This window comes from Vanellus vanellus (assembly GCF_965231255.1).
Source record: "Vanellus vanellus genome assembly, chromosome: Z".
NCBI classification, from domain to species: domain Eukaryota; kingdom Metazoa; phylum Chordata; class Aves; order Charadriiformes; family Charadriidae; genus Vanellus; species Vanellus vanellus.
In genome coordinates this window covers 19,577,886-19,704,120 of record NC_138908.1, presented here as the reverse complement: position 1 = coordinate 19,704,120, position 126,235 = coordinate 19,577,886, and the positions used below count along the sequence as shown (strand labels likewise).

The following is a 126,235-nucleotide window of genomic DNA, read 5'->3' as shown; positions in this document are numbered from 1 at the left end:
TTTTAAAGAAGAAAATCATATGCATACATCCTTTTGAATGTACGTCATCAACTCAAACCTGGAAGTAGATAACACTGTGCTTTCTCCCCTTAAGGTGAGTGTAAACCCCAGCTATTTGGTGCCTGAATCAGATTACTCCAACAATATAGTACGCTGTGATATACGCTATACAGGCCACCACGCATATGCCTCTGGCTGTACAATTTCGCCGTAAGTACATTCCTTTGTCTTTGCAGGTGTTTTATATTCATAGTACTAATGTTGACAAACAGATATATAAAGCTTAGAGTTTTATTTTATGTCGAAAAATTAACTCCCACCATTAATTCTAGTGATAGCAATTTCTTCAGTATGTTGTTTCTTGGGTTTCAGGATCTAGTGTGTCAATTCAAAATTCAGATTGTACTTTGCAAAGGTCTTTTTTGGCAGGAATGATGGGAAGAGTTGCTTCGCTGTTGATAACTGCACAGGGTTCAAATCCGGACCTCCCATAATTAAACTATTTCCATAAGGATAGCACCGATTTTTAAAAATGATTTAGTCTTGGAAAACAAGTGAGAATTTTGCCCTTGCCATTGTGCCATCAGGATATATAGCACTTTCAAAATTGCTGCTACTGTCTGGGCTGCTAGATAACTGGCTTGGGCTCGCACCTTCTTTGTATTTGCACTAAAACCTTTCTGTGCACATTCAATACCCATTTATAGCATCCACACAGAACTGTTGAGCAGTTACAGAGCTCTGAAAACATTCTGCAAAATCCCACACACGTATGTTACTTTGCTGCCGCTGCTGACACAGCAGCCATCCTCTCTGAAACAGTTCTTCCAGACGCACTCCATTTACAGTTTGGTTCTTTAAAGGTTTATACAGTGCCACGATCTTGCCTTTTTTTTTTTTTTTTTTTTTTTCTTTTTTTCTCCAAAAAGGTAAATTCATTTAATTAATGCTCTCGCAGTAGTTCTACTGTAGCTTAGTATCTGTGAAACACACACTCAAAAAGCAATCAGTCTTCTGTGACACAGAGGTAAGCAGTTCTCAGGATAATATATTAGTAGCTTACACAAAATATTTATCAAGCGGTATCATTTGGATTGCATAAGGAATGAGTATTAACACTGGACAGAGGTTCACGTGAGATAAATTCCAGAGAAGTAAATGAAAAGTGAAATAAATGACCAGTATAGTCTGCTATAACAGCATCAGTGAAAAAAAAACATACCGAATTAATGCGACTATTGCATAATTAGCCTTTCAAATATACATTACTTAATTTGTATTAGAAAACCAGTAATTAAATGAGGCTAAAATGAGAAAGGCTTTTTCACGCCAGTGTGGAGTTCCGTATTTCTAATCACACTTTGGTCATAGACACAAGTTAAATGGCTTCAGCAGAGTCCTCCATTTGTTCTCGCCGTGCGGTGGTCAGACTTGCAGGGAACAGAGGAAAAAGAACAGGCGTCCTGCAGGTCACGAGCAATTATTTTTGGCGGACCTGTGCCAGTAGCTTTTAAAGCATTTCTCTGTAGCAGGACTGACTAATCGGTACTTCTAGGAACACTGTTTCTCCTCACATTCACGTGGAAGGGAAATTTGTGCTTCACGCCTTTAACTTTCAGCCTCCCCATCTTACCTCTCTAAATGTTACCAAGTAAATATATTCATGCCGGGTGAAGAAACAAAATTTCTGTTTCTGTTTGTCGACCTGCGCCTTCAAGCTGACAAAAGGGTACTTAGCAGATACGCTTTTTGTGTCTGCTTGGTCATCTGCATAATGTTGTTTCTTTTCTTTCCACAGATACTGAGAAAGATGCCAGAAAATGGATGAGACGGTGCCAAATGTTTTGAACTGAAGTACCATTATATAAACTTCAATAGGATGTAAACACTATAGAAACAAAACTACAGAACATACACACATTCACCCACACACCTTATGTGATTCTGAAGCACTTTGGCTGCTTCTCAGCCAAATTTGTAACTGGATTTTAAGCATTTAAATTGGCATTACTTTTTTTTTTTTAGTATTGAAATGTGTGGAACTGGTGATTCATGCACAGATACTTTAAATTTTGAAAATCTAACTCATTCATAAAAAAATAAGCATTTCGTAACTCCTGAAAATTTGGAGTGTAGTTGATAATAGACTTCAGTGGAAATATTACTGGTGAATGAGTTGAACATTTTTTAAAAAGTAGAAAAAAAATGATGTAAAATGAATTAAATAAAACGCAATAGAAAGTACTAATGTCAGCTATCTCAGCAAATACCGGGATGGAAAACAGCTTAAGAATAATGCTACAGTACCATTAAAGTAAAACTTGCTAGGACACGTTGATATGAATGAGAAAGGTATGTTCAGTTTTCAAGGAATATTAACATATAGCAGAGAAACACATATATATATATATATCAGTTATACCCCTGCAAGAAAAGTTATGTTTACATTTTTAATACGTTAGAAATTTTTCCATTTTCTTAAGTAAAAAACAGATGGGGTTTTGAAAGAAACCTTTCATCTGTGGAAATGAATTAAAGACCTTATCCACCTTTCTATGTTCAAGAGATTTTTCAAGGTGGGGCTTTTAAAAGACTTCTGCAAACTTAACATGGATAAAATTAAATACCTGTCAAGAAAAGGGCTCTTGGAGATGACGAAGAGTCCCTGATGTAGTCATCTGTGAAAAACATCCAACTTTAACAGGTTAACCATCAAAATAATACAGGCAATTAACTCAGGTGGCTCCACAAACAGAAGTAGGTCAGAATCTCTAACAAAGTGTCTTTATCGTGGAAAAGCCTACTACCTGCTTCCCCCTTAAGTACTGTATTTGACTTTAAAAATGTATATCTCAGTACTAAACAATGAAGTTGAAAATATTCTATATATAGAGGGAGAACAAAAGTCAATGTATTTAACATCCTACTTTAGGCTGTTCAGGAACCAAATCCAACATTGTTAAGGGGAAAAACTTCCAGCCCAAATTAAAGTTTTTGCTGAACTGCTTAACTGGTGCTGGGTACACTACTCCTCCTCCCATCCCCAAATTATTTTGCTTTTGCAGTGCACCCTGCTGTAAGCTACAGTAGCTGTGATTTTGTTTTTAAACTGTGAAATAACATATCACAAGGGGATCTGGCGTTTTTTTCAGAAGATTTCTGATCACATAAAATGAAGGATCTACTTTTGAAACAAAGGGACCTAGAAATATTGATTGGCATTGGTTAAGTTTACATCAGCAGTTCAAAACACCTAATGAAATATGGAAAGCTCAATATCTTAAGCAAAATTGAAAAATGCATGTGCTATTCAGTATAGTTAAAAATTGAAAAATCTGAGGAGCATGGAGAGGTTTTTTTATCGCTATTAAGAATACTTCAGGCAGTATTCGGAACTGTATTACGCAGTAGAACCTTATAGATTTAATTTGCAAGTTTTACAAATTATCGTAATATCCTTTAAGAACCAACTTGTTCTTTACTACTACTACGTATATTTAAGCTTATTTCACGATTATAAAGTATTTCCACCTTAAATTTGCACAACTAGTGTGTATACTTAAAAAGAATCTAAGAACCAGTGATTACTACCCAACATTGGGAGTGGGTGCAGAATGAATACCATTTGTATCTGCGGTTCCCTTTTTGTTTGCCGACAGATCCGCTTTAGCAATCACTCACCAGTATGGGCAACGAACAGAAGCAAAATTTGGAAACTAGATTTATTAGAAAGACATTTTATTGCCTGTGCCTGCATAAATGAGGGTCTGTTTAAAGTCTAGGCTTCTGAAATCTCAGCCCAAAAAGAGTTTTTAAGATTAAGAGGTGTTAAGGGATGCAAGTGCATTCACCTTTCTGTAGACTTAGGTCAAAATTGGGGTGAAGGTCCTGACAGCAGCTTGGACGATGGACACAAAAGCTACTGTAATGGAAGCTAGGCTGTGGGCACGGGCTGCTTCCTGGTAAGAGGTTGTGTGCTCGTACCTCATTGTGCCTGATGCTGAATGTGGGATAAGAGAGCACTAACTGGACACAGAGCAGCCACAGAAACTGAGTTTATCCCTCGGCTTACGAGCCAGTAACCTGCTTACATGTCTATACCCAAACTAGTTGCAGAACTCCACTGAAGTCAGCAAGGAGCTAGAGGACCTTGAGCATCTGTGTAGGTGGAGCAAGTTGTAATACCAGACTTAGTCCTTTCAGTGGGAATGTCCTGGTTTGGCAAGGTGTTGAACACCATAACTTTGAATATTGGGGATATTGTGGCTACAAAAATGTAGCTTTTTTTTTCCGTAGCAAAATATTGTATTTGTTTTGAAATGTGTGTTAAGCAACATGACAGTGATGTACAATAGCACAAATATTGCCTAAGGTAACATGAACAGTCTATTTAGAAAAACAACGGATTTTAGGATTAAAAAAAATGAAGGAATGTGACTTTAACTTCCCCTGTTTAACTATAGTAAAACACAACCTAGTAGAAGTAGAAGAGTTTACTATATAGCATGTGTAGAAGTAGTTCTAAATAGGGGAGTGCCAACCAGTATTTTCAGTATCTTGGCTCTGCAGTTTTGACCCAGACACCTTAACTTACTTTTTTTCATACTGGATTATATTTATGGGACTACGTGCATTTTTGTTGAAAAACATTTATAAAAACTGTTTTGACAAAAGCTTACTTTATACAGGAAATTATATATTGGAATCCTTTTTACCAGACATTGGGCTTATTCCCATGAACTTTGAAAGGCATATCGCCATCGGTCTCAGTGGGAGCAAAATCAGATTTAGAGAATTCTAGTACGAATGTGCTGTCTTGCAGTCTCAAATTTCCTTTGAAAAGCCAAATCATAAAAAATGTGTGTGAAGCAATTACCTCCCACATTTCAGATCTTTAGATAAAAATTGCACATAAGGAACATACTGTATGTCAGGCTCATTACAGGAGGGGTTTGTTATATATTTTTTTTAATCCTGAAATACATTTGACATTTGCATATTTCTAGACAAAAGTGTAACAAAAATGACAGATTGGTCACCAATGGAACCAACATACTGTGTAGATGATGTTTTTGTGTTAGTAAAAGTCTACTCATTTTCTCTCTGCTCCAAAGTTTACTGTGCAGTGTTGAATGAGTGCAAACACCAAATGTACCTTCCTAGAGTCATTCGTGCAGTGTTTGCAGCGTACTCATTCAAAACCAGCAGGGTGAATTTCATAAATGAGACATTGAAAGGTGGTTTATCCTGTGTCTCACATTTATGCCAATAAGGCATTTTCATTTTCTCCAAATCCTAAAAGGTGCTGAAAGATTTTAACTTGAATTAAAACCAAAGAGTATGTTATTGGGAGGTTTTTATTATGCAACTAAATGCTACAGATACAGTGAAATGCCACTTGTTTTTGCAACTTTTTGGAAGTTTTTTCATTATTTCCTTCACTTTTCTTCCAAGAGTCTTAATTTCAATAACTTTGCATCTTTATCTGAAGAGCTCTAATTTATAATATTCAGGCACTAGCTTTGTATTCTTCATTGCACTTTCATATTCTTGTGTTACATGCCCGTATTATGGTTGCAAGTTTATGTGAAAATGACTTGAATAAAATGTTTCAAGCGTTCTACTTGTCGAAGTATTATACTTAAAGCATAGGCCAGATCCATCTCTCAATGAGAAAGCTTCAATTAAAGCTGTTATATCTGCATGAAAAAGAGGACGATTTTGTCACGCTGACATGGTCTCAGAAAAAATGTCGCAAGTTAGAAACAAGAAAGACAAAAGTTGCAAGGCACGGTAATCTACCTATCACACTACACAAAGGCTTAACGTGAAGGTGTAACAGGATGAGGTATGGTTCATCTGGATACAAGATTTCCTTACCGTCTCTGTAGGAACAGAAACTTAGAAACCACTTTCAGAATTTCTGCTCCAAAAACTTTACTTTCAGGGAAAGAACGTTTGAGCAGTCCATGGTAGAAAGCCTACTAGAAAATTGACTAACACATGTAATACTCAGTTACTCCAAAACCATCATCCTTTGTTATTACATTCTGTGAGTACAAATCAGTGTTCTGCTGCCTCTTCAATCTATGTGCTAAACTGACCAAACAGGCTGAATTGTGAAGCATCTCTTGACCCTTCACTGGGGGATTAATACGGAAAAGCATGGTTGAAAACTCTGGAACGTTCACTCTAGGAAAAGGTTGTCAAACACTTAAGTATCAACTAATGGCACTCTGAGTAAATGGAGACCAAAATGATGTACTATCTTTTAAAATTCATAAAATAAATGTAGAATTATTTCAGATATAAACAATGTTGTGATCATGTTTCTGTAATTTAATTAACAAAATTACTTCTTTTCTGCTACATTCCTGCAAGTGCTATCCCCAGAGCACAGAACTCAATGTGGATCAGAATCCATGCAAATACAAAAATGCAGTCGAAAATCTATACAGTTATTGCAGAAAGTATATTCAAAGTTTTTGAAAATAAAGCATCTCCTAGTTTCCAGGCAGCTTCTACCTGCTATCCTACTATCTCTTTTTCACATTAGATCACCTGCTTAGTATTGCAAAATGATCTATCAGCAGTCTAGGATTAGAAAGCAGCCTGACAGAATCACAGAATCATAGAATGGTAGGGGTTGGAAGGGACATCTGGAGATCATCTAGTCCAACCCTCTGCCAGAGCAGGGTCACCTACAGCGGGTTGCACAGGACGGTGTCCAGGTGGGTTTTGAATGTCTCCAGAGCCAGAGACTCCACCACATCTCTGGGCAGCCTGTGCCAGTGCTCTGCCACCCTCAAAGGAAAGAAGTTCCTCCTCATGTTTAGATGGAACTTCCTATGTTCAAGTTTGTGCCCATTACCTCTTGTCCTATCACTGGGCACCACTGAAAAAAGACTGTTCCCATCCTCCTGGCACCCTCCCTTTAAGGATTTATAAGCATTGACAAGATCCCCCCTCAGTCTTCTCCAGACTAAAAAGACCCAAGTCCCTCAGCCTTTCCTCATAAGAAAGATATTCCAGTCCCCTCATCATCTTTGTAGCCCTTTGCTGCACCCTCTCCAGCAGTTCCCTGTCCTTCTTGAACTGGGGAGCCCAGAACTGGACACAGTACTCCAGATACAGCCTCACCAGGGCAGAGTAGAGGGGGAGGATAACCTCCCTCGATCTGCTTGCCATGCTCTTTTTGATGCACCCCAGGATGCCATTGGCCTTCTTGGCCACAAGGGCACATTTCTGGCTCATGGTCATCCTGTTGTCCACCAGGACTCCCAGGTCCCTTTCCACAGAGCTGCTCTCCAGGAGGTCAGCCCCCAACCTCTACTGATGCATGGCGTTATTCCTCCCCAGATGCAGTACCCTACACTGGGCCTTGTTGAATTTCATTAGGTTCCTCTCTGCCCAACTCTCCAGACTGTCCAGGTCGTGCTGAGTGGTGGCACAGCCTTCTGGCGTGTCAGCTACCCCTCCCAGTTTTGTGTCATCAGCAAACTTGCTGATGGTACACTGTGTCCCTTCATCCAGGAATATATTGAACAGGACTGGACCCGGTACTGATCCCTGAGCAACACCACTCGTTACTGACCTCCAACTAGACTCTGCACCACTAACCATAACCCTCGGAGCTCTATCTGTCAGCCACTGTTCAATCCACCCCTGTCCATTCTTCTAACCCACACTTCCTAAGCTTGCCTGTGAGGATGATGTGGGAGACAGTGTCGAAAGCCTTCCTGAAGTCAAGGTAGACACCCACTGCCCTTTTCTCACCCACCCATCCAGTCACACCATCGTAGAAGGCTATCAGATTAGTCAGACATGACTTCCCCTTGGTGAATCCATGCCAACTATTTCTGATAACCTTCTTTTTTTCCAGATGCTTTGAGATGATGCTCAGAACAAGCTGTTCCATCATCTTTCCAGGGATGGAGCTGAGACTGACTGGCCTGTAGTTTCCCAGGTCATCCCTCTTCCCCTCTTTGAAGACACAGCCTAACTTTCGGTTAAGAAAGTATTGCTGTAACTGAATTTTTATTCAAGCTGTACTCCTCCTGATCTAATTAGTCCCTAAAAACTGATGAGAGAAATATTTATGCCTGTTTGAAAATCTTCAAACTGGTGCTATCAATAGCACACCTCTCTGTCTTTAAAAAAAAAAAAAAAATCACATTTAAACTAATACTAACTCTCTGAAAAGATACCGAAAAATCTGAGATTGTTTCGTCAGTAAGTCTCAAGTAAAAAATTGTGTACCTGAAGCAGTCTAGTAGTATGTGACAATATGTACCCTGACTGAGAACATTTCTTCTATGGTATGTTACTGAACTGGAAAGCATGGTTCTCAAGGTTTTGTAAATCTAATCATCACAGAATGAAATAACTTTCTGTATCGCTATAAAAATAAGTTGGTAGTACTTTGTGAAAGGTCTCTGTCTAAACAGCGTTACAGATACAAGTTGTATTAAAATCATGTATACACTGAAAATGTTATGTTGTTATAATGAGAAAATGTTCTGAACTTTATCAACAACCTCCAGGCAAGTTCATTGTGTTTATCAGTTCCCAAAAAACTGCCTAGTTGCACACAAAAAATATTATCAAGTCTCAACGATCACTACTCATTTGTATGGCGCGTTAAGGCTGTGATCCAGGTGAGTCACTAAGCACCAGCTAGAAGTAGTGGTAACCCATTAAAATATGAAGCAATGCCAGTAACCTAATCTCTCTTCTCTCATTCATGTTCAGTGTATGTTATCTTTTTTCTTTTCTTTAAAGTAAGAGCTCAGAAGTGTTTTTGAAGACAAAAAAAAGAGATGTTTTGATAAGTCAGGCTTCCTTCAGGAAGAATTCTATGGCCACAAATTACAGCTGTAAGAATGGAGTAAGAAACTTGCTCAAATGCCAAGGTAAACCAATGCTCCTAGATCTCTAAGCAACATGCAAAAAAGCATTTTAGAACATAAGCTCCTGAAAGTCCTTTTCTTTTTTTTTTCCCCAAACTATTTGCAATCTTTAACTTTTGGGATTTTAATGTGAATCAACTCTTAAAATAGGGTGCTCATCTGCTAAAAGAAGGATAAGCTGTCCATGAAAAACTGTATTATAGCTGATGACACCTACCTAAAGAAATTTTTCTTGCCTTTTATTTGAACCAGAGAAGTCACATATCGAACATTTGTTTGGCATAGCATTCAGCTAGTATTTATTTATCTATTTATATAAAGCACTAAGGATTAGCATTTGCATCTGGAAAACTTAAAGAGTTTGTATATAGCAGGTAAATGCATGGCTTTTTCTACTAATATGATCTTTTCCTACAAAACCACTCTAAACATGTCTGCATGTTTCATTTTGATGCTTCTGGCCTTAAATGTTTTTCCATATGGTACAGTTAAAATAACAACAAAAACCATTGGGAAATAGAACGTTATTTGAATTTTCAATTCCTCTGAGCAGCAATGCCATGCAGGAAGATAATACCCCATATACTGACATTTGTTTAGGATGCAGAAAAGAAAGCCTAACTGGTGGGGCAAAGTTATGCCTAGAAAAGAATACAAAATGGACCAACCGCAATGCTCAGCCTTCAAGAACTTAGCACAGGATGGGATAATAGGCAGAAATTGCTGTGCTATAAGTATTAAGATACAGAGTCTGCAGGAGACAGAGAGGTGGCCATACCAGAAACAGATTAAAAAAAATTCTACTAATTGTTCCTGCCATTTGACTCTAATATCATCCCAAGCAGAATACACTGAGGTATTACTACACAGTGACTACATGTTTTAGACACATCCAGTAAGTCCCCTGTGGAGCTGCTGATGGTTAGGGAGTCATTGTGTGACTCGGTCCTAAGTATACAAACTCACAAGGAGTAGATGAGGCAGGAAGAGACCTCTGGATATCATTTAGTTCAAACCCACTGTCCAAGCAGTGTCCCCTCTAGATGGTTACCCAGGACTGTGTCCAGTCAGGTTCTGAGTATCTCCAAGGATGGAAACTCCACAATCTTTCTGGGCACCCGCCCCCCCATATTTATACACCTTGTCAAAACCCCCAGGAGTCTTGTCTTCTCCTGAACAGTCCCAGCTCTCAGTTTCTACTCGTATGCCATATACTTCAATCCCTTAATCACCCTCGTCACCCTTTGATGGATTCATTGTCTGTCCTTGTCCCTCATGTACTGGGGAGCCCAGAACTGGAAACAGCACTTGAGGTGTGGCCTCACCAGAGCTGAGTACTGGGCAAGGATCACCACCTTCATCCTGCAGGATTCTTTCTAATGCAGCCCAGGAGGCTGCTGGCCTTCTTTGCTGAGACATACAAAAAGACTGTTTTTCGTTAAAAGTGTGATACATAGGAAGGGATCCCCTTAAGAGATTATAGGTTTCAAAAGTTTACACGGATTTAAGAGCAGACAAATCGGCAGAAAAGAAATCCATTGAGGATTATCAAACACAATAAGCTACGGTATCGCAAGATGTCCCTGAGCTATAAAACTGGAAGCTCAACAAGTTGGAAGTTGGATGATGTATCACTGTGTGCTTCCTCTATCCCTACACTTAAAGCATCCCTTTTTGACTAGTGTTGAAGATATTAGACGAGACGTGAACATTGGTCTGATGCAGGGCTATTCTTAGGCACTACAAAATGCTACATGAATTGTACAGGGTATACCTTACACCCACTGCAGTCATTTACCAAGTTTCTGAATTAATTTGATTATGAAAGATACAAGATTATGAAAGATAACTATATTTAAATAAACAACACTGTTAAAGATTAATTACAAATTCAGAACTTGTTTCAACTAAGCAGTAAGAAAAGCCCCTGAAGAAAAATACAATGAAGATTTTACCTCATATCCCAATCAAATGAACTCCCAAATTCAGAATGGCACTTAAAAGTCAAATGTTTCTTCATGTACAAAGACCTTTCAGTTTTTCAGCATTCTTCCAGAACGTGCAAGGCAGACATGTTGGAGCACCCAGACATATCCACCAGGACAACCGTGTTAAAGATATTCTTTCAGTCCTTCAAATATGCCATATAATCAAAGAACAGAGATCACATTTTAACAGGGAAATATTTTATTGCTCTCCAGAAATTTTCGTATCATGCATACCACCGATTGAACTTTCCAGCTACCTGATACATTCATGAATTTGTGAAGTCTGTTGCAGTTTAAGAACCTCTTACTTCTTCTCAGTTGAGATGTATTTAATAATATAGGCCTAGGATTAGGACTTCAATATTTTTTATTTTCCCCTCTCTTTTGACAAACAAGTCCTCATATAATTTCAAGTACATTTTTACAGAAAAAACGCTCCAAAGAATCTGTACTATTCCTACAGGGCACAACTGATGCTCCTAAAAACCATTCATTCACATCAGGGTGTATTTCATAGATGGTGGCACTACAAAGTGGAACTTATGACCCAACACCATATGACCATACATTAATCAGCAGACAGCACATTGAATAAATGAGGCAATCTTCATTATTAACAGATGATAAGTTCTAGCGGTTGCTATTTTATAGGTTGCAAAGGATCAGGATAGTTATCAAAAATGTTCAAACAGCAGTTGTTCCCTCCTGAGAAAATACCACGGGATGCAAGTCTGCAAGAATCTTTTTTTTTTTTTTTTTTAATCTGAATTTACATATAGTCTAGTCATCAAATTTAATCTTTTTTCCTTGGAATGCTGTAATTTGAGACATTTGTTCCCGGCGTCTCTTGCTTGCTTCCCATGATGGATGAAGAGGCTGCTCCAAACGTGCTTTCTTATTGTCACATTTAATACCTGCAGGTTTTGCAAATGGTTGCTTCTTGAGCTGTGGTTCCTTTTTAAGAAGAGCTGGACAAGAAGTACAAAAGAAAACATTAATTACATCATGAACCTTCATAAAAATATGCTGAAGCTACCTTGGGATTGCAGGTATTTTCAAGAATTTCTTAATGAGCCACGGGGAACATGTTCATCTGAATGTTCACAGCAAGATTTCCTCATCTTGCGGCCCAGTACATTGACACTTGGTAGAAGGCAGATAGTTAAGATTTATTATTACTGACCCCATTCAAAAATCTGTGTAGACAAATATTCAGCACAGTCTCAACTTTTTTCTTCACAATAAACCAGTGAGATATTACACAGCGTAACTCTGTGACTGAAACGATATCCTTGATCCAATGAATTCCAAAATGGAACCATATACTATAAATAGAATAAAATATTGAAGGAGCTAATGAAGGGATTACTCACAAGATAAACTACTTGTTAAATATGATAATCTGACACCTTTACCTGTGCACAGGTAATGCTAACTGCTGAACACGAACATAGATGGAAAAGCACTTTCCTGTGTATATCCTACTTTAAGTATTTCTAATATTCAAAAATCGGAAATAGCAAACAGTATCCACAGATTAAAATGAAAGCTTAACACTTTGACCATTTTAAAAACAAGTGTTAAAATATGTGCCACAAAACTGAAATGAAACAAAAAACAGCCTGTCATGATTAGACTGCAGAGGCAACAAAATCTCAAGATGCTTTTACTCTTATAACTTTACTTTAAGTAATACGTACCTGTTTGTCCATTTTTGAAAGGTTGGTCTTTAGTATTTCTGAAAATAAAAAGAGAATTTAGGATTTTTAAAGAAACTTGTAAGATGAAAAACACCTGGGAATAAAGAATCGTCATCACCAAAACACTCGTGCAACAACTTTTCAAGCATAATGTGCAAAAACCTCATAAATTGTTTCCTCTTTGTTAATAAAAAAGTAAAAATAGAAGTGTTCGGTAGTGATTTAATTTGGATACGGGTCTATTTGGGAATACTATAGTATAGGTCAGTACTAATGTGAATATGAAAATTACCTAAGTGTCAAGAAAGCACAAGAAAACTACAGAGTAGTTTATGTGAAAATGTTCAAGCTGTAATTGGCTCAAATTCTTCTTATTTGGTAAGGCCTACTAAAAATCACAACAATTTCCATTATTGGGAAGGGAGGAGGGAATGGAGAACATACCGTTTTCTGTGTTGAGATTTCTGATTAGAGGTAGACAAGGAACTGCAGAACATTGATTCTAGCCTGCTTGCTTTTGCATGTGGCTTTCCTTCTTCCGTGATCAAATCTTGTGCTGTCCCAGGCGCTGTGTTCTTTTGTTTCTTTACTATGTTTTTCTGAAGTCTATCCTTTTCTTTTGCTGAAGAAAGACCAGTAACTCCTGCTATACTTTTCTTTCTTTTTACTTTGCCAATGAAGAAATCATCATTGCTGTCACTGTCAGAATCTGATGACTGGTTATAAAACCTCTCTTCAGTACTATCATCAAAATACTCCTCTTCATTAGGATGTTCCTGGTCACTATCATCATTAATTTTTTTTTTAATGGCATTTAATTTGCTCATGCTCATATTTTCTTTCTTTTTTTGGTAGCCAAGTTTCCTTCCTGCTGTATTCTGAGTGACTGCTTGCATTCCTACTGCCTGAAATGAAGATTCTTCTGGAGCATATGCTCTCTCCATTTCCACAGTTTTCTGCTCAGCTTCATTCTCACAAAGTTCTTCAGCCACCCTGTCAGTTTTTATTTTCATACTCATTTTTGTTTTGTGTTCACATCCTTGCTGTTTTTGAGCTGCTTTAAGAGCTCGGTCATCCAAATTGCTATCAAAATGTTGCGCTGATTTAGGCTGTTCTGACTTAGCCTTTTTCGAAGGAGTGGTTTTGGCTGGGTTCTTTCTTGCATCCTTAAAAGCTTTTACAGCAGCTATATAAGGGGCAGAAGAAAGATCTTTTGTTGCAGCTATACATGAGTTTACATAAGTTATTTTACATAATAAAATGTTTTTGCAAGTTAAATATGTTGTATTGAGTAGCATATTTTGAATGTCCTTATCAATCAATTACTGGACACATGGGGCAAGAAATACTTTAGAATGCAGCATCAACAAAAGTGAAGAAAAGAACTTGACGTTATTACCACCTGAATATACTGTTAAACTCAGGTTTAACTGTGAACTTCTCTTCAACAAATAATCTGCATCTGATAATTCTGTTCATTTAGGGCATTACTTTGTGTGTAAAAACTGCAACCGAATAGTAAATTGCTCAGATACAATTAAACAGGTATTTGACATTCTCTGTTATTAACAAAGTAATTTTATGACATTATTACTAGGACTTGACCCTTTTACCTTAGTTGGACAATTTGAGTTTAAAGAGAACGGGAGATAACCTAAAGAGCCAGGAAAGATTCCCTAAGGATTCTGGGGACAGTTTCCAGAGAAGTTTAAGGGAGTCATTTGCAAAACCTTTCAGCTGCCTTTGGAAACCCAGTTGTAATGCTCTTACCTTTGTACCTGCAAGTTACTGTGCTCATTGCCAGTTCAGTCCTACTTAATTTAGAGATACTCCATTATATCCATTTGATTTTTAGATTTCCCATTATAAGCCCTGTTTGTCCCACACCTTGTATCTTAAACGTCGTATAGCGTACTGTCCCCTAAAAGCCCATTTCAACCAATATAATGGACTGCAAGCTTGTGAAACTTGGTTCACTGCAACTAGTTAAGGCAATTACAAGGGTTTTTTGATTTTTTTACTTTTCTTTTTGTACTGGTTGTTCATGTCAGGAATATACAGGAACAATATAACACACCAGAAAGCTACTGAAGTCATTAACAAGTTAATGTAATATTTCATACCTTTAAGTTCAACAAATCTAGGCTTCAAGATGGGGTGTGTTGCAAGTCTCGCAATGGCTCGCTCAGTTGCAGTACAATTTGGCTATACAAAATAAATTCAAAGGCATGAAGTCAATAGAACAGTGAATACTTATACAGGCCTGTATCAGTTATGCTACAATGCATACTAATGTGAATCTGGACTATTAATTGCACAAGAGGAAAAGCTTATGACACTATAATATTTGAATATTTCTTATTTTTTCCTGTATTACTGTAATTCTAAATGAGGAAAAATCTGCATGCCCAAACATTGACAGAAATGTAATAGACATGTAAATCTGCTATTTCTCAGGTACTGAATAGGGATAACATGTTTTTTGTTTTAAAACCATACCAGACACACCTTTCAGAGCTAACACGCTTTTACATTGACTTTTTCTTATATAAGCAAAGCAAATGCATGAATCCCCTCAATAAAGAACATCATATTGGTAGAAGGCATTCTGCACGAAGGAATACAGCAGCTTGCAGGAATTATGGATGCCTCGAAAGTACGCAAAATGACATAGCAGGTATTGAAGGAATTAAATGTGGTTGAGAGGCAAGGTCTAGCCTGATCTTAAAGACAAACAGCCTTGAATTCAATGTGGTAGAATACTGGAACTCTGTAGACTGATTCAAAGAACAAATATGATCTTCATGCTTAAATTTGAAGAAAAAGGAGAAAAGTAGGAATTGCTTCCATTTCTGACTTCCTCTTTCATACATTAGAAGTCACAGATACAACACATTGTAAAAGCTATCGCATTTTCAGGTGCTCCTCACCACTCTGCTTGAAGAACAAAATGAGAGGAATCTAAGCCTTTTCCAAAGACAGCTTTGTCTTCTTTTTTCTTTTTGACAGGAGGGAAAGGGTGTGTAACAGGCTTGTAAAACACAAATTTAGCAGGAATATTTCTTAAAGCTTGTGGTGGAATTCTTTGGGAGAGAGGAGAAAAGACACACCTTCCTCCCAGTGGTCCTGGAATGTTTAAATTGTTGCTACCTGTGATTTGAGCTACATGCTACAGGAAGTACTACAGCATAAGCCACCCAAACCAACAGATGATGAGCCTCATAACGAACCTGGCAAGTGCCCCGTGATCCAACCTGAGCTGCTTTTGGTGCCCAACAACTCAGTACAACAATGTCCTTAGCGACCATCACAACAGATGGAGCCCAAGTCACAGATATGTAAATAGTAGTGAATAAGGGGTGGAGATTGTACTGGCTCTGCCTTAGGATGGAGTTAACTTTCTCTGGAGCAGCCAAGACAGTGCTGTGCTTTGGATTTGTGACTAAAACATTTTCAAGTCGGTAACACACCAGTGCTTGCACAGCATCAAGGCCTCCTCTGTTTCTCAGTCCCCCCTCCCAACAAGCAGGCAGGAGGTGGACAAGAGGCTGGGAAGAAAACACACCTGGGACAGCTGATCCAAATTGACCAAAAGGATATTCCATTCGATATCAAGTGATGCTCAGCAATAAAAGCTCAAGTAAAGGAAAAGGACGGGGTGGATGTTTGTGGTTATGGCATTTGTTTTCCCAAATAACTTTTATGTGAAATGAAGCCCTGCTTTCCGGGATGTGGCTAAACATCTGCCCATTGATGGGAAGCAGTGAATAAATTCCATATTCTCCTTTACCTGCACATACAGCCTTCCTTCACTTATTGAACTGCCTTTATCTCAAGCCATGAGTTTTTCTCACTTTTGCTCTTCTGACACTATCCCCATGCTGTGGGGGTGGGCTGAGCGAGCAGCTGCTGGGTGCTTAGTTGCTGGCTGGGGTCAAACCACAACACAAACACTACCTAATACATCAGCAATGCATGTTTAAATTATCTGATTTGCTTGACATAAGAGTGCTCAGTGGGGAATCTTATTTGTTTGTATGTACATTTTCTTTCAGCAGAATTATGCCACTTAGTATAAACAGTTATGTATTCATTCCATAAAGATAGATGGACACGTCATGCCAACCACTAGTGCAGGAGAGTTACTTTCAGTGTTTTGGTCTGAAGGAAACAGAGCAGAAGACTACAGCAAAGCCAATACTTCTCAATACAGAAATATTTAATTGGTTTGCAAAATGTAAGTCTTGTTCCTCAACCAATGCAAAGCAAATCCCATTTCCTGTAGTTCTGGAGCTTACAAAATATATTCTGGGTATGTCTGCTCCCATTTCATGTTTGAAGTGCAGAGCATCTGGGAATTCTAGTAGTTTCCTTTCTCCTCAAGTCTCAGCTATTACAATGTTATTTCTTCAGGTCAAGAAAAACTGGAAAAATGTTTTCTCTGTAGACTGTCTACAGAATTATGAACACTATCCAGAGGAGATGGGTCAAAAGATGGGTCCATTTCCAACGGCCACAGACTGACTGACTTGCAGACTCGCCTAGCTCTGAGAACTTGAAATCTGAATTTTGATCCCCATGTGACAGCGTTGCACGCTGCCACCAGATTCCTGGGACAGCAAGCTCACATTTCTGAAGATCAAATGCTATTTTCTTTGGAGATTTTTCTATAGCTGGAAAATCTATTTCTGAACTTAATTAATACACTTTTTCCCTCAGCTACTTCCTGTGGGTTTTGAAAGAATATACCATGAAGTTCAGAAAGCAGCAGCAGCTTCTGTGCAACATCTGGTGTCCTTTAATTCAAATATTTATAGAACGGGTTTAGGCATATACATGCCAATGCATATGGAATAACCACATTTTTTCCTTATAGCAAAATACTTCACAAACACTACTCACACTGACAGATAGTAGCCAACAAACATAGAATATGACATTCACATTCTTTAAAATTTCTCATTTTTCTGTTTTTTTGGCACATCCAATGCTCAATTTATTTTTCCTCAAGTATTTTCCAGTATATAAAACCTTGGCAGGAAATAAAACTTACCAGAAAAACGTCAACTGTATTTACAGCAAGAACACCCTTTCCCCCTCCTCCTGTCCACAGTATGTTTAATTATGCAGGTCCCGGAATTGTACACACTTATTCTCACATGTTCCTGCTACTTCTTGTATTATTTTGCACTATTTATTTTTTCATGCAAGAATGTCCTAGCGCTTTCCATAAGAACACTCTCCCTCATTCAGGGTGTAACTGAGGTGCTGCAAAATGCACAATGCAACTGAGTGCTGTATAATTATACTTTTCAGTGAGAAGTTGTAAGCTACGTACACAACAAACAATGTCAAGAGTCTTCTCAAACTTTTCATCTTGGTAAGTGATGCATTATTTCTGTATATACTATTAAAGACACCTCTCTATCATCATTGACATGTTCCATTAAATTTTATGTGGATAATTAACTGGATTAACTGCACTGATCTCTATGTTTTTGGATCTCTTAAAACCAAACTGCATAAACAAGCATTCTTTGTCCTGAATGGTAGATGTACACACAGATGCACAAACCTCAAAACCTAACTTGTCAGTTATTGCATAATAAAGCAGCAGTTGTATAACTTACACATGTGCAAGCACACATGTGTGCCCCACATAAGGGAGATAAACTTTGTACAATGTGGCAATGATTGGGAAGAGAATGGACATTACAAGCTTGCTAAGATAAAAACAAATTCACAATGCAAGTTTTGAGATATGCTGGAATAGGGGTCAGAAGAGTATGGAGTGGGTCTGAGAGCTGGCAGCACTGGGTAAAAAAACATCAGGCAGAAGTTGTATGGGTAGTACCTGCTTCATACAATGCAGATGATAAAGTAGAGAAGGAGAAAGTGAGATTCTCAGGGCCTTGGGGAAGATGGGATTGCAGGAGTTGAAAGGGGTACCTTGTTAGTCTGCTTGAGACAGTAGAGCTTCAGGAAGAATTAAAGGGCAGAAATTTAGGATTAACTTAGGAACATGAAATGGAGACTTCTGACCATCACTTCATGCTGATCACTCTTCCTGTTGAAGTCTACTTCTGTTTGTACCCTCTCTGCTATAATTATAATCATGAATAGGAAAAAAAGAGATCATACTTCTATTCTTCAATTGACTTTTGTACAGAAGGGGATTGCCTTGTTAAAGGTCTCACCAGAAACAAAGCTGCTACTACAAGAGTATACTACTACAAAGACTACTACTAAAGTTTCAGCTGGGTCAAAGAACAGTTCTACCAAACTCAGAATGCTTGGGGGCCCTGCATCTGTCACTTTAGATCATCTCTCAGTTATTTAAAATAATGGCATTCAAATGGAGACAATCAGAAACCCCACTGACAAGTACGCAGTACATGGCAAAAGCCATGACACAAAAAAGTAACTTTGAAGAATGTCATACTCAAGTTTCTAAACTAACTGGAAGTGCAGTTTAATGTTAAGTGTAACAGCAGCCTGATTTTAAGCAAAAAAAAAAAAAAAATGGCAGAGATAATGCTAACCAGAGTAAGCACAAAAAAAAAAATAAAAAATCCCCAGTTCTGGGCCAAAACAAGATGTCATTGCAACACCCTTTGTAGCAGCTTAGAAGAGCTGTCTCTCTACTAAAAAAAAAAAGCAACCCAGAAAACCTATTAATCCACACATTCTTCCCAGAGCTCTAACTAGTTACAGCTGTCCTTCATAATAGCAGATGTAGTTAATATGGAGTCACAGGGTAGCTGAAGGTGCCAGATCATGGCTGCTACCCAAGTCCATCCCATGACTTCATACTGCTTTGGAATAAGATCCTTGAGAAAAGTTACTTTCTGTCTGTGAAATGCTGCTAGTTCTCCCTGTTCCTTTATGTTTGTAAGACATATAGTATGTGATTTGTGGCCATCAGTATGAGAAGCAATTGGCTATTGGTATCACTCGTGGCAGTATTGTTGTCTCTCAGCTCCTGACAGCAAGAGATTGTTTGTTGACTATGGTGCATTGACCCTGGCTGGACACGAAGGGTACACCAAAGCCACTCTATCACTCCCCCTTCTCAGCTGGATAGAATTAAGTTTCCTCTGCTGCTCCTTCCTCCTCAGTGGGAGGACTCTATACACTCTTCCCCTGGCTCCAGTGTGGGGTCCCTCCCATAGGAGATAGTCCTCCATGAACTGTTGCAATGTGAGTCCATCCCATGGGCTGTAGGTCTTCATGAATTGCTCCAGCATGGGTCCTCCACAGGGTCACAAGTCCTGCCAACAAACCTGTTCTAGCATGAGATTCTCTCTCCATGGGGGCACAGGTCCTACCAGGAGCCTGCTCCAGCACGGGCTTCTCACAGGGTGACAGCCTCCTTTGGGCATCCAACTGTTCTGTCATGGGGTCCGCCATGGGCTGCAGGTAGATATCTGCTCCACCATTAACCTCCATGGGCTGCAGGGAGACAGCCTGCCTCACCATGGTGTTCTCCATGGGCTGCAGGGGAATCTCTGCTCTGGAGCTTGGAGCACCTCCTTCCCCTCCTTCTTCACTGACCTTGGTGTCTGAACTGTTGTTTCTCTCACATATTCTTACTCCTCTCTCCAACTGCAATTACACGTTTTCTTTTCCCTTCTTACATATGTTCTCACAGAGGTGCTACCACCGTCGCTGATGGGTTCGGCCTCAGCCAGCAGCAGATCTATCTTGGAGCTGGCTGGCGTTGGCTCTATCAGACACAGGGGAAGCTTCTAGCAGCTTCTCACAGAAACCACTTCTGTAGCCCCCCAGCCCTGGCTACCGATACACTCACCTTGATAACAGGAGGATAGACCAACTAGGGAATGCAGTAAACAGGTCTCTGTTTGATTTGGCAAGAGTTAAGAGAGTGGTTCTCCCAAATACAGAAATAACAGAGAGTAATCCCACAGTATTCAAAGGAGAGAAACATCAGCACTAAATACTTCAGACTGAAATGGATAGCCAAAACCTGTCAGATTTATAATCAACTTTTACTCAGTTTTTACCCAAGCTTTCCTAATTTTCTGTGTAACATCAAAGTGATGGTACAAGTGTTATGATGAAGTAGTTATACAATCTTAACAGGAAGACAGGCAAAAAGTTCTTATGGCAATTACTTCCGTATGGATCTCAGGAAATCATGCAAGTCTCAACAGATTTTTTTATTGGACTATATACAATTTTAAAAACAGACTCACAAAAAATTTCCAATTGAAGCTAAAATGTATGTCCTAACCAATCTAAAGGCTTTGTCACAAAACTCAGCAGGATAATGTCTTGTAATAGAACAATAAAAGAAAAACTGCACAATTTCTTACAAAACATCAAGATACACAAGTAAACCTGAAGTCCCTCTTAGCTTCTTGTTTATTATTCTTTTCAATGCTTGCCACGCTTTATATTGGTTTACATTGTTTTCTGTTATCATGGTAATTCAACCATGAAAATATTTGGATATTTACTTAATTTATCCTGCAAGCATTATGGAAGTTGAAGACCCATGGCAACATGGGGTACCTTGGACAACCTTTTCACTCATCTGCAGAACTGCACACAACAGAAGCTAAAGGTCTGGAGAATCAGTTGACCTTACATTGATGGCAGTAGCACTGACTGTCAACTCATCACTGATTTCAGCAGACTCTTGAATACAGCATCAGGGAGAAGCATGAGATTCTTCTAAATACTATCAAGGTGCTTACACTGCCCTAACTTCATTTGTATGTCTGGACCAAAGCTATTCTTTTCCCCACAATTCATGACTTAGATTTACCTTCTCTCCTATATCCAGTTTGGCTCGTCTTTTATCAAAATGAAGTATGAAGTACAAACTTGTTTCTATCATTGTTGCCTCTTCTTTTAAAATACGAATTTCAAAATAGGCCATAAACTCAAACAAAAATAGATTTCTTGCTGTTTGCTGCTGCGTGCATGATAAAAAATACCTACTATCCAAGCATTTGAAAGAGTTTAAAGGCCCTTTAAGAAGCCTAGCACTTTAAAAGTGTTACAAAACCATATTTAATTTGAGTATAGAAGAGTCAATAGATTTCCTCTGGATTAACCTGTCACAACTAACTTAGCCAACCACACAAGTGTGAGGAAAATACTTATTTTTCAGATTGTGAAATGGTCAGAGAAATAGAGTGTTTCAGCCCAAACTACCACAGTGATCTACAGCAGGGCTTGGCATAAACCCCAGACCTGCCCAAGTACAAATTACGTACTTAATCTTCTATTAATTTTTTCCTTCTCTTTATGCATAAAATAAGTCCTATGATTGTCGATGAAAAGTCAGTACAAAAAAATCCTCAATAAAGCAGGCATGGATTCCCAATTATGTCCTCATGGAGAACAGAGTCAGCTCTAGGTGTAAGCTGAAACAGCAAGATTGTGGAAAAACTCAAATGCTGCTAACTCTTCTTCACTTCCTCCAGGCCTAGCAGGAATATGTGTCTATAATCCTATCAGTTTGGCATCCCACACAAACAATGCACGTATTTTTAAAGAAAAAAAAACATTAACTTCTTAAGGTTATGAAAGAGGACATAAAGCAAGCGCTGTGCCAACTTCCCCTCCACAGTTGTGGTGGTCTAACTCATTGTGACTACCAACACTGAAATCTCTGCTGGCCTTTGAGAAAACCTAGAAGCATGTTGAACATTACAGGATGCTGTGGACAAATGCATCTATGATGTGGACAAATTCCCAGTGGAAAGCAGTTGTGAAGAGAGTACTCCCCATATCAGATTCTAAAAAAAATTATTAAGAAATATCTGTAATGTAAAAATATTACATAATTTGATTTGTACATCCAGTATAATTAACCAGTATAAAAAAGGTACAGTTCTGACTTACAGCAATGTAAAATCAAATACATAAAACATAACAGTATAAAGGCTACATGTTTTGGCTTTTATATATGGCTTTGTATAAAATATATGCATTTCACATATTTTGACATTTGAACAGTTGAGGCACTAAATCACTATAAAATATATGTTTCTTGCCAAACTGAATATAAAAAAAATTTGGCACACAGCACAGTAAAACTGATGCCACAAAAAAAAAAAGAACCTGCACAAACCCCACAGAAAACCTAATCAAACCCTGCCCTAACCCAAATCAGGCAAAAGAGAATCATACTGAAAAACTAAACTGGAAAGCAAAACATGATGAAATAGAAACCCTGAAGCAAAAAACGTACTTCAGAGAGAACAGAAAGAAAATGCATCTCTGATTAACAGGCAGTAGCTCTGAACAATACAAAGAGAAAGGTCTTTGCCACAAAATTCACATAGACTTCTTCAGAGAACATAATGAAATTTGGAGGAAAGGTCATATACAAATTAGTTTGACAACCACTATATATCAGATCTGAAACCACAACGGACTTTTGCAGAAAAGTGAAGTTGACAGGTCATTTGGTCATAACTGGCCATCTAGAATGAGGGTCTGGAGACTCAAAATAGGCTGTTGTTTATTAACTCCGAAAAGGGAGTTAAGATGGCCAATCTCAAAACAAAATTTGGAACAACCACTATTTGGGAAGACAAAATTAAAACAATTGATTACTTATACTTATTCGTTATAGATAAGAGAGCAGAAACACAAAGCAGACCAACAACACTCAGGCAGTGCTGCAAGCTGAGCAGGAAACAGAACTGTCTGAGTCCACTACGACCTGAATGCATCTGAGCTCCCAAGATCCAGCTGTGCATCACAGGCATGTCCAAGGAGTGAGTGGAAGCAGATGGTGGCAAATAAAATTGGAGAGATACAGGGATGAGCTCCACATTATTAAAACTATTTAATGGAACTAAGAAGCTCATAGTATTTTCCCTTGGACAAACCTGAGAAGTTTCAGAATTGAGATATCTACCAGCCTCCTTATGAAGTCAATTTGGTGACAAAAATCTGTACCAAACTTTCACGGATATAATCTTGAGATATCCTTAAAATATTTCACTGCAAAACAGATGTTCAAACCTCAAATTATCACTTGTCAGATGCAGTGTGATAGAGCACCATATGTATAAGTACATATGAAAGACAGTTTATAACCAAGAAACTAGACATAGGTCAGATCTCCAAATTTAAAACAGATGCAAAGTTTCAAAACTACCTAACATTTGAAAAACAAGCTCCAATTTAATCATGTATATTTCAGATAATTTATAATGTAAAGGTAAAAGATTTATTCCTGCCAACAAACCCCATCTTCCTCAGACCTTTACATTTACAAACATTACCACCACGGAACACACCTATACATAACTAAAGTATTGTCAGGTCAATGTCTTCAGATAAAACTCTCAGGAGAGATGTATTTATGTTCAGAGCACTGCTGAAGGAACTAAATGTGAGAGCCAGGGATTTGGAGGCACAGATGACTTAAAGACTTCATGAACGCTGCACACACTAACCAGGGGTAGGCCATGTTCTAATACGTTATTCAAAACAAGACAGATTTTCTTGGCATACCACATTGCAATTTTTGCGCACAATTGAAAACAGATTTCTTTTAATCTATATGTTTTTCAGCCGCTTTCTGAAAAAGACAATGGAAATACAAATTCTGTTCACTGAAAAACTATTAAAACATCTGAGATAAACATACCAGTTCTTTGGCACCAAAATGTAGATTTTCCATCATTAAGTCTATTGAGGGAGTATATGCATTCAAAACTTACTCTAATGATAAACACATGTCAGATATATATGGAAGCCCTGATATTACTTGAGCATATCAGCAGATGATGGATGTAAAATAAGTGGAAATCCTTGACGTTCACATTTTATAGCAGGTATTTCACCACATGGCACACACAACGGTCACCTTTATGCTTAGAGGCTCTTGGGCATCTTCTAAGCCATTACATTATTATTAATGAACTCCTGCATGCAGAATTTTCCCAATGTCTAGTCACTCAACCATTTCAATCATCATGCACTTATTTATATTCCAAACCCATGAAAAACTAGACCATCACCCTTTAAATTTAATGCTGTTACACCTGCACTGAGTGATTAGTTATGTCATGTTTCCCACACTTTCTCTTACCTAGCAAACTTGCCATAGAGGGGCAATATCCTGTAAACTTATGCTCTCATTTTACCAAGCTGCAACTTTTTAATGTAGCTGGTCTTAGCGGGTACATTCATTGACATCCCAATAGATGAGATTTTTCTTTAAACGGAATTCCAATAATTCAAGAACATCTAATTTTTCTCCTTCTACAGTTAAGTTTTAAAAAGTTCAAGCAATAGTGCCTCCAGCACTTTTAATCTAATTTTGCAGTGTTAACAGACTGATGGGCTTCATATTGAGCTGAAAGCGCCCTCCTAATTCCACAACTACATATTTTTAGTTTTTATTTTTATGAATCTAAATGTCTTAATTCTGAGTTGCAGCACTCTAAAAATTGATCTGGATAGGAAAGAGGGAAAGAAATCGGAATGGCTCTGTACTTTATTTTTATATGATACAGAATGAAAACCTGATAGAGTTTCATTTATAACAATAAAAAGAGCAAAAGACAGCAGCAGCTGTTTTTCATTTTTTGAAATATCAGGAATGTCTGATTTTTATTTTTTTTAAATTTCGTAATGCAACTGAGTCACACTATAAAGTGTATATACAGAAAGAGCTTTTTCAGTTAGTAATGTGTGAGTAGATGTGAATTATTAACATAAGTGATTAAAATTGTTTATAGAAAGTATTAAGATGTCCTTAATATTAAGTTCTCCAAGCAACCAAAATAATGAGATCCTAACTCATGTATGTTCTACCTTACTTTCTCTCTCCTTGCACTTATCTTCTGTGCCAACTCCATGGTGTTTCTCAAAGAAAGATCAAGAGGTAATGATCTATGGCCACCTTTTCCTCAGTGGTACACAAACCCCCCAAAACCCCCCAAACTGTTGGAAATTAATGCTTTTAAAACCACCTCCAGTAATCCTGGTTGAAATTGCTCAATGGGTACCAATACTTAGAGGATTAGTAGATAGATAGATGGCAAGAGAGGGAAAACATTTTGCTTTCTCATATGGTTGCGCATATCCTTCTCCCTGCCCCTTCATGTGGATCAACTTCATAAACTGTTTACTTTCCCAATAGATACATAAAGCATGCAATTCAAAGATTCTCTCTTTAGTACCCACATGAATTAAGGGTAACTGAAAACTCTCACTATTAATGCCTGTCCTACATTTGTAGCTTCTCTAATCTTGTTTAACATTTCCTGTTCACCATCATCACTCTGACTGGAGGGTGCAGCACATTCCTAGTACTAAACTTTTATGATAATCGGAACTTCCATTCAAAAGACTTCTTAGTGCTTCACTCCTCCTGTAATACACTTGTGCTGTTAGACTTGAAATACAGTGCTTCACAACACAGCACCACTCTCACGCCCATACATCCTACCCCATTATCCCTATAAAGACTGTACCTTTCATTAATTATCCTGAAGACCCGGTGGAAGGATATCTGTTATATCTGTGATGATGATATACATCAGGTAGTCTAGTTTTCCCCGTTAATGTTTTCTGTTCAACGATTGGTATGGAAGCATTCATAATTGACATCCTTTCTTTGTAGCTTAGTATTGGAGGTGCCAATCAACTGGCACTGTAGGCAGTCTCATTTACCTTCATTATTTATTGCATCAAGCTGTTCCCTCCTTGGCCTTTAAGAGACATCCTGAAAAGCAGCCACGTGCCTCCTGTTGGTCATGTCATTGTGAATCAGGTGTTCCTCCATGCATATTGTCTTCTGCCTGCTTTTAGTTTCTGTATTCCTTTATGACCTTTGCAATTTTCAGTGTGAGCAGCCTGGCACAATTTTGATTACAATGCAGCTCATGTTTCCTGTCCAGCTTCCTCTTGCCACAAAGGTTAACAAAACATCTAAATCTCTACTTTCTATACCATACTCTCATCCATGCATTAAGATTCTGGACCTCTCCCTGCCTCTTGGGCACTGCATGCAAGTCTGAACAATACTTTGGAGAAGGATACCAAAGAGATTCTGGACATCAGCAACTTGGCCTTGATTTATTTAGGAAAAAAAAAAAAAAAAAAAAGCTGAACCAACCAACCACCATATCTTGAGAACCTCTTGTTATGCTAATTTTTTTTTTTTTTGCATTTCCTTCAAGGAAAGCACAAAAACAAGACTACTTCTAACATTTTCCTTTATTGTTTCCATGACAGCTCATATCCAGTAAGATATTTATAGACATCACTTAAATACTCATGAAAGACAAGCAACTCTCAACTTTCCTCCCTATTTTAGATGAGTGCTGCGATACAAATCTTTCTGTCTGAAAGGTCTGAGAAAAATACAGCCATGTGCATGTGAAGCACCATGCGTCACCACATCACTACCACAGGTATACCTGACTTTAAAAACACAGCTCTTCCCCCTCACCCTTTTGTCCATTTATGCTCTTGCAAGTGTGTTTATTGTGTTTGAATTACCTACATGATCCAAGCCAAATATTGCTTACAAAAATATGAATTGACTCCCTCTGAGCTTCACTAACAGCAATATACTTGCCCACATTCTGGTCTGACCCACCCAGTAAATGAAATAAGCATATTCAAATCAAAAGCAATCACATCACTTTTGAGATTGAGCCTTGTCTAAGGACAGGAATACACTTTAATGATCCTGAACAATCAGTTCAGCCAGGCAACGAAATTAAGGAACACCCCTTCACAGGAATGCAAATGAGTAGTAGAAAGATCCCCAGACTAGTAATTTAAAATCTGACAGGAGACAGAATTTTTGTGTCAGAGATAAACATAGTATCTCTGTGAAAATCTGCCAAAGTTACTAGCAGTTTATTTCAATACTGAACTTTAAAAAGATTCTTTCCAGAATGGACAAAATCCAAGCTGTAATTAAACTGAGATTGCTGCAATTGTTACTCTGCTGTTGAAGATGATGGTAACTTTGGTCTAGTCTATCTCCTTGCTCTCAAATGGGGACCCTACTGAGGCACATGTGTGGCAGACTAGTTTGAATGCAAAGGGGCTAATGGAGAAGAGACCTACAAATTGGCCCAAAGAAAGAAAGGGAAAGAGTGTGGGGCCGCAACGAATGGCAAACCAAAGGTAGGAGGGCAATGGACAGAACATAACATACACAGGAGCTTCAACTCACACAGTGGAAGCCTGGGAAGGGATTGATACTGGCTGGGATAGCAGACAGGTGGGCAATCGGGTGGAGAAGCAGGTGGGAGAAGAGTAGAGAAAGATGTGTCAAAAATTGACACGTTTAATTTTATACTGACACAAAACTTCAGTTGCAGCCATCGCAATGGATTCTAGGCTCTGAAGTATAGAGGAGTATATATATAAGATATGATAAACATCTCGCAGTTCAAGAAATCAAATTTGGAAGATGAGGAACCTTCAGGAAAAGAAAACAAAAAACAATCAGTCACACAGAGAAAGTATTTACGCCTGAATGTGATATTCATCACTGAATGCAAAATTCTTCACTTCATCAGTAGTCTTAGGAAGACCACAGACATTCCTGTTTAACGTTAACATCTGGTGTTTAACATGGAAAATTCTCAGGAAACAGTGGCTTCATACTTTCAGTGTAACTTCCATTCAAACAGAGTCAAAATACTCAGGACAAAAAGAATTCAACTCTGCAACACTGATTCCCAGCATCAAGCCAATTATTTTAGCCCATGTTACAGGAAATTGTGTTATGATATCAATGCAACACATTTCCAAAACCATAAGATGTTGACAGACCATAGAATCATAGAATGGTTTGTGTTGGAAGGGACCTTGAAGATCATCGAGTTCCAACCCCTCTGCCATGGGCAGGGACACCTCCCACTAGACCAGGTTGCTCAAAGACCCATCCAGCCTGGCCTTGAACGCCTCCAGGGATGGGGAATCCACAACTTCCCTGGGCAATCTGTGCCAGTGTCTCACCACACTCAGAGTAAAGACTTTCTTCCTCATAGCTAATCTAAATCTACCTGCTTTCAGTTTAAAACCGTTACCCCTCATCTTATTGCTACACTCCCTTATAAAGAGCCCCTTCTGTCAACTATTACATATCTGGTATCTGATAAGCAAATGAATACCTTTATTTCCACACTAAAATAAGAAAGGAACATAACATTTTAACATGTTGGAAAATAAATGGAGTATTATTATTTTACTATTCTCAGCATAAACACCTTATTGGAGAATGGAAACATTGTTGTACCTGCAAGGCAATACATTCATTCTGAAGCAAAAGTCAGAAAAGTTGATAACAATGTTTCCAATAATTGATACTTAGAAGGCAGGGCTTGGGGGTGGGGTAAGACTGAGATAGTGATTGTTAATAGCTTGCAGGTAGGTGATCATTATGCTATTAAATTATCACATATTCTTCTTATAATTATGCTCTGATTGTCTATACATGATGCCTAATTTAAGAAGAGTGTAACAACCAGAATTCAGATAAAAAAAGAGAACGAAGATTTTCATGGGTGTCTCAAACACACCATCCATTTGCCTCCATATTGCCAAAATCAAACCACAAAACAGCAAGTGCAAAGAATTAATACACATATTTTACAAAGCTGATGGACTATCATATCAGTATTACACAAAAGACTGATTCATACAGTAGCCTTCTCCCTATGGCTTATGGATTGCAAACAAAATATTTTCATAAGCAAAGAATGTTAAAAATCCACAGAAGTAATTATCTAGTTATTCTGCTGTTAAAGGCACTAACAGAAACAGAAGTTTTATATCAATAAGAACATCTATCCTAATTGGAATGTTTTTGCAGTGAGTAGAATTCTTCAGGGGGGGTTAGGGGGTGGGGGGGAGAGAAGGGAGGTGGTTGTGGAAAAATCCCTCAAAGCCCAAACGAAAGACAGCAACTATTCTGTGCTTGATCCAAAGCCTTTGAAGTTAACGGAAAGTCTTCAATTAAACTGCAAGACACTTTGCATCAGGCCCCTTTTATGATGAACTAATGCATTTCCTCAGATTAAATCCACAGAGAATACAGAGGTTTTGTTTTTATATATTTTCCACTAGAAAGTAAATTTTTAAAATAAATTAAGGCAAAGATCACAAGTGTACATTTAGGATTGTCAGCTAAAATAGAAACTTTTATACTTTTCAAAGTCAGAAAATACAGATATGACTGTTCTTCCTCAGATGCAGATGTGTTTAATTAAAGTTCTACTGAACTCAGAAACTACACCTTCCTTTCTTTCCCTGTCACACAGTTAAAACGTACTAGCACTATCAAGTTTAAATTTTCCTTAATAAACAAGTGTACTGATTAGAATAAACGTTATACATTTATCAGCTGTGTAACTGTGTCTTGCATGTCTTAATGTCCTGCAACCAAAGATTACCAACTTCATCCTTTTTGTTCCTATCTGTCCTGGGCAGAAAGACCTTTTTAATCTTTCTCATGTCCCTCACGCCAAAGGACTTCCTTAGTCCTGCACCAGAGAACCAGTGAATTCACTGAGGAGTCTGGGAGGTGAAAGCAGGTCTTCTCACATGTGAAGCTGTACAACTCTCATTTGATAAATCACTGACTCTTTTCTTATTACTGTCAGTATCTCAGCTGGTTCCCCAATCCCAAATTCCTTTGAACCATACGGGTAAAGAGCCATAGATACTAAATTCACTCACCCCTGAAATAACCCCCAGAACATTAACTGTAGTATAAGAGCCTTTGGGCATCCATTAAAAATATCTGGACTTGAAGCTAGACAGCACTAATGTCATCCTGCCAAAATTATGTTAAGTACAGCTGTCCTCATCAGGCAGCTTAGACTTTTAATGACCAAAATCATACTGTGCACCAGGCTGCTCACTCAAATTCTGGCATGTCTCTCTATCGTCATGCATGAGCTGCCTGAGATCGTGTTTCTAAAGCCTTCAAATTCCTTTTAAATTCCAAACAAGACAAAGTTGGTTCCTGATCATGAAGCAATGCAAAATAAGCTCACCAGGCCTTACATTAGCGAAAAAAGAAACCTTCTAAGAGCTAGTAATGGCTTACATTTCTGGTGTAGAAGAAGTTTCTCAACACACTTAGAAATTGTGGCAAGCTTTTCAGTAATCTTGAGACTCAGAGGGTGGTGGTATGGCCCCAACAAACTTTGAAGATCACAATATCCTCAAAATTTGCTGTGCAGAATCCTCTTTGCAGACATGCATCTGCAGGATTCAAACACAAGAGGACTGGAGTAACAGGTGAAAATACAGGACTTAGTAGGACAAGTTGGTGCTCTTCAAGGACTGCAGATTAGAGCTCAATGCAAAAAAAGGAAAACTCTGCTAGTAAGGTTATATGAAGATTGTACCTAGAAGCAAAAAATAGAGCATGTATTTATCATCTGCGAATATTTGTTGGTATTTCTGCAAGTCAGACGCATGTGCTCAATTCGGGCTCTGATAATGTTTACTGGTACTCTACTTTTCACTCAAAGAAAAACAGGATAGTTCTTTGCCATTTCAGTTTTACCGCCCCCATCCCAAAATCTGAAAGTTGTTGAATTTTGATGCAGATATGACTTTATTATTTAGAAAACAAAACAAAACAAAAGAAGTATTTTGACTTAAGGCAAAATGGCACTCCAGATTGTTGCTTGTAGTAGAGAGTTCCATTGTGCTGTAACAGGATTCTGTCAGTGTTTAAAACAGGGTTTTTTTCTCATGTCCTATATACCAAAGACTTATTGGAAGAAAAACTAAATGGGATGCTACAATAAGTTAGTCAATATCTGCTAGCACTAGTGCAAAGGAAACAACACCAGCTGTGGTTAAGATGAAGGTGTTCACACATGGACCAACGTCCCCTTTTCAGGAGAAACAGCGCAGATGATCCATATAACTTCTCTAATACCGGAAAAATACTAATACATATTAACCGATCCTGCCTATCTTAACCTTTCCAAGTTACCTTAAACATGTTAGCAAGAAGTTGAAGATAACAGTTGCAACCTTTGCCAGTTCCAAAGTCAGTTTCCTGCTTATAAGAAACAGCATTTTCAGGAGTAGCTTCTGATTTATAACCTTGGTGTGCTGAAGCACAACACTAATGACTGAAGACTCCTGTAACAGTTCAGGTACATATGCTGTAAGGAACACTTCAAAATGCAATGTCAGCTAGAAATACCAGTTTAAAAAAAAAACAAAACAAAAAACATTAGACAACACATCTGCCACATGTTCATGATTTTTAATTTTATTAATGGCTGGCAAATATATTTGTTGCAGACAGTACACAACTATGTACAGGAATCGGACAAAAACTTAGTCAAAACCTAGAAAATACAGGTTCCATTTTTCAACAGCTGTAACTAAGCACCAACAATATAAAATCTAGTTAAACTTGCATGGCAACATACATTACAATTTTTACAACAGAATTTATTACCTATTGATAGCAATGGTGCCAGCTGCAGCGCTATTAAAATGAAATAAAAATATTTTAGCAGAGATGCAGAAAGTGCTTCTTGTCTTACAGTAACGTGGTAAGCCCTGTAACATTTTTTTAAATAATAAAAGGAACAAGTCTTGTATCATGTGGCTGGTGACTCCTGCCAACTCACTCTGCAACTATTATAAATATGATTTGCTTATTATTCACCATCAGTATAGCAATATTGACAGGTATATCATAAGAACTCAAGTTAGAGTTCCACTTGCTAAAGACATAGCGCAATTTTATTGTACTTGTCTGAAATCTATGCAAACTCTTTTTAAATAGAAAAGTATGCTTATCGCATTCTGAAAATATATACGAGAAACATAGTAATGGAACATAAAATCTCAGTGGGTAGAAGGAATTAAACAAATATCTTGACTACACGTCCACTATGCAAAACTAATATTCAGCATTCCACAGTGAATTAAAAGCAGATTGCCTTTTATCAATGAAAACAAACCTATTCTGAAAATGAAAACAGCCACAGGATGTTTTCCTTCAAATATTTTGAAACTCAAGTTAATGAAAAGGTAAACAGTGTGGTCTGCATTTCATGTGACCTACAGAATGTTGCTAGGGATAGAAAATAAATTATTTTTTTATTGTATGTTTAATAACTAACTTTGGGAAAAGAAGAAATAATATATTGGCAAATAAAGATTTGTTAAAGCACAGAAGGGATGCATTCTTTAATTGGGGATATGTTACGGTCAACCAATAGCAACCAACTAAGTTATGACAGCTTAGCCACCACTTCTCAATAGTACTGTAATAATTAATTGTACAAGTTCTTCTACTGCAATGAGGTTAAAAACCCTCTATGGGTTTAAAAAAGCATCAGCACCCATCCATAAACTTGATTTGAAACACGAGACCCATTCATTACAAGATATGAGATTAAGAGACTTCCGCAACACTGAGAAACAAGACCAGAAGCAGAAAATAACAGAAATAACAACAGTTCTGAAAACCAAAACAATCCCATGAAGACACCTGTATTATCTGTTTTGAAGGATTACAGCTAAATGGGAACGTATTTTAAGTAAATACGGAAAGCATACCATCGGCCATGACTATGAATACATCAAAAACAATGGGACAAAATAAACTAGTAAGATTAATAATATTCCTTCCGTATTTTTGGCAATAAAATTGTCCTCTTAGACAATAAAATTCCAACTGTAAACCTGTAATCTTCTTTGAAACAACAGCATCAATTATTTCATTTTGGGACTCCTATACTTTATGCAGCCAGCATAAGCCCGATGCATTGAATTCTTGGCAGAAGAATCTCCTACAGGAAGTGACAAAATGTCTAACTGTTTGAATTCAGCATCCGTCTTCAAGCATGAAATCCCTCTCCATGTGTCCTCAAACATCCAGAATCTTTACTTCTGCACCATTTCTAACATTACAGTGACCCGACTAGCTCACCTTCAGACTGGAAAATCTTGGTCGTATTTAAAAGGAGAATGCTGCTTTTTAGCTCCATGTCAGTAAATCTGCGACCTTTTCCTTACTCTCTTCTAGCATGAAGGGAAGGAAAGCAGTGAGATGCTTTCATCCAAACACTGCTCCAGAAATATGAAATCCTGTGATATTTTCCTATTAACTTGATTTTACTGACATGAAGCATGGAAATCCTTCTACACACTATACTAATAGCTGAACTACGTCACACATGACTATGCTTTGCAACAGAATAGTTATATTAAAAACTAATGATGCCATTATAGGAGGAAATGACCCAATTCTCCATTAAAACTTAGCCTGTGGACCATAAACATTTCAGACTCCCTCAGTGGACCACCCATAGGAATTTAGGATAACGTGGAGGAAAATACAGATCATGTATTTTTTTATTCAGAATTGCTTTCTGGTATCACTTCTGCAGCACATCACTTAAAATGGTACTTGTTTCTGCTCTTCTTCACTCTTAAGAGTCTCCTGTCTGTTCTCAACCTCAACTGCTTATTTTAACAAGCACTTTCCCACTTGTATGACTTCAACTCTTACAGACATCATTAGTTAGACAGTTAACATTTCATCATGTACCATCAGTTGGCTTCAGGAGAAACACTGCACTGAAATTAATGAGCCACAGGGGTATTAAAATTCCACCTTTATTTCAGGGTAATGCTTGTCATGTTTTGTTCACATGTGGAAACTTCTCTCTGCATCTAAAAGTATTTAGAGCCTTTTTCCAACTGTTATTGAAAGCTTAGATTATTTACACTAACTGAACCATGTATACGTACTATATAAACATAACAAATCTATTTATAAAGACTTAAAACCCACTACTATGCTTCCCGGTATTCTATTCCAGTTACTAGGGATTAGTCCACCAGGCTAGATGACAAGCCACTTGTACTAAACAGCTAGACCATTTTATTTTTTTTTTTTTAATATGTCCTAGTGGATAAATTTCCTTACAAAAGAAAGTAAGCTCTACAATGAAGATGCAGCATAAAATACAGAACACACTGTGCACATGTATGTACTCCCACCCACACAAGTACCTTTTTGTAAGGAGCGCTCTCACACCCACAGAAGCAGGGGAAAGAAAATAAAAACAACAAGCCTTACCTTTCTGCAGACACTTTCAAAATTAACTTCTGTCCTAAGAGCAAATCTGGTAACTTCATCTGGCTTTACTTCCTGTGGGTGAAAGATACATTTATTCTTCTCACGATAAGATTTTACAAAGTTTTTCTAAGGTTCACGTTCCTCATAAACAGTCTAACTTCATGGCATCTCCCACTGATCTCTTAAAGGAAGAAAAACAGTTTGTTATACAGAGATTTTTTTGGTGTGTATGTAAATACTACATTTAATGACTTCCAAAACATTTACTTCCACCTAATCTCACTGTATCTACTATTACTGAGGGCAACAGAGATTTTCAACAGCAAAGTATGCAGAAGGGTGATTTTATTTACAGATACCTTTAAATTGTCAGTATTGTTGTGCTACAACTAAATTTATGAAGGTTTGAAATGCCCCACTTATCTTGGACTCTGAACTTATCAACATATGTGAATATATAAGTTGATGACAATGAAAATGAAGTTGAGAAAAAAAAAATTATTTTCTGAAGAGACTGACTATACATGCAGCTTTTGTTCCTGGACATAAGCATTTCCATTGGCAGTTGAAACAGAGGAATGAAAATCCTGGGCAAGTGGATTTTTTTAAACATTGAATATTTTGTGAAACATGCCCACATGACATATTTATCATTATTTTAAAATACATACTTTATCTATGTTGTATTACAAAATGTGCTATTAACCTTATCAATTGCATGCACTGAATATTGGCTTTTTCCTCCTAGGGCACTGCGTGAAATAAATCATGTTACATACCAGTTGTTTGCCAGATGGCCATTTCAAAAGCAGGTTAACTACTGTTATGCAGAGCCCAAAACACTTCCACACATTCATAGTCCTGAAAAACTTTATACAAAGAAACCTAGTTATCCTGGTAGCTTTCATCTAGATCCAGGCTATATCACAATGTCGGTGCCTTCAATACCCAAAGAAAATTATCTCTTTGCTGAATTTCTAAAACTCCAGGAAAGCATATGACTTTAACATAAACTACAGTAATTTTGCAACACTTGTGGTCAACAAAGAAGACAAAAATGTAAATTGCAAGTGCCCATGCAAAGTATTATAGTTTGAGAAAATGAGACGTGTCCAGGTGCTCAGGTTGCACCTATAGCTAACATTATGCTCAGATCTGGACAAGACAGACCCTTAAAAGCAACTACTGCTACTACTGGCTCAGAATAATTAATGTATTAGCAAAGATTCAAATGCAAATCAAATTAAGGAGATATGATAATTTACAAATGTCTAGAAAAAGAAAGGAAACACTTTCATGTTCAACAACTAAATTATACTTGTTCCTTTTTCTCTTTTTCCCTACTTAATCATCCTTGATAAGTATACCAACACTTTCATTTAACATCCCGCTCCGTTGTTAAACTCCCATATTCTATTCTGTTTCTGTCCTAAATCTGTAGTAGTCTGAACACTTCCTTACATGTAATTTCAAGAAGAACCAAGTAGCTTACTTTCTTAGAGGGTCATACCTTGCATTTCAAAACCTTACGTTGTCTTTCCTTCTATATATTAGATACCTTACAGAGAGTTTGCACCTTACCTAGATCTTTAACATGTTGTGTAAATGGCATATGTCTTAAAACCATAAGCAAGCATACAATAATGGGAATAAAGTAATAAAACAAAATTACATTAACAAAAAAAAAAAAAAATCTTATTTGAATGTCAGAAGAGCTTCCTGACAATGAAGTCTTAAAGTCTGCAAAATCATCTCCCAAAGGTGCTGGTGGAAGCCCAATCACTTGGAGGACAGAATCCAGACTGGAAAAACACTGGTGGATGTAGGAAACAATCTTCTACTGGCAGATGGACAGTTGGATGACCTAACAGAATCTAGAGATGGAAAAGACCTATGATTCAGTTTTCCATGACTTTCCAAAGCGTTTCACAGATGGTGAAAGTAGGACACAGTGGTTAAGGGACATGCTTACGGTCACATACTTGGGTGGGGGCTATGAATAAAGCTCTGGAACCCAATACTATTCATTAAATCAACCTGTTGCTTTTTTAATAAGGAGATAATTTGTATGATAGTTATCCCAAATAAAACTGCCTATTTCCTGTCTCTTTAGGATTTAAACGCAGCAACCTGTTTCAGAGGGGAGGCAGGTAAACTTCAGCAATCCCTACACTAGAATGTCAAAGGTTTAATTTGTACAAGCCAATATTGCAGAATGCCCTTAACATTGCAGAATCATGCATAATAATGGAGAAAGAATTAGTTTGGCATGTGACGTCATGAATGGAGCTTCACTGAAATGCTTAGTATACATGAGGCCAAGAACCTCCTTTAAAGGCTTAAAACCCCAAATTTATAAAGCATCTCATTCACTTCTCTTAGATTTAAGGCAAACCAAGCATTTTTTACTTATATAGTCTTCAGCAGCATCCTGGTTTTGTAAAGACAGCCATATAAGTCAAGTTACTGGAATAAACAGCCCTTTTTACTGTGTCTGTTTGTGGTCAGCAGAAGACAAGAAAATAGAAAAAGGATATAGTGATATTTTTCCCAGCACAGTTTTCTCAACTTTGAGATTCATATAGCTCAAGAACTCCTGACTCGCAAGGAGAACCTTTGTATTGAGTATCTATTATGAAATCTTCTTTCACCAATTACGTTAACAGGTGCTATAAGTTGCTGCCACCTCCAGCATCTCTGGGACCAGTACAGGGATTCCTCCTGCCCTGCCGCTGGAGCCCAGCCCAGAGCATCCAGAGACCTGTAGGTCTCCAACCCAGGTCCATAGATGTGGCAGATGCTTTCCCATCAGCAGGTTCAACCAGTAGCGAATCTCACCTATGCAGGTAGCTGCCACAGACAAGGCGCTGCCTCTGACAGCAACCACATGTAATACTTCCAGGACTCCAATGAATTAGTTACAGCCAGCCAAGACCTCTTCCTCCTTTTCATCTGGTCACGATTGAAGCTTGCTATTGAGAGTATGCCCCCACCCACCCCCTCTACATTCACGAGCACATGCACATTCATGGATCCCTCAAATACCAGCACAGCATATCCCTCTGTTTGTTTAATAGCCCTCTGCCTGGGTCCAGAGCCCTTGTATTGATCTCATGGGCCTCCTACTTGCTGGCTGGCAGCAAGTCACTAGGCAAGCACTCATGCTCTTGTCCTACAGGCACCCCACGCTCACAGATCCCTCCCAAACACCAGCATGGGCCTTCTGCCCACCTGGAACCCCTGCCTGGACTCTGCCTCTCACTCACTGCTAGTCCAATTTGAAGTTTGCTAGTGAATTACACATTTGGGGTCAAACCACGTGAAAACACAGACACTCCACCTGCCCACATCAGCAGCAGGCGTCAGGCATATGAGCTGTGACCTGCAGTCCCAGTCCAGATGCTGCACCTAAAGCCTCACTTGCTTCACTTGCCCCAGTCTCACCTGTAGCTGTGCCCAGGACGCACACCGTCCCTGTGCTCCCACCTGGGACGCGTGCTGCTCCTGCCCCCACGGAGGACCTGCTCCTGCTGTTGTCACCACAGGCCCTGGGCACCTACACCCCTGGTCTGACTCTAGTTGCTGTCCCTGTATCCACTCATTCCTCCCAGTAGCTGCTACCTAGTCCTTACTGCACTGGCACACACAGGATAAAGAGTAAGATTACATAGAGTTAAGAAAAGATTTATAAAAGGATGACAGACTGGAGATCAGACACAGGGCTTGTTCAGGTAAATGTATTGACTGGCACTGGTTGGGACTGGTCCCTCCAATATCCCTTCCCACCTATGTCCCCTAAACATTGTTTAGGGAGTCTTGCACAGTCCACAGGTTCCTCCCTATCCCCAAATACTCATGTTCATCTTGTTCCCCTTTCTTATCAGTTACGAAGTTCAGGCTGGCCTTCCCCAAAGCAATACTAGTTGTTTCTTAATAGGCCATTACTTAGTGACTGAAGACTTTTTGTCTTTGTAACTGTCTCCATTATCCCTTGTCCACCAGCTCTGTTCCTCTCTGTGCTTTTGTTCACCCTCTCCCCCTCCACTTATTATTGCTTTAGCATTGAAAAGGTCCACTGCTGGAGGCTGGTAATGAAGAATGCTCTCACCACCTTCCACGTGTCCTCACAGATTACAGCTGCTTTCTGAAATCATGTTAATACTTGGTATCATAACATCCCGTGCCAGTAAGTTTTCAAGACTAATGAGGTGTTATACAGGAATACGGAAGTTAAGAGGGAATCAGGTAAGTATGCTACTTTGTGAAGTATCCGGTCCACAACAATCCCAGGTTAGGTAAACAGACAAAACCCCTCCTACCAACCAACACACACACTCTCCTTCTCTCCTTGAAAATCACCTCTGACAAACATTTTAAACAACCCCCAAATACCTAAAAAAAAACAACCCAAAACTTTAAAAATAAGATAACAGAATCACAGAATTTTCAGAGTTGGAAGGGACCTCTAGAGATCATCTAGTCCCACTCCCCTGCCAAAGCAGGATTGCCCAGAGCACATTACTCAGGACTGCATCCAGGCGGGTCTTGAAAATCTCCAGAGAAGGGGACTCCACACCCTCCCTGGGCAGCCTGTGCCAGTGCTCTGTCACCCTCACCGTAAAGAACTGTTTCCGTGTATTTGAACGGAACTTCCTGTGTTCCAACTTGTGCCCATTACCCCTCGTCCTGTCACTGGGAACCATTGAAAAGAGCCTGGCTCCATCCTCCTTCAACCCACCCTTTAGGTACTTGTACGCCATAATAAGGTCTCCCCTCAGCCTTCTCTTCTCCAGGCTAAAGAGTCCCAGCTCCTCAGCCTTTCCTCATAAGGCAGATGCTCCAAGCCCTTAAAGATGTTGAAGTATCTCTTGAGGGATGATGAAAAAAACTTCTTGGGATCAACAGACCCTTCTGCCCTGCATGCTGACCATGTTTTCTCTTGTGGGAAATTGACTACGATGACCACAAGAGCTACTGACTCAGACACACTGCCAACACTGATGGCACCAGTGCCCTAGCTGGCAAATACTGGCATGCCAACGGGTAATGGGTAGCAAGCAACAAGGGGAACAGATCCTTTTCTTTTAATTACAGTCTGCACTCCTATCTCAATTTCTGTCATGGAACCCTTTAAGAGACAGGGACATGAGCAAGGGAAGACTCTCTGTGGGCTGATGTACACGACACAAAGTACAACAATGTGCCCCTCTCTGTCCTGGTGCCCAAGCTGAGCCAACAAACACCACAGGAGCAACCCAGATGAGACTGAAAGGAGGTGGAGAAGGTGGCACAGTGGCAGCGGCAGGACCAGCCTAACTCTCAGAGCTGGGATTTGCACAATTTTTTCAACAATCTTCACAACGTGGAGACTGAGGCTCCTCCAGGCGTTCCCGCTCAGGCAGCTGCTCTGCGGTCCGGCGGGGGGATGTCAGGCGAACCGACCCGTCAGCCAGTTGGACCTCATCACGGCTGCAGGCAGATGACTGGGCCTTGGCCCGAGATTAAGCTGAATAAACAGGATGTGAAAAACTACTGGACATGACATAAGAAAACTGCTGGATGTGACAGATAATGCGAGAAGCTGACAGAGCGGCTGGATTTTACAGATCATTAAGGGAGAGTTACATGAAAAACAGACAAGCTCCATAGAAAGGTGGAGTATGGGGCAGCTTTCAGGGGGAGGATGTACATCTTGCAAAGCTGACGGTACTGGGGGAACCATTCTGGCAGTCGCACATGAAGCCAAGACCGCCTGTGAAGTCACACTGAAATACCAAATTTGGGGAAAAAGTAACTATGGCAAAGCCTGGCCTGGGCTGGGGACAGGGAGTGCTGGGGCACAGGATGGGATATGTCGGCGCGCAGCCAGGTAGCTGTGGGGCAGCCATGCAGCTCTGATGCAAGTCCTGCTACCAGAGGCAGTGAGCTCACCCCACTACTTACAGAAACCTAGAACAGCAAAGTATGGGGTTTTTTGTATTTTTAAATGATGAACTTATGTAAATAAACCATAACCATCTCACACGGGAAGGTGAGGCTATTTTGAACAGAAGTATGTCCAGCATAAATCTGAAAATATGATTTCATGCCGATATTGGTCGTGGTTGCTCAGATGACGCTACATCGAAGTGATACTGAGGAAGATACAGTTTCTAACTGAATGGGTATGGAAATGTAATTTATCGAATAGCCTTCAGAAGACAGGAAAAAACACAAAACCCCTCTGTCGGATGAGGCTTTGACACACCTCAGAAATGCAAGATTATTCACATAAAATGTATTCCCAGCTATGCTAAGGCAGTTTTAGATGACTCAGAAAAAAAAGTTTGCCAGGAATGGCCTGTGGAAGCAATTTAGGAGTCCTCACGCTATTAAAACCTACCCAATTTCAATTTTGTTTTGACTATTATTTTCCTTTTACCTTTATCATGCAATTCAATAATTTTCCTCATTGTTTTTTCACATTTTCTTAGCTATATGAGTGTTAAGCCTTTCCTTATGAAACCACTCCATATACACCATCTTCACAACATGATTTTTGTCTTACAATGGAGGAATTTCTATAAAAAATATGTAAACAGAATCAGGGTATATGGAGGCAGATAACAGAACACCCATACCAAAAAATCAAGTATTTCTGGTGAAATCCCAACTGCAGTTTTTTGCCCATTACTGCACTTAGATCTTTTAAAACATTATCATAATTTTTACCCTTGAATAGGTGTTTGAGACCACTTTTTTGCAAAGTCTCCTATATTTTTCCCCAGCACTTAGTCTCATTTTGCTGTTTTCTGTCATTTTCCTAGGTTCTTTAGTGAGGAGAAAGGGATAAGAAAACCAAACCTCATTTCAGCACAGGTCTTCAGCTTCTTTTTTCTGTAATTTAATCACTGCATGGCTTCCTGTCATAACCAATTTGTTCCCCTAAGTCTGTAAAAGTTCAGTATTTTAGTCATTCAGAGCAAAAGTAGTCTTTGACTCTTAGTGTAAATACTACCATTGTGAAATTACACAAAAATGAGATCATGTACTTACAAGCAGGTTATCTTCAAAGTCATGAAATAATTCAGCCATGGTTCACCTGAAAGTTTATATACTTTACAGAAAGAAACTAAATCCATGATGAGTACAAACTTGTTTCAGCTACGAAGGCCTGTTTTCAAGAAATGCAGTACTCTAATTGGTTATACCAAACTGATTACGAAGTGACACTTTTTCCCCCTGACAGTTTACAAATCCATACACTTTGTCAGTAACTGTGACCCAAATATGTGTATATACATATACACATGCACACAAGAATTTCTACAGATGTAAGTCTCATTAGTGGACCACCGTAACAAACTAAATGGCACTCTGCCTATATAAAAGAATAAAATAAATCTACTCCCCAAGCCTCCCCCTTTTACCAGATGTGAAACCAAGATGAATAGTATTGCCAGGAGGGGAATGTGGATGAAATTAATAAACAGAACAGTAGGACAGAAAATTTAAACAGGTAAGTAAAAATCTGGTATTGCCTCATTAAGTGTGGCTTAAGCTTATTAGTAAGTTTATTAAACAGATCAGCACTACACTGAGATATCTGCTTTATTATAAAATTACTATGTAATTCCACCAACAGACAAAATTAAGCACCTTTGAGTAGCTGGCTGCCTTCCTGCCGGTACTTACAGATTATTACCAAGTCACCTCTCAAGCCCCTTTTTGAGCAATTAAATGTCCTGAACTTCATCTACCACAGAATGAAAATTTGGCTGTATATAACCTCTGTAAGTCTTTTCTGCATTTGCTCTCATTTTTTAACTACAATTTTAAACATAGGAATAAAATGGGATGCAGTAACTGTCTTGGAAATATCATACAGAAGAAGAGAACTCTTATTCTAGACCAAGAGCCTGTAGCCTTCCGTACTCCTGGAAATTTAATCTTCCATTTGGCTTTACTTTTTTCCTCAATGGAATCCAGGCAATCCAGGTCAGTCTCATCTTTATCCATCACCTTTAAATCACATAAAATCCTTCCAGAGATCTACTGATTTGTCTCAAATTCCCCTAACTGTAACCTGATGTTAGGTAAACTCAGAACACTGTATTTGTTACTTGTTTGCAACTGCACCTTCTGCAGTAAAGCTTTTGACACCTAAGGACTCAAACTTTTGTTTTAATGATTTCCTGCTTTGTTGACTGTGACAAGTAATCCCAAAACCCCATTTATCTCCTCTGGCTGAATGACAACATGAGAATGCCCGAATGATGCAACAGCACCATTTATTTTACTTAGTGCTAAGAAATAGATTGGATAGTCTTTAATGTGTTTCATTCCTAATTAACAAAAATATAAGCTGATACACTAATTTAAATTGATATAGTAGCACTGCTTTGATACTAGAAATTCTGTTTCTAGCAGCACCTAGAAATCTCCAGTCTTTGCATCTATGTATTTCTACTAAAAATACAACACAATCTGAAAGCGTGGCAAGTAAAAACTGGATTTTTTTTTTTCATCAGGAATTCAATCCAGCCTTTCAATTCTAAAAAGACCTGCCATTGCCTCCTGCTGCAGCAGATTGCAAACAGACGCTTTACATAATGCTTCACAACCGTGGATGCAAACACGTTATGCCACAGTTACCGAGAGTACTGCAGAGAAGGACTGAGGTTTTTCAACCCATGGGTGAGAAATGAGTGGGGGTCAAAAAACAGTCTCATTAGAGGTAGGTTGATTCCCAGGAAGTCTAGGATGGCATTGTTAGGGCCATCCCTGTCACAGGTCTCAATTTGACTGATGCCCAGAAAATTAAGAAGGTATTTAGACTGCCAAGTAGCTTGTTCAGAATATTATTGCCTTTCATGACTCAATTATCTTCATAGCACCATGATTAAAGCTTTCCTGACTTTCTTTTTTTAATTTTTTTCCCCCAGTTTACAGAATCATCCCATACTACAGAGAAGGGCCTTGCTATGCCTCCCAAGTCACCCAAAGTTCATGCTAGATTTCAATAAAATGCAATTAAAAGCATTTATTTGTAATACTCAGACACAGAAACAATGATAAAATGCTCGGGTAAAGAAACAAAAGACAAGATACAGTTAAGCTATTCACAGCAAGATTAAAGATCTCTCTGCCTTGCCCGGGTTGACTCGCTGTTCTTCCATGGCAAGGTGACACTCAGGATTTTCAATGTTTGTGCATATTCACGCCACAGCCTGCACCTTCCAGACAGAGAAAATGAGGAAGTCTATTTGGGAGCTACTGTCATACTGTCATGGTTTCTTTGGTGACTCACTGGCACCTCACTGGCACAAACCCTTGCTTTTTAAATTACAGATGGACACAAAATTTAAGTGGTGCAAACATGTAAAGCTTATAAAAATACACAGTACTCTTTCTACTGGGTGATAACAGAGACGATAAAAGACAATAATTAACCACTGAAGGGTGAATGTGTTTGGTAAGATCGATTCCCAATCCTTTTCATCTAGTATAATGCAATATACTGACAAAGTACAGACTGCGTATTGAGGCATAAGTGCACTTAAAATTAATATAAGCAGGACAAATAAATCAGTGTATTATGCATTCTTTTTTTCTAAGTGAAAATGACATGTCACATTACAATGGGGGTAGGAATATCTTTCCAATTAGCAATGTTCTGCATGTTGTGGGAACTTCACTATAAAACTGTTTTCATACTATCAGTCCTACATATATTTACTAATATTATTTGAATACATACTATTTCAGAAGTTTGCACATTTTCAGGAATTACATCTTCTTTTAATAAATGACTTCAAGAAGTAAACTTTTGCTAAGCCTACAGCCATTGTTGTGAATCTGATAAAAGTTCAAAATATGCGGATGTACAGATTTAGCTTTCCATAGAAGTCAAGTTTTACTGTAAATACCTGTGTCATAAAGAACAGACAACGACAGGAAAGCAAAACCACAACAAAAAAGAAATTCCACAGATCTTTTTTTGTTCCATCAGTCTAGCCAACAAAGCTCTTCCTGGCAACCTGACTGGATGACTTGATTCTATATCATCACATACTGAAACCCGAGGTTTTATCCAGTAGAAATGAAGACATTTTCTCTCTAATTGCACACAAATTAGGTGAATTATAATTTAAATACGTTCCCCTGTATCATTAGGGTTCAAGATTATTATTATGTTCCACAGTAATTATAGTATTTTTCACTTATCAAATATCTAGATCCTGTATTACAAAGAGGAAGGAAAGAATAAAAAGAAAGGGTTCTACAGTTGCTAATTTTCCTAAAGTATACACTAAAGAAAATTTCATGTATGTTTTTAATGACTTTGCATATTTTGATTGCTTTACATTTTCAAAAGCTTCCTATAATTTAATGTTGTTTTAACTTGTCTTTTATTTTAATATATGACTTCTCAAAATAAAAAAAAAAATCTTCCTTGAAATCATTAATTTTCAGCCTTGTTGGATTAATAACAACTTGGGCAGGAATACTACCAAGCAGATTAAGGAAAAATAGTAAAACTTAATTCTAATTTTCAAATAACAAAATCAAGTAAGTCACTAGAGGAAATTACCAAAACAGAACTTCCCCCAAAAATTGAAAGCTGTACAACCACCTCACTTTAGATGAATAAATGGCATTTGATTTTGATGGGAATTAACTATTACTAACCTGTTAAAAAAAGAGAGCTTCAAAATTACAGTTAATCATTGGGAATGCAAGAATGTATTTCAAATGGAACTTGTCTAGCAATTGTTCTTTTGTAAACTACACTGGTGTCAGGTTTTTGCTGGCACCAATTTTAAACATTACTAAATGTCTACAGTATTGCTGTCTCAGTTTAGATCCAAGTGAAATTCAATGTCAACCTGTGAGTTTTCATCTACTAAGTTTCATACTACAAAATTTTATAGTTTTCTGGTTTTATTGTTCTCTTGGAAAATTAAAGTTATTAAAATACTCATCAAACAAAACTACACAATAGTCCTATAAATATAGTTTTGTCCAAATGATTACCTTCTAGCTAAATACCCTTACTCTGCTATGCTGTGCAATCTTTCTTAAAAGCAGAGCATGGAGCTAAGGCAAAGACTACTTATTCATGCAGTTTTATAACAAAACAAAACGAAAAAACAACTCCCCAAAGAAGAGTTAACATGGCTAGTTTGTTTAAGCTGTTGTAAAATACCCAAACTTTATTTGGCAAGTATAGGCTGCTCTTTTCTGCCACGTTTATAAACTAATTTAATATTTCAAGAGGTATGCAAGTCAAATGCCAGCAATTACATCAGTCTACAGAGATGAACACTGTGAACTTGGCACTTTATTTAGTCAATTAGATTAAATGAATTGTTTAATTTTGGAGGTTCCCATCTGATTCAGTAGCCATATTCAGGGAGCAACAGTCACTGTTTTCACCATAGGATACAAAAAGAAGTTAGCAAGTCTGTAATCTTGTGACAATTTCAGAAGTAGAAAGTATTATGAAAGTAAACTACAATTACAAGCATTCAAAAGAAAAGTTACAAAAAGGAAAAAACAAGCTCACTGGATTATTCAGTACAGCAAGCATGATGATGCCAAAATTATTGTTATTTGAATATTCTTTTTTCTTCAAACATCTTTTAGTTCTGAATGTCAGTGTTCACTTGGACTGGTACAATCTGTAATTTCACTCTGTACTGGCAATTTGTTCCATGCTGCTTTTCTAATATTAAAATAACAACCACATGCAATTTCAGGGTTAACATATTTCCAAGCAGTCCTGTGTTGGCTGGAACTATCTTTGGTTTTGAATTACTATCCCCGGTATTCACAATCATTGCCAGTATCGCTGGTTGCCAGATGAACTGTTTTTCTAAAAATTAAAGAAAAACAGACTTTCCTGCCAGAAGGGGACGCTATTCACAACTAGCAGAAAGCCACCTCTTTCCCAGTTTAGCCTCCTTTCTCTTTCTCCCAGGCAGGAGCTTCAGCCAGCAAGACTGCCACCAAAGCGGCCAGGAAAAGGATGTGCTATATTCTCACAACATTCCCAGTGAAGACAGTGACTGACAAATGGGTACAACCCAGCTAATAATCCCCACCCGCTACATTCTGGTTTGAAACAGATATGGAAACAGAAATGAATAATGAAGACAGAAGAACCTGGAGAAGTGTAGAAAGAGGTAGAAGAGCATTAATATAGAGAGTCATATACACAGCCCCCCCCCCCGCCCCCCCCCCCCGAGGGCATAAAAGAGAGTTCAAAGATTAGACACAATGGAGAAAGAAAAAAATTTCCTGTTTCCATTCCCTTGCCCAGTGTGTACTATATCCAGGAAAAGTAGTCCTCCTCCAATCTTTTCTTAAAGCACCATGGGGAAGAAAATAAATTACTTTTTGTCCTTTCCTAGAGATCTTGAAATGTGAGCAAGACAAACCTGTTATCTTATTTCCCCAAGGTAAGGAGTAAAGGTGGAAAGCAGAGATCTGGCAACAAAATATGAAAAATATGACTTTATTCAGTACCTGCAGATTTCCAAATTGGCTGCTAAAAGCTCCTGAGCAAAATACTGGTATACAAAGTGCAAAAGAGCTATCTAGGACAAATATATGAATTGTGTAAACCTCCATCATCAGTAGCTTGTATCCTGGGGAATCCTATTCCATTTTTTTTATACCTTCTGTAAATGCTATGCCATATCTGATCATCTTTTACACTTTTCTTTATACTTTTACTAGTTTTTGATTACTTTTTTTTAAATACACCAAGAAGCCTTATGCAGTATACGGTAAAACAATTGATTTAAATAGGAACAGACTGTCTTCTTTCTGAAGACATGGAATAGCAATATAGCATTTTCACAGCTGTATCTATGGTAACTCCAATATCCACCTCCTCACAAGTAATACCCAATTTCAATCCAGTGAAAATGAAAAATCATTGGAAATGTAATTCTCACCACCACCACCACATACTTTACTTTGCATTTATCACTATTGAATTTCTTTAGTCACTTTATTGCCTGTTTACTCATTTTTGTAATATTATTCTGCAGTGTTTTAGTGTTAGTATTTTCACTATCCTGAAACTTTGGAGCATCACGCTCTGTCATTCATTCTCTTTTTCTGAATCATTTCCAGCACTGATCTCCACAGAACTCCACTGTTAGCTTTCCAACAGTACAAAAGCTAACAATCTATTTCTCTCTTCCACTTATTATGTTTAACTCTGTGACTAAAAGAAGAAAACTCATAACCATGAACAGCTTTTTCCCTAAAAAACAAAACAAAACAAAACCACAAAAATCACCAGAGGCTTTGGTGAAAGCTGGACAATGTTTTTTTGAAATTTAAAACAATATACAAACTCAATCAGCAATATCCACTGTATGTATTTATTCCTTCGAAGAACTCAAACTGATCTGAAAAGCATGACTTTCATCTCCTAAAGGTACAATTATTCTGCTTCATCCTATTCATCCATGTGTTCACTAAATCCATTCTTTAACAAAAGTGTCAATGAGTCTGTCCAGCTCTGAAGTCATATTTACATTAGTATTACATTCTCAGAACAGACTTTATATATTTTTTTTGTAAGCAGGAGGCAACCATGAAGGAAATAAGATTTTACATACAAAAGCATCAATTGGAATAAGGAGTCACAGCAGCTGCAGTCACTATTCTGAATTAATTAGTTTCCAAGTGACTATGAAGATATTTAGAGTAGGTCGCCAATGTCTTTTTTAATCCACCCCTACCCCCTCCAGTTAGAAGAAACAAGAATAAAACCTTTACTACTATATTCAAGAATAATTTCTTTTATAACTGTGAAGAACAAAAGACCTGATTTCTATGGAAAATTTCTTCAGAAGAAAGAGTCCCACAAAGAACAGTCGATTGAGACAGTTTAATATTGAGCTACCATACTAAGTATATTCATCATTTACTGGTGATATTCTTCTTAGCTTCTCCAGAACAAATTAAGTAAGAAAACCAGCTAGGATACAGCAAGACATTAACTAGAACTGCCTCAGAGATCCCACAAAGGCCATCTTATTTGGCAACTTTAAGTACATCTCACCATGGGATGGCCAAAATGTAAAGAAAAGGTATGCAGTGCTTAAAGAAACATTTTTTTCTGTCTCAAGTTCAGATGAATTACGGAGAAGGTTAATGAAGAGGCACAAGTTGGTGCACTAAAGTCAAATACATGTCTGGACAATGAAAGTAGTAAACATCAACAACAACAACAACAAAAGTATCTATTTAGAATATGCATAAATATTTTCAAAATGAGCACAGAAACATGCTGACACTTCTGTTGTTGTTTTGAAGAATAATAATAACAATAAGTGTTTTGGTTTTCTGTCACTGCTCAATTTTCAAATAAATTAAGGCATATGGGTTGCATTAATTTGTTTTTTTTTTACTACTGCAAAGGTTGCCTCTTTATTAAAATAAACAATGAAAATACTTATACAGAATTCAGAAAGGAGATGGAATCTCATCTGTAAGCCATATTTTTTAAAAAGTGAAAATAGCTTATTTTGCATCCTTACAAAAAAATAAGATAGTAAAATTCTTACGCAAGATAAGAGGAAAAAGATTCATCTGCAAGCCACATTTTTAAGATAATTGACAATCTTTACTTAGAGCCTACTTTAATACTTTCCTTAAGTTGTCTCAAATCCAACAAAAAGCCGCCTTTGTGATCTGTTTTCACTTTGTAACTAAGAATCTAGTGCACAAAAAAAAGCACATGATAACTACTTCAATTTAAGTATCTTGTCAACGATAAAGTCTTGAAAATGAAGCTGGTGATATTTTTACTGACTTTTATATTTAAGAAATGCAGCCCATCTTTTTTATACACAATCCAAAGCAGTATTTGGTATAAAAAAAAAATCATTACTTCTCTTATCATAATGAAATAAAACAGTAGGAATGGCTGTCAGTTGTTTTCTCATTCCAAATTAAAACTGTACAGTGCAAGATTCCACCCTACCCCCATTTTTCTCACAGTTTTCCTTACAATTCTAAGTATTCTTTTATGCTTGCTATCTAGAAAAAAATGTGTCATATTCTACAGCTTTCTCATGCTGAGATTGTTAAGCTTGCTCAGTTAAGATATTTTAACCCTGCAAGAGAAGCAAACAGGAGATTCCCTTGGGAAGAGTTATGTTAAATATGGAGTTTCTCATTTTAGCATAAACATTAATGGAAGCAATGTATCAGTGAAAATCATATGACATGCTATGACGATTAAGAACAGAACAGAACTCAGCCAGTGAGCCTGGCTTCTCAGTACTTTAAGAATTGTGCCAGAAAAAGGTGGTAGGTATGAACATTCAAGGAAAGTGGGTACACTGAGGAGACACAGTCTCCCGACAAGGCATTCCTCCCTCATCGTTATGAATCAAGAATATCAAAAGTCAAGCCTCAGATCTCATAAACATAGAGAAAAGCATCTAAATGGACAGTAATTCAGCTCATCACTTCTGTATACTTTTACTCCACCTTAGCTATAAAGATCAAAACATTTGTGTTTTGATAAAAAAAAGTTGCCACCATTTGCTTCCAAGTATAAGCACATGTACATGTTGATAGACAGGTGTAAGTGAAATTTCCATGAAGTAAATTCCATTCAGAAGCAACATACTTTCTGTCTTGCCTGAAGAGCAATTACGTAGACCAGCATTTGCTCCAGGAATAATTTGTATTTGTTCAGATTCTCTTACTTCTCTCTGAAAGTGTAATATTGTCTTTGGTCATTATTTCAATGTTAATTTAATTTTTTTTTATTTCAGAAACAGAAGGAGAGAAGTTTTTTTAAAGTACGAATTTGTTCAGTATCAAAAAGTCATACTTCTGAAACAAAATGCTGATGAATTACTGACAAATTATCTCCTACAAGGATATCACATATGAGGAATTCCATGGAACTGCATGATTAGAAAAAAGTTAAAGGTATCATTGAACACATCTAACCACCTATCACGATAGTCTCGATAGAAGAGCTGGAGAGAGCGCATATTGTAAAAGCAAATGCAGCAAAATTTTGACCTTGAAGTTACAGCACCCAACCATTTTTCCTGCTAACCCAATGCCAAGAGTACTCACATGGAACAGATGATAAAACACTATGACACAACCAATGTAATACAGAAATAGATGATGCTTTCTTCCCCACCTCCATAAGAGAGAGATTGTCATACAAATATCTTTGCCATTTTTTCATGGAAAATGGACTAAGGGACGCTTGTTTACATCTTCTCTGAAACAAGTCTATTTGCTGGTAGTACCAGTTCAATAACAGAACCTGGCACAGAAGAGAACATCTGTAAGTTTATCAATTAAAGCACTATTAAATTCTACTGTGCAGTAGTGCTCCACATAGTATACTCTCAAGCACTTGATCTAGCTGCCTACATTCAATACTGTTTATGATGCTCCTCCACACACTCTTTGGAAGGTAAATCTACAGTATAGCACAGTTATGCACGTATATGAAAACCTAGGCATGCAACTCTATTTATTTACTCCCAAAGCTATGTCTTAAAGGGGAAAAATAACTGACTGAACGAGATGGTTTTCACTCCTAACTAAAGCTGTACATCTACAGTTTTACTGTTCCTAACTTTAAAATCCCTCCTACTCACGATTGTGTAAACACAGACTCATTTAGGCTGGAAGAGACCTCCAGATCTAGTGCAATCTTCTGCCCAAAGCAGCTCTACATGGAGAAGGCTGTTCAGGGCCCTTGAGTTTTGAATATCTCCATGGACTGAGATCCCACACCCTTTCTTTGCTATCCATTTCAGCACTTTATCACTCCAACAGTGAAGTCCCCCCTCCTCCCCACACAGCAACTCAGAGTTCTCCAGGATGCAACTTATGCCTGCCAAGCTTCCACTGGACACCTCTGAAGAAAGAACAGCTTCATCTTTCTAGGCCATCTAGGTAGCTACAGACAGTAAAAAGGTTTGCCCCTAGCCTTTTTTCATTAAAGGATGAACAAACACAGTTCTCTTACCTTGTACATCTTATACTCCAGCCCCTAACCGGCTTGGTGGCCCTCTGCTGGACTTGTTCCAGTATGTCCATGTCTTTTGTGTACTGGGAAGCCCAGAACTGGACACTGCACTCCAGCCGCAGTCCCACCACAACCAAATAGAGGGGAAGGACCACTGCTAGCTACACTAATGTAGCCCACAATGCAGTAAGGGTTCCTTTCCACAGGGGCACTTTTTTGTCTTACGTTTCAACAAAGCTGTTTTCTAGCCAACTAGCCCACAGCCTAAACTGTTGCATGGAGCTATTCCATCTCAGATACAAGACTATGCATTTGCTTTTCTAGAATTACACGTGGTTTCTCTCAGCTAATTTTTCTATCCTGTACAAATCCCTCTGCCCTCAAGCATATCATCCATGTCCCCAAATTTGGTACCATTCAAAAACCTACAGAGAATGCACCCCATGTCATCATTTATGGTATTATTAACACACTAAACAGTACAGACACCTACAGGACACCACTTGTAACCAGCAACCAGTTGGCTCTTCTACATTGATTTGAACCAGGCAGACCTGAAAGTTTTTCACCCACTATTATTGCCAAGTTGTCCACTTCATATCTCTCCACAGAATCACAGAATTCTACAGCTTGGAAGGGAACCTCTGGAGTACTACTCCAGCTAGAGGCTGGATCTCTAGTCCAACCCCTCTGCTCAAGCAAGTCAACTAGAAAAAATTCCTCAGGGTTATGTACAGACAGAGTATTGCCAAGGATGTAGACTTCACAAACTCTCTGGGCACCCTGTTTGAGTGATTAATCACTCTTACAGTGAAAACGTTTCTTCTTAAGTTTATATGGAGTTTCTTCTATTCCCATTTGTGCCCACTGCCTCTTGTCCTATCAGTTGGCACCACTACTTTCATCAGGTATTTATACACATTGATAAGACCCCTCTGAGCCTTCTCAAGGCCGAACAGTCCTAGCTATCTCACCTGCTCCTTAATGCTCTAGTCCCATAGTCATCCTCATGACCCTTCATTTGACTTGATGCAGGATGTCTGTATCTTCCATGCACTAGGGAGCCCAGAACTGAACTGAGCACTTCAGATGTAGAATCACAGAATCATAAAATTGTCTAAGTTGGAAGGGACCTCGAAGATCATCAAGTCCAACCATAAACCTAGCACTGCCAAGTCCACCACTAAACCATATTCCTAAGCACCACGTCTACCCATCTTTTAAATACCTCCAGGGATTGTGACTCTACAACTTCCAGGGCAGCCTGTTCGAATGCTTAAAAACCCTTTCTGTGAAGAACTTATTAATAACCAATTTAAACCTACCCTGGCGTAACTTGAGGCCGTTTCCTCTTATCCTATTGTGGTCTCACCAGTGCCAAGTACAGAGGAACAATCACTTCCCTAGTCATGCTGGCCACACTGTTTCTGATACAAAGATGAAGAGCCCCTTCCAGATGACTTCATGCACCCCAACCCCTCCACAAAGCTTAACTTCCCCATGTTACGCAGCTCCTTCCAAGCAAAGGCTGTGCACGCATGCCCCGCTCTGCGGGCCAAAGCACTATACCAGTCTGCCCTCTCAGGGGGCTGGGTACCAGCATGGCCCAGCCTTGGTTAGTGTCCGATTTTCCCCGTACTCCCCACCAGCACCTACAGCATTGGTGCTTTGCCATCAGCACCCTGCCTACCTCCTCCTACCCTTGCCTCTCACCACCTCCCAGGACACCACAGACTCCACTTGGCCCAGGTCTGGGGGCTTGGCCCAGGTCTGGGGGCTTGGCCCAGCCCCTCAGATGGGACAAAGGAAGCCCCACCACCACCTTGGCTGTGTGTAAAGACCTCCTCACACCTCCACCCACACCACCCAAGGAGGTGGAGGGTGTGTCCCCTGGTCTACAGGCCAGCACCAGAGGCACTGATGCCACAGACCGCAACACTGGTGGGACAAAAAAGAGGTGGGAGGATAGCCCTACACCCGTTAGCACCCATCCAACCAATTTCCACATCATGTGCAGGGAAGTTTTAGGAGGAGGACAATGAAATCCTGGGCAAGAGAGGAAGGGGAAAACCCCAAAAGGGAAAGGGGCAGAGGCAAAAGGGTGTGTAGCTGCACACACTGCCCCCTGCCAGCGCTGGCCTAAGCCCCCCTGCCCCAGCCCCACCTTCCCTACCACCAGCTTCCCCCCCACCCCAGCTTTCCCCCATGGCTGTGCACATCCTCCCCAGGGCACAGGTGAGGCCTTCTTCAGACAACTAAAGAAGCCCAATGTTCACAGCCTCTTGCAGCCTTGAATCACCCCACTATCTGCTGCAGTGATATAAACCACAGGTGTCAAGCAATCAGGAGATTTCTGGAGAGCACTGATGATAATTCTCTATGAGAGGTGATTGAGGAGTCAATGATAGGAGATGCTCTGCTGGACCTGATGTATACAAACAAGGAAGAACTGGCGAGCAAGATGAAGGTCAGGGGCAACATTGCTAGCAGTGACCCCGAGACGTGGTCAGGGCAGTGACAGTGGAATTCAGGATCCTGAGAGAAGGAAATAAAAAACCAAAGCAAGATCACAATGCTGGACTTAAAGAGAGCAAAGTTTGTCCTTCTCAGGCAGCGGCTTGGAAGAATCCCATGACTCCTCCTTGAGGGGAGTCCAGGAGAGGTTGATATTTCCGGTATCACCACCTCCATCCTCAAGGATGAACCATTCCAACACAAAGGAAGTCAAGCAAAGGCAGGACAAGGCCTGCAGGATGAACAAAGAGATCACGAGCAATTCAAATGAGAAGGGGAGGCACACAAGGTGGAAACAGGCTGATGGCCTGGGAGTAACATAGAGATCCTGTCCAGGTGTGCATCTGTAGTTGAATATGGCGAGGGGCATGAAGGGCAACATAAAGGACTTCTGCAAGAATACCAGCAGCCAAAGGAAGACTAGGGAAAACGTGAGCCCACTGCTGAGTGGACAGAAGATTTCTGACCAAGGACATTAAAGAGGCCAATCATTCTTCATTGCAGTCTTTACTGGTAAGAGCAACTGGAGTAACGTAGACCCTTAGGCTCTTAACTGGCTCGTTATCAATCTTGAGGCAGAGTTCCATGAATTCCTGCTGCTCTCTCACATAAAGGGCAATTTTCCCTTCCTTGTCTTCCTCGCCCTAATTTGACTACAAGGAGATCACAGGCTTTGTTAAAGTCAGGGTATACAACATCTGCTGCTTGCTTCTTGTCCACACAGTCGTCTCATCGCAAAAGGTAATCAGGTCAGTCACACACAATTCACCCTTGGTAAATCCATTCTGGCTATTCCCAGTCATCTTCCTATCCTTCCTGTTCCTGGAACTAGCTTCCAGAAAGACTTGCTCCATAACCTTCCCAGAGATTAAGCTGAGACTGACCAGCCTGTCTTTGCTCAGATCCTCCTTCTTGGAGTTAAGCATGATGTTTGCCTTTTTCCAAATACCAGTAACCTTTTCCAATTATTGTGACCTTTCAAAAATGATGAAAGCAGCCTCATCATGACATCAGTCAAGTCCCTCTGCGCTGCAAGTACAAGGTACTTGGTTCCATAGACTTGTATATGTCCAATGGACTTATTCATTAACAGCATCATTTTCTGCTGCTTCACTCCCACAGACTCTGTTTGTAGGCTCTGGAAACTGAGAAGCCGAAGGGCAGAACTGACCAGTAAAAAAGAAGAAAAAAGAAATACTGAATACCTCACCCTTTTCCACCTCTTCTCACTGAGGTGCGGACCCTTATTTTCTTTTAGCTTTACTTTTGCTCCCAGCGTACTTCTAGAAGCTATTCCTGCAGACCTTCACATTCCTCGCTAACTGAAAATTTATCTGAGTTTTGTATTTTCTAACGCTATCTGTGTGCGTTCAGACAGTGTTTTTACATTCCTCCCAAGCAGTAGTCTGTTCTTGCTTCCACCTTTGGTGGACTTCCTTTTTGTGTCTGGGCTCAGGAACACATTGTTTATCCACACCGCCTTCTTCTGCGTTATGTTGGGTGTTCTTTACATTGCGTTTCCTACTTGGAAGGGCTTTCTACTTCAGCCCTGACAGAATTTGAGATATCCAATAAATGAATATTCAGAGTTTGTGTAACAAAAATAATCTGCCTTACTGGGGCATACATCATCTAGAAGAGCCACATAATGCCACTGACAAAGTAGAATGTGCTGTTGAGAAAACAATCAGTAAAATTCAGTGTTTCCTAAAAGTGCCTGACTTCTTTCTTGCACGTTACGTCTGAGTAATGCACACCTCAAAATCCACCATTCAAAGCAACCAAATTTCCTCCATTACTGCAGAGAAGCGCATCATGGATGCATAACAAGTCAGACACTTGCCAAAGCAAGGACCTGCACTGTTCCATTGAAGGAGGGCTGAATGACTTTGAGTTCTACCCCTTCTTCTTTCCCTGAAATGGTCTATAAGTGGCATCTGGGCCATACCACTGTGAAAGCTGGACCACTCCTGCTTCTGCCTTTTGTTGAGAAGCATCAACGACCCTTCCTAAGCTGATTACACTAGAGTTTAAGAGTGTCCCATTACTCTTTCAAAAACCTTTGAAGGTTAAAGATTCTATAACATTAATATGAAAGTCTGCTATCTAATATGAAAGAAAATATGCAAGACTGTTTTTGGAAATATACACTAGGAGAAAGGAAAAGCAAAACTGCAAACAATGTGCTAGTCTTCACTCTTAACACAATTGTACAGCAAGATGTTAAATGAAACCAAGGCTACAGAAGATGAAAGCATTAACCAAAAAAGAAACCACTACCATTAGAAGAAAATGATAAAGCTTTTCGAAAAAGCCTGGTATTTCAAGATACAAAAACTCCATGCAAAAAGACCATACCAAAAGAAAGGTGTATCAGGCTCCTTAGGCTGACCTACTCTAAAATCATCAGTTACCCAGTCCTGAGCAAGATCCGTTTCTCATCTGTATTGCTATTACTTTCATGAAATTGGACAATTCGTGTTCCAAAGCCAAAGACTCTGAAAACATGCTTCAGACTGAAGCTCTACCTTTACAAAACACTTTGGCTTTCAAAAGATTGACAGTAATACTGGACTTCATACTTAACTCTACTTCTGTACATATCTTGCTAAAATATAACGTTGAGAGAAAATAATTTACACTAAAGCATTATTTTTTTCCTGTATCTCTTATACTAAACTCATTAACCTGCAATAAATATTGTGTTTAAAGTGTATTAAACCAAAAACATTGTATTCACTCATCTGTTTCTCCAGTGATAATTTTCAGGATAGAGAACATAACTTTCCAAGCCATTTAACAATGGTTGTAACCAACTGCTGCTCATTCCCAACAACTGGAAGACATTTTCCCTTCAAGCACTACATATAGTCTTTCTTCCACACCTCATTAATGGGAATCCTCCAAACACGGTATTGTGATAGCAGCGCTTGCCATAATACCAAGGTTTTTGTTGTAAGATAAAGACAAAATCTACTCCTAAACACACAGCAAAGCAACCACATAAAGTTGTATTAAGACCTAATTTCAGCCAAGAAATTTTAACAATTCAAGATAAGCTACACGTTGGTAAGAAATCTCTAGACAATCAGTTATTATTGTGTAAAGAAACTTTAAAAAAAATTATAGCTTCCTAAATATGGTAAGAAGTACTCTACAATGGATAATTAATCCATTTTGACAGTATCATGCAGACTGACAAACAAGTAAAAAGATTCCTGTAAGTACACACAGCTTTATATTTTAAAAAAGTAGTATCATAGTAGATGGACTAGGAAGAATCATACTGTTTTTCTTCCTCCATCTTTCACGAATCATTAAATAAATATTTTATACAGTTTTGGCAAAACGAAATCTGAAGAACTCAAAAAACAGCAGACTATTCCAATAGCTTTGAGAACTCCTGCAAACAATTAACCCAGTTCCTGCATCCACGTAGCTGGAATTTTTAACCGCTCTCATCTCTCACAATGTTTACTTCTGATTGTTCTGCTTGAGACATTATTAATTGTATTTGCCAATTAAGTTATTTTTAATCTCCAGTTTTAACAATGAAAACATATAGAATCAAAATTTAAATGTCATTCCAACAATAACACAACAATATATGCTATTTGCAAATTCCAGTAACAAAGTTTCTCAATACAGCCCAGTACCGACACTCCCTAGGTTTTCATTATGTGCAGAACTGTGCCTGAGTGAGTATGTATAGGATATTAAAAAAAGTAGTCACAGACACAGTATTTAACCTGAAAAGTGAGCATCCAGTTACATCCCACTCCTAGGAAACAGCATATTTATAGAGAAATTATGTCAGCAGTGCTTTAGTCTACTTGAAGACAGGAAAAAAGTATCCTCAAGAGTTATCAAATAACAGCAAGCATTTTCTCCTTCCTATAGATCCACACTAGAAAGAGAAGTTGATTTTGTAACTGGGAGTTCACATTTGTCTCATTCAGAAGGACAGCAGCCATTATAAGTCCTGCTGAGCTACAGGATGCCAGCCTGTAACAACAGATGCACCATGAGGCAACTGATTCTTTAGGATTTTTTTGTTACTTTCTGGATGAAAGATAACAGTTGTTCCACAAAGTGGCAGCAGCCATACTGAAACACTGTGCTGACCAAGAAACAGATTCCCCAAGTAAATGAACTAGTACAAAATGTTTGTGGATTTACAGGCAGCTGAATGTAGAAATGTCATTCTTAAGAAGGCAAGGAATTGTCCTTTACTGGGACTTCAACCCCTCAGATTTTTTTTTTTGTGAGTAAGAGAAACTTAAGCCATTGCATTAAAAACTTCAGTAAGACAGACAACTATGTCAAGGTCCCCAGAAAATACCCCATGAAATGGAATCCTCTTCTCATGCCTTCTGAGGTCATGAGGATACATAACGTCCTTCACAAGAGACCTTATTCATGCCAGCTGTCTCCAGAAAGCTTTTTTTTTTTTTTATGGATACATGGTAGCGGAAAGGTGGTCTGGGTCTGTTCTTGATTGATGGAAGAAATATGCATATTTAGAAAGAGGTGTGCTGTCTTTGGCAACTGGGAAAAACAACAAAAAAATTATACCATTTTCCTTTTCTTTCAGAGATGTATTTTCTTTAATCTCCAGCAACCCTTTGAGTCTTTGTCCAACCAATAAAGAAGTTCTAGAAGTTGTAAGTAGTCATCTCAAGAAGTCTTTTAATCTGAAAATACACATGCTATCAGGCTCTGGTGTAACATCCACTTTCTATCTTCAAAACCCTTTGCCTGGTATAATTATTTTTGCTGGTTTTTGCCTTTTCAACTGAATTCTCTTTGCAGCTTGCTACACTCCTCAAGACTAAATATTCAGTAAGTGAGAAGGCAGACAATTTTTTCTTACATAAAACATGGACTATTTCTGCATGTTATATGGAAAATGACCAATTCCTATATCCTGCACACAGTCAGTCCTGAAAGGATTGACAGCTCCTCTGACAAGTGTTTGGGATCCACACACTCAAACTGCTAGAATACTCTGGGTGATACAAGCCTGCTCTAAGTTCCAACTTCGTAGACTGCCTACCAATTTACCTTATTAACCATTTCTATTCTGTCCATTCTTTCCTAAAATTTCTAAAACACCCATTCAGGTTACACAAAGAGTTCTCTACGAATCCTGTGATCAATAACTTCAGACAAAAGGTTGCTGGGAGTGACATTATGCCAATATAAAATCTCCCACTATCACAAATAACATCAATGATTCCTGTGAAAGCTGTCTTGTTACTATTCCATGCTGAATGAGGACTATTTCTATGCCAACTCTAAAAAGCTCTTAGTCTAGAAATCAACAGTGGTGCAAAAATATGTAAACAACTAGTGCCTTTTCGGCTGTGATTCATAAGAAACAGGAATTTTCCTTTCGTCTAAGGAACAAATACACTGTAGGCTAGTAAGTGTCTGTTTGTTCATTTTTTAAAGACAAAAAAACCCAAGAAAACGAACCTTTTTGCTACGAAAATAGTATTAATAGAAGGGTAAATATTTTTTTTAACAATAGGCTGCTTACAGCACAATTTCAGATAACCCAGCGCATTTAGCAGTTATTTGTCTAAAAGTGGAAGAGCTTTTCCCCTTTCTCAGCTGCTCACTTTGAAGACTCCTCCCTTTCTATAAGCTATTTCAAAGCAAAATCTGTTTGCCTCCATCTCTCTAGATTACAAATCTACCCTCCCTTGACAATCACTCTTAAAGTTAACATTTACAATTCCTGCACTCATTAACACCAACTGAAGAAACAGCTTGAAGATACTTGGCCAATACAGCTCTGAGTGCAGACAGCCTTTAAGATGTCTGCATGAGCCATTCCTGGAAGAAAAAGCACAATGTGGACAAAGCGAACACTTCTGGGAGATGTGTGCAGAATGGATCTCATTGTGAAAGCCTCTCAGGAGTGGTCACAGAAGCCCCATAAAACATGGATTTGTGAGCTTAGTGCTGCACCACACCTGATCACTTGATAGATACTCTTAGAAATTCAGGAACTTTTCCAGAGTCCTCGTCATGCTCCAATAGACAAATAAATGTGTCATAAAAAAAAAATAAAATCACAAGACCAAATTTAAAATGGCCAGCAAGACAGAAAAGCAGAATAACTCAATATGACTCTCATGTTGCTTGACCAGTGCTTTACCCTTTAATATAGTGCTGCCCATTTTCTTTTACCCTTTACTGTTTGTGAGGACTCTTGTTTTTTAAGTACCATCCTAAAAACACCTACAATTCCACCTAATGAATCTGGCACAACATGTATCTAAATGTGTCAATGTAGCCTTTCCAGTTACCAGCTTTTTTGAAGACTAAGATCTGTGCAAGGATCAGGAAAGAAAAAAACAGAGAGAAAGGTTAAAAAAAAAACAACCCCAAACAATATACACAACCTTAAGGGTGATTTAATCATTACAGTCATCGAGGAAAAACAAACAAAACAGCCATTTTATGTGAAAACAGTTTTCTTGGCCTATACAGGACTCTTCTGCTCAAGCCTTATGACCGGAGTTTGTGCCTCATTTCAACACATACAATTTTAAGCAGTATCGATTAAAACTGAGATACGACTAGTAAAAAACATTAGAAAATTATAAAATTTCTGAAGCATTTGCTGATATGTCATAATGCACAACATACAAAAACTGTATCAATTGACAGCAAGGCTGAAGACAAAAAAAGGTTTGACTCATGCCTTACCAGTCCCTTGCAGCTAAAATTTCAAACTACTACAGACATTTCAACTTGAAAGTAAAATACAAGTAGCATCATACTTAAAGCTAAGAGAACTGGCAACAAGGATACTGTATTGTCCGGCACACAAAATGCTTCCCATACTCCTGAGCTGCATGAGAACGTTAATTTCTGTGCTTCAAATGGTACAGTAAAAATTTCAAGGACCAGGCATTTCTAAACAAATTCATGTTTAGCCTGGAAAGCTTAAGGCTCAAATTGTGTTGACCGATGATGTCAAAAACCTTGACAGATGCAGCAAACAAACATGGAAATATGTAAATATTCATAATTTTCCAGCTGTGCTACAGTAACGACCAAGCTGACTCCGGAAATAATTCAGTTAAGTTTCAGTAAAGCAGTCCCAGAAAACAGACAAAGCTTTTTGTTACTAAAATTAATTGCCTCTAAAATTGAAATATCTAAACACAGTATTACCTTCATTGCATGGATTTCTTCTATTAATCTCTCAACTCGTTTTTGGTTCTTTAATTTGAAGTCTTCTGAACCCCTGCAAATGGAGTCTGTCTTTATTAAGAAAATCTGGGTTTTGTTCACTTTATTTCCCCATGGGCTAATGGTAAGTAGCAAAATAAAAATATCACAAGAGTGATCATAAACACATTCCCTTGGTGTTAAATGAACATTTTAGCAAAGAGTGGGACGTAATCTAATGCTTCTGCTGCTCTGAAGAGCAAAAAAACACTGAGGATTTGCCAGAACAAAAAGAAAGACAAGTGTCACTTTATTAGAAAATGGTAACTACAATTCCTATCAACAATACATAGAAGACACTGATATCTCAAATATAATTACGTTTTAAGATCTGTAATATTTAAATATAAAAGATCATTGGGATTGCTTCTTATTTTGCACAATTTGTTAAAACTGTGGGTGAAGAGTACGCTCAATTAACACTTTGAACCCCGTAACAGATGTATCTTATACTGTCCCCAACAAGACACATCCTAAGTTACTTTGGCCAGTCATCTTTAAAAACATAATAAACAAAGTATTAACTATTTACTTAAATATTAATTAATACTAATTATTAAAATTCAAGTATGACCTGTATATCTATGCAAACTAAACAATATTTTTTGCTATAGAACCTTGCATACAACAGCAGTGAGAAAATGTTGCATAACTTATGTTTAACAGCAGAATAACCTAAAAGACCAAGTCTGACACTTAAAAGCGCAGTAAAAGGTTCTGTAACTGATTGGGATTAGCTTCCAATACACTAAATCCGTTTTAAAAAGTGTTATCCCAATTCTGCTTTATGAAACTCCTTTTTAGTTAGTATTTTTAGTCTATCAAAAGTGATGTAAAAATAAGACAAACAGAATTTATGCATCATAGTGCCGTAAGTTTTAAATGTAATACATGTCTCTGCCACTTCTCCATTTTTTGAAAAATACTGAAGATACCGTCTCCTTTATAAACACACAAACAAGAATACTGATATTTAAAACTGACTTTTTCAACTTTAATTTCCCGATGTGTCTGGTTAGTCTGCGAATAGCCAGGACTCTGGCCTTCTTCACATCTTTTCTCATCTTCACAACCTGTCAGAAAGATGGAAGACATTATAAAGCTTGTTTTACTTGATTAGTTTCCATATACAGTACATTCATTACATTGACTTAAATTTTAGAAATTAGTTCAATGAAAAGAATTATTTTTGAAAACAGAGTGCATTCCGCTGCTAACCAAATCCCAGTACAAATGAATTCAGATTTCATTTAAAATCAAACTGCTTCCATAAACATCAGAGGAAGAACAACCAACAGTCTAAAAATGTGTCTGAGGTCTAAACAGAAGACAAGACATTCCTAAGTAGCCATACTCTAATATTATTCTTAGAGCTAGACTGAGCTAAAGATTTGAAAAGACTCACCTTTTGCCTTCACTTTGTTTATTTTTGTTCCGGTGAAACAGCACCAGTATTTTTCCATTAGTACATAATACGTAAAAGTATTTTCGTTATGAAACATTTTCAAAGATTAAGACTTCCAAACTAAACATTATTTATTATAGAACAGAATTCAAGATATAAAAATCTTTTTACATATTTGAATTGATTTTTGTTGAAAATAAAATCAAAGTGATTTCTAACTCACTACAGCCTCTTTGGACTTCCTATCCTACCCAGTATTCTGTTCCCCAAATGTATTTCAAAGTAGACAGTATTAAAGAAAACTTGACAATGATGTTTTGGTCTTATTTGTCTCCCCAAAATAAAAGAAACAGAATTCTAATTATTATTAGACAGATAGTACAAACAGACAAATCTTTGGAATCGTTTGCTATTAAATTCCATCATGGGAAACCTTAGGCCTAGACATTGTCTTGTGAATGATGCACACTTTAGATACAGCGAGTCAACAGCGACTTATAACCTTGCTTTTTTACAACTCAAGAAACCAACCCTTATTTATTCAGATATATCTTACTATCACTATTAAGATTTTGGATTTAACAGTTAAACTTAGAAGATATGAAATATTAAAACAAACAAAAAAAAAATCAGCCTTCCTGACAAAAAGCCAAATTTCTCCTAAATTTATCCAGTGGGATAAGGTTCAAAATAAGCTGGCATCTCTTTCTCAAGGAAGTTCTTTACTCAGATTTACATTGCATCTTCTAATTTATCAGAGATAACACCAAAATGATTGCTTGATGGTAATTGCACCATCAAGTCAGTTCCACCACGAATACTGGTATTATAAACTTGCCTCAAGCTTGACCAAAAAAAGAGAAAAAATAAATCTTCAAAGCTCACAGAGGAACATTTCACACCTATGATGGGAAGCCTGGCTAGTATATCTTCTATGTGCAGAGATCATAAAACCGAGATTATATCATTTACTAAAAAAAAAACACAAGAAACCCCCACATATTTCGCACACTCGATTACATTTGTAGCTAGGTTACTGACACAAGCAAGTGGTTAAGCCTTGAACTGTGCTCAGCAGTGGCTCTACTGAAGGCAAAACAATTTCTGTAGAAGGGCAGATGCTGATTTCCAACCCCACCTCTGCCAGGGCAGAGGAGGAGTATGTGAAGCAGCACTCCCCCAAAAAGTAAGGGAGGGGAGTTGTACTTGGGTAGTGTTACTGGTACTTGCACAGAGAGAAGGGAAAAAGCAAAGAAGGTTTTTGGGACAGGAATGACTGACTTAGAATTGGTCTCCTGTTCTAAAATTTGTACAGCAAAGGTCAGTACACTAGTTACCCTAGTGAAAATAACTGTGCACACAGGTCTGCCTACAAGCATTTCTACTTCAATTAACAGGAGAAACCACACGCAAAAAAGCACCTAAGGAAGAAATCCTTAACATTACCATTTGCCATCTAAGCACATAAACATTTCTTTCTATAAGATGTTGGATGGAATTATCACAGCTCCCTATATTACATCTTCTTCTAAATGGAAGAAAGAAAATAAAGTATCTCCTGGTTGAATACCTCTTAGATACTATGTACTTTCAAAGAGTTTGGCACTTCAGATGCAAACTGGGTATGCCTTCTTAGAAAGTTGGGGAGAAGAGTGTTTGTTTTGGTTTCTGCTTGTGGGTTGGTTTTTTTTTTTTATTAAAAAAATAACCATTAGAAACATCCACAAGCTACAAACACAGGTGAATTTAAATAATTCATACTCTACATATTCGTTACTGTGTATCCAAACATGAAGTATATTTAACTTTCTCTCAAAAAATATTTTGTAATGTGTTTTTTAATAGAAATATTAATGCAGACACAGCATGTTTCCGGGGCCTACAAGAGCCAAAACCCAACCTCCCCTGCTGCCAGCCAATGAAGGCTGTATAGACATATGACAGGAGGAATGAGGGAAGGTATTCGCTCTTTGGCAGGCTAGGAATATCAATTTATGTAATCTAGTCACTTCTTTCACACGGGACAGTATGCATCAACTGTGTTCTTGGAAGTACTCATAAAGTTCTCAAGAAAGCAGTCAGTTCTTTGGGACAGAAATCAAAAAAGTTTTGCTTTAGATTTACAGTGTGCCTGAAACAATGGGGCTTAGACCACCAGGGTGGCTCCTAGGACTCACTGAACCATCTGCCCCCCGTGTTACAAAGGAAGATAGGCAACTTCCCCTCCGGTTTAAAAAAAATGCCAGAAACCCCCCCCGCCAAAAACAGTCACAAACTTTGAAAAATAATAACAAATATTTACTCATAATAAGTAAGGTATTTTTTATAAATAAGTTAAGAAAAGACAACAAGAAAAAGAGAAGTCTTTGCACTGAAACTTAGAAAAGCTGCAGTATAAGTCAGGCTCAGAATTACCAATCCTTGAAGACTGAGCAATTAGGATTTTTAACATACTTAGAGACTGCAGTAAATGCAGAAGAATAATTATAAACACAGGAAAACCTCAAACCAAACAATATCTTCTATCAATAGAAACAAATCCTAGGATTCCTGGAAATCCACGAAGCCTGCAATTTTAAGTGAAAATAGCCACTGCAAGGAGCCCTTGCAATAAAGAACAAGAGATGCTTTCTTTTGTTGAAGGCATTTCTTTATTCTGTAGGAAAACATAATCTATAAGGCAATTAAGCCACTACCATTTATTACTCCTAAAAAATATCTAAGTTTATTAATGATTAATAGCTATTTATTAATTGCAACTCTTAAATAGTAAGAAATAATATAAAAGTAAGAAGAGATAATATAAAAGAAGATACATAGATAATATACAAGTTATTAAATCTAAAAGATATCATAGGGGAAATGAGCTCACTTTTAGAAACAAGCCTAGGTAGTAACACATACTGGCGTGAAAGCACCTGGGCATGTTTCAAAAGCTATGGTTAGGAAAAAAAATCACATCCATTCTGTACCATGCCTTCCACAGTATAGTTTAAGTATTTATATTACTACAGATCCTAAACAAAGATGAAATGCAAAAAAATTCCATGGCTGCAGGTATACCACAAAGAGAGGCTCCCACCACCCCAACAGCTTGCAACGTAAGCATGGCCACAAAACACGACACATAGCAGCCAGTTGCACACAAGCCATTTCAAGCCATAGGCAGACAGTACCTGCTGCTGTTTTGAGAAAGAAAGGGCAAAGAAAGAGTGCAGCATGGGATCAGCAGATTACTGGTCAGACAGAAACCCTCTCCTGCAATTTACCTTTGCCCAAGGAGTGCACATTACTGAGGGGGATTATAACAGGGATCGCTGACTTCAGCACAACCTACACGAAAGGTATACTTGGCACACAGCTCCCAGTACTCACTGCTAGTAGCGTCAGTACCTGGCAATAAAAAGAGCCCAAATTTGGATGGTTGGGTACACTTGGCATGGTAAAAAGGAACAAGGGGGCATTCATCAAATGAAGAGGGTGAATTCCAGCAAATAATGCATGTAACAAGGGTAAGTTTAAAGGCATCACAAGAACTATTATTTAACCCAGAATTTACAGCTGAGAAAGGAAGAAACCAACAACTTCAGTCACTTTCTGCCTTCTTATTCCAGTTTGCTCCTGCCTCTGAAGGATGAATAACCATTCCCAGAGATTTGTCCTCTTGTGTGGTAGTCCAGCAGGGGGAACAAAGGGAGAGAAATTGACACTGGATTGTTTAATTGTACCCTTGATCTTCTAGCCCCCCCCCCCCCCCCCCCAAGAAAATATTTTGTTTGAATATTGATATTTCAGTCATAGTTACAAATTACTTAATTTCATCTAACAAAAATCTTGGAAGGGCTGAATCAGTGCCTGAACCAGTGTTGGACTTACTGGGAAGAGCTTCTGATCACACACCCTTTTAAATTAAATGGACATGGTTATTGTATATAATACAAGACAAAAACGTGTAATAGAACAGAAGGCTATTTTAAAAGCCTCCCAGACAATTAAGCTGTTGCAAAAAAAACCCACTTTTATGAAAATTTTCAAGTTTCTTGATGAGAAACCTAAGGCATTTTTAGATGAAAGAACAAAAAAAAAAGATAATCTGGTTTAGGTTACAGAAATCTAAATCACTAAGGAAAAGTCCTCATATTGGTGATGGCAACAAAACCACACCAAGCAATGTGGATAAAACAACAGTCTAGGTGCAATATTAGACTCAAATTCACATGACTAGTCAAAGGTATTTGCCTTCACATTTTTAAGACAACAGCAGCAAAGTTCTCAAAGGAACACTACATTACAATAAAATGTTATACTTGGCCACTTCTGAAACTTGTTTTGAGGTCTGTACAGGCAACATGCCTCCAAACTAAGCTAGTGTTCCGCCAATTAGAAAAAAATAAAGGAAAGTGTGACTAAAAATTTGTAGATGTATCAAGAAAGGTACGTGTCTACTCTGAAGTACAGTATCAACTATATTTGACCAAAAAAACCCGCAAACCCAAACCATTCTTCAAGAAATATTAATCCAATGGATTAAGAGGAAAAAATAATCAATAACACGTTTCTGCCCATGGCTTGTTAAATGTATTCTATTCAAAAATACTGAAGTACTAGAAGAACTGTCTAGGTTAACAATATGAACAGTAAAGTGTTTTTTTCATGTTACCATGTTCAAAAGCTAGAACTGTACATGAAAATACCCGAAAAACACAGAATGTCTTAAGTTCTTGCTAACTCAAAGTTAATAAAAGTTTACTTATACAGTTGGCCCCACCTATCCGAAATGCATGAAGCCAATAAACTGAGGGCCACGTCTTTTTCCTCTGAGCAGCCTGAAGCACATACAACTGTTCTTGGGCTTCAGCCTACGAGGTGCTGAACATTTTGGTCCTGACCCAATAATGCACTTAAATTATTAAATCCTTAAACAACCAGCACTAGACAGACTGAAGTTTCTTCAACCACTTCTGCTGTATGCCAGCACACAGTCTAGTCATAGTTCTTGTACAAGTAACCAGAAAAGACAAATCACACTCTTCACCTCAAAGAAGGACACTGGACCAAACCTCGTGAAGTGAAAACTCATTTTAAGAGCTTATAGTGTTCTGAAATATCCATAATGTTATACAAACACACCCCCATTGAACAGAGGCTTCCCTCCTCTCCTCCAACACGGTGAGGTCTCTTCTATATGAAGATTATCTTCAAGGTCCAGTCACAATTGCAAAAAATTTTCCTTCACAGTTTGAAAATATCATTCCTAAGCAACATTCTGTAGTTTTACCCAGACATGTCCAAATCCACTTTGCAATATAAGGTCTCATATCTTTTCTATTACTTGATGCCTAAAAAAAAAGAGGATAATTCTAAGGTGCTTTCCTGCTTCAGTTTCATCCTGTGCTCTCAAGGCTAACAGGCTTTATCTGACATGAAGGTTACACCCAAGGGTGGGATGACAATGCAAAAACATCAAGAATCTACCTTGCAAATTCTATCTCAGGAGAGAATCTATTTTAAATATACCTGACCATATCACTATTGACAAATAACCACATACCTGCACAAACTGGGTTTAGTGAATGAATGATATCAATAAGTGAGATTTTAAGTACAAGCCACACCTCAGTCCTAGTGGAACCCCTTCATGCCAACAGAACCGTAGCACGTTCTCTTAAAATGAGCATTTGATCCAATTAAGATCAAAACAGCTTAAAGCAAAACAAAACAAAAAAATATTTACATGTGCCTAAAGGCGCACAATACCTTTTTGATTCTACTGCATTTAGAAATTTGCTTCTGAACCCCCACAAGTTTAAGCAGCACTGCTTAAGTAGAAAGTGGAAAAGTCATTAAAAACATACCAAACCCAGTTGTGTATGTTGCTTAAATTACGCATCAACAAATGTCAAAGCAAGAAATCCAGCCTGAAAAAAATAAAATGAAATGTATTTATGTTGAGTATTCAAGGTCCCTCCAATACCTACAAGAAAAACATGGAACTAAGTAATGTTTCAGTTCTCACTGATCTTCTTTCCTTTCCTCGTTTTAGGGCGCACCAAAAGCACTGGTTTCATTTTATAGTTACTTGGCAGTCTTCTAACCAAGAAATTACCATGGAAACAGAGTATTCTAAACCTTAATTTTTGGTGCTATTTGGCAATAGAGAGTTTTAAAATTCAAAACACCTGCAGCTGGAACACATATTAGCCAGAACTAACAATAGTACATAATCTTTTGAGTGAATAATCTAAGTGAAAAAATGTTTCTGGAACTTCATTACAAATATTTCTCTCTATTATCTGGAATGTCAGCTTGAAAGATCTAACGATTTTTAGATTCTTAGGAAAAGTTAGGAATTGCCAAGTTTACTTTTTTTTCTGTTTTAGAAAAAGAATCACTATATTACAGTATATATTTTATACATGTCAAAGTATCTGGAAAGAGCCAGTCTTAGACTTATTACAGCTTCATATATTTGCATTATAAAAACATATACAAGTAGGGGGGTAAAGGCAGCAAGAACAACGTAAATGCGCCTATGTGGAGTACCAGGGTTCAGTTGCTCAGTTCCAGGAGAGTTTTACACAAATATATATCCACAAAAAAGAAAAACCCCACACATCCTAACTTTACAAAAAACAAAACAAGGTGAATTTTCAGCTAGATCAGTTTCCTGAACTATTTCCCATTATGGTGAACCCTAGCTAGCTCCAGGCTGAAAGAGCAAAGTGAGAATGTACAGAAGGAAACAGAGAGATGGGCTACAACAAACCATCACTGTATTTAATATCAGGATCAAATCCCAGTATAGAGTGCTACGGAACACACAGGTTCTTCAGCTAGTGTCTGTGCCATATTAATGTACTGTTAATCTTGCCTTTGCCATCTTCATTTATATCACAATACATCTAACAAAATGTAGACAAGTTCATGAAACACAAGGCAACTTTTTCTGGACTAAAATACAGCACCCTGCTGCCCAAAGCAGGCAAAAGTACCATCACTGGCTAAAGGCACCTGCAAAACCAAACACCCACAGCCTTTCAGGCCTCTGGGCACTCACCCTGTCAGGTTCCCAAGGAGAGCTGCTAAAGATGAATGGGAAAAAGCACACTTCCCACTTGGGCATGTTTCCACCTTATCATGGGAAAAGTAATGCACACACTCCTCATGAGCTACGGTCAAACCTTTCAGTCTGTCCATGCTGCTTTCTTTGTGCTTTCTCAACTGAAGCACTGAAACACAAGTTTCTTTTTTCAATAAAGCACTGTATTTCCTCCTGCATGGAGAACAACTCTAATTTCTAGCATATTTCTCCAAGTGGAAACCACAATGAGTACTCAGACTGCTAGCAAGGATCATTTTCATCTAAGGTTTTGAAAAGCAATTCCAAATATCTCAGATAGTTGGGATGGAGTAAGACTAGTCTAGAATTACTTGCTCATTGCCAAAGACCAAAATTTAATGGATTTACTGCTTCAAAGTCTCACTGTATGGAGTCAGGCTCTATGTAGTATTCAGAAAGCATTCATGCTCTAAGGTCCAAACCAGTACCGTGAGCTGGCCAGATGCATTTCTAAACCCTAAATAAATAGCAGTAGTTGTAAACGTCCAGATAAGAACCAACTGTGATAAACTAGCCCAACGATGCTATATTACATAAATCAGCGTATAGGTCACCAGACAGGAATAAAAATCACACAAGTTTTCCAAAACAGAGGACTACCCGAATGCTCTTTCTAACCCTGTATTTAATTGATCAGATGGACACGAGTTTGAAAACCCCCAGCTAGCGCTCTGCTAAAAATATTTCCGTGGAATGTTGCAGGGAGATGTGACCAAGGCAGTCAACACAGCCAAGCTCAAATCAATGTATTTCTATGCCTAGGATTTCTTAATTAGCCCAGAGCTCTAGCTAGAAGCCACATGTGAATTTCACAACCCCTTATGCCTTGATTTCACAGGAGGACAGTAATAGCAGAAGCTACAATAGTGACCTAAGAATTACCAGGATCAACACACGTGAATAAATAATGAGTGGTGAGGTTTTTTTCCCCTTTTTCTCTTCAAATGGTGAACTTTTTAAAAGCAGACGAAAGAGACAGCACTGCTCCCATGACAACATTTGCCACTCCCTTAAACATGCAGTCACGTTGCTACTTCCTCTTCAAGTAAGACAAGCACCTTTATGTAGAACTGCACAGTTTTTAAAAAAAGAGACAGTCAGAAGATGTTTACAAACTTACACCCCTCTTGTGAGGATATTTTAAAAATATAACATGACTCAGGTTAATGTATAGTTTTCAAAGGTTAACCTCCTTTTATCTAATAAGGAGCCTGAGCAACGCTGTTGAGTACTTGCCACCCTTTCACTTACTACAATTCACATTAGGTATTAACCTAACCACCCACAAGGAGCTAGAACTCTCTCTTCTGTCTTCCTGGTACCAGATCAGCAAGTGCTGTAAAGGCAACTAAATTCAGTCTACATGTCAAAGCCCCAGTACATCAAGGGATAGGTTTGGCTGACAGAACTGAGAGATGCAAGACTCCTTGCTAAGTAAGCCAGCAAAAGGTCTATTAAGTACCAACTCCTTTGCAAAAGAATGTAAAACTAAAGCACGTGAATAGATATCATTCAATCTTTCAAGAAAAGCAGCAGCAGAACAACCAGCTGGCAGCTCAGCTGAAAGGACAAACTAGTGCATCAGATCATTGTTCCTCGTTTTACTTCAATTTGCTTGTCTCACTCAGTTGAAAAAGCGCACTGTAGAAATGTTTACAAGAGGGGAATGGCAAGAGAGTGAATAAACTTTGACAAACTGTAAACTCAGCGCTGTTTCCCTCATATTCTTCTCTACCTTCCCTCATTTACTTCTGCATAACACTTGATTGCTGAATATTCATAGAATCATAGAACAGTTTGGGTTGGAAGGGACCTTTAGAGGTCATCTAGTCCAACCTCCCTGTAATGAGCAGCGACATCTTTAACTAGATCAGGCTGCTCGGAGCCCCGTCCAGCCTGACCTTGAATGCTTACAGGGATAGGGCATCTATGCCCATCCTTGGCTGCAGGGACCATGAGATGGTGGAGTTCATGATCTCGGCTGGTGGAAGCAGAATAGCAAGCAGAATTGCAACCCTGGACTTCAGCAGGGCAAACTTTGGCCTTTTCAAACAATTACTAGGGGAAATCCCGTGGACAAAGCTGTTTGAAGGTAAAGGTGCCCAGGATAGCTGGTCAGCATTCAGGGACTGCTTCTACCAAGCTCCAGATCAGAGCATCCCGACACGTAGGAAGTCAAGGAAGGGAGCCAGGAGACCTGTGTGGCTAAACAGGGAACTGCTTGGCAAGCTCAAGTGGAAGAAGAGAGTTTATAGATCATGGAAGGAGGGGCTGACCTCTTGGGAGGAGTACAGGGCTGCTGTCAGGGGATGCAGAGAGGCAACTAGGAAAGCTAAGGCCTCCTTAGAGTTAAACCTGGCAAGAGGGGTCAAGGACAACAAGAAGAGCTTTTTCAAATACATGGCAGATAAAACTAACACCAGAGGCAATGTAGGCCCACTACTGAATGGGGTGGGTGCCCTGGTGACAGAAGATACAGAGAAGGCAGAACTACTGAATGCCGCCTTTGTCTCTGTCTACTGTCGGGGGCTGTCCTGAGGAGTCCTGTTCCACTGAGACCCCAGATGAAGATGAAGTCAAGTCAATGGATGAGTTTGCCTTAGTTGATGAGGACTGGGTCAGAGACCAGTTAAGCAACCTGGACATCCATAAATCCATGGGTCCAGATGGGATGCACCCGCGGGTGCTGAAGGAGCTGTCTGAAGTCATTGCTGGACCACTCTCCACCATCTTTACCAAGTCTTGGGAAACGGGCGAGGTGCCTGAAGACTGGAGGAAAGCAAATGTCACTCCTGTCTTCAAAAAGGGCAAGAAGGAGGACCCGGGTAACTATAGACTGGTCAGCCTCACCTCCATCCCTGGGAAACTGATGGAACAGCTTATCCTTGGTGCCTTCTCAAGGCATATCAAGGATAAGAGGGTTATTAGGGGCAGTCAGCATGGCTTTTCCAAGGGGAAGTCATGCTTGACCAACCTCATAGCCTTTTATGAGGAAATAACGAGGTGGATGGATGATGGCAGAGCGGTAGATGTGGTCTACCTTGACTTCAGTAAAGCATTTGACACGGTCTCCCACAGCATCCTCATGGCTAAACTGAGGAAGTGTGGACTGGATGATCGGATAATTAGGTGGACTGCGAACTGGCTGAAGGAGAGAAGCCAGAGAGTCGTAGTCAATGGGGCAGAGTCCAGTTGGAGGCCGGTAACCAGTGGAGTGCCTCAAGGGTCGGTACTGGGGCCCATATTATTCAATATATTCATCAATGATTTAGGTGAGGGAATTGAGTGTACTATCAGCAAGTTTGCTGATGACACTAAGCTAAGAGGAGTGGCTGACACGCCAGAGGGCTGTGCTGCCATCCAGAAAGACTTGGACAGGCTGGAGATTTGGGCAGGGAACAACTTAATGAAATACAACAAGGGAAAGTGTAGGGTCCTACATCTGGGCAGAAACAACCCCAGGTTCCAGTATAGGATGGGGAGCTACCTGTTAGAGAGCAGTATAGAGGAAAGGGACCTGGGGGTCCTGGTGGACAGCAGGATGACCATGAGCCAGCACTGTGCCCTTGTGGCCAAGAAGGCCAATGGCATCCTGGGCTGTATTAGAAGGGGGGTGGTTAGTAGATCGAGAGAGGTCCTCCTTCCCCTCTACTCTGCCCTGGTGAGACCGCATCTGGAATATTGTGTCCAGTTCTGGGCCCCTCAGTTCAAGAAGGACAGAGAGCTGCTGGAGAGAGTCCAGCGTAGGGCAACTAAGATGATTAAGGGAGTGGAGCATCTCCCTTATGAGGAAAGACTGAGGGAGCTGGGTCTCTTTAGTTTGGAGAAGAGGAGACTGAGGGGTGATCTTATTAGCGTTTATAAATATATAAAGGGGGAATGTCATGAGGATGGAGCCAGGCTCTTCTCAGTAGCAACCAATGATAGGACAAGGGGTAATGGATTCAAGCTGGAACACAAGAGGTTCCACTTAAATTTGAGAAGAAACTTCTTCTCAGTGAGGGTGACAGAGCACTGGAACAGGCTGCCCAGGGAGGTTGTGGAGTCTCCTTCTCTGGAGACATTCAAAACTCGCCTGGACGCCTTCCTGTGCAACCTCATCTAGGTGTTCCTGCTCCGACAGGGGGATTGGACTAGATGATCTTTTGAGGTCCCTTCCAATCCCTAGCATACTGTGATACTGTGATCTACCATTTCTCTGGGCAACCTGTGCCAGTGTTTCACCACCCTCATTATAAAACAGTTTCTTCCTTATGTACAATCTAAATCTACCTTCTTTCAGTTTAAAACCATTACCTCTTGTCCTATCACAACAGGCCCTAATAAAAATTCTGTCCCCATCTTTCTTATAAGCCCCCTTTAGGTATTGAAAGGCCACAATAAGGTCTCCCCAGAGCCTTCTCTTCTCCAGGCTGAACAGCCCCAACTTTCTCAGCCTGTCTTCATAAGAGAGACGCTCCAGCCCTCTGATCGTGGCCCTCCTCTGGACCTGCTCCAACTGCTGAGCACTTCAGAGCTGGATGCAGTGCTCCAGGTGGGGTCTTACCAGAGCAGAGGTGCAGAATCACCTTGCTCAACCTGCTGGCCACCCTTCTTTTGATGCAGTCCATGATACAGTTGGCTTTCTGGGCTGCGAGCACACATTGCTGGCTTATGTCCAGCGTTTTGTCCGCCAGTACCCCCAAGTCTTTCTTGGCAGGGCTGCTCTCAATCCCGTCATTCCCCAGACTGTAAAGATACTGGGGGTTGTCCTGACCCAGGTGCAGGACCTTGCAACTGGCCTTGTTGAACCTCATGAGGTTCAAAATAATGGACTGGTAAATTGTACTTGATTAAATGGGCATTTCAAGCATCCTCATACCATTCTTCTGGCCAAACAATTGTTCTTTGCATGCTACAGTTCACTTTCAAGGAACTACACGACTTTGGTGTTTGTGAGTCATCCATCCCTCATCAATAGGCCTCCAATATCCTATGGCCAAACAGTCAGCAGGTCAACTGTCATACTGTCTCACTCAGATTAGCATGCAAGCGTGCTTTGTCATTAAGTAAAACATCAAGACCCATTTTTGAACTACAACAAAGCTGCTCAGCTCCAGCTGTAAGATCAGCCTGGTGCACTACAGTACTAATTGAGAGTGAGATGGGAATGAGGAAACAGCAAGAGTGGCAGCTGTATGCCTACTATCCCTACAAGAATACATGCTGCCTTTTCTTTTTGCACTGGTAGAAGTGATCTCATATTATTCATGCATTCATTTGTTTTGGAAGTGTTTTGGAAAAGATCCACTGAAAGCAATTATTTGCATCCAGAAAGGTGGCACAGCTTATGATGGGCTTTAAAAGAAAGCAATGAATCAACACCTGAGCTGACTCAAAACCTAAGAGGGAAATTCTGAAGACTGCCAGCCAAGCTGATTCTTCTATGTATAATTTTGCTTTTTAATAGTTTATTTAGACTTGAAGTTCTTTTAACTTGATTGATTACATCAATTTGTATAACTACTTTTATGTAACACTGATGTAACAATAAATTACTTTATTTACATGCTCAAAAAATTAAGGAAAACAATTCCTTCATTTAAAACATAGTGTCCATGTCATCTTAGAAGTTCCACTTTCTCAACTTTGTTTCAAAATGTACATGTTCAAAATTTGTTTGCTGCTCAGAGTTTCCAACTGACTTCAACTAATGATCACTTTTGCAAAGAGATGGTGGTATTGCCTCCTAAGGCACTAGAGAAAAACCTCAAGAGTTCTGAGAGCTCACAACTCTTAGAGTTACAACTTTTCTCGGCTATTCTGAAAGAGAGGAACATTAAAACTGTGTGTATTCTGGAATTAAGTTTGTTAACCTGGTTTCTGAGGAAATTAAGTTTGTCAGCACATTGTTTGCCTGTCAGTATCCATCCTCAGTAACTTTCAGACTTATTAAATAGAAACCAAGTTTGACAAATCAGCACAGGCCAGAGCTCCTACATGTTTTGTGAAAACGGGTAGCCAAGTAGGAGATAAGAACTAAAATTAGCATGCCTAGCATGGAAGAAACACACAAGCAGAATTCAGATCTTTTCCATTTTGGCTGCCAATTAGTACATGCATACTCAATCACCAGCACATCTGGCTCTGAACCAGCCACAGAACACCAGTCACATCTCCTGGTCAGCCAAACAGGTGGGAAACACAGGCCATAACTACAGTTACTGATTAGTGCTCCAAGAGAGCAACTCCAAGGATAATACACTAAAAAACTGTAGAGAGAGAAAGGAATAACTGAGGATAATGGTATGAAGTTTTAAGGAATGCTGGACTCAAAGCTGTAAGATGCCAAGCATCATTGGTTCTGCAACTTGAACATACAATATGCTTTATTCTTACCACATTCTTTGGACTGATGTTTTTAATCTGGTGATTGAAGCTTCCAGGGAAATTAGAACACTGACAGCTTACTGAACTGGATAAAAAGAGCAGAGGTTCTTCTGTGCAAGATACTTCATATAAAACCAGACATTTTTATTGTTACTTCAATTACCTTCAGCTTACACTAGTCTCATATGCTAAGAAGGCAGGGAAAGAATGGGAAGCCTGTGCAACATTATAGCAGCACAATATTTGCCAAATATTAGTATCTTAATATTACCAGAAAATGCATTATTTTTGTGACCCTGTTATTTAAACAACAACTCATTTTTTACTAAGACTCAATCACTTCAAAATTTCTACTTGATAGTCACAATACAGTTGTTACTATGCAGGCATAAAGGAATCACAAACAAAATATGGTTTCAAGGTCATTAAACAAAAAAAAGAGAACTCGGCATCAGCTGAGGAGTGATCAAGTAGGAGAAATACCTGTTAAATCATTTCTCCATTTCTCTATAAATCTGAAGGATAAAAAATGAACTAAATACCACAATTTCTAGGTTGTCTATAAAGTATAAGTATAACCTGCTTTCTTGAAAACTGAAAATAAAAGTAACTCATCTTACTGTGGTAAGAAAGTTAAACTTTTTGTTTTAAAATCTGAACTACTTTTATTCAAACTCCTTCTCAGTAAAGTTCATCCCTGTCCATACATGTAAGAGGAATAAGTACTAGGAAGGAAGGTATGTGAAAACTCCCCTCAAAAAAAAGGGGAAGGTCTCAACTATCAGGTCCTGCTGCTGAAGTGAAACTCAAGTTTAACTAACTTTTGTACAGAAGCAAACTACACCTCAAGTAAATCTTGCAACAGTTAAAGCCAATTTTCCTCATATGAATAAATCTCACCAATACCAATGCTCTCCCTGTTCTATGCTCTCCTCACAAGCTGAAGGAATTTCCGCCATGCAAGTATACTTTAAACTAACGATAAAATTTTTTCCTGTCTCTAATCTGTAACTCCCAAGAGTGTCTACTTTCTTGTCTGATGCTCAAATACGACACTTCTAAAGTTTAGACAGAAAAAAAATATCTATATAACCAGCATCACAATATCTTAACAAAAACCATCACACAGGAGATAAGTAGAGAGGTACGTCATGGAATGAGGGAGTACAGAGAAAGCAAGGAATGTTGTCTAGTCCAATAAAATGATCAAATAAAGGTTACAATGAGTGAAGTTGGGGAGGAGGGGGAAGTAAAAATCATAAGCACTGTTTTTTCTATGCCTGGAAAAAAAAAAAGCTGTGATGACAAACACATAATAAGTATTAAGATTCATGTTTTCAAAAGAAGAAAACAGGGGAAGAACCAAAAAGATGTGTACCTAGTTTTACACTTTCAAAATATTTGGTACCTTTGCATAACTTCTTACAAAAACTCTCTTCTCCTTATTTAAAAAATGCTAACAAAAGGAGATTTGAGACTTCTACTAATGGACTATAAGCTTAAGGCTTTTCATGTGCCTTACACTGCCCTTATAAGGGCACCTAGCATGTATATAAAATATACAACCCCTGTTCAGACCTAGGGTACTCTGGCAAAAGCCATGGCCTCTGGGACCACATTCTGATAAATGTTGATATATGAGAAATCCAGATTTGAATGACAGATTTTCTGACTTACTCAAATAGGATGAATATTCAACCTGTGTCAAAGACTACTAAAATTAATGGAATGTGAGGTGAGGTGAGCTTCTGTTGGTTTCAAACATGCTTCAATATTATTGGCCTGCCATACTCTGAAACAGTATGCTACTTCCCGAAAAAAACCTGTTCTTCCATTAAGATGATTTCTGTTATCATGTCTCTATGATTAATCTTTTTTTGGGGAATTCTGCCTCTCACACAGCAGTTACAGATTAGGCAAAAAAACCCCAAATCTTAAAAAATGAGGTATATTAACAGCACTACCATATAACTAACTTTTCAGTCTTTTTGGAAGGACAGGAAGAATTCTTCCTAGTGGGAATAGAGAATTACCTTGCTACACAGTTAGTGTTCTTTATTCCCTAAGAACAGTTTAAAAAAAATCAGTTTCATGATGAGAATTTTTCATAAACACAAACATGTGGGAAAGTCAGTGTTTGGAGAAAAAAAAAAAAAGAAAAATATAATAATCTGCATTCTTCCTGGCAGTTTCTTCGTGACATAAAATAGAAACTAGGAAAAGGACAAGTATGAAAAGTAGAAGGAATAAAGAGCATAAAATATCCCTGCCAGATGTCTGACAGGCACTATTCTTTTGTTTAAAAACTATACCTTCATGCAATTAGTTCTTCATCAGGCATCTGCCAATACACCAGATCTACAAGAGGTTGTATAACTATCCCAGTATTAGTTACTAACAACTTAAAGCAGCACTCGAAGGTTCCTGCAAAATCTTCTTTGTTGTAACAGAACATTACCCATCTATTTCAGGTATGGTATATTTACTGTCCATCCATTTAGAATTTCTCTTCCACACCAAGTGCTGGTTCTGTTGGGGGATTCCCTTCTTCTGAAGCTTGCTGCTTTCTTCTTCAGTTTCCAGCTTTTTCATACCAAACACACGTTTCCCCTCCTTATGAGCTCTCCTCATTCCTCACCCTATTTTCTCTTGCCCAGCACACCTCATTACCCCTCCATCATTTTTGACTGTTGCAATATTTAGAGAATTACCAGCTATCTCTCTCTGCCTTTCCTTCCATCAGTCTCATTACTTCCGAACTGCTCCACAAGCAATCACCTTAACTGCCCTTTTGCTTTGTATTGTCTGGAATTCCTATTTTATCATGCAACTAAGTGTAAGTAATGCTCTCCTGCTCCTATGCCACTCATTTCCTTTGCTGCAGTTCCCCCGTGATTTTTTGCCTCTGGATGAAATCCCTTTTTCATTTCTTTGAACCAGTTGCTATTCTAAACAGTTCTTACCAGCCTCTCATGCACTCATCCCTTCCTACATTAGCATATCTGTACATGACTTCAGACATCTTCTAACATGCTCTCATAAAATAGAAAAGAGAAATCAGAGAGTCATTTAGGTTGGAAAAGACCCTTAAGATCATCAAGTCCAGCCATAAACCAAACACTGCCAAGTCCACCACTAAACCACATCCCTAAGCACCACATCTACCCGTCCTTTAAATACCTCCAGGGATGATGACTCCACCACTTCCCTGGGCAGCCTCTTCCAATGCCTAACAACTCTTTTGGTGAAGAAATTTTTCCTAATATTCAAGCTAAACCTTCCCTGACGCAACATGTGGCCACTTCCGCTTGTCCTATCTCTTGTTACTAGTGAGAAGACACCAACCCCATCTCTCTACAGCCTCCTTTCAGGTAGTTTTAGAGAGCATTAAGGTCTCTCCTCAGCCTCTTTTTCTCCAGGCTAAATAACACCAGTTCCCTCAGCCGCTCCTCATAAGACTTGGGCTCCAGACCCCTTACCAGCTTTCTTGCCCTTCTCTGGGCATGCTCCAGCACCTCTATGTCTTTCTTGTAGTGAGGGGCCCAAAACTGAACACAGTATTTGAGGTGGGGCCTCACCAGTGCCAAATACAAGGGAATGATCACCTCCCTAGTCATGCTGGCCACGCTACTCCTGATACAGGCCAGGATGCCGTTGGCCTTCTTGGCCACCTGGGCACACTGCTGGCTCACATTGAGCTGGATGTCAATCAACACCACCAGGTCCTTTTCTACCAGGCAGCTTTCCAGTCACTCTTCCCCAAGCCTGTAGCACTGCATGAGGCTGTTGTGAGCCAAATGCAGGACCCAGCACTCGGCCTTCTTGAACTTCATACCATTGGCCTCGGCCCATCAATCCAACCTGTCCAGATATCTCGGTAAAGCCATCCTACCCTACAGCAGATCAACACTCCCACCCAACTTGGTGTTGTCTGCAAACTTACTGAGGGTGCACTTGATCCTTTTGTCCAGGTCATTGAGTAAGACATTAAACAGAGCTGGCCCCAACACTGAGCCCTGGGGAACACCACTTGTCACTGGCTGCCAACTGGATTTAACTCCATTCACCACAACTATTTTGGGCCCGGCCATCCAGCAAAGACGACACTTATCCAAGCCATGAGCAGCCACTTTCTCAGGAGAATGCTGTGTGAAATAGTGGCAAAGGCTTTACTGAAGTCTACGTGGACAACTTCCACAGCCTTTCCCTCATCCACTAAATGGGTCCCCCTGTCATAGAAAGAGATCAGGTTTGTCAAGCAGGACCTGCCCTTCATAAAACCATGCTGACTGGGCCTGATCACCTCACGGTCCTGTATGTGCCACATGATGGCACTCATGATGATCTGCTCCATAACCTTCCCCGGTACCGAGGTCAGACTAACAGGCCTATAGTTCCCCAGATCTTCCTTCTGGCCTTTCTTACAGCTGGGCATCACATTTGCTAACCTCCAGTCAACTGGGACCTCCCCAATTAGCCAGGACTGCTGATAAATGGGGGAAGTAGCTTGGTGAGTACTTCCACCAGCTCCTTCAGTACCCTTGGGTAGATCCCAAGTGTATAGCTGATTCTGAAAATAACAAAGATAGCCTGTTATCATACTAAAAATTTTGAGATGCCACCTACTTGACATATCGTAATGGCTACAAATTTAATGGAAAATGTTCCCCTAACCACTTGAGATTCAGACATCCATACTCAGCATTTACTGGCAGCTTTATGCCAGTGATATACTGTATATATTGTTTATATAAAAACCTCATTTCTGTTTGCCCTGCTCCACCACTAGGTTTAAATAATTTGTTTTCTTTAAAATGGGTAGGCTTTCTTGTGAACACTTCCTGTCAAGAAAAAAAAAATAAATTCAAGATTTTTAGTTTAAAAAGTACTAAGAGTTATACCATGTACCGTGACAAGTAAGTTTTGTTTTCCATTGATCAATTTTATTTAGCTGGCTAGTTTTCATTGTCTATTGAAATGACAGACATCAGAATCTAGGGAAATGAGCTAAGAACTCCTGAACTGCAGAAGAAAAAGAGAACAGAAATAATGAAGGAATAAACACAATTTTATAGCCATTTTAAAGCATGTTTGGAGATTTTTAGTTGAAACTGGCTTATTCTCATTATTACAGTTATTTGGAAACCGAGTAAGACAAATCATAAGATGGCACTCTTTTCCTCAAATAGCTTCCAAACAAAGAGTTATTCCAGAGTCACTGGTTATATTTGCACCTTAGCTCACCACACAGTATCTTTTATCAGAAAGACAAGCCCCAATTCCAAAATTTCACTCATTAAAAATGGGAAAGAAAGTCCCTCACATTTTACTCCTGCTCCTACTGGAATATTATTCATTCTGCTCCTAGTCAGAGTAATGAATTTTTGAGATTGAACTCTTTTGATTAATATCAATTTTAAAAGACTTTGCAATCTAACTTCTCGCCCTACCAAGCTGCTATACAATAATACCTGAAATTGATATTTGTCCAATTCAACTGCTAAGAGCCACTTTGTATCCAATGTTTGCTTCCCCACAGATAAAAAGAATTTAAAACAAATCTATAAACATACGATAAACTAGCTTCCAACACAACTCAGTGAATCCAACCAGATCTCTAGATATTACATGCAAATTTAAGTTAGTGAATTAAAGCTTATTTTTAGCATTATGGAGATCTCAGTATCAATCTTACTGGTGATTTAAATGGAAGTTCTCCAAAAGGCATTACACAAATACTCTGCTGGACCCAATTTTGACCTGTTTACTCAACACAAAAATTACAGTACAGAAAAGCATGAGTGTGAGTCAGGTGACTACAGTACAGAAAATACACCAGAATAAAAATGAACAGAATACTTGCATTCTAAAAAAATATAATTGATTTACATCCTAAGTAATTAATTTACATTCTAAGTAATTAATTTTTAATATATATACCCATACACAGACTTCATTTGGTATTAAATGCCATATGAACAAACATGTATCAACGTGACCTACCTTTGCAAATGGAAATGATGTAATAGTAACGTTTCCCATATAAAATCAGTACAAGAATTTTAAATCCCTTTCTCTTATAGGATTTAAAGGAAAATAAAAAAAGTCACTGAATTTAGTAGCTGCCCGCTCTTGTGCTGAAAACCCTAACTAAAAAAAACTTTTCCCTTAATTGCTCTTCACTACTGACCTCTACAGCATATGACAAACTGAAAATAATTTTATCATTGTCATACCAATTGGCAATTCGCAATGAATTCACAATTGATTTTTATTCTCCTCCTAGGAACCCCTCCTCCCCCAAGCCCCCAGATTCTATTAGGAAAAAATCCACCACCACCCCTTTCCTTCTACACCCATTTCAGCCTTGCTTCCTTCTTCATTTGGTACCAAGCTTCAGACCCGGCAATGCAAAAATGCAGAAAGATGTCTGCACTGGCAGCAGTAAGCAATTAAGCACATTTACCGTAATAGAACCATTTTTAAAATTATATTTTATGCATGTATATATACCCATAAATTACAACTGATAAAAGACTATGCTGTATACTGGAAGTATCTCACAGTTCCTTTAAAATAAAAGTTACAAAGTTTCCCATGACCGTGTTTGCATGTTTTTTTCATTATTGTACAGTACCACACCAAGAAACCACAGATGTTTTGTTTTATGAGAGCATCTTACTAGTCTACGTGGCCTACCACACACACTTTATATAAACCACTTGAGCTAAGGAAAAGTTTTCATTTCTGTCCTGAAGTACAGTAGTTTGATTACGGCTGTACACAATATTGCCAGAAGCAAAAAACTGCACAGTTTGCTGCGTTTAATTGCTTCAGTAATCTGCTGAAACAAAATCTGTGTGAACAGCAGATCAGAATTTGCTGTTAATATTAGTATAACTGATGATGTGGCAACTCTAGAAACTTTAGAAACAGCTGCTGGAACAGTTCCTAGGAAAAAAAAAAAGCCACAATTCCTCAGAATTCTATCTCACAGAGTATAAGTTTGGAAATTTCATAAGCTTTCAAAAGACCTTTTCCTTAGGACATTTACATGGTCTGTAAAAGAATGTCAGTAATTTAACACTTGAACTGTTTTAAGCAGAATTCAAGCCCAATCTAGCACAATTTTCTTCTCCTTCAAGAAACTGTTGTGCTTAGAATTATTTATTAGTAACACAAGTAATGCAAGAATTTTTACATGTATTTCCACAAAGCTAAAATAACTGCTGCCAACTATTCCAGAGTTTAAAGAGAAAGTCCTGTTTGCTTTCTAACTTTGCATAGACTTGTAATTTACAGAAAAAAGTAGTGATTTGCCAGTATACTAAGAAATAAACTGATGGAATAGATTAGCTATTTGGTTTTGAATTGTGTAGAAATTTATTTTTTCTCAGTTCTCATAACTTGTTTATATGCCTTTCCAAGACTTTAGACCGATGTCAGCGACATATAAGAGATTGCATGACCAGCTTCAAGGAAGTATTTAAGATCACATCCAAGCCAGGGATACGCAGATCTTGGCAGCACGAGAATTCAACCACAGCTGAATTTTGAACAATTTTGAACACAGAGCATTCTAGGCACCTGTACTTTTTCAGAAGTATCTACATGCTAGCCACTTTATCTTAAGAATAATTTTGAAGCTGTCACAGATGAACCTAAAGCTGACTTAAGTTGCCCAAGAGATACATCTCTTATCCCTCTGACACAGCTTAACCATACTGGCAGGTAGTTTAGAACAGCACTAGAACTGGTGTCTACCACCTGAGGAACAGTTTAGATGCTGAGGCACTTATCAGAACTGAAAAGCCTAAAATTACAGACCTTCCCCAATGTGAGGGAGTCCAGGACAAAGGCTTCTACTTCAATGGAGTGGTTTGGCCAGCATGCCAGATAGGCGCTGGAACAAATAAGGCTCATAAGCCAGAGACAAAACAGCAAAAGGGAACTCATCTGCAGACCAGCAAGAATTTCCTCGGGGGTAAAGAGTTCCAAGTTGCAGTATTTCCTTTGAGGGAGCTCATGTATTTTATGTTAATTGCTGGATAAGCAGCCTTTGGAGCACAGCCAAGGACTTTTCCTACGGAAATGCTCCCACTGGTGAAATACATGACCAGACTCCCCTCACGCCATAAAATCTTTGCCGGACAGTAGCCCAGCGTTAGTATTTGTGATTAGTGCACTCTGCTGGTCATTCAGATCCCAAGGATTCTTCTCAGGCTGAGGGAACCTACACACACCAGCTTTCTCAACTACTGGAAAGTCTTCTAGCAACTAAGCCATTAAACAAAAAATACATCATTTTCCCCATCAGAGAGAGGCATGCCTTGGAGGAAGGCATGATATTTTGAATTATGAGCAGTAAGAGATCTCACAGCTCAGTCCAACACTGGATAACTGGTCAGACACCTCACCTTATGCCTTACCTGCCCTTCAGGCAGCTATGAAGTCAGCACACAGGAATACTGCCCTAAAGGAATTGCTAGATTCCCACATAGCCCAGAGGATAGCACACAACACAGATCTTTAGGGGTAGCTACTTAATTTCAAAGAAAAGCCTGGATCACCGCATTGCCCAGTATTTCAGACTGCTTTAAACATTATAGTGTCTACAGCACTCAGTCGCTGTTATTTTGAAAGTTTCCATCTAGGATTCTTTCTTATCGCTGGTAAAGAAGGTCCAGGAACGCACTTAAAAATATCACAACATAACTTAGGTAACACTAGCCTTTTGGATATAATACACTAAAAATCTGAATGCTCACATCAGCTTGTTCATGATAGCAAAAACCAATTTTAAAGAAAACCAAAGAAGGCCTCTGACTACTGCAGAAAATACAGCTCCTGCAAATTACATTTTGCTTTACTTATTACTAGACTGCAGCTTGTTTTAAGAGTTCTTTTAAAATAATTAAGAGCCCAGTTTGTTGTTTTTTTCCCCCCTTGATATACCCTTGGTCATATTTTCCAAAAATACATATAAACCTATTTAAGTATACCAGTGAAATTACAAGATTCTTTTTTCAAGCTGATTTGTAACTACTCTCCAATGAACTCATTATACAACATTATCAATACCAGACAAATATAAGGGCTCCCTTGGCTTCCTCTTTGAACCCTCGAGTTCTCCTGCCCTTGTAGCCTTGATGAGTTAATTTTGGTAACATAAACACCTGCCTTACAACATAACTGCAGGTCATATAATCATCCTGACCATTTTAGGATTTGCTGAATACCCTCCCCAAATCTTACGTGTATTTCATAGAAATGCCACTGCCTAAAAACACTTAAGTGAGATGAACAGCACAGTTCTACCAGCCCCACAAGCCAAATGACCAGCTCAGTGTGATGGAATGGGGACAGTCCACCTCCACAGCTCCTCGACAACTCCCCCATCCATCCCTGGTCCCATACTCCTGCTGTTTTCGCTCCCCCCTACCTTAAACCAGTAGCAGACTACTATGCTAGCAAATATTTATTCTGCACATAGAAGGGGGAGGCAGGACTATGTGACTGGAATGGGTGAGGAGCAAGTAGAATGAGAAGCGCCAGCTTCTGAAGCAGTGAGTCCAGCTGTCCGTGAAACCGAAGTCAGAGAAGAATCACACTCCTTTGAGGACATGTCACATGTATCCAAGACACCACACACTGAACAGCAAAGCAATTCTTCACAAAAAGCCTAACATTGAAAGGCCTTTCAATGTTGAAGACTGCTGCAGCTTTTGTAATCTAAAATGTGGGGGGAAAAAACGTCATTAATAAACAAAATCTTGTATTATATGTCTAAATTGTCATCTTAAGTCAATGAAAACACAGGGAGGCATATCACATCTGAGTGAAGAAGTCTGAAAATAAGGAAGATACTAAGTAACTGCAAATAAATACCATAGAAAAGTCTTAAACTCACTTCGTATGGAATATTTCTATGCAAAAATGATAATTCAATGACAAAAAAAACTTTCATTAATTTCATTTCAGATCAATTTAAAATTGACATATATACAAATATGCTGGACCTACAGTATCGCTAACAAGAATAGAGAATGCACTAAGGACTAGCATGGGTAAGTAATCAGTTTTTTCACACTTAACACACCTTACAAAAATCATGATGCAGTTCCTGGCTATACAGGTCATTTCAGCTTCAGAAGGCATGCATGACCCTCTCAAATTCCATCCTCTCTATTCTTTAATAATTCCACCTGATATCCAAGTCAGACCATGTTTTTTGCACTGCTACACAGAAGCTTTGGTCACCAGAAGTGATTTACCTTTAAAAGCATGTATTTGGCCTTTCAGCAATTTGTGAGTGAAGGCATGTAAAAATGCAATTTCAGTAACTGTTTTTCTATTTATATTTTTTATATTAGCTGTGCCTGACCACTTAATGACAAAAACAACAGCTACCCATCTACACCAGGTGAACCCAGCCTTTACGCAAGCATTTCCAAACACACATTTACTTCTGGTTGCACTGTGATAAAAGATGCAAGTTTCACAGAATTACAGCTCTAACTCAGACTGCAGTTTCACAATTTCGGAAACTGTATGTCAAGTCTGTCTTCACAAGTTAAGGTTATTTCCCATGGCTTTTTGTCTGATTTTTTTCATTATCAGCCACGCTATCCATTTTTCACTTCGCTGTACACCAGTCTACATCCTTAGCCACATGTCCAGATTGCTTTCTGAACATGTCATTCATCTAAATTGTAGTCCAGATAACTCTGAGGTAAGGATGTCAGTCCTAAATCTAAAGCGTAAAAGGGCCATGCAGAGTATCACAACACAAAGTGTTGGGACCCAAAACACTACTGAATGGAATCCACCACCTTGAACTTCATTACTAACCTCCCTACATAACGTTTTTTTAATCTGCACTTTGTTTAGCAGACTGAAAAATGTGCATGCATACATATTACCCTGAATATGTAGTTTTATCTTGACTCTTTCAGGAAAATAAATAAAAAAAAGAACACTTCAATCATGGATGACAAGCATTACGTAGACATCAGCTTTTACTACCTAAAACCCACAGCTTTGTAAATAAAGCTCAACTTTTTCTAATTTGGTAAGAGGTCCATAACATTTTTATAGATACAAGTAATTTTTTATTTAATAATTGCATGCATCCAAAATAAAGAGAAAAACCTCACCCAATACCAAAGTTTCTGTACCCAAACAAGTTTGGCAAATTCAATTCTTAAGTCGCACAGACAGAAACAACTCTCAATTCTGAGATTTCAATTTGCTTTACATAATATGATGCCTTACTAATATTCAACTTTAGCCACTACAGCACTCGTGCAGATACACATTAGAGCACCTATTTTTAAAACATGTCATACATACATCATTTGCATTAGCTTCATGGGCTTTCTGCAACTTAATTAATTGAGACAGTTGTAAGCAGAATTTAATTCAAAAAGAAAAAAGGGGCAGAGAGATAACTGTATTTGTTGTAATCATATGACATTGGTAACAGAGTATGACTGTAAAAACAGAACATAATGTAAGGTTCTGAAGAAACACAAATCGGGGCTAGATCCCATTCAAAAGCTTCAGTTTCATACTACTGTATATGTATACTGTATACTACTACCAACAACAAGCATTTTTCACATTAAACATGAGCTATCTCCCTTTAAACTTGCCCTTGTCCGCGGCAGTTGATGATTATGTGCTGCCATCTAGCAAACGTTTGCAGAAAAGCTTAACTTTGGAAGCTATTCTGTGACAAGACACCTGAAAATTCTTAGAAAGCTTTTCAAAATAGGAAACATATACAAGACAACAGTAGTTTTTTAAAAAGATTCCTTTAGTCTGCATGCTTATAAAATTAAACACAAAAAGGAGATGATAACACAATTAGGCTTAAAACCTCCAAAAGCATTACTATATGCAGTTGATACATAGTAATTGCAAAACTGAATTTTTTCATTCTACAAGTTATGTTTTCCCTTGTATAAAAGAACATGATGAGTAGAATATGATAAGAAATACTGCATTTTCCTCTTTTTTCTCAAAAACTCTAGTCTTCACTGTTTCACTTTGTTCTATCTGCAGTCTTGTACTTCCTTCGCCCATCAATTCTTCCCCGGGCACAGAAATCAAAATGCAATAATCCCATACAGGAATGGGATGTCTGAATTACAAAAAAATCGTGTTTTTTAACTCTTTCCAATCTTAATTTTTCAGTCATGCAGTCACACTGAAACTATACCATATTATTTGCCAGCAGCACAACGGCTTCTTAAAATTACTGGACCTTGATAACTGTGGGTTCTGCCAGGACCTTGCTTTTTTCTGTTACTATCAAGGTATATATGTAATTAGAGAAAAAGAAAAAGAATATTTATACACTTATGGCACAATTTGTCAACATGAAAATAATGAGTTCCTGAAGCTGTTATACTGATATAAACTTTACATGAAAAAAGTAAAATAAATGATAAATAGAATGTCTAAACTAATTATTCTGTAAATAGCAGAATAATTATGCCTGATTTCTTACATTTTTCTGTCTTATTTCACCTCATCACGACAACTGCAATTCCCTCTTATTTTGACCCAGGATCCTTACCGCTGTACAGTAACTTCAGATCCCATTCATACAGTCACCTAAACAGTATGACATTTTCATTCTTTGTTCCCAATTATATCAGAACAGTTGGGAGCATGTTGCTTCATTGAGACACTATTCTTTAACCAAATGGCAATTTTTAAAAATAACAACTTTTTAGGTCTCTACTCCTTTCCAAATTTCTCTGAAATTAGCCAATTAATTCAAAAGCTGTCAGAAAGGAGATACCCATCACAGGCCTTTATTTGTCTCATTTCCTTGGAGGATTAGATTTTCATCATAATAATACTGAGCTTTCAAGTTTCTTTGGTAATAAGAAGTTAAATCATCACCCAATTAAATGTCCTTTAATTTCAAAACATGTATACATTTTACTTCACTATAATATTTGAACCAAAGCCTTGAGTTTTAAACTGTACTAACAAAACATTTCCATTAAGAGTGTAAGGGTTTTTTTTTTTTCGTTTTCACCCAGACAGTAATACAAGAACAAGTCTGGACACTGAATTACACTGAACTGAAACTACCTACTCAAGTGGCAAGTAATTATCCTTTCCATTCAGAAGTAAGCTAAACAACTATATCTTAACTGTACAAAGCAGATGCTGTGCAATTTTTACCTATGACAATACAGCTTATAGGAATGCCGCAGACACTCCAGAACAAAGAAATTTTTGGACATCAATAACTATTTCTTTTGTGAGTTACCAGCACCATACATAAAACAGGAAGCAATGAAAATAAAATTAAATTAGCATTAAGAAAGGTGCCAATTGACGTTAATGAGAAAAACTGGTCTTAGACTATTATAGTTCATGATATTAATTAATAGCAAAAGTCTGCCTTCACCAAAATTAAAACCTGGAAGACATAAATATAATATGGCTGAATTCAAAAGGCCTTACACAGAACTACCATAAAACCAGCTCAGACAGTTTATCAACTACACAGGGGTCACAAACTTCTTTCCGCAACAATTACCATCATGCTTTTTTGATACAGCCAAATGGGGAAGGCATTTATATGATCCCTAGCATTGGTTGACTGCAGAATGCCAAAGGTGCATAGTACAGAGCTGCTTTGTAATAACAGTAAGTCTCTCCCTAAGCACACTGGAAGAATACACAAGAAAAATTCAATAATTTGTTTAAAACATTAGACTTTCTAGAATCATTACTTTATTCATGCTCAGATTCCACCATTTCACCTTTATTAGAGGAAAATAAATATTTCTTACCAGTAAAAAGAGTTATTAAAAGGGCATCTCAGTAATAAATACAGAGGATACCCAAGTATTGGCAAAGAAAATATTTATTTCAGATTTTATGACTAGTCATCACAGTAATTTATACAGGTCTGATGCTTATGAAAAGGCATAGGTGTAGAAATGGAAAAAACTGTTTAACCTATTCATACTAGGTCTCCATCCTACCCTTAGCCAGCTTGACCTTCCGTCCCTCTTGATAAGATGACATCCAGGACTTCAGTCTCTGTACTACCTTACAGTATAGACCTGTTATTAGAGAGTGGCTACTTTTTGTCCGAGTTCTGATGAAAGCTCCCACCTCCAGAGTATCTAAGAAACTTACTGTCAGTTTCCTCTTAGGATAGGGTGATGTTTGAACCATAAGAAGGAAGAGCATCCCCAGTGTCCTTACTGGAATTTTTCAATCTTTTATACAGAAACTCATTGTATTCTACCTTTTTCTGCAGAACTGTTTGGTCATTCCCCAGTCAAATCATGGTTCTTTTTTCATCCCTTGTTATATAAGTATCTCTTTGGGGAAAGACCATGAATCGCGACCTGAACTTGATCAGTCAAAAAAATCCCTGCTTCAACAATGAATGAAATACTCTCTTCTTTCTTTGGTGATTCACAGGCATATTTCAATAGGAAATCACTCACATTCAAACTTACATTTGTTAACAACAAGGACCAAAGCTTGTAAGAAATTATTGAGTAAATATCTATATTTTATGTAATATCAAACTACATTTTTTCTGAAAAACAGGCTACCTCTCACTAAATTCTTGACTTGCAAATGAACCTCTCTCAGACTTACTATATACGTACAACATAAAACTTACTTTAAATACAAGTATAATCTGAGAATACTTGTATAATTTGTCATTTACGTTCTGCTGATGACATATAGTAACTTTAACCACACTGTGAATTATCTGGGAATCCAATGCCATCTGCAGAAGCTGATACAACACATGCTCGGTGGAACAGTCAGCCACTCTTCAGATGTTGCAGCAATAGTTTAAAGAGGTTGGTTGTGTCAGACTTATTGTACACAATGATTTGTAAATGCACAATCAAAACCCACCAAAAATGAAACACACCTAACTAATTTAGTTCTGAAAGAAATACAAAACACCAAACTTCTTACAGAACAGGAAACAGTTAGTTCTAACCCATTAATTTCTCAGTCTCAGCCCCTCCACCTCCAAGACAATAGGGCAACACCATATCTTTCCTATCCAGAAGACAAGCAGCTGAGACTTTGGTAGGTCACCTGTAAAAGTTCAGTGCAAACACAAACACAATAAGACATGACATGATACGATGATCATAGGATATTCAATGACAGGACATTGAACCGAAGCACACATGCCGACAATTGTGTAGCACCCCAGTAAAGGCAGTTTATCTTCGCAAGGCACATCGTTACTTTCATCACACAGCCCTTCGGCTAAGACCCACCGCGGTGCGCAGCGTTTCCCGGGTCGGGGGTGGGGGGGGGTGGGGCGGCAGCCGTCTAAGGCCGCATGGCGACAGCAGCGGCCGGGGCCTTCCCCATCGCTCCAAGCAGCCACGCTGGCCCTGGGGAGGGTCGGAACCGAACCGGTCCGCTCACAGGGTGACACGCCGCCGCCCAGCTCTGCCACGTTCCTCCCGGTGCCCCGGCCCCCTCCAACGGCCGCTGCCTCCGCCGGGCCCTCCCCGACCCAAGCCTCCTCAATCGCCCCCGCCGGCCTGCTCCGACCGCCACCCCAGAGGAGGTGGAGGCGGCTGGCTCACCTCGTTGTTGAGGTTCAGCACGGGAGCCATGTTGCCGGCCCCTGCCCGTAGAGCTCCGCCGTCCCCCTGCCCGGACGCCGCCTCCACCGCCTCCCCTCCGAGCTCTCCCCACGCCGTCGCAGCGGCAGCGCGAAGCGAAACTCCGCGCATGCGGCGCGCGCGCGCCCAGGCAGGTCCGCTCCAGGCGGAATCTCTATGGTCAGAGCCTCTCTAGGCCGGCAGCTCTAAGGCCTCGGTCCTCCGGCTCCGCCGCAGCCGGCACAGCTTCCGGCCGGCGCGTGCGCGCATTCCTTTGGACCCCGCCGCCGCCAGGCCCTGCCCGGGGTCCCGGGCTGAGGCTGGTGGGGGGCCCGCGGCTCTCGGTTTCCCTCTTCCCCTCCGTGCGCTCCTGCCCGCCAGCCCAGGGTCCCGTTTCATTTAGAAATGGGGGTAAAGAGGAGTTTCTTCTGGTTGTGGCGGGTGATACACGGCGTCGGGTGGGAAGAGGATGCCGAGCCGGACCCATCCGGGGCGCGTCGGGGGCAGCTCTTGGGGAAAAGAGTTCGCCTCGCGTGGGGTTAAACCTGAAACGTCTCATTGCTGCGGTGCATTTTCTGCTGCTGCGTGGCATCGCCAGCTGGCCAAATCTAAGACCTGAAAAGGTGTACACCTCTAAATCCTCGAGCTAAAGAGACATCCACCCCACGGTATAGTTTACAATCTCAGAAGTAATCTGGGATTCTTTCTTTTTATGTCTTGTTGCTGGCGTTGTGGAACTAGCCTAAAACAGCATACATGAGTTAGTGGTAAACAGTGCTGTATTTCAAGACTTTGCTTTATCCTCCCCTGCTCCGTTTCCGTATGATAGAATCACAGAAACGTCTAGGTTGGAAGGGACCTTTTAGATAGTCGCATCCAACCATAAACCCAACACTGCCAAGTCCACCACTAAACCATGTCCCTAAGTGCCACGTCTACCCATCCTTTAAACACCTCCAGGGACTCCACCACTTCCCTGGCTGCCTGTTCCAGTGCTTGATGTAATAAGTAATTTGGCAAAAATTTTGCTTCAGCTAAAAATGAATGTGTGCTCACTATGGCTTCAGCTAAGATGGGTGTGTGCTTGCTATGCGTTTGGAAAAGGGATAGTTTTAAATAGGATATCAGACGAAAGCAACAGTTAGAACTACCAAAAATTTGCAGAACAAAGGGTGGTGTAGTTAGCTAAGATAACCACAGAAGTGTAAAGAATGAAGAAGCCACAAGAAGGACATGGTGATAAAGACTTTGGCCCTCCCTCCATGGACTATCAGGAAGACCCCTGAAGAAGCATAGCGCCTGGGAGGGGGGCATGTTGCATTCCCAGAACTCATTTATTATGTATTTGGGGGTGGGTCGCGTTCCAAAACCTCATTGATTATGCAAACTATGTTCCAAGAAGAAACATGAATAATTATAAGGAATACGCAATAAAAACAAGCGGTTGTAAAGGGAAAAATGAGGCACAGGAGGAGAAACCCCCTGTGTAACTCCCAGCGCTGTAATAAATATTCTTTGCTCCACCGAATTTGCCCTGGACTAAAATTCAATACAGTGAGCGCGTTTCTCACACTTGATAACCCTTTTGGTGAAGAACTTTTCCCAAATATCTAGTCTAAACCTCCCCTGGCGCAACTTGAGGCCATTTCCTCTTGTCCCATCCCGAGACCAACACCCACGTTGCAAGAGCCTCCTTTCAGGTAGTTGTAGAGAGCAATAAGGTCTCCCCTGAGCCTCCTCCAGGTTAAACAACCCCAGTACCCTCAGCCAGTCCTCATAAGACTTGGGCTCCAGACCCCTTACCAGCTTTGTAGCCCTTCTCTGGACACACCTCTGTCTTTCTTGTAGTGAGCGGCACAAAATTGAACACAACATTTGAGGTGGGACCTCACCGGTGCTGAGTACAGGGGAACAATCGCTTCCCTAGTCCTGCTGGTCACATTATCCCTGATACAGGCCAGGATGCCATTGGCCTTCTTGGCCACCTGGGCACACTGACAGTTCATATTCAGCCGGCTGTCAGTCAACACCCCCAGGTCCTTTTCTGCTGGACAACTTTCCAGTCACTCTTCTCCAAGCCTGCAGTGCTGCATGGGGTTGTTGTGACCCAAATGCAGGACCCGGCACTTGGTCTTGTTGAACAAAAAGGCTTCCGCTTTCAAACTGCTTTAAAATTTTTGGATTGATTTTTCCATTTGTGCAAAAGGCAGAGTATGGATTGTGCAGAAATTATGTTGTCTGAAACTTCAGCTCTGTGAAATTTTATATACACATTTCATTTAAAGTGGCTGTAGTGAAGTGGGGCTGAGCATGTGTTTTGGACTTTGTGAGATCTCAGTCTGAAAAGTTTGGCAAAGTTTCATCACAACTTTTCCTTATTATTTCCATTTTATTGTGCTAGAAGGAATTGTTGATTTAAATTTTTAAAAATATTTTTCTATTTTACTGAAACGGGACTTTTACAAAACTAATGCCTAAATGTGAGCAACAGCACGCCTAGAGAATGAAACAGTTATTGTTTCACTTTGCTGTTTATCTGTTGCAGTATTCAAAAGAACTGAGGACATATTCGAAAATATTTGGGGAAATTGTTTTAAATAGAAAACCTTTTTGTTTATATCAATAAAATCAGTTTTGAGAAATTCTTTGGACATTCACCAGCAATTAGCTGGCCCCTGGATGGCACTGTTGTGCCTGGAATTCTGCTTTGAAGTCTGAATGTTTGAACAAATACAACTGCTCTCAGCTGTCTCTAATACATTTTGTCTGCAGGATATAGCATTTAGATCTTGTTATATTTAAATGTTTAATTTCTAACTGGTCCTCAGGCATCTTTTGTAAGTGAACTGCAACTAAATCACTTTTGGCTGTAATTTTTATCAAGTCTTACATGTGAGTGGGATCTGGCCAGGCTAGTCCTTCAAAATAAAACCTTTAGGTTAATAGAAACATGTATTTAGGATGTTTCAGAAAGTGGTACTGGTTGTTCAGTAGCAGTCTAGGATTCATTTTGATCGATAAAGAGCCAACTGAAACTGCTTTGAACCCATCCATTCATAATGTAGTAATGATATTTTGTTCCAACAAGAGCTGAATTTCAGGTTAAACATAAAGTTGTCAAGAATGCTTTGGCTCTAGCTGCAGATGATGGTTACATACCACAGCTGCTGTTTTGGAAAAATTCTGACTTGGGCAGTTATATCCAGCCTACCTAAAGTCAGCCAACTGCCATAGAGTAATCTTTGCTTTTTAGTACCACTGATGGCAAATAGCTATAGTATTCTACATGAGAAGTAGCTGCATTTGATTATGTCTGTATATAAAGCAGTCTTGTATGTGATGCACTCAATACTGTCAATAGATTTTTAAAAATTGAAGAGTATGATCTCATATCTAGATTGGATTTGTATGTAGAGTGTAAAACTGGAATTAGAAACTCAGTAAGAAAAGATCTTCCAAGGAAAATAAAGAGGTGCTTCCCTTTGTCTTGATCTTTCATGCAAAACTATTACCTAGATATGCCAGTCTTAAATTCCATTGTGCACCTTAACAAAGAGGAAGACAAAAACGGGACCAGGGAGCCTGCTGTTGTTGTGTGACTCCAACCAGTGCCAGCCTGGCCTCACACAGGTTTGAGTTGTTCCCTGTCTGTGTAGCCTACTGGGTCATAACTTCAATTTTCCTATCCATATCCTTTGAACACTGAAATAACTTGCTTTCGAAATTTCATGTAGGCCATGGTGACATACATGGCCCTTCATCCAACAGTTTTCTTTTCTTGTTACTCAGCCAGTCACTGATGAAATTATGTGTTTTTGTTGCTTTTATCTTTTTAAGCCTCAGTGGCCTTCCAGGGTTTAGAATCACTGTGCCTCACAGCTGGTTCATTGGCTCTTTGTCATGCTATTTTTTGACTTAAATTCATTCTAAGTCAAGATTTTCTTGTCAGCTTGTCACAGTCAGGATGCTTTGAGGCATTGCCCCATATAACACTTTCATACTTTGATGCTTTGTTCTGACCTTTTTTCCTTTCATGTCAGTATTTCACTCAACTATTTTGGCATGCTCTCCCATGCTTTCTCTGCTTTGAGAACAGCTGCCTGTGTGTGCACGTGGCAGGGCAGCATGTATTTGTAGGACATAATATGTTGCAGAAAAATACAGGGGAGTCGGGGTGGTAAGTTACTGAAGGAAAAAGGGGGTTAAGACCGGGTCCCATTTCCCTCCCTTTATCTTGGCACTCTTCAGGCTTATGTGATGTGGTAGCAGCTGTGCAGACCATCTTGCAGCTACATCTGGCCTTAATCCTAGAAGCCATACATATAAGTCATATTTTTGGAGTACTTACTGAAATTTGTCATGATTGCAGACACACTCATATGCGCAGTATAGACATAACAAAATACACATCAAGTGTGTTTTGTATTGGAAATGACAGGAAGTAAGTTTTAGCAACTTCAATTAATTGTTCATGTTTCGAGAACCAAATTTAAGAATTTAAGAATTTTCACAGAATGAAAGTCACAGTAATGTTAACTAGACATTGAGGATCACAAAATTAGAAGGTATTCTGTGACTTGTAGCTTCCTGTATAGCAGCTTGTGCTCTGACTTTTTCCAGAGCAGTTTCTTTTTACTGATATTAAGGCATCTGTTCTGGTTAAATTATAATAAAACCTAAAGGATCTAGCTGACGTTAAGATCTTATTTTTTACTTAGCTCTCTATGTATGTGCAGTAAGAGAAAATTTCAGCATCACACAATAAGCAACTGAAACAGCCAGGTGAACTACTGAAACTGCTTCTTATAAAAGGGAAATACAGGAATTATTAAGTGATTTATGAAAGGTTGCAGAAGAAAACAATGTGCATTACGCATTTAAACGTAATGTCCCAGGTTGGAGTTCACCACAAGATGACCTTTCCAGGCTCTGTTTTTCATATGCATTAAAATACTCGTTAAGTTGAGAAATATTTTTGAAATTTAAGTGCTCACAGTGTGGCTGAGTGGTGAATGGATTTTACATAGGAAGCAATCTCCCAGTTAGTTCTGCTTCTTTAATAACAGAAGGATGCGATCACTTAGGATTGAAATACAGTGAATTTCACTGAAGAACATGTGTGTACATAACAAGGGCAGTAGCTGGTAAGTGTTTATGAAGACACAAACATTTTTAGAAGTGAAGAAAGTAATAAGTAAAATAAGTATGCGATAACAAGAGCCAATTTTTCTGTTCTGTCCTAAAAATCAAAATAACATGTCATAAAGCTTTTTTATAGACTACCAAGCAATTTTTAATATATATTTTTCAATCTTTTTCTTCTATAAATAAGAATTCACATTTCAATACAGTAATTAAATTATTAACCTGGTTTGCTATATATTTATATATGGCTTGTGAATGTATTAAAAACAAGGTCAGTTGCATCTTCTTACTAGTCTTTCCCTAAAGAGCATGTTCACTGGATTGTTGGTGTGAATTAATATCATTAAATCACCTGTATTATAGCAACTACATGACATTCACAAAACACACCCTTACAGAGTAATACAGTAGCATTTGGCGGCATGTTGGCTTGACTGGAATAAGATCCAGCTATAACTGGGCTCATACATACACATACGGCATAGTAGATTCTGTGTGTTGAGAATATAATACAAAAACTGAAACGGAAAGCATTCCATGTGTTGAGCATAGTCTTATTTTTTTATACAATGGGCTAAAACTTTGTAAAAGTTTAAAATATTAAATATGGAGGAGTCTAGAAACACTCCACCAGAGGGGTAACGTTGTCTGGTATAGCAGTTTTTGCAGTTGCTTTGCAAGAGGTGGATTCTGTCAACGTATCCCACTGAAATTGCTATTAAAAGGTATTCCAGAACAGTGGCAGTAAGTGCGAAAGCATAGAGCAAAACTTCTTGAGAGAAAGGTGCCAGCATTTTAATAAAGTTTCTAAGTAAAAAGCCTGTTTCAGAATATATTAAATATTCTTTTTTCAAATAATACTAAGAAATCGAGATTCTTCAAAGTATAAAAGTAGTTTAACATCTGTCAGAGAAGAAAGAGCATATAATAGTTGGTTTTCTGCAAAGGATTATTGCTGTGTTGCGTTTCCTAGTTTAATGCCATTTAGTGTGTCTTTGTCCTCCTTTTCAGACTACCTTGCAAATACACAATGCGTTATGAACAGACACAAAAGTGCCCTTCTCCCATTTCAAATACTGTTCGCTCATATTTGAAGCAGACTCAAGCTTGCTTTGCTCTGAGTTTTCCAGAAGCCACGTGAACATGATCGTTATGGCACTGTTACTTGCTTGCACTGGTGATCAGCACTGGGAGGCAGACCTCAGGTTTGACACTGCTTGCTACCTCACCTTGCCATAACTGTCTATACACAGTTTTCTGCTGACTCCAGTAGTGTCTGGGAAAGGATACTACTATCTTGAGAGTGAAGATAAGAAGCTTTTATTTAATGCATAAGGAGGGCTGCAAAGAGAAGAGTGCTAAGGTGAAAATTACTTTGTAGGAGGATGATCTATGCATACAGTGCCAAGGCACAGAACTGTGTTAGTCAAGGCCACGGACTATGATGTGACAATAATTGCAATACAAAAGTGGTAACAGGAACCTTGAGGAGAGTGTTGGCTCCATGAGTGTGTAGGAGAGACCATATGTTTGAGGCAAAAGCAATATGCCTCAGAGAACAAAGTTCTCTGAATATTTAATGCCCAGTATATGGGCTCTGATGTCCGGTATATGTGTATTGAAAAGATGGTGCTGCTGTCATCGTTGATTCAGGAAGGATGTGGGAGAAATGGCTGGAAGGGAAAATTAGGGAAGCAGCCTAGCTGGTGAATAGACCTAACAAGATAGCAGGAAGAAAGGCTGGAACACGTGTTTGACTGAGAAGGGAGCGTAGAGTAGAAAGCTACATCTGTATGTTTCAGCCCAGAGATGACTGCTGGATTTGTGACAGCAGAAAAGGTTACTCAAAAGTAAGATTCAGGGGGAGAAAAGGACAAAAGCACCCATCTATGCTGGGGGCTGACAGGCTGGAAAGCAACTTTGCAGGAAAGGGCCTGGTGTCCTGGTGGACACCAGCTGACCATGAGCAAGCAATGCACCCTTGTGGCAAAGGCGGCCATCAGGCTCCTGGGTTACATTAGGAAAGGTGTTTTCAGGAGGTTGAGGGTGGTGATCCTTCCCCTCTACTCAGTCCTGGTGAGACACATCTGAAGTGCTTGGTCTAGTTCTAGGCTCCCCAGTGCACAAAAGATATGGACATCCTGGATCAAGTCAAGTGAAGGGTCATAAGGATGACTATGGGACTAGAGCATCAAGGAGCAGGTGAGAGAGCTGGGACTGTTCAGCCTCGACAAGGCTCAGGGGGATCTCATCAATGTGTGTAAATACCTGATGGAAGTAGTGGTGCCAACTGATAGGACAAGAGGCAGTGGGCACAAGCTAATAATAACAAAAGCAAAGCCTGGGGTATAAGTGAGTTTGGGGTGTTTATTTTTCTATTTTGAAACAGAGCATGGGTAAGTGATGGAAAGAAGTGTCTATGCAGTTCCTAACTGATCAGTGTTTATGATGCAAGTCTCAATTCTTTGGGTATTATTTTAGCAACTTTAATGTAATATCTTGGGAGAACACATCAGTGGTAGAATCTGGTATTTTGGTCATCTGGCTTTCTGCTGGAATGGTGAAGAGATGTTAGTCAACAGACTTGAGTGGTTTGGACAAAAGAGGATGCATTCCTATTCCTGATTTTTCATTTTCTGATGTAATTTTCTAAGAAGGTGGCCTTTCCTTTCTGTAGCAAGCGGAGGAATATGCTAGAATATGTTAAGACTCATGGATGGTATCACTGCAGAAATAGTTTGGGCACCCACCACGGTTTTCTTCGCACTCCCCAAACTATGCCTGACTTTTCATTCCATTGAAGAGTAGACTGAGTACATGCTCCACCTGGTGATTGTCATTATATACATCTGGCCATGGTTCTAACTTGGGTCTTTTCATTTCTGTAGTAAAAGCCTGTCTTTGATGCAGTAAGCTGTGAAACAGAATGTGTAAGTAGTAACATTAGGGTTTTTTTTTTTCTTTTTCATTTTCTCTTGCAAATGCAGTGAAGTTTTCATATAGCACTCCTGCAATTTCATTAAGCTCTGCATTTTTATTTATAATAGCTGTGGGAAGAATATTCTAATTTCTTATTTGCTTTTTTTCTTGATTCTTTAGCATTAGCAAATTTGTTAAGTCTGCTAATAAATAAGTTATCCTACTTCAGTGTTTCTTCTTTATCACAGCTTGACTTCTGTGTGTGTGTGCACACATGTGCACCATGGACCTGTGACTTTATTTTGATACTACGTGAGAGAGTAAAGAGAAAAGTCGTTTGTACTACTGAGAAAAATTTACAGGAATTCATTCACAAGGTCTGCATAAGGCTGGTGCAGCAGCATCTACACAACTGAGTTAGTGCAGACACAGGTCTGCACAGATTTTGTTTCTTTTGAAGCAAATGGAATAGGAGAGGAGCTAAGTGCATTACTTGGCCTCTCTGTTGCTTCTGTTTCAACAGAAAACTCCCAGAAGCGTTGACAACAGTGGCAGGCAATCATTCTGTTTTCCCCATATTTTGGGACTGGTTGTAGACTTCTGTTTTTTATTAGTTTTGGAAAGTGATGACTGGCTTGATATAGTGAATAAATATGCATAAGCATTCTGAAAATGGTCACCATAAGTGAGTATCCATAAGTGGTTGTCAGTTACGGTGATAGAAGGCTCTGAATGAATAGCAGTTATTTTATAAAGAAAAGCATACACATAGTGATCTTGTTTGGTTCTCTGCCAATGAATGTACAAAATCCCTACGGCCTGTAATAGTATCTTTATTAATACCTGATTGTAATTCTTAAATTCATGGCAGTCATGCCTGGAAAATGAACAAGTGTATTCAGTTTGTTTCAATCGGAAAAAAATCATATTTCAAGAGCAATTTTCAAATGAATATATGAATAAGAACTGCCATGAAATGATTTCTCATCCTCTGATTTCTTGTTGTCCAATGATGCATACCCACCTCTAGGGTAATTTTAGAGAGAAGGACAGCCATAACAGACATGTAAAGAAGGTCTTTTCAGACTGCTTAGGATTTAAGAATATAACTTGTTAAGGTCCGAAGGGGCTTGCCCAAAGTTCTTCCTCAAATTTCCGATCAAGCCAAGGAACTAAATTTGTTTTCTGTTTTTCAGCTTCATGCCCTATCTACTGCATTAACAGCATTTTAACCACTGGATTCCAAAGGAAGGTTATGCCAGTCCTTCTGGTTCCTCATTCATTTATTCATATGTGAAAGGCCTGACTCTGCATTACTGTTGTGCAATGCAATAGTTTTGGAAAGTAGATAGAAAGTTCAGTAGATAGTAGACAGAAAGTAGATAGAAAGCTCAGCTGTCAAATGACTTCTCTGTATAACTTCTAGGGGGGTAAAGAATGCTAATGGATTCTGATTGTACTCTGACTCCTGACCCAGACTTGGAAGCTCCCGGAGAAAGGACGCAAGGTCAATATAGTCCTTAGCCACTGCATTGTTCTCCGCAATTACTGGCAGCAGGCTATTAGGATGCTTTAATTTCTGTGAGGGTCAAGTAAGCCATTTGTGGGGCTGCTGAAAGTTCAAAACTGGCAAGAACTCATTGCTGAGCATAGGTCAACAGGGAACCAGAGAATCTACACTGAAATCAATGTATCTGAAGAATGCAGTGCTTAAGCACCCTTGTGCATAGGCTTCAGATAAAGGGTTTGGCTTCAGCTCATGTAAGTAATTCATGCACTTAGCCAGACCATTTTAATACAAATTAATTTCAAGTCTCTTGTTAAAGCTCACTAATTAAGATTACTCTAGAGTCCTGAGTGGTTTGGGGGGGGCAGAGGGTTAGTCTCATTATAATGATCTAACCGATGTTTTTTTTTCTATTACCTCTAGGAGGTACTTCTTTTAAAGATGATGAGTTTGTTTATGATACCATTAAAATGAAAAATCGGTGAAAAAGACCGGAAGCCAGTTTCCACACTGCTATTTGAATGATTATACAGTCATTAAAGTAATACATGAGACTCCATGGACTACAGAAGTACAGCAAAAGGGATGAGGGGCATTCACCTTGCACGCACAGCCTGAAAAACACTGTGTGAATAATTTATTTTTGTGGCCTGGTGTCAAATCTGAAAACTTGAAGGAAAAAAGTTCAAAATTACCTTATTATAAATTTTAAATAGTGGTCATTTACATGAATTTTGCACTTCCCATTTAAACCACATCTTTCCTATTGTGTAGAATAGCATTTCAAAGAGTATCTAGAAAAGAGAAATTTTTCTTGCTACACCTTTCTTTGTATTATTGTCTGACAAATTATTGAGAAAGTATCAATAAATTGCCACCACCTTATTCAAAGAAGTTGCTGTACAGTCTTTGTTTTGCCATATTGTTTTCGCAACAGTTGCCTGAATGGTTAAAAATCCCCATGTGTGATGCTTTGGATGATTCTATTATTGACTCATAAGATGTGTGCTCCACCTGAGGTCCCTGATTTGGGTTGTCTGTGGTAGATTATCCTGGTAACTTTATAACTAAGTGATAAGTTCCCATTTTTTGATTTTACCAAAATTTACATATTTTCAGCAGTTTTCCCTCTGCATCCTGAACACTAGAGAAAGCATATCTGTTCTTGATACACAAGAAGGTATCTCCTCACATTGTTAATATTGAGAACATTAATATTCCAGTCATTTGAATATTTCCACTGAGTCTATTATAGCCACTTAATTTTAAATTTGATCATGTATTAGGAATTGCAGTTTCTCTTGGTTTGTCCTTGTAGATCCTGTGTATGAACTTCTAAGCTATTCTATGAATTGATCTCCTATCTGCCTTCTGAAGTTATACAAATTTACTGTTCAGTACAGCAAGGTCTAGAGTCCAGTTTTTATGTTCTCTGTGTTATATTCCTTAAGTAATGGCTTATAGAGTCTTCCTCACTTTCTTTGTCTCTCTGACCTAATAAAAACATTCATGGATCAACTTCAAAAAGAAAATAATCCACCTTGGAACATGCCCGATACTGCCATAGGAAATTGCTGTTTTGGTGCCTGTGGTGAAGGATGAAATAGAGAAATGTGATATAGACCCAACCATTGGACTTTGAGTAAATGATACAATCTTTTCTCCCTTGGTTTCTGAATTCCAGTTTCTATTCCTCCATTTTTCTTCTCTAAAATGAGTAATTTTAACCCTAATTTTTTTATAGCTCTGGGTTGGCTACAGCTGTTGGCTTCAGCAAATAATTTATTAAAATTTGCTCATTCCTGCAGCATATCATTTTGAGCTTCTGTAACTAAATCTCTTTCATTGTTATGTTTGTCAGTTCAATGGCAAGAAGTGTTAAATGCATTTTGAACATGTTCAGTAAATTGAGGAATGATTGTACTGGCAGCAGAAGTCAGTACTTCCTCTAATGGTTTGAAAGCTGAAAAAAATGCACAAATCCTGCAAAAACTTATTTCATATGACTCTCAGAAGGCCGATTTGCAATTAGGATAATGCATCTAAATGAAGAAATCCTACGGAGTTTGTTATTGGCTATTATCAATAGGAGGTCCAAAACCCACCAACATTCATTTACATGGATGTTCAGATACATTTTGTAGCATATTTTTAGTGATTTTCAGTCTACTTAAGTCAGCAGAAAGAAAATAGTTTATAATCATTTTAAAGTAATAGTGGCTAAATTCTGTCTGCTTTGTGAATACAAATCCATGAAAGTGCTCATTAAAGTATGATGAGCAGGTTCTATGTCATGTGTTTGATGTGTAGTAATTCCACATGGTAGGAATTGTAGCCTGTGAAAATAGTTAGCCACGTGATATGGACCATGGGCCACACCACATGTATTGGAACCGTATGTGTTTTCTTTCTCTTACAAGAAAGAGTAAAAGCATAAAGCTGATATTTGTAACTTTATGTTATGCAACTACTAATTAAGGTGGATATGGAAGGAGAACTTCTCCAGCTTTTAATATCACTGAACAATGCCTTCAGACATCACTCAACAATCAAATCTAATCATGTATTGTGGCTGTCCTTACAATTTTTGCCCACTAAAAAATAAATAGCCTGTATTCTATCACCAAAACCTGGAAAAACCTTTGGGAAGGAAGTATTCACTGACTGAAGGAGACTTCTAGGTGTTTGTAAGCATGTGCGTCCCATCTTTTGTTGTATTGATACTGAAATCCTTTTATTTATAAGAAAGAAATTTAAGACTACTGCTGAAGTTATTCAAGGACTTGGCACTGCTAGAAGGAACAGCCTTCTAAAAGTTCACACTATTTTTCTGAAAGTTCACGCTGTGAAGAGAATTATTTCTTTTTCAGTTTTCAAGAGAATTCTTGACAATGGGGGCAAGATGCAAAGATGTTCAAGTCCCTTTTTCAAGATAACAAAACTCTTGACACTTTTGTATCATTACCTGATTTTAGTGCCCTGGAGTTTTTTCTCTTAACCGTGTTTAATATCTGAGACCTAGAAAATATCTGAGTAAATTAAAAATCTGTGAATAACTTTTGAAAGTTGAATTCAGTCACAAGATCCTTGATATATTTAAAGTTATGAGAAACTGGTCAGGTGCTTTTACTTTGTTTTGATAGTAAATATTCTCTAGTATTACAAGTTTAACATCTATTCTTCCAAAATTTAGGCCCTGGTATATTTAGCATATGTAATATTTACATATAATATACATATATAAGAATGCACGTATAAAATACATATATGCACATACTGTAATGCTGAGGCATGTATTGACTTTAAGGATGTATTTCACAGGTTTTATGAATGGGGAGGGACTTATTTTTCAAACTGTTTTCTTTCATGAAGACCTTGTATCTTTGTATATTGATAGAAATCAGTTTTGTATATACATCCTTAAATCCCATGCCTTCTTGGGATTATAAAACTTTTCTTTAAAAAGTCCACGAAGGTTTGTCTAAAGGTTACTTTAATATTCACCTCCTCATAAGTAAAAATAAATAACAGAACTTTGGGATTTTCTGAAATATGTAAAATCAATCCTTCTGTCAACAAGCCACTGTTATTCAGGTTTAGACGAACACCAGCTCACATCTGTAATCTCTAGTTCTTGACAGAACAAGAAATTTGAGGAACAGATTGTACTAACAATACCATTTCTGTGGATTCACTCCAAATTGCTTGATACCGGGGTGATTACTACAGCAGCCTTCTGCAGGAGAACTGTCATTACAAATGGTTGTTGCCAATATAGTTTGTGGCAAAGAATATGATGGGCAGTAGCTGAAAGCAAAATTGTAACATCAAATTACCGCAGCTGAAGGTAGAGGGTAGAGTTTAAAAATTATGCAAATGGTAACTCTTTCAGAAAAGGCCTTCTCACTGCTGCAGAAAAGGTGGCAAAACTCAAGATTTGCCATATATGAAGTAATGAGATATATGCTCTTATACAGCTCAATTAATATAATAAATATAGGAATGTGTATATGAAGTACTCAGATATATAATCAGATACAGCTCAACCAAGATAAGAGATATGTTTCTTCAGTTGTTCCTCTTGACTTCTTTACAAGGTATGATAGCAAGCAGTAATGGGAATGAGGTGGCATTCCCTCCAGAAAAATATAAGTGGACAAAGTGCCCTTGAAAACCCCTTAGCCTAACCAACCAACTGCAATCATGTGGATGACACAGACCTCTTGCAAAGGAAGAAAATGAAGGAACATGTGTTCCGTTGGGCATGTTCTCTTCCCAAACTCATGTATCATATGGAGCAGGAGATATATATAACGATGCAGTAGAAAAGCTGTCTTGCTATACATGCTCTGAGATCCTCACTGGAGACACCGCTGTGTTCATCTAACTAAAAAGGGCAGTTAGCTTGCCTGTAGAGTTAAAAATAGTGCATGAATATCCTTTTTTGGGTCAGTCTACATTGCGACTTTTGAAACAAAATAGGACTTTCAGTTCAGAAAAGTCTTCATGGTCATTAGTAATTTAATATTATGGCATTTAGTTTAGTCTACAGGTACTAAAACCACTTTAGTCCCAAAAGCTCCTGATGGAGCTGCTGGAAAGTCAGCATTTCAATGCTAATTCTCATTTCAGTTATGTTTTTGCCTACAAATTTAATTTCAGAATAATTTACTGTGTAATAACTTATAAAATCATATTACCAAACTCTGTGTTGTTAGGTTAGAATATAATTATGTAAATCATAAATTAATTAGTTCATAAATAATTATTGAAATATGGAATACTGTTTTCAGTACTTTTCATTTGTAAGGGTACTTTAAAAAGCTGATATGTTATTAGTTTCCACCATTGTACTGATATAGGCTTTGTTATAATATATTTTCATTACATTCTTGGGGCATTCAGGGTGCTGAAACAAATAGCTCTTGGGGCATTGAATATTGTCTCAACACTTTTTCCCAACATCTGTTTCTTATTTGAAATTTCTGTACTCCCTTATTTCCCTTCCTGTCTGGGCCTCACTGTGAAATGGAGAAAAGAAAAAGAAATAAAAGGAAGTTTCTGGTCCCCTGAAACTGTGGTCAGGCAATGATTTTCTGCAATGTTTTCTTTTTAAAGCACCAGACATTCAAATGTGTCCTCACCTTTAGTCTACATTTTTTCTTTCAGGAAAAAATCTAGCTAAATTTATGACCAAAGAAAGGCAGCAAAAAAGGCCGATAGGTGATCCTCAGATTCCAAAAGGTGTTTTAAAGATTGTGGTCTGCAAATAGATCTGCCAGTCTATTGATCTGGACTAAGTCATTCTTCACAGGAAAATCACTTACCAGCACTCAGTAGGCAGCAATCCTTTTGAGACCGCTTACCTCAGAAGAGCCAAGACGCTCCGAAGAGCTGTCAGGATGTGGCACTCTGCTAGAGCTGGGCCAGGTATCACTGACAAGAGCTTGCAGTACTAAGCATCTCCTACCTCATCGAGTGTCCAGAAGAAACATTTAGGGAACATGCTGTTTCTGAAGGAGATTTAGTGAAATTAAAATGTCTCTGGAATTTCTTAAAAAAAACCCAAACAACACAAAGCAAAAAACAAAACAGACAACTATTGTCAGAAAATTCTAAAGGTTTTTTACACATAAATGGGGTATGAGAATAAAATTATGTCAGATATTTTTCTAAAAGAGTGAAAATTTTTCTTAGAATTCTGTGAAGATGCAATTTCTCTACAGCACATTGGGAGGTCACTTATGGGCTGCCAAGGATAAGGACTCTGATACTGGGAGTCTGACACGAACTACTCCAACATTAAGAATGCACTTCAGTGACAGCAAAATTGGTGTATTTGCAGCACGGTCCAACACAGAAAGTGAAATCTGTGCTAGGAGTCAAAAGAGTGTACTATGCACAAAGTACGGTAAAGGAAGATAAATGGAAGCTAGGATCTGTTTTGTCCAGACAGAAATTCAGATAGATGGTACTTTGAGAGATATCAGTCAGCTCTTAGCTTTTTTTTAAAAGAAAAACTAATATATGATGTCATTTCAGTGTTCCAGTAGTCGACAAAGGAAGAAAAGAGTAATTTGAACATGTTATGCAATGCCTTTGCATCCAGGGTTCTTTCTGCTTTCCAGTTCCTTCTACAATGAATTCAAATTTTTTCTCTCATTTAGCACCAGACAGCTGGAACAGAGAGAAGTTCATATTGCATTGTGGGAAACATTATTTGGAGACCCTAGGTCAAAACTGGAATGTAAGCCTGCCATATAATTTCCATAATGCAGGATAGTGTCTGGGAAATGTTGTTTAATATTTTGTTATTTCAAAAATAAGAATGTCCTTTTTAGTGCAGTATAAAATGTATGAGTCAGACACCTACAGTGAAATATTTGATTTTGACTTTACATCAGAAAATCCATTTTTAGGTAAAATCAGTCCTGTGAAAAATTCACAATGAGCTTTAGTATTAATATTAATCAAACAACTGTATATTCACTAAACATGTGGAGTTGTGGTAGCTCTAGTAAATTTTTTATCTGAATCCAACTGCCTTCAGAAAGACCAACATTTCAGTAGAAACTGGTGATCTAACATCAGTCATGTTCTTTCTAGTAAAAATTAATAAGGAACTAATTTCTAAAGACTACATACAATTTCTGTCATAGACATGTTTATACTATGGGCATTGCAAATACTTACACTGAATGGAAAAGAGTTTTGCATGTCAACCACAGCCATGCAAAAACAATGAATCACAGCCTTTCCTTTCCCCCTGCTCTCACCCCTACATACAGAATTCGGTTCTTCCGAATTTTGATCTTGAAACATTTGTAAGCATCACTTCCTCTACAACTACTTAGACTGAAAGTGTTTTTAACTAGAATCTGATGTTTCCAGGCCATAATCTGATTCTGAGTTGCTGCTCAGTCAGTTCCATAGATGGCATCTGCCATTCTGTGCTCAAATGTGGATCCATTTATACAGCTTCACGCTCTGCAATTTTGTTTTCACAATACTGTCTTGTAAGCAAGAGAATACTGTCCTGTGTAGAGGTATACCAACAATTGTATATTAAAAGTCATCTGCAGAGTTTGGAAACAATAGCAGACAAGGTTAAATGATTTTAGCCATAGTCAGTAATCCTACGTTGCTGCTGTAAAATACAGAAAATCCTGTGGAGAGCAAGTGGGGCCTTCTCATTTTCTGCTCAGAGAAGCAGACAACTGAAGTGATGCTTCAAAAATTGTTGAAAATGGGAGAGGCCCAGGTGTCAGTTTTAAATACTTGTAGACATGAACCCAGAAGGAAAAGTGGTCATCCTGTCAGGTATCATGGATCTTACTGTCCAATCCATGTGAAAGAGTAGTGTTGTGTACTTCATTGCCTTCTGACAAACACTTTATTGCTCTTAATAGCACTGAAGAACAAAACCTCACAAGTACTTTTTGAGGCTGTTAGGCAGTTATTACTGTTTTCAGATGTGGAAAACATACCAAGGTTATTATTAAGGATCTGAGACAGAGCTAGGGAAAAGACTGAAATTTGTTGACTTCCAGTCCTTTGCCTTAACTAGTGGCTGATCTTCACAAGACTGTATCTCCTATTCCTGAGTGTTTTCTTAGTACACAGCTGAAGAAAGAAAAGAGTTGGTTTGATTTAGTTCATTACTTCAAACTTCTTCTGTTAGGTCTGAATCTCTTTAAGGTAATGTGTGGGCTGACTTGCATATCTGGTGTTACTTGGTGGAGATCAGAGAAAAGACACTGGGAGGATATGGTAAAGAAAGAGTAAAAAGACTTTTAAAGAGAACTTGCTTCAAAAGTTCAGGTCACAGTAGCTCTTGTGTTAATACTATGTGATCAAAGTCTGGGACTTTCTACACCACAGATACTAAAGTAGTGGCACGTGCGATTGAGGCTACTGTTAGGTGTGCAGGAAGTTCCTAGCTCAGTGTTGTAAGTGTAACGTTATCAGACTTGGCATCTTGAAATTCTGACTGTTATTACTGCCTAATGCAGTGCTTTCAGAGACCCCATCAGCAGCTTTGCTCAGGCCATTGTATGAAAGTTTTCCAGATTGTGCCAGTCATGTCACTGGACATGTAAAATTCTCACACAGGTTCTGAAACACAGATAGCGACATTCTACATTAGCATTTTGTATGACATGAAGAATGTGATTTTAAAACAAGATCTGTGTTGCAAAGCTGACTTTTGTGAGACAGAGCTACAGGAAGAGGTTTAGCAGTATCACCTAGAATTTCTCCTAGCCTTCCTCCTGTTGAAGAGCTGCTTTACCAGTTTTTGAAAGGAAGTGAACTGACAGCCCTGTGCAGAGTCTGCATGAAAAGTTACTGCTGATGCTAGCCAAATACGGTCTTTTTAGTCAGAGAACCTATAGTTTGTGATTTATTATTAAGACAAATGAGTGGCAAAAGAAGTTTGCCCTACATTTATGTTCCTGTGCATTTAATGATCACAAAAAGTACCACTGAAGCAATTCTAATTGGGCTAGACTATTGCATAGACCTAAAAGAAACTCTTTTAGGTCTGTAGCTTTGAAGCTGTTAATTATATTTTTTTTCTAATATCTATCAAGATTTGTAAGTGGAAATTTTCATAGAAAGCTGTTGAGTTATAAAAAATCTGGCACAGAACAAAGATGTATCCATGCTCCATAGGCTCGTTTGTCTTACTAGCTTCCTTAAATACTTGATTGCACATTGCCTGTGTTGGAGAGCTTCCAATTCAGCTAAGGACGCTGAACTATTGCTTGAATAACAATAGTGTATAGGAGTTTTTCAAGACTTCCACAGTGTTTACATTAATAGGGGTTGTGACTACTGTTGAAGGAAAGAGCACTTTTCACTTCCCTCTCCACTGGTGCATAATGTTAAAATTCAGAAAGACACATTTTTCTTTAGAAACCAATTTTAAAAAAATTAATTAAGTGAAAGACAGTATTCTTTTGTAGTTACACTTAGGCTGATCTGCCTGTGCTGTTTTGCATGTCAAAAAATCCTTTCATCTAGGAGGCATTAGTGTAAAGTTTAGGCAGGCATCTGGTGTTTCTGATGATGTGTCATTAATAACTTCAAGCAAGCAAGCACAGATTGTAAATCACTGAGTCAATTTTAATGTGCTCCTAAACTATTCTGCTCTATCTCTCAGAGATGCACCAAAATGCAGTACTAACAAAAGCAAAAAGATCAAAACTTCATAATTCCCCCAAAATTAATAAATCAAAACCCCAATACTTGGAATGAATACTTCTGAAGTGTCAAAGATTTCTTGTTTTTCAAAGTAAACAGGAAATTAAGTTGCAGCTTTAGCAAGAACTCTTCTGTGTAGCTATGCATTGAGATAAAAGTCATCAAGTCAGTGGTTAGGAGATTTAAACCATATTTTATAGACTCCTCTAAACATCTTGAAAAATAGAAATACTCATAGTAATATCCTAGGAAAGATGATAGAGTTACAAAACATTAAAAGAAAGAAAACTTGAATAGCCTTTTGAGGCCATGAAGCTAATTTATTATAATATATTGAAGTGCTAAAGTGGAAATGTGATACAAATTCTTCTCTGTCATAATATGTCACAATGAGTGCATTGTCAGTTTTAGCTAAATACCATTGCCAGTAGTCTCAGTAAGACACTACTTTAAAAATAGCTGATGTTCTCATGGGTAGTGGAAAATTAAACTCCCCTACTGCTGTATCTATCTATTTTTTTCCATCTATCTACATGAATTTGTAAGAAAAGTTTAAATTCCTGTAATACTTTGAACGTAATTGTAATGTCTTAGTGATTGCACATTTCACTTCTGGCTGATGTATTTGAATATAAATCCATTCAGTCTTCTCTGAGTTAGTAGACTCTGAACGAGCTGCGCAGGGAATGAACTCAAGCAGGGGAGGCGCTATTGCCTTTTGCTTCTTAGTTTGAACTCCTCAATTCTGACTAATCTTACAGGTTTCTTGGCAGTCTTTGCTGAGGGATTAATTCAGCCTTTGTTTTACTTTTATTGTCATGTATAGGATCTGATGAGTATATCACTTCTTTCAAAGAGCACCTTTCTACAAAATGTATATACACTACATATTGTTCCCTGTATACTTTCATTCATTTGGATTTTTTTTTTTTTTTAAGTAAGACCACTGCAAAAAGATAACGTATTAACTGAAACACCATCAAACATTATTTTGCATTAAAATGGAGCTTTCTCACTTATGTGGAAATAATAAAAGGGAAGACTGTTACGTGGAGAAGGCTTTTCAGTAGCTAATGGGAAAACAGACTCTGGAACATCAGCTCTCTGTGTTTGTGTTGAACCTGAGTCAAGGAATTAATTGCTAGCTAAACAGAGCCTTGAAAAAGAATATTAAACAGCTTCAAAGTAAAAAAAAAAAAAAAGTAAAACAAGTGAAGTAGATTAAAACGAAAGAACAAAGGTAGAAGTCAAGAAATGACATTGCATTGCTAGTGAATTTTCTGCCTTTATATAAGTGCAAATGAGTAAAGGGAAGAAGTTATTAACAATTCAAGGTGAAATCTAAATTAAATTGAAGGGGATAGTAAAAAATTAAATGGTTGCAGTATTAAATCTAATTTTCCCCAGAGGGGAGACATGACTAAACCATACTGGCTTCATGGGTAATAAAGCATAGGTGATAAAGGAGGTACAATGAAACTGAGTAATGTAAATACCAGTAAATACATATAATTTTTTTAATTGGTATTTTTTTTTAAAAAATGTATGTATATGCTTTTGGAATAAAATACTAATATTTTTGTCTTGTTTACTATGATTTAATTTCAGAAGGTAAGAAAGAATGAGCAATGGGAAGAGTATCAAATAGCAAAGCATGACAGGATAACTTTTCCACTTGTTTAATGCTCATCCTAAATAAAAGACCATGCAAAACATTAGGGGCCAAATTCACAATTTGTAAAACTGCACTGATTTATGCAGAGTAATTTTTTAGCAATAGTTACAGAGGTTCAGAGAGAAACGGTACGTTAGAAAACAGCTTAATCTTTGGATATCTATCTATAGCCAAGTTCAGAACGAAATGCTGATTGAAGCAAGCAGAAGAAAGTACAGTGAGTGTTAAATTTTGCATTACAGCTCACTGCAAATGAAATATGCTTGAAGATCTCACCTTAGTAAATAATCACTATCAGCACATCTGTGTAGGGCCACTATAAATGGTACTTATCAACATGAGTAAAGCGTATGTTTCTCATTCAAAAGATTTTGCCATTTACAGCAGATATGAGAAATAGCTACATAACTCAGGACAACAATGAAGAAAATGACGATGTGCAGTCAGTTTACAAGGTACAGGAGAACAGGCTGACTAAGTTCTAAGTGTTTGAAGCACAGATTTGCTATCTGTCACATTTCAAATATGCAGAATGGTTTTAATGGCCAGTTGTTGTGCACTGAAAATTATAGATCATATATGTAGTATTGCACCCATTTGGCTGAGGTGGCATTTTTCAGTAGATTAGGGCTGGTGGTGGAGCCATACGTTGGAAGGCATGAAGGCTTAAGCAGGCAAAGACGTCACACTGAAGAATTGGCAAGATAGTGAGGTTACTGGGGAAAAACAAACAAGAAAAGAAATTAAGGAGGATGACATAGACTTATAAGAAGTCAGAAATTGTATCAAAAGAGATAAGAAGCCAATAAACAGATAAAAAGATTTTCTGTTATTTGTAAGTGTGAAATATGATTCTGACAGTGACTTTCTAAACTGAAAAGGGACAAACAAAGGTAATAATAACCTAAACAAGTGGCTGTACAATTGCTATAGGAGAAGACAAACATCTAGCAGGAGAGTTTTAATCATAGAGATTACAAAAGACCCTGAATTTTGAGCAAGTTAAAAGCAAATAGCAGCAGACTGGATGTGGGGTAGGAGAGAGCAAAAACTTTGTAGTTAAGGAGCTCTACAGATGAGCTGTATTGTCTATTGAAGCATGTTAAAACTTTTTGTTTGAATTAGGCATAACACTGCAAACTCTTGCTATATACTGACTAGATACTGTAATATATTTGATATTTTATAAAAGTGTAGAGGTGGGACCTTTGGAGAGCTCAAGGAGAGCTGATTAAGGTAAAAAATTGTATAAACAACAAAGTAACGAGAACATCCAATTATCGTGGAAGCAAATGTTTCCTGCGGTTAGCTGTCAAAGCTGATAAAGCTGAACAGTCTCCTTACTACTTACATAGCTTATTATAATGCTTTAATAGTTCATGACAGGAGATAAAAATGAACTTCCAATCAGTCACAGGAATTTTATTGGATGACATTTTGTGCTGCAATGGTCAGTTAAATCTTTGTGAAGTTATGATTGATATTCATCTCATTTGCATTATTTGACCTTTATTACATTTGTGGAGTTTATTCCCCCATGAAGCTACTGGATTTGATTTCTTCTTCCAAGATCCTGGACCCTGACCTAATTGTGACATGATGATTCTGAAAATATTTACTTATCCACTTTGGGTAACTGAGATCCACAAGCGAAAATGTGAACTGAATGAGAGTACGTGAAGTATGTACATTAACTCTGGCTCATTATCATTTGGCACTTTGGCACCTTTTGAGTTCTAGAATAGTCTAGATGAAGAAAAGTGTTTCTTGAATTAAAGGTATAGTTAAGTTTGACTGTGCCATAGAAAAGGTTCACAGTTTGCCTGAGAAAGCCCTGTGCGTGTCTTGGGTTTTGAGTTCTCACTCAGTTCATTATACTGGCATTGTAGCAGCAGCAAAAACACTGTTAAGCAAACATGCTGAATTTCTGTGAGTCCCAAGGGTCTTTTTGATTCTTATTGTGGTAGATACTGGAAGTGTGAACCAGTTGAAATTGTACAGATTTTTTCTGTTGACTACAAGCCTGTGTTTAATGTTCATGTATGAGATTAATTTAAACACGTGTACTTCCAGTATGTGATTTTGGATTTCATCCTAATTTGTCATATCTTTAACAGCCATAAACAAAAAGTCCATGCCTAGCTGCTTTTGAGCATGTAAGACCAGATCTGTTTCAAGTGCAGGTAAAATCAGTCAGCAAGAGAGCAGGCAGCTTCACAAGGACAAGGAGGCCGGCAGCGCCATGCTGCACCAGTGAGGGCACAGGCCCACCACCCCAATTAGGAAAGCAGTGTGGGGTCAGGAACATGACCAGGGACAGCCAAGGGACCTGTGACTGCCACACCAGCCCCAGCCAAGGGGCAGGTCTGAGGTCAAGCCAGGAAGCCAAGCCAGAAGGTTGGGGTCAGCAAGGCGCGAGGCTGGGAGCAAGCAGGCAAAAGATGAGGGCCTGAGCTGAAATGCATCTTCTGAACGATGGCAGGGAGGCCCCAGGAAGGTTCCTTGCAGGTTTTTTTCCCCCAACTCTTCCCCAGCAGGCTGCCCCAAGTCAGCAGTGTGAGCCAGCAATGTGCCCTGGCAGCCAAGAGGGCCGATGGCATCCTGGGGTGCATCAAAAAGAGTGTGGCCAGCAGGTCGAGGGAGGTCATCCTCCCCCTCTACTCTGCCCTGGTGAGGCCGCATCTGGAGTACTGCGTCCAGTTCTGGGCTCCCCAGTTCAAGAAAGACACGGATCTGCTGGAGAGGGTCCAGCAAAGGGCTACGAAGATGATTAGGGGATTAGAACATCTTTCATATGAGGAAAGGCTGAGGAACTTGGGTCTCTTTAGTCTAGAGAAAAGAAGAATGAGGGGGGATCTTATTAATGCTTTCAAATACTTAAAGGGAGGATGCCAGAGGGATGGGAGGAGTCTTTTTTCAGTGGTGCCCATTGATAGGACGAGGGGTAATGGGCACAAGCTTGAACATAGGAAGTTCCATCTTAACACAAGGAGGAACTTCTTCACTTTGAGAGTAGTGGAGCACTGGAACAGGCTGCCCAGAGAGGTTGTGGAGTCTCCCACTCTGCAGACGTTCAAAACCCACCTGGACACCGTCCTGTGCAACCTGTTGTAGGTGACCCTGCTCTGGCAGGGGGGTTGGACTAGATGATCTCCAGAGGTCCCTTCCAACCCTGACTATTCTGTGATTCTGTGATTCTGTGAAGTCCACGGGGCTGCAGCACCTCAGGGCCAGCCGTGAGCATGAACCGCTGGGAGAGGGTAGAAGCTGCTCTGCACCTCACCCTGGGCTCTGACATTGTGAACTTAGAAAATCACATATGACTTCATTTTTTTTTCGCTTCGCTGATTTGAAGTGTGACTTTACATTGTAGAGGACCCTCTGCTGAATAAACTTGACTGAAATAAGACGTTGCAATTGTGTAACTGAATAAAACTCCACATATAAAAAAATCATTTTTAGCTCCATTTTGAGGAGACTTAAGTATATTTCTAAAATGTCTCAGTAAAGCAATGGGTTTTTATTATCTGCGTGTGTTCCAAGCTTTGCCTGTTTATTTACAGATATAAGGGATTCTTAATATTTGCTAAAAATGCATAGTTAAAACTACAGAAAAATGGTCTGGAGCAATGTGGATCTGCAAATCATTTTGTATTTCATCTTATGTATTGACTGTCAGTTGCAGAATGGTAACTTTGCAGCACGTAAACCTTGCAGCAAACCTGTTTTGCTCTAAATGCATCTCAGGTAGGTTATGTTATTGCTGTTGATTAGAAAGAATAAAAGAGTAGCTTGCAGTTACAGAAACATAATAAAACAATATTTAGAGATTTTCTTTTTAGAACAGAACTGCATTTTAACTTTACCTTTAAAAATAATATCATTAAGTTAGAATAAGAAAGCAAAGAAGTAAATGGGGCCAAATTTCCTTATTTCTTGTAAGCAGCTGGTGGAATGAGTGCATTCAATTCAAATTTCTGTAGAAATGAGTCCAACTTGTCTTCTCTTAACTTGTAGAACAGTACATTTTTCACCCAAATTTAATTTACATATGAAAATAATGAAAAAGTTTTTATTTCTTGAGATAATGTATACATTTTAGATTGTTGTGATTAGCAGTCATGGATGTGCTGTTTTACTTAAGTAGTTACAACTATGACCCCTAGTATGAATGCAGTGCTTTATCCCTGTACATTCTGAGAATACACATCCCCTCAGAAAGCCTTTCATACCATAAAACTGCATTTATATTTTGGCAGATTTTCCTTTTCCAGTTACATTGGTACTGCTACTTTAGTGCAACTTGGATGTTTTACAAGTGGTGTTTGTCAATTAAAATCATGGCGACTGCTTTATGCAAACACTGAAAGTATGAGTGATAGAGGGACACTGCCTATTAGTGTGCTCACTGGCAAGGAACATGCAGAGTCATTTATTTTGGATAGACAATATCAGCTTTTAAACTACAAGTCACCGACATGTTTCTGTTTACAGAGAGTGGTCTTTTCCTGAGTTGATCTATCAAATGTTTATGGTTATAAATATTTCAGTTGTACTGGAATCTAATCAGAAGTTCTATGTGTGCCAGTCTGGCAAAATCACTAGATCTGCATGGAGGCTGTGGCTTCAGGAATAATCAGATGTCTAAAAGGGAGATGTTAAGAAACAAATACCCAAGATTGAGACCTAATTTTGTGCATCCTGAAGAGATAAACTTTGCTGTATTTTGTTCAAGTGTTTTGTTCATTACAAATTGACATACAAAAACCTTTCACAAAACCAGCATTAAATAATTTGTTATATTCTCAATTCATCTCTTGCTGAGGGTATAATTGTCCCAGTTATCTGCTAAAGCTGATTTATACATTCTTGCGATCTCTAGTGCTCTTTAATTATGTATTTACACAAACAGTATTATGTCAAGGCACCTTAAGCTAGTGTTTCTGACAGCCGTTGAAGAGTATTAACAGATGATTGTCATTATAAGTCACCATGCCCCAATATTGACTAATGCATAAATGTTGCATACAAATTTGTTAAGCAGAGATTTCAATAGAAAAAGAGTACATTACTCTATTTTGTTCATTTGTTCATTCACAGATAGATAAATCTCTCTCAAACTTAGAACAAGGCAAATTCCAATGAAATTTCTTCTTATGCATCAGAAACAAGGAAGCATGATCAGTGTCTTGCAGAAGAATGCCCTAGGATATGTAGTCCTAAATGGGCATCCCAGATTCATAGTAAAGTGGTGATTATGTTTTCTGTATGGAACACATAAATTTGGCTGTAACCATGACCAGAGCAAAAAGGGCAAGTGTTTAACTTCATGCGTAGTGTTCCCACAAAGCCATGTCAGGTATAATGAAAAAAGAGCAAAGGTTTTGCTAGGTGTGAAAAATGCAGATGCTCTTTGGATAACAGGGGAGACACAAGACTCCTAAGTGTAATGCCATCAGACAGATCTAACAACCCAAGATGATGCTTCTTTTGTCTCCATTGTTGTCCTCCTTTTGATACCAGCCACTTCTTGCCATCCTGTCCTTCACTAAGTAAGCAATAAAGTAATCTGACTTTTTTACTCACCATGTAGCCAGTTTGCCACGTAGCCAGCTCAGCTCCAGAGACAGTAGGTATGGGATGGCCAGGAACAAGAAAGGAAGGAGATGGGAGAAGGGATGGGCAGAATCCTCCTGGGGTCTGGCTGCAAAAGCCCGGGCACATGGAGGCCTGGGAGGTCCAGGGCCAGCATTGCTTGCACAGCAAGGTGGGCACCAGGCCAGGTGCAGGATGTTAGCCCTCTCCATGTAGGGGCAGAGTGGCGGCCTGGAAAGCACAGTGTTGCAGTCAACATGAGACGGACCATCTTGGAAGTGGCCTTCAACCTGAATCTGCCCAATTGTGAAAAAGACTGGCAACTGTTCCACAAGGCTGCTTGCCTCCAAAGTCCACTGCAGGCATCTCTCCTGAGCTGTGTGCCCTGCTGGAGCCCACACGCAGCGTTGGCCCTAACTGAAGGCTCAACATTGTGTGCAGGATAGGCAGGTGCCAGGCTGAGGATGGCTGCAGAGAGGGGCCTCTCCTCCAGGAGCTACCAGCCTTTCTGCAAGGGTTTGGGGCATGCTCCTTGATGCAGCCCACTAGCTCTTGCTTCGTTTAGGTTTGGACTTCTGCTTTTAATCGCTTCTGGGTGAATCTGCATCTAATGGCTCCTGTTAGGTGCTTCCTGATTATCTGCTTCTTGATTAGGGAAAGTATCTATCTTTACACTTTAAATGGTGTGTGATTTGTGTATATCAGATGACCAGCTCTGTGGGAGCATTTATGTTGTTAACAGGAGCCCAGCAAACAGGAGCAACTAATAGTGGCTTTGGCAGTGAGGGTGAATTCAAAGGGCACTAGGAACTTGGCTTTAGACAGCATGGGATTGCTTGACACTGTGCGGTGATGCAGTAGTGATGTGCCAGGGTGACCCCACCACCAGCTAGAGAAGCTGTCCTGACACATCAGGGGCATCAAACTAGCTGGAGCTCTGGAAGGAGGATGTTGCTGTAAAGGTCTTGGAGTTCAGGAGTTGTCTGTTGCGTCTCGTCTTCTATAGCAGATGGTGGTCCTGGTTGAGTTGCAGAGGAAGAAGCTGTGAAAGAGGTGGGCAGACTGTGTAGTGTCAGAGTGGACAATGAGGAGGCTGACAGGGTCTTGAGTTTCCTTCCCATCAGAATAACCTTGTGATCCTCACACATCGTCCATTTTGTTGTCTCTGGCAAGACAGGGAAAAACAACGAGAAGGGTAAATTCTTCAAATGTCCTATTTCAGATCTTATGAGTGTGGAATCTTAGGTAAAAGAGAGAGTGTGGACAGGTCTGACAAAGCTTATTGTGTTATTTGCAGTCAGCTTACAGCAACCCATTTCTAAGGGAGATGCCTACCTTGCCTACCTTCTTCCTGCACTGTGGGGTGCCCTCCAACTTCATCCTATAGAATGCTAGGCTGTATCTTTGACCTTCTTCAACTTTCACTGGCCTTGCTTGGAGATGAATAGTCATTACTTCTGAAGTCTCTATATACTTTAAATAACTGAGATAAGACAGTCTGAAAATCTATTTTTCCAAAGCAGCCAGAATTTGGGAGGATAGGTATATAGCAAAATTTCTATGTTGGCATTCCCCCCCCCCCCCCCCCCAGCCAACCCCCCCTTTTTTCCTTCTAAATGGCAATTAGAAATGTTGACATTTCCCCCTAACAATGTATGAGTAAAGAGAGGTTTGTAAAAGACTGGATATGGTTTATACAGTCTTTGCAAATATATCTTGGGCAGACTGGATCTAATAAATGGAAATTGAAATAAGACTCATGTGTGATATTTTGACATTCTTCAGTGCTCAATCAACCTGGTAGAGTTATGATGCTAATAATGATGTTCATTAGTTATATACCTGACAGTTTCCAGAAACAAATTAAGACAAATTGTGTTCAGAGAGAATAGTGCTGGTTTTGAGTATACCTGAGTCTGCACTTGGATGCTCTGGGGATTTTGAGTACAGTAGCCTGTTGGTCAGCTCTGGCAAGTAAACAGGAATGTCTCCAAAATTATTCCCCTATTTATGAAATATTATGCAAAATATAAATTACATAAATTGTTACATAAATTGACAAGAATTCAAATTATTTTTAGTACTGAGGCTCTGTTACATATTTCTTGGAATATCCTTGCATCTCATCGGTTTTGTACTTGTCAATACATGTATGCTTGAATGGAAAATATGAAGATATTTACATTCTGTTCCTTAGACTGTCAGTTTAAAAGCTTGCCTGCTATGATACAGTTGGATAGGCTTAGTTGTTAAAGCATGGAGAGCAACTGTCAAATCAGAAATCAAATCAATCTAACTGAACAAAGTGAAATGTTATTGACCTCTCCAAAGAGTACTTTATATTTCAGTATACTGTCAAGGAAAAAGTAATACAGTAATGTGCTTTTCACTAATATAATTCTGGTAAATGCCACTTTGAAATATTTAGCAAATTACTCTTTTCCAGATGAACTCCATTATTCATTCAGTTGTTGTTTAATTATCCCATAAAGGTTTACTAAACAGAATAACAACTAAATGGTCAGTCATTAATTCACATTTCTCTAAAAGAATTTAATATTTCCAAGAGGTTATATATCAGCATCATTGACAAACAACCTTGCTTATCAGTTGAAAAGACAGGAAATTGGAAGCAACAAGCCAATGTTATGTTATTAGAGTGCTTCAGATCTGATTTGGACAAGGTATTATGTGGTCTGTTATATATTAAATAGTGTTGATCAGATCTGATTAACTGAGCAGAGGCCACTCACTGAACTGTAGGTTGGTAATAGTTCATGCTAGGCTGTGGCACAGATCAAAAAATAATTTCTCAAAACTGGTTTTGGATCTCAGGTTGGATCCCATGTAGGAAAAATTCTGTTGCCTTGATTATAAGAAGAAAGCTTTACAGGTAACAGTCTTCATCAGTGGAAAGATATTAGAGTTTAGGTTTTTATGCAGGATCATCTTCACACTTTCTGGTTTTTATTGGACAGAATCAATTTTACTTGCAAAACTATCTAACAGTGCTTTGATACATGAACAATCACAATCTGTTTTTAAAATGTCTTTAAATTCTATATATTTTTCTGGAATTACAGCTCTTCTGGATTTGTGTGGGATGGAGTTAACTTTCTTCATAGCAGCCCTTATGGTGCTGTGTTTTGGATTTGTTACTGAAACAGTGTTGATAACCCTAATGTTTTGGCTATTGGTAAGCAGGGCTTGCACAGTGTCAAGGCCTCTTGTGTCTTTCACTCTGCCCCACCAGTGAGTAGGTTGGGGGTGGGCAAGTGATTGGGAGGGGACACAGCTGCAACAACTGACCAAAGGGATATTCCATACCATATTACACCACGAGTGTCATTAAAACTGGAGGGGAGATGGGTTTTGGGTAGATAGCCATTGCTTGGGGGCTGGTTGTGTTCGTCAGTCTACTTGTGGGAGTTGGTGGGTGCCTTTGTATCACTCTTTTTTGATTTTTTTATTTATTTTATTTTCTTTCTTCTTCTTTTGTTTACTCACTACACTGTCTTTAACTCACTTGTGCTATTCCAATTCTTCATAGAATCATAGAATTGTTGAAATTGGAAGGGACCTTTAAGATCATCAAATCCAACCATTAACCTACCCTGACAAAACCACTTCTGAACCATGTTCCCAAGTACCACATCTACCCTTTTTTTAGACACCTGGTGAATCCACCACCTCCCTGGGCAGCCTATTCCAATGTTTGATAACCCTTTCACTGAAAAAATTTTTCCTAATATCCAATCTAAACCTCGCCTGGCAGAACTTGAACCCATTTCCTCTTGTCCTATCACTTGTCACCAGGGAGAAGAGGTCAGCCCCCACCTCTCTACAACCTCCTTTCAGGCAGTTGTAGAGAGCGAGAAGGTCTCCCCTCAGCCTGTTATCCAGGCTAAACAACCCCAGTTCCCTTAGTCGTGCTCTTGACCCCTCAACAGCTTCGTTGCCCTTCTCTGGACATATCTTGCTGTGGGGGGAATGAGAAAGCAATGGGGTAGGCTTACCTGCTGGTAAATATGAATGCTATTTTGAGAGTTGAAATATAACTAAATTTCTGTTCTTACTAAACAACATTTACTGTAATATTCAGAACTTAACCAGATTTCAGATATTCCCTTGTTGAAATTTTTTTTTTGGTGTCAATTATTTGTCAAGGAAATAGTGGAAATGTAAAAACTTTATATCCTATCTAGCAAAGCACTTAAACATAGATTTCACTTCAAACTTCGCGAAACACTCTCAAAAATAAGGTGAGGCTTAATGTTTGATTCAATGAGAGTGGCAGTACTCGTAAATTTAGGAATGCCTTTTAATCTTTTGCTGGATTACAACCATGCAGCCCGTGTCCTATCCAATCTGTACAAATCTACAGATAAGAAGGTCACTTTGAACTGCTTATCCTTACAGGAGTGAAAGGAGGAATTTCAAGAAACCAGGTGCATTTAACCTTAATTTGATAAAAAGCATAAACAGAAAAAAACTGTCTCTGTGCAGTTATATCCACTTGACTGGATTGCAAATGACTGTCTGTCTGAGCTCCATGTCTCTTTTCCTTACAATTCCAGCACTGTGGGATAGTTTAAGAGTAGAGGAGAAACAGCCCGTGTTTAAAGTAATGTTGCTTATATTGCTGCTTAGCCAAGGAATTAATAGCTGGCCTCTAGGGAACGTCGTTGGCATCTGGTTCATGGCACGATTGAGAGCTCTGCTACAGAAGCTAGAATACTAGTTATCTTATTAATAAGTTGCTCTCTTGTGCATATTTATTACGTACTACATCTTCTGTCAGAACTATTCTTCCTATGCAGGAGCTGTATTTATGATTCTAATTCCTTTTGCGTTATTTATCTACAGTGACCAAAGATGAACACTGAAAGGTAGATGTACTATATAAAATAATGCCTGGCTGATTGACTGATGGAATCAATATTCATATTTATACTGTATATATCACCCAAGGTCCCCTCAGGGCTTTCCTGTAATTACGAACAGTAATAAAATATTGCCTTAAAGAGCCAAAGTAAATGCTAAATCCTGAATTTATTAGCCTGAGAACTCTGCATCAGCACTCTCCAATCTTAAAAGTGCCGAAGCAAAAAACTTCTCATGCATCACACGGTTTAGAAATAGCAACTGGGGATTTTTAACAATCTGGTGGAAAGATAGCACGGAAAAGATAGATGTATGGAGAGAAAATAGTAATATGACTCTACTTCAGATTTAATTTGTTGCCAAGAGGAATATTTTTATGGCTTCATTTTCATCACAACTCCCACCCCTGCCCATGCTGTCACAGCAAGTCATTGGATGCTGTTACCATAGCGACAGCAAATGGGGAAAAAAACCTGCTTTTTTTGCAAAATGAGTCTAACATTGACAACAATCATGTCAAAATCATTGGTTTAACTCCAATATGACTCCACCACTGTAAATCAAATTCAGTTTCCCTGAAGCTAGTGAAGTTGTGCTGCTCAAAAATTAGTCAGAGTAAGATCACAGTCAGATACAAAAATGAGAACATTGGAAGGAGGAGAAGTAGACCCAGAAAAAGCATTTGTAATGGTGCTGTAGGTTTTGTAATGTCAATGGACGCAAAATGATATCTTGAGTCAGAAGTTTAGATCCAGACCCACATTTTGCTGCTAGTCACATTTTCTTCAGTGGTTCTGCTGGAAGCTGAGGATGTGGACACTGTCAGTCCCTGTGGCTGAGCTGCCTCTCCAGTGCAACACCCGGTCTGAGACCTCTGCTCTGTCGTCTCAAGCAACAACTTCTTTAGAAAAAAAGGGACATAAATAGTATAATAGTGAGAAAATAACAAGTTGTTCTGAGCAGATGCAGTTTTCAATAACCTGCTTCAGACAGGTTTATGTGTGCCTAACAAGTTATTTCAGCGGCTAGCTGGCTGGAGGGTTTTTGTATTATCAACAAATGGAATACTTTATGCTCTACTGTAACTACAGATTTTTTCCAGTGTAGTTAACACCTTTTTTTTCTCAACTCAAAATCTTAGAATCCACTTTATGTTAAATTTTACTGTTCTTCTTGCACCTTAACATTTATCCTGCTCAATAGTGAATTAACATTTATTCTAAATTTTTGTGGCTTTGAAAGACAAATACAGCTGCCAACACATTGCTTTGTATTGCAGAAGCAGTGACAGAAGTGTCTGAATGGAGTGACTAACCAGAAGTGGGAGCGTGCTACATTCTGGCTCTTATAATTTTCTTTACGCATACATACAGTCCTTTAAAACTTGTATCGTAGCCCAATGGCATGGTATTTCTACCTGACAAATCACTGGATCTCTGATCAAACTGTCAAATTGTATACAACCAGTTTCAGTGAAGAAGGAAGCAATTAATTCAGATATCATCTCAAACAGCTCAAATGTTGGCAGCAAAGGTGATACAATCAAGTATTAGTTTGCAAATTAATGAAATAAGACATGAGCACTCAGCACTGAATATAAAAGCTATTTGGTGATCCCAGTTTTGCACTTCCCAGTGCAACCTTTAACCACAGGCCAACAGTGAGGAGTACCTTTTATTGGGCATTCCTCCCCCATACTTCATTTCTTACTCCTAGAGAAGAGGGGTATTAAGTCCTCCTCCTTTTTCTTAGAAGTGGTGAACTCTGCTTAACTGTTAGCCACTCCCATCCGTCAAATGACACCTAAACCTGGATATTAAACTCCTGTATTGTCTGCTTTTAAAAGTGTCACCCACTGCTGTGTGTTTCACTAATAAGTACTGATAAGTTCACAAGGATGTGAGCAGTAAATTGCCATACAAATTTATTCTGAGTTCATTATAAACACACTGCAGAAAATCAGGGAGATCAGGGAGAAATTTAACAGTAGCATATTTCCAAACTATATCCAATGATAAAATCAATAACCTGTAAGTATGTGAAAAGACTAGTATAGAAGACCTTGAAGGTAACTATAGGAGATATAATAAGTATGTGAAGGACTAGTATAGAAGACCTCCAAGAAAAATATTATAGAACATAAACACAATGGCAGAGAAGAGTGGTTCAAATAAGGATTAGACTAATAGTTACTAATTAGACTGATAGAAACTTCAAGTAACTTCATGCATGTGAGAAAATAAATGAATAATCATTTACTGATGATAGGTATGTCACAGTTATAATGATTTCTTGGCCAGAAAATGGCTAGTAGGAACATTACTTTTCTGTAATAATACAATTCAGGCAACATCTATAACGTCACAACACATTTTTATTCCTTAAAGAATAGTTAGCAGTCTTACATTAAATATGAATCAGTGTAAAGATAATTTCTCTTGTGTAACTTGAAAAATATTGTAAAGATCTGATGCCACTTTAGGCAAATACTTGATCCCACTGAAGTAACTGTGATTTTTGTCATTCATTTCACTCTAGCCAGAATCCTGCCCAAACAGGTCTTCCTGCTGTAGACACAGGACTACATATAAGCTGGTCTAGGACAAATTTTATTTGTTTCTGTGATCAATAACCTCCTCCTTGTTACTTTTACTATTAATGTTCAGTGCATTTTTAAAATGCAGGAACACAATTAAAGGTCAAACTTTCAAGTAATGAATAAGCAAGGAACAATAGCAGTGAGATACCTTACAACAAAATAAAAGATGAGCTAATTAATGTCTAGACAAAAAAGATAAAACCTAATCACTATTTATCATTTTCTACCCTCTGCAGAAGGTACTCTTCTTTTAATAATCAAGACACCTTTCTAACTGCTATACTGTAGCTTAAAATAATTTTCCTGGTTTTTGATTTATGATACCAAAAATGCAAAACAAACTGTTTTTCTATGAGTATATTACTTTAAATGTGTTTGTGTACATGTGCTGTTTTGACAGGTACAAGAATTGCTTAAAAATTACAGAGGGAAAAAATGCAGCTTTTAGAAATTTCAGAAAATGTTAAAGCTTTATTAACTTCAGTTATGAGAAGCTTTTTAATAAAGAGATTCCAGGATGGTTTATCTAATATAAAATTTTGGTATTATTTGGAAAATACATAAACTAATATATGTCAATGTATTTAATAAAAACATGCAGGTATTTCTGTATTAGCATTTGTAGAGTTCAAATTTTTAAAAATCTCTTTATGCTCATATGAGATTTTCTGGTCCTTTACTGAAGTCAGCTGGAATTTTGCCTTTGACTTCA

The 126,235-nt window shown here is 38.6% G+C and overlaps 2 protein-coding genes across 3 annotated transcripts in view; one reads left to right on the top strand and one right to left on the bottom strand.

Annotated features, from left to right (window-relative positions):
* The window catches only part of LOX (lysyl oxidase), a gene marked incomplete at its 3' end in the record, with an annotated part of 8,012 nt that extends 7,798 nt beyond the window's left edge, over positions 1 to 214 (top strand). Inside the window, exon 6 of the mRNA XM_082497861.1 lies at positions 95 to 214. Coding sequence (XP_082353987.1) covers positions 95 to 214 — 120 coding nt within the window. The remainder of the gene's footprint in view (positions 1 to 94) is intronic.
* Positions 215 to 11,090: 10,876 nt separating this feature from the next.
* SRFBP1 (serum response factor binding protein 1) lies at positions 11,091 to 92,067 on the bottom strand. 2 transcript variants are annotated; one of them, XM_082497686.1, is made up of 8 exons: positions 91,978 to 92,067; positions 62,457 to 62,545; positions 61,416 to 61,488; positions 34,694 to 34,765; positions 14,721 to 14,802; positions 13,042 to 13,783; positions 12,598 to 12,635; positions 11,091 to 11,865 (listed from the first exon to the last, which is right to left on the bottom strand). In XM_082497686.1, the coding sequence occupies exons 1-8, from the start codon at positions 92,005 to 92,007 to the stop codon at positions 11,678 to 11,680; spliced, it is 1,314 nt and encodes a 437-aa protein (XP_082353812.1). In that variant the 5' UTR covers positions 92,008 to 92,067; the 3' UTR covers positions 11,091 to 11,677. The 2 variants fall into 2 exon arrangements, with proteins under 2 accessions (XP_082353812.1, XP_082353813.1); XM_082497687.1 differs by lacking the exons at positions 61,416 to 61,488; positions 62,457 to 62,545; positions 91,978 to 92,067 and adding an exon at positions 58,800 to 58,891.
* Positions 92,068 to 126,235: the final 34,168 nt, after the last annotated feature.

Bases quoted from the DNA above. Each gene is read 5' to 3' on its own strand.
- SRFBP1 (XM_082497686.1), bottom strand. From the start codon at position 92,007: ATGGCTCCCGTGCTGAACCTCAACAACGAG. The intron at 34,766-61,415 runs GTAATACTGTGT...TTTCACCCACAG, and splicing joins AAGAAATCCATGCAATGAAG to GAAGTAAAGCCAGATGAAGT. The intron at 11,866-12,597 runs GTACGTATTACT...CTTCTTGTCCAG, and splicing joins TTTCAAAAATGGACAAACAG to CTCTTCTTAAAAAGGAACCA.